The 144,179-nt window shown below is 41.0% G+C and overlaps 6 protein-coding genes and 1 long non-coding RNA gene across 18 annotated transcripts; 2 read left to right on the forward strand and 5 right to left on the reverse strand.

Annotated features, from left to right (window-relative positions):
* The first annotated feature begins 5,133 nt into the window (after window positions 1-5,133).
* Window positions 5,134-11,950, forward strand: prlhr2a (prolactin releasing hormone receptor 2a). Its single transcript, XM_031726948.2, has 3 exons — window positions 5,134-5,325; window positions 6,911-7,391; window positions 9,081-11,950. The coding sequence occupies exons 2-3, from the start codon at window positions 6,931-6,933 to the stop codon at window positions 9,715-9,717; spliced, it is 1,098 nt and encodes a 365-aa protein (XP_031582808.1). The 5' UTR covers window positions 5,134-5,325; window positions 6,911-6,930; the 3' UTR covers window positions 9,718-11,950.
* Window positions 11,951-12,051: 101 nt separating this feature from the next.
* On the reverse strand, window positions 12,052-25,950 carry rab11fip1a (RAB11 family interacting protein 1 (class I) a). Of its 2 annotated transcripts, XM_031726966.2 has the most exons (6): window positions 25,250-25,950; window positions 18,050-18,486; window positions 17,018-17,939; window positions 14,219-15,874; window positions 13,741-13,837; window positions 12,052-13,313 (listed from the first exon to the last, which is right to left on the reverse strand). In XM_031726966.2, exons 1-6 carry the CDS (start codon window positions 25,597-25,599, stop codon window positions 13,110-13,112), a joined length of 3,666 nt encoding a protein of 1,221 aa, XP_031582826.1. In that variant the 5' UTR covers window positions 25,600-25,950; the 3' UTR covers window positions 12,052-13,109. The 2 variants fall into 2 exon arrangements, with proteins under 2 accessions (XP_031582826.1, XP_031582827.1); XM_031726967.2 differs by lacking the exon at window positions 14,219-15,874 and having other exon boundaries at window positions 25,250-25,935.
* Window positions 25,951-26,083: 133 nt separating this feature from the next.
* LOC120442956 lies at window positions 26,084-31,172 on the forward strand. The gene is made up of 3 exons (XR_005615007.1): window positions 26,084-26,216; window positions 26,457-26,497; window positions 31,108-31,172. It is a non-coding gene; the product is annotated as an uncharacterized LOC120442956 (long non-coding RNA).
* On the reverse strand, window positions 27,617-66,510 carry adgra2 (adhesion G protein-coupled receptor A2). Its single transcript, XM_031726983.2, has 19 exons — window positions 65,468-66,510; window positions 47,951-48,022; window positions 36,950-37,021; window positions 35,948-36,019; window positions 35,777-35,848; window positions 34,539-34,702; window positions 33,922-34,135; window positions 33,588-33,752; window positions 33,286-33,484; window positions 33,032-33,181; window positions 32,781-32,942; window positions 32,324-32,524; window positions 31,973-32,162; window positions 31,102-31,310; window positions 30,899-31,023; window positions 30,692-30,815; window positions 30,464-30,612; window positions 29,802-29,891; window positions 27,617-29,665 (listed from the first exon to the last, which is right to left on the reverse strand). Exons 1-19 carry the CDS (start codon window positions 65,755-65,757, stop codon window positions 28,252-28,254), a joined length of 4,134 nt encoding a protein of 1,377 aa, XP_031582843.1. The 5' UTR covers window positions 65,758-66,510; the 3' UTR covers window positions 27,617-28,251.
* Window positions 66,511-69,861: 3,351 nt separating this feature from the next.
* pdlim2 (PDZ and LIM domain 2 (mystique)) lies at window positions 69,862-102,932 on the reverse strand. Of its 2 annotated transcripts, none has more exons than XM_039621192.1 (10): window positions 102,536-102,932; window positions 95,748-95,876; window positions 93,777-93,928; window positions 91,074-91,137; window positions 90,495-90,646; window positions 89,355-89,418; window positions 78,265-78,377; window positions 73,122-73,267; window positions 72,362-72,473; window positions 69,862-71,063 (listed from the first exon to the last, which is right to left on the reverse strand). In XM_039621192.1, the coding sequence occupies exons 2-10, from the start codon at window positions 95,838-95,840 to the stop codon at window positions 70,871-70,873; spliced, it is 1,089 nt and encodes a 362-aa protein (XP_039477126.1). In that variant the 5' UTR covers window positions 95,841-95,876; window positions 102,536-102,932; the 3' UTR covers window positions 69,862-70,870. The 2 variants fall into 2 exon arrangements, with proteins under 2 accessions (XP_039477126.1, XP_031582847.1); XM_031726987.2 differs by having other exon boundaries at window positions 73,122-73,270; window positions 102,536-102,924.
* A 1,707-nt stretch (window positions 102,933-104,639) lies between these two features.
* Window positions 104,640-124,658, reverse strand: sorbs3 (sorbin and SH3 domain containing 3). 10 transcript variants are annotated; one of them, XM_031726953.2, is made up of 21 exons: window positions 124,509-124,658; window positions 116,626-116,698; window positions 115,725-115,913; window positions 115,470-115,542; window positions 115,008-115,141; window positions 114,832-114,895; window positions 113,964-114,002; window positions 113,789-113,876; window positions 112,717-112,825; window positions 111,067-111,120; window positions 110,812-110,919; window positions 110,158-110,213; window positions 108,876-108,946; window positions 108,243-108,301; window positions 108,053-108,099; window positions 107,815-107,929; window positions 107,615-107,740; window positions 106,913-107,464; window positions 106,685-106,779; window positions 106,476-106,582; window positions 104,640-105,969 (listed from the first exon to the last, which is right to left on the reverse strand). In XM_031726953.2, exons 2-21 carry the CDS (start codon window positions 116,635-116,637, stop codon window positions 105,908-105,910), a joined length of 2,160 nt encoding a protein of 719 aa, XP_031582813.1. In that variant the 5' UTR covers window positions 116,638-116,698; window positions 124,509-124,658; the 3' UTR covers window positions 104,640-105,907. The 10 variants fall into 10 exon arrangements, with proteins under 10 accessions (XP_031582813.1, XP_031582815.1, XP_039476670.1 ...); XM_031726955.2 differs by having other exon boundaries at window positions 107,363-107,464; window positions 108,243-108,304; XM_039620736.1 differs by having other exon boundaries at window positions 104,640-105,435; window positions 108,243-108,304; window positions 124,509-124,657.
* A 2,349-nt stretch (window positions 124,659-127,007) lies between these two features.
* On the reverse strand, window positions 127,008-129,839 carry LOC116310252 (E3 ubiquitin-protein ligase NEURL3-like). The gene is made up of 4 exons (XM_031727007.2): window positions 129,755-129,839; window positions 128,428-128,937; window positions 128,108-128,269; window positions 127,008-127,964 (listed from the first exon to the last, which is right to left on the reverse strand). The coding sequence occupies exons 1-4, from the start codon at window positions 129,786-129,788 to the stop codon at window positions 127,786-127,788; spliced, it is 885 nt and encodes a 294-aa protein (XP_031582867.2). The 5' UTR covers window positions 129,789-129,839; the 3' UTR covers window positions 127,008-127,785.
* Window positions 129,840-144,179: the final 14,340 nt, after the last annotated feature.

Raw genomic sequence — 144,179 nt, forward strand, 5'->3', positions numbered from 1 at the left:
GTTGTTCAGTTCTGAGTAACAGGTTACAACAAGGTATTTAATGGAGGCAGTGTGTTAGCTCTTTTCATTTCAGTGACCCTGAGAGAACAGTGAGGATAATCAACATGCACCACCACTACAGAGTCTGAGCCATTAAATCCTATCTAGACCTCTTTGATTTGTATCTGACCATTTTTGCATGTACACAGTGTTGCAGATATTTACTCCTATCAGGGGTTTGGGGGTTTTGTCAGTAATAGGTTACAGGCATCGTTATAGTATGCTTGCAGTTATCCACACAATCATGAATAAAGAGCATTACTGTAAATCTGACAGTTGCAGAGAGTAAACAGAAGAAGGTATTTTTTCCTTCCATCTAATTTTTATAGAAATTTTTATAGAAATGTTTATAACAGGTGGAACTTCAGGACTTATTTATTGTTTGTTCTAAAACTGATCAAAGACTGTACAGCCGTGTCTTTTGTCTCAGAGAGTAAAAACACATTCATTGGTGCTTCTTTATCGAAAGACAACCTTTATGAAGGGTTTGCAAAGGGATTTAAAAATGCAGATTCATCCAACCATCCAATTCAGAGTCACGGTGGAGATTAATATATAAAAATTCATCTGTAAATCCCTCTTACACTGTTTGTGCTTTGTTTTATAGACGAATGCAGTTAATTTGTATTACACAAGGAACTCATTATGGGCCTGATATGTATTATCAAACAATACTGTTGCACCAGGATAAGCCTGATTACTGAGCTGTCCACATCACGCTGATTATTATCCTTGTGGGTTTCTCTGGGCGAGCCATAAAACTGAGAACATTGCCATAATCTGGTGAAGATAATCATGTCAAATAGAAAAGTCTTGGACTTCTGTATTGGTAGTAACTTGAAGTCACTGAGCAGACCCAGGAGTCTTTCATTACCTCCAGGTTAACTAATTTCTGGTGTTTAGCTTCAGGTCCACTTGAATGTGTACGTACGGATGATCGCTGATCAGTTATGACCCATGAAGACTGAACAAATGGTATGAACAAAATCAAACAAAACCAGAGCAAAACACAATTGAAACACAACTGCCTGACAGTTACTGTCAAAGTGTCAGGCAGTAATAATAATAATTTGAAGTGGAGTATGAATCACACAGAAATTATCTGAAATGTGCGATTGTCCCCGACAATAAAAATTGTGAATACAGCCACGAACTGCAGATTGTGAGCATTTAAACTCTTGGCATTAGTTGACATCATTTTTTTTTTTAGAGGTAATGATGGGGGTATGGCCTGTTTAAAGACAGGTGACTCTAAAGAGTCAAAAATGTTGGTGATAAAAAAAAAAGGTCCAACTCCTGAATGTGAAAATCTCCTGATTTTGCCAATTTGTTCGAGGAGTTGTTTGAAACTCAATTGCTGTGCATACTAATGCATATTAGTGCGTAACTACTAATTACAGCCTCATCGTTTATCTGAAAAAGCATTTGTTAACACCTCCAGTGTCCAAATAATAGTATTTAACCGAGGACTTTGGACATGGTCCTGTTGTTTTGCTCGTTTTGTTGTGTTCTTTGTGCTTCCAGCATCTTCATTTTTTTGTGCCTTCTGTGCTCGTGTTCCTGTGTCTCTGCTTTCATGTACAGGAGGTTAGTTATAGTTTGCTACTTTGGGGTTTTTTTAAGTTTAGTTTTCTCATGCATCTTGTTCTAGTTTTCCTTCCTGCTCTTTTTGCTTCTTTTCAATTTTGGTATTCTTCAGTTCATCATATATTTATTATTATCTAATTTGGGTGCTTTTAAAAATGAGGAAATCTCAGCCGATGATATTTGTAAAGGTGAACTGGAGGTTTTTAGCGGGTTATCAGAAATATTTTAACAGTGTCGCTCTAAAACACTCAACGGGCTGGAGTAAATTAAAAAACATGATCACTGAGAACCGACTCATGTGTTACTGTTTAGCTGTGACCTGATCTGTAAAAGCCTCATTGTGTCTGCATCAGTGAGTCTATCAGTAAAAAAACCTCATCATGCAGCCTGCTTGCATTAGACAACTGAAACTCATTGAGGTCAGATCACCTTAATTCACAGACAAAAACCACTGCCTATGAACTAGATTCATCTAAGATGAAAGCTGCCAGGTGCCAGATGCTAACATTGTCTTTCAAAGTTTAGTATTAATTAAGTTTAGAGCTGGTATTTGTGAAATTGTATTGTTTAATATAAGCCTTTAAGCATAGTCCACAAATTCTGAAAAGGGTTGAGCTATTCCAGAAACGTTATTTTAGCGTGCTTTATCTCACTTCACTGTGGAAGGTGACATCGGTGTTCCAGCAGTTTCCAGTTAATGGCTGGCTTGAGCCTTGGTGGTTCCCGGGTGTTCCTGAACATCCTAACCAATTTCTTCTTATTTCAGGGTGACAGTTTGGTTTTTTTTCCCAAACCTTGGCCAAATGGTGTCAAATCTGAATATACTGCAGTTAAGTGCAATTGTTTAAACTGAGGATCTGGGAAGCTGCAGTTGTTTGTAAAACCCATTAAGACCATTAAGTGTCTGGAATTGCCTTTCCAAAGCCCAAACCTCGACTCTACTGAAGATTTGTGGACTATACTTAAAAGCCAGGTCTGTGCCAGGAAACCAGCCAGTTTACATGGACTCTATTAATTCTGCCAACAAGCCAGAATTATGCTAGAATTTTGTTGACTTCCAAAAATGCCTGGGCGAGGTGCAACTCGCCAAGAGACATTTAACTACATGTTAGTTTGGATGTATGTATAAGTTTGAGCCTGTATGTAAACTTTTGACCCGCACAGGGTCAAAATTAAAAATCCAAAATAAATTCATTAAAGATGTATGCTGAACAATCATTCCAACCTGGAAAAATGGTAAATGACCTGCATTTGTATAGCGCTTTACTCAGTCCCTAAGGACCCCAAAGCGCTTTACTTTCAGTCATTCACCCATTCACACACTGGCAATGGCAAGCTGCAATGTAGCCACAGGTGCCCTGGGGCGCACTGACAGAGGCGAGGCTGCCGAACACTGGCGCCACCAGGCCCTCTGACCACCACCAGTAGGCAAACATGGGGTTAGTATCTTGCCCAAGGATATTTGGCATGCAGCCAGGAGGCAGCCTGGGATCGAACCACCGACCTTCTGATTAGTGGCTGACCTGCTCTGCCACCTGAGCTACAGCCACCCCGTTAGACAAACAGAAATCCTTAAAAGCCCCAAATTACCATCACATTCATGCCCATGATGAGTGGATGCAAACTGCAATTCCATTTCAAATGTCCTAGCAATAGTTCACAGGATTTGAAGGTTGTAGTATTTGATAGTTCTGCAGGTGGGAGAAACACGCCACAGTGACTCATCATACCTTCTTCTTATTCATTGCTCAGGGTCTGAAGTTTTGTTTTCTACACACCGGTGGTGGCCGGTTCTAACAGATTCTAATGCCGCTCGTTCCTGCAAGTGCAAAAAAAGATCACGTGTTCGTCACTCATCAGCAAGATTTAGTATGTGACAAAAAACAAAAGAAAGAAAAAAATCCATGCACTAATGGATGTTTAGTTGTTCTTCTCTCACAAGAAACAATCTTCTGGGATGGTGCACTCTATAGCGCTTGACTAACCAGCATCTGTTCAGTATTGATTAAATGAAAAGACGCAGTAAAGCCTTTTAATAAATCCAGACAAGTGTCAGAATCTGACATGATCAAACTAAAGCAGTGTTTATTCTGAACAGCTCTGAAAGTCTCAGTTATCGTTAAACGATGGCAAAGGCGGCTGCAATATTCTCCTTTAGCTTATAGTATTTTCATATCCCTAATCAAAAAAAAAAAAAAAAAAAAAAGCTGCCCTATATAGTTTCCTAAAGTGGTACTTAGTTTTAAAGGCCAAAAAACAACTTGTTATTTTCCTACAGTGGTGCTTTGCCAGTTAATGACTTGACCAACAGTTCAGGCTGCTGCTTTCTTGGCACACTTTGGGCCCCTTTTGTAGCAAATGAGGATTGTTTAAATGCCACAGCCTGCCTGAGTGCTGATGCTGACTATTTCAAATCTGTGAAGATTGTTTCCACTTTCCAGCATCTTGTTGAATCCATGCCACCAAGAATTGAAGCAGTGCTGAAGTCAAAACTGAAGTGGCCGGTGAGAGTATTTCCTCTGATACCGGTGTTCAGTACTGTGTTTTGACTCTTTTGAGGACCCTCAAGGATAAATCCTAGCTTAACTCTGACTTTGCAGATGCTACTCACAGGTGGCCGAGTGGGAACTGCATGGTGATTTTTTTCCATGCAGGATGAAAAGTGAGGAGAGTTAACCTGAATTGATCGCACTCACTCGAAACTCTCGAGCTTTAAATGGACGGTTTGAAACCCCAGACACACTGAGCACAGCATCCGCCGTGAACGTCACACCAGGATCCCCCTGATCACCTGACTTCAGGTTGTTGATTCACAATCAATTTGCTAATGACAACAAAAAAGCTCGGATCGTTTCGCCTCTGCCCCTGAGAGTGAGTTTGCACAAATCAAACGTCGTGCTTGCAGAGCCTCCACCTCTGATTGTTCTCCACACAAGGGCCACGCAAAACTGAGACATCATATTACGTCACCTCTTTATCAGTCTGCCCCTCTGTTCCTTTTACAAATATTTATAACAAAGGAGGATAGTTCAAGCACAAGCGCCATAACAGCAGTAACTTTCTCTTATGCCACAGAATATTGAGCCGTCTTGGCGTGGGCATAAATCACTCATGATTAAAATGCTACAGACTGTGTAGAAATAAAACCGTTATTCATTTTTAAAATTATCCATTAATAGAAATGATCAACAAATACCGTGGAGAATGTTTGCTACAGAATCTGCTACAGCAACTTGAAACTACAAGAGCAGAAGAACATGCAGGGATGGAGCTGTAAAGTCTCTTTAACCTCCTGAAACTGTCCTTGAGGTTGAAATCAGGTGTTGTCTGCAGGGTTTCTAGTCAGGCTTTTCAGGCTACACCATCTCCCAAGGAGACACGTCGGAAACTCCTTCCAGTCATCACGGCTGTCACTCAAGTTTGGGGCAGATATAAAAGCGAGACTTCCTCCCCCAGTCAGCCGGACTGCACCTGTTGATCGCCTGGCCACACACACCCACACTCACACACACTTGATTAATTAAAATAACTAAAGTTGTTACAGTGCACGTTAATGAAGGGCTCGGGATGCATGGCTGTGTTTGGTGTCCGTAAACCTATAAGCGTGGATTTGTGTGAGAAGCGCGCATCTCTCCACAGACGCACAGAAGCTCCGAGCTGGATATTCCGTGCGCTGGAACACTGAGACATCTGCAGACGGTAGGTGTGCTTCTTTGGCTTGTAATGTTGTGCAAATTTAAATTGACAAAGTCTAACTGCACCTAAAGTCAGCACGTCGAGTATGAGAAGAGCGGAAATGATCCAGACGGGATGCAACGTGCTTTTTCTCCTTGGAGACATTTGAAAGTTATTTAGAGGATTTTTAATTGCTCGCGGTTTGTCATCGGTATGTCCGACAGTTTTATAGCTGTCAGTCCACTCGCTTTATCTGCGTCGAGGTATTCCAGAGCTGACCCTGTCTGCGAGTCTCCAGATACTGTAAATATTTCCAATGCCTTTAAATGGTGATATGTTCTTTAAAATGTATGAGATCACGCTACTGGTACCAGCGCGCGTTATTATTATTCTCTCTCCTTTTTTTCTTGGCACAAGGAATACGGGAGTGTTAAAACAAACTAATAAAAAAGAAATATCGGGTCTTTTTGGCGCAGGAAATGAGCTGTGTGCCAAAAATCTTTGACCTATTTTTCCTGTTACATTTTTCCTCTGGACAAACGTGTTACATTCATTTACTCTCACTCTCGTCCATTGATGAACAGCGTGATTCACTGTTCGACTCATATGTTAGTTTTCTCTGTCCACTGTTCACAGTGTGGCGTGACTTCAGCACATAAATTGCTGCAATCTATGGTGTTCAGATATATAAACAATTAACTAAGCATCACAAAAGCAACCACAAAGGCAAAAATATCGGGCAAATTCTCTAAAATCGAGAAAGACCAACCCAAAATTTAAATCTTGCCTATTTTTCTTAGAGACTCAACAGTGAGGGGTTCTGTACTGGTTACTTGAGATATTGTGATTGACTGCCGTCCTTACACTGGACCTTCTGGCCATTTTTTCCCCTGTAATATTTCTTGGCAGTTCAAATATTCAGGCTCCACTGCTGGTTTTTCCTTCATCAACATAAAATTCACACACAGTCTTGGCCAAATGTGTCCTTGCTGGGTGAGTTTATTATAGTGCTTATATTATCCTGCGGTTTTGTTGGCATGAATCATTTAAATTCCCTAACTTGAGTAATATGTATGCTGAAGTGAACTGATTTAACAGGGACCAACACCTCCTGTGCTGACCACATAAACACTGCACATACATGGTGCATGGGGAGATAATGGCGTGAGTCACACAGCAGCATTTGCTTTGATATTCAGTGTTTGCATGGAAGTTTTGTTGAAATGACTGAAAGGCATGTGGCTCCATGAGAGCCTACTCGTCTGAGTTACACTGAAGTAATAACCCGGGTTTATTTTGGTTTCTGCATATAGTTAGTCAGTGAGGTGTCACCGTAGTCTAATAAAAGGAATTCGCTTTCAGCATAGTGGGGTTTTTTGTTTTTTGTAGCTACACAGGAGGAAAAAAATCATTTACTACAAGGACGAGAAAAATAATTGGACAAAGGCTCATGAAGCTGCTCAGCCTGTCTGCAGGCCTGTAATAAAAGGAAAAGCGTTCTCAATCACTTTGCCTGTTCTTGTTTGCACATGTCTCCCTTGGCCACATTTGACATTTCACTGTGCATGTTGAACTGTACTTGACTCTGTTTATGATGTCATCCCTGTAGGTTCACACCATCCTTTCAGGATGGAGGTTTCGGGCAGTGGGTGGGCAGCTGAGCTCACCCCTCCGTGTGTGACACAAGCTGCAAATGGAAACGACTCCGGACAGGTGTTTGAGGTGGCGCTGCAGAACAGCTCCTCCAAGCGCAGCCCCCAGTTTGCGGGCGTGGAGCTGCTGCAGTCTTTCAAGCTGCTCATCATTCCCTGCTACACCCTCGTGGCTCTGGTGGGCATCTTTGGCAACTACCTGCTCCTCTATGTCATCTGCCGCACTCGCAAGATGCACAACGTCACCAACTTTTTCATTGGAAACCTGGCTTTCTCTGACATGCTGATGTGTGCTACGTGTGTCCCCTTTACGCTGGCCTACGCCTTCAACCCACACGGTTGGGTGTTTGGTCGCTTCATGTGCTACCTGGTGTACCTCATACAGCCAGTGACGGTGTACGTGTCAGTGTTCACCCTCACTGCCATTGGTGTAGACAGGTAAGTCACAATGAGTCAGAACGCAGTGGGAAAAACTCTGTAAGTAAACCTCCAGCATCTCGTTGGCATGCAGCATGCTGTGTGTCTGTGAGAAACAATGCACAAACAAGGACAAAAAAGTTTTCATCATGAAGCGTTTGTAAACCAGCTTTAGTTATCCCTCAAAAACAAAGCTAAATATAGCATTCATTTTGCACACAACACCTAACAATGACTCACTAACTCAAAGAAAATAGACCCTTTCAGCAGCCGCTGTTTTGACATGCAGTGGCAGGATAAACAGTAATTGTAATTACCATTTTGATGGTCCAGGACCCCCTGCTACTTGCTTGAATGACTGCGAAACACTAAATAGCATGGCGCCCTAACTGATTATTATCAGTAGCACTTGTGTTTACCTTGCCATGCTAAGCCACGCATCAGTCTAGCTGCTGTGTGAAGGACCTAGTGGACAAGTTTCCAGCTTCAGATTCAAATTCACCTTGATGTGGTGAGTTTTTATGTCATCTGTAAAACCAACAAAGATTGTTTTTCTTCTTAAATCCAAACATGACATGAATGTGCATAATGGCTCAAAAGACAGAGGACCCAAAACACCAGAAAAGGGTGAAAGTCCAAAACCTTTAAATCAAGCAGATGGTCACTGTGGCAAAAAGGCAGACCCCCAAATCCAAAACAGGTAAAGGTCATTCATGACAAGAACTTACAAAGAACACAGTGGTATCTTCCTAAATGCATTTAAATTATTTGGTTTTAGCTAAAGTGTGCATCACCTACTATTGATGTACAACTTCACTGCTTTGTAAAGTAGACCTATCATGCTCTAAAGCAGCTCTGCATGATTCACAGTTCAAAATAATCCTTAATTACCGCACCTTGTTTCAACCTGTATTCATTTTGAGTCATCTGCCCTCAAAACTGGGTCGTGTTCACAATCAAGAAGAAAAACAATCTTTATTGATTTTACAGCTAACACAAAAACCGACTACATCGAGATGCAACTGTGGAACTTCTGATCTGGCTCTCAAACACCAGATTTGAAAGGCAGGTGGGCGGGGCTTCTGCGCTCACAGACAGAGCTGTCTGCCTACGATGACTGTACTCTCACTAATGTCTTACAGAGCAAGAGTAAATTCAATATAACTCTGTGTAAAACTGAGGGATCCAAAGCTTGAGCTTTGAGCTTGTTTATTTATTATCAACATCTGCTGTTGTTGCACATATGACAGAAAATAAGGAAAGACATTTGAAGCTACTCTACTGGTCTAAATATTCTGCACTAATTTAATCAGTTTAGTGCTATCTAAATGTAAGTCTGTCTGAATGAGGACATTATGGTTAAATGAAACTCTGTCGGACACTAGATGTGTGTTTCAGTAACTCAACACACATCTAGTCTTATCCATTCACCTTGGTTGCAGTGGCAGAGCTGAATTGGATTTATTATTTGTGAAGCTTAAAACATGATGTTACTTTTCTGGTAACTGCCAATTTAGTATTGATGTTGTGCTGCTGCCATTTTTCAGCCTGTATTATCCGTGGTCCTTAACAGCATATGGTAATTTGTGCGCTGATTGCTGTCGCTCATATTGACTGGTAAATGTTGTTCGTCTTTGCCCCAGCCAATTACTGTTTCCATCATTTTCTATCCATCTTTCATTTGCTCCTTTTTACTCATGGACTCCGCAGATATTATGCGACGGTGCACCCTTTGAAAAAGCGGATCTCGGTCTTGGCGTGCACCTACCTCCTGTCTGGGATCTGGCTGTTGTCCTGTTGTCTGGTGGCCCCGGCTGTGGCTCACACCTACCACGTGGAATTTAAAAACGAAGGCTTCACCATCTGCGAGGAGTTCTGGATGGGCCAGGAGAGGGAGCGGCTGGCCTACGCCTACAGCACTCTCTTCATCACCTATGTCCTGCCTCTGTCGGCCCTCTGCATCTCTTACCTGTGCATCTCCGTCAAACTGCGGAACTGTGTCATACCCGGCCACCACACAGAGAGCCAGGCAGAGGCTCAGCGCGTTCGCAAACGCAAGACCTTCCGTCTGGTCTCCCTGGTGGTGGCGGCATTTGGCATCTGCTGGATGCCCATCAGCGTGTTCAATGTCCTGCGTGACATTGACATCGATCTGATCGACAAGCAGTACTTTCTACTCATTCAGCTGCTTTGCCATCTGTGCGCAATGAGCTCATCCTGCTGTAACCCTTTCCTCTACGCCTGGCTGCACGACCGCTTTCGAGCTGAGCTTCGCAAAATGTTCACGTGCCGCCGTCGCATTGGCATCTCAGCCAACAACTGCGCCACAGCCAGTGTGGTGTTGTGAAGCTTTTGTGTTTTAAGCTGAAGCTGGGTACCCACACTCATCTCATTTTGGTAAAGCAGTGATAACATTTAAGGCAGTCAGAATTAGAGCAGCCTAGGCATAGATGGGATAGGTTAGGAGTCAAATGTATGAGTATCCAGCTCGTACCCGGCATCCATATGATATACAAACTAAATTAGTACGATACTGTCAAAAATGTCCCTGTGTTGTTGATCAGACAGAGATATAGCATTACACTCCAGAGATGTGCTCCATCACTCCTCTTTTCAAACTCTCCAGGATTGTTTAACACAATACGATGCTTTAGGAACAGAAAATAAGTTTACTGGTACTGATTTTCAAGAACAAGGGTGATGTGCAGAGCTGTAGAGGAATAAAGCTCATGAACCACACCATGAAGAGATGGGAAAGCCTGGTTGAAGCTAGGCTGAGAAAAAAGGTGATGATAAGCAAGCAGCAACATGACTTCATGTAGAGAAGGAGCACTACAGATGTGATGTTTGCTTTGTGTTGTTGGAGAAGTGTAGAGAGCGTCATGTATGAGGACAGCGAGACAGTGGTGAGGTGTGAGGTAGGAGTAATGGCTTCAAGGTGGGGGGGAGTGAGATTACATCAGGGATCAAGTGTGAGCCCCTTCTTGTTTGCAGTGGTGATGGGCAGTCTGGCAGAGGAGGTCAGGTCAGAGGAGTCTCTGTGGTGTCTGTGATGCTTGCAGATGATATTGAGATATGCAGTGAAAGTAGGGAGCAGGTGGAAGATTTGTGACAGAAGGACAGCAGCAAGAGTGAAAAGGAAAGTTTGCAAGATGGCAGTGAGACCTGCTGTGATGTGTGGTTTGAAGACGTGCTACTGAGAAAAAGACAGGAGGCTGAGCTGGTGGTAGAATTGAAGATGCTAAGAAAGGAATTACCAGGAGGGACAGGATTAGAAATGAGCATGCCAGAGGGACAGCTCAGGTTGAGGAGTTTGGAGACAGAGTTAGAGAGAGACAAGCCTGAGAGGGTTTGACATGTGCAAAAAAGGGATGGTGGATCGATTGGACAAATGATGTTAAAGATGAAGCTGTAAGACAGGAGGTAAAGAGAAAGGCTACAGAGAAAATTAGTGTGACAGAGGATGCTGGGGATGAGATGGAGGGAGATTTGCTGTGGCGACCCCTAAAGGGAGCATCCAAAAGAAGAAGAGAAAGATTTACTTTTAGCAATCTAGGATTTTATGAAAATAATATAAAAATAGAATCCCAAACATGTCCTGTTCACATACATACAGTAAAATGCAAATATTATAGATTTGATCATCCATGCAAGAGAAGAGGCTGAAAGCATAAGATTATTGTTGTTCAGCATCATTTTTAAAAATTATGACACCTGGAAAGTATGAAATGTAAAGTTACTAGACTTGGTACTGGGTGAGGAACATCTACAGTCTTTAATAAAACAATGCCAAATAGATCACGTATAAGTTTCCAATAAGTTATGAAGGCTTTGAAACATATTTAAGAGCGCTTAATGCTTAATAAGAGTGCTTCACCTCTAGAGGGCGCCACATATATAAAAAGTTCCACTGGCTGCAGTTTATGTGATCTAGGGTCATAACAGTCAGTTCCTAAAAAGTGAGTACGATTGCTTGCAATGGCATGCAAATATACATTTGAAGATATTTCATGAAAATATATATTCTCCAGTTTTGCGCGTGATGGCTTTTCCCTGAGCTTTCGTGGCATCCCAGCTTTCTCCACCCTCTCAGTTTTGAATCCCCACATGCCCAACTGTTACTTGGCATATTCACACCAATTCGTGCATGTTCAAGTGCTTATTGAGATCAACAGCTGCTGATTGTTTGAGTGCTCACCATATGCCTGGACTGATCGCTGCAGCTTGAGGTGATTTTGTGCCATTTAAACTGTAAAGCCTGGAAATGTATGTACACTTCCTTTCCCTTTTTCCGATCAGCTTTGCAGCGCAGCTATGGCTGCAGACTCATTTACATTTACATTGCTTTAACTGCCGCGAACAACGCAAAAGACTGAGAATATTGTGAAAAAGCAACCACGCTCAAATGCAATGTTATTGTTCTGGATAAAAGACAGGCAGTGTGTATAATAAAACATGCTATGTATGTTACCATGGCTACATTGCTTTTTCACCCTTGTGGGTATGGAGATAAGAAACATAAAATAAACCTGCCAGAAGTTGGAAGACACCGAACATCTGGAATCGTTAGTGCAATTCGAACCTTCGCCAAGAGCTTAATGATTATTATGTCAATATTTCATTTAGTTGTGTGGTATATTACTTGCAAACACACAATGGTGGTAAACGACCACATGTACAATCCAGAGGCATAATTAGTGTCTTTATTTGAAAAAACAAAACAAAACAACAACAACAAAAACCCACAGCGCTTTCAGACATTTACATCAGCTGTAATATTACAAACACTGGATAGATCAGACTGTACATGCAGTGAGCGCTCACTCCAGAAAAACAACAGATCATACATGAAAAGAAGGTCTGGAAGGCACAAGTCTGGACAGAGATACTGGTTAATATTGCTATCATTACTGCCATGCTATCATCGAACAGTTTTAGTTTGTAAAGGCATCATTAGTGAAGATCAAACATAGAGACAAGGCGACTTACTTTAGTAAGTCTTTTACTTTTACTCTGATCTTGGCTTTTAAATTACTTTACAAAAGACAACAAAACACATCACAGTGCTCAAAGTTTCTCATTAATTTAAGGAGAACAGGAATCTGTAGTATAACTTGCATAATATTTGAACTATGAGCACAATGGAGACAAAATTGCTTAACTCTGTATACAATTCAAAATCTGCTGAGAACATAGCAGCTGCTCTATTTTAGTCAATGCTGGTTTTCTATGTAAGACCTCTCTGAAGCAACAATAGGCACAGTGTCTTTAAGGACTGGATATCCAGGTGACATTCATATGTGGTGAGTACGATATAATGACTGTTGTTAAGTGGTTAAACAAATACATGCTTTCATAAGGATGAGGCAAAGAAAATAAAAATAAAGACTTTAGTGGAGGAAGACAACATACATGAATGATTACGGTGATTAATCACTACACAGCAAAACTTAGAGGCTGCCCAGTGTAAAAACTACTTTATTAAATAAAAGTTGAATCCAGTTTTCATTATTTATAATGATTAGTATATTATGCAACAAGCTGCAGTACCTTAGTGTCGGGACAAATACATTTTTTTTTTTTGTTAATATAAAGATTTTCTGCCTGCTTTTTACACTCCAGCATCTATTTGTTTGAAAGTTTAAAAAGTGCATATGCTCTAAGACACTGTCTTATAATACAGAGTGAATACAGTACAAACACAAACAGGAAGCAGAATTAAGTCCACTTTACATTCCTTTACACTGGCTTGGCAGCATTGAGGGCATACAGGATACTCGGCTTCTCCTCAATGACACGGACCAACAGGTTGTCTATGTATTCCTCGAGCTCAACAATCTTGGTGTCCTTCTTGGTAAGGTCAGCCTGCTGCTTCACCACCATTGTGATCAGCTCCTCCTGAGTCAGCTGAGTGTACGGTCCACTTTCCACAGAGTCCATCATCTGAATGAAAACAAGATAATTTGGTGAATGCTTTTTAAATTAGGACATATTGAAGAATTCATTTAAACACACAAAGAAAAACAAATCAAAGAAATTAGAATATAAAAGCTCCATAACTTTTTTTGACAAAATAATTCATATCATCACCATCTGCCAAGTTTAAGAAAAGAGAGACAAGAAGAACTTTTGAGAAAGTTTCCAAAAATAACTTTTAGAGCAGACTACCAGACGACCTTTGATGTGTAAAATCCAATCGTCTCAAAGCACCTGGCATTTTTTTTCATGCTACTCCTTGTAAATAAGACAGCACAGTGCAGACCTCAGGAAAAGAGATTTTAGGTTATCCAAGCACGAACTGTCCCTGCAGCAAAAGCCGGTCAGGTTAACGGTGTTTAAGTGCCACTACATTAAACCAGTATGACAGTACCTTTATCTTCGCTGGTGTGCTGTCCCGGACCTTTATCTCTTTCATAGCATGGATGCTCTGGCTCTCTGATGTGCTCATAGGCTTCACGGGATGAGGCCTGTAAATAAAGGCATACGTTACTGTAAGGCCTGAAGGTTTACTAAGTAAATAGAAGAAGAGATACAAAACCCCCACAGAAAATGATTAAGAAATATTTTGTGTAGGAGAAAATAATTAAATATTGTGTTGTTATCATCTTCCACAATCATTTCTATCACATTCAAAGTGCATTCGAAGTGCAATATTCAACATTCAGATTGAAATCAAGCGTGAGGAAGGTTGCCAAGAAATCACAGCCTGGAAAACAGCCACACCACAAGATAAATCCCAGCAACTTATTCGCCTCCCAGTATAACAGCACCACGTGTGATCCACCATAACTGAATCAAGCTCAACCCTCATCAAAAGCTAACTCTGAAAATAGCCTGGTCAATCTCACCTGCGTGAATTTATGGCTAGCCAGCTTCCATTGCTATTCTGAGTACTGACAGGCTGAACCTCAGATGGTGACACCCTCGCTCGCAAAGTTTCCTTCCCCCCAGACGAGATTTCTGGTTCCTCCATAACCACTTGAAGGGGCTCTGAAGCTTGAAAAAAAGATCGGTCTCCAAAAAGATCCTCTCCTTCACTGAAACTGCTTTGTGTTTTCCCATCATTGGGAAGCAGCAGTGGGAAATCTGCAAAACCTTGAGTGGCAGTGGGTGTTATTTGTTGTGAGGCAGTTATGGATGGAAGGCTCTTCTTTCCTTTTTGTGAATTCTTTCTTTGGAAAGCAGGACTGTCTAGTTTTGACTCATCATCTTTTTTCCTGTATTCACTCTGTTTCTTCGAATCACTGCCATTAAAACTGGCGAAAGGATCTGGTGTTTTTTCTTGACCAAAAACTTTATCAAAGTCACTTGCTGTCATTCCCTGATCTCGAGGTGTCGCCTCCTTCCTACTAGCATTGCCAGTAAAAAGTGAATCATCATTTTGCTTCTGCAGTGTCCATGGGTCTTTGGAAAGAAGCTGAGTACTAGGGAACGGGTCTTCCTCTGCAAAGCCGTCCTTTAACTTTTTGTCCGTGCTGCTCATACTTGAATTAGATACTTTTGGGATGTTACTGTTCACAGGAGATTGTTGTTCCTTCATTAGCTCGTTGGCACTGACCCTTTGTCTGGGTTTAGCTGTGGGTGCTTCTTTGTTCATTGTGGCTTGTTCTTTCCTTTGATCACTTGAAGGTGGTGTATTCCAGTCCATTTGGCTTGGTGTTCTGGGTGTAGGTGTGGGTGAAGGTTGCAGCACCTTTCTTGCGCCATCTCCTGACGTAAATCTGCTTGAAGTGTCCGATATTACAGATGCTGGGGATGTAGGTCGACTACGTGTCACTGAAGACTGTTGAGAAACACTGAGGCTTTGTTTCTGACTGGAATCTGCTGCTGATCGTGGAGGTGGAGATGCCGCTTGTTTAGGAGGAGCCGGGGCTGGTGCTTTTTTTGCTGACACAGGTTTGGTCTCCTGAGGTTTAGCTTGGGAAAGCCTCATGTTAGGGGTCTCCAGTGATACAGAAGACCTAGGACTTGGTGTATGCTCCACTGGACCGTCCACACTCACCTCAGGACCCAAGAGTGCAGGTGCAGCACCCTTGTGTTTCTGATTGACCTCAGCAATTATATTATCCCATCGAGGCTGCCCTTTCACTCCGTGTCTCTTCTGAGGGAAGAGTGTTTCATAATCTGGAAGTGGTACAGATTTTTTGCCTGGTTGCGGTTCTTCTGGCTCTTCATAAGCCGGGTTTTGAATCTCTCTGACAGGAGTAAGATTTCCTCTGGTTTGGCTCCTGTAAGTGGGTGGTAGGAGGGCCCTTCTGTTCTGATCTGCCATGGTGGGTGAAGACCCCTCAGATCCAGATGACAAATTCTCTGTGTTGCCACGTGGAGAACTAGGTGGGCTTTGACTGCTATCTCTTGGAGCTAAAGATGAGTGGAGGCTGGAGAAAGTATCAGGGGACCCAGATGGGACTCTGGACAGGATGGACTCAGAGTTGGCTTGGGAAGGAGACAGCTGACTGGGGGTTTGGAAGTCAGCAGGTTCAGGCTCCAAAGATTGAGCCAATCTGCCAAGGAGTGAAAACAAAGGCCTACAGGTCATTACTGGCACCCTCACTTTCACCAGTGTATAAACCGTCACCAATATAACAAGCAGATAACATCTCAACAAGCAGGTAACTACATTCCCCGTGTACTGGTTCACATAATATAGCTGTTGTGTAACACTAATCAATAAACTCTTCACTTTGACTTATCGACTGTTGCACCTTTGTACTGAAACGAGCCGCTAGTATAACAAAATATTTTCCCATAAAATGGTCCACTATTTAATGACCAGCACACAGAGGAAGCTGCTGATATTTACACATTTTACGGTCGCTGTTTTAGCCTAATGACTGTACACAACAATGACATCATCCTACTTAGATCACTCCATGCAGACCTAACATTGCAACAAAATGTAAAGCCCATCTTCCATGGCCTAAATCTCTAAAACATTTTGGAAATCAAAGATTACTGCAACAACGGTTATTCACCTACCATTATGATCCAGATCTAAGAATTCCAGTCTGATCCAGTACACAAACAATGATATTAAAAAAATATCTTAAAAACAACATAAAAGAAAATAAAATCGAACCAGCCACGACATTCCCACAGAAAGCAGCACTATGGCTCAGTCGCTCCTTGTGAACTCTGTTCAGCCTACAACTTGTTCCACAACATCTTCACAGATTTAAACCCCACCTTCATTGTCATCGGTACAAACCAAACTGGTTTCACAGGTTCGTCAGCCATCGGAGGATGGCGTTAAGCGTGTTGGTAACTCATGACAAAAGCAAGATCAGATAAGAAGGTTGTGCAAATTCCAGGGTTCAGTGTTGAAAGGCATAATATACAGCAAAACTGACCAATCTGAAGCACGTGCTTTGGTTTTCTGAGATAATATCTCTCATGTGCCACTACCTTGTGCGTGGCCAACAGTGAAGAGGAAACTTTTGATTTTATTTTCCACTTAGTGTTGGGCTTTCTTTATTTAAAAGGCATTATGGGCAAAATTTCACTTGCAAGGCTATTCAAATTCCATTCACGCAGGTCTCAGAGGAATGTAACATGACTACAAGCAACCAATAGCAACACATGCGTCAGGATGTCATGATGTTAAGTGTGCTTTGTGGTTTGTGCAATGTAATGAGAAAAAGGCCTACCTGGGTTTGACTGCAGACACTTTTGCAGTGCGGTTAAGGAAGACCATGGCAGAGGGGGTTTGTGCCTTGCTGCTGGATTTCTGATGATCGGTTGGGCTTACATTGCTGCTTAGAGAAACATCTGAGCTGAGGTTAATGTCCTCAAATGGGTTGGTGGAATGACGGGAGGCAGGCTGATTGGGATCTTGCGCATCCAAAGTACGGGCTGGGGTGGGCAGCTGTTCCTCTATAGCCTGTTGCTGTACCTCCTCCTTTTTCTCCTCCTTCTTCCTGATCATTCCGAACAAGGACGACAGTCTGTCACTCATAGACGCCTCCTCCTGACGCTTCTGCTCCTCTGCTCGACGACGCTCCTCTTCAAGCCGCTGAGTTTCTGCTGCTTCCAGCATCTTGCGTTGCTCTTCTTGCTTTCGTCTCTCGTCCTCCTCCATCTGTTTCTTCCTCCTGGCTTCATCCTCTAGGAAGCGTCTCTTCCTCTCCTGTTCCTCTTGCAGTCTACGCTCCTCTTCCTCCTGCAGCCTCTTGAGCTGTGCCCTGTGTTTCTCCTCTTCCTCCATCCTCTTTGCTTCTGCTACGCGCCTTTCTTCTGCTTGCCTTCTTTCCTCCTCCTCTTGATGGTGCTGTTGTTCTTGTGAAGCTCTGTCTGTTGATGGGACAGATACACTCCTGAAAGCATCTGCAGAGAGATCAGAAGTGTGTTTGCGGACATCTTCCACAGAGCCTTGACCGGAGCTGTTCAGACTGAGTGTAGATCCACTCTTGGGTTCTGTCTCCTCTGTGTACACATGGCTGCCGTTAATGCACAGGTTGTTCAGGTCACTGTTGCTCTGTTTTGAGCGGCCCAGCAGAGAGAAAGGACCCAAAGACACCTTGCTGTCAGAGCTGCCGGTTCGTTTGTGTCCCAATTTGAATTTCTTCTTAACTGCGGGGAGAGAGACAGTGAGGCATGATGTCATTGTTGACATGCAAAACAACTTGCGCAACTTGCGCTGGCAACAGCAAACAATAAACAGAGAACAGAGGTCAAATTACCATCAGGAGAGTTGACATTGAGACCAGATGAGCGGCTGCCACTCAGAGATGAATTCTTCTCAGGCAGCGTCCCCAGTGTGGACATGGACTGTGAGATATTACGCTGCAAGTTTGATTTGGGGGCAAAGAGCTTTTTGAGCTTAGATTTCTTTTTCTCATCTGGAGACTGGTTAAGTGACTGTGCGTCAGCCTCGCCCTCACTGTCTGTGAGGACCTGGCTGACAGAGGGCACAATCGCTGAGGCTGAGTCGGAGAAACCATCCTTTTTCTTCCCACGCACTTTGTCCTTTATCTTGGAAATGCGAGAGCGTGGTTTGTCCTGCATGGAAAGGTCAAACATGCTAGCTGACATGTTGTTTCTCATAAACTGGATATCTAGCAGCACCTCTCCTCGCGCCTTGTCCTCTTTTCCCGTCTTGTCCACCAGCTTGAACCATCTGCAAATGTCAGAAATAATGAATCATGTGTTAAAACTGAATTATCGGAAGATAACAGGATTTGACTTTTGTTTCAGAACTATTTATATGATTTATCTTTATATAGTACGCACAGGTCTACACAACACAAACCCAAGTTTAAAAAAACTTTAAAAAATTGAGACATGTAAATAATACATCTTAAATCCCCAAAACTGGGTAACACAGTTTGATTTACTATTGCAACTTTATTCTCAGGATTTCTACTTTAGAGTTTTTTAATGCTGCCTCCACAGTCACCACTCCCATTCTCTAACTCTGCTACCCCTGTGCAACTTCAGTTAACTATATCTGTTTTATGTAATTATTATCAATCTTTTTCTCACAATAAAAAAAGTGATGGAAATTATACTAATAATTATTTTTTACAAATAGATTTTTAAACATAGAGGAAACACTCTAGTTGTTACAGGCCTCGTTAATCCACCACGTCCAAATTCTCATATACAATGCATTAGACATGAAAAATATTAATGGTTTCAACCATTTTGCAATCAAGCGAAATTGTTATTTTGATTCTAACGTGAGCTAAATTTGAAAATGTTCTTTGATTTCCGCTTCTCAAATGTCCTGCAGTATTTCAGTGTAATTTTGGAGTATACTTTGCTTTTCAAAAACCTGCTTTTGGTCACTCTTTTATACATTAATTTGAATAACAATGCTGGGCTTAAATAAGTCTTGTGTATGAAAGACCCATCCATCCATCCGCTTATCCTTTTCAGGGTCACGGGGGGGTGCTGGAGCCTATCCCAGCTGTCATAGGGCAAGAGGCGGGGTACACCCTGGACAGGTCGCCAGTCTGTCGCAGGGCTAACACACAGAGACAGACAACCATTCACGCTCACATTCACTCCCGCATTCACACCCATGGGCAATTTGGATTAATCAATTAACCTATACCCATAAACTGCATGTCTTTGGATGGTGGGAGGAAGCCGGAGTACCCGGAGGGAACCCACGCAAACGCGGGGAGAACATGCAAACTCCACACAGAAAGACCCCGGCCTGATGGTGGAATTGAACTCAGGACCTTCTTGCTGTGCGGCAACAGTGCTAACCACCGTGCCACCGTGCTTTCTTTTTGTATGAAAGACATTGAAGAAAAAATATCTGACTGCAAAAAAAGAACCTGAACCAAAATGAGCAGGTTCCTAACATTTGTGACCTCTAATACATCAGCCCTGCTGGCATTTGTCTGCCGATTGTTAACCTGAGACTGACAGGTGTCTATACTGTACAGCTCGTTGTAGTTCCTGTTAGGAGTACCATGCCAACTGCAGATAAAGTCAGACAGTTACAGCTTTGTTCAGGCTCCCCCATCATGTCCTCTCTGTTGCACACGATCACCTCTTATTTTCTGTAAGGGAAAGCTAAGAGTGTTCTGGAGAGGCCTGTTTAAAAGCAAGCCAAAACACGCAGTTAGTGCCACTGCATGCTCTCCGTTTGTAGAATTCAAAACAAAGACATTATAAGGGCTATAAAGGTTTTTCTCAAAACCATGCTATTATTAGATGTACTAATAGTTCAGCAGTCGCGCCCATTTTGTCAAACCTTTCCCCTTTTTAACCTTTTTGTTTCACAGCACATTCCTCTGACCATTTCACATGAGGTAAAGGTCACAGTTTGATTTCATTTGTGCAACATGTTGTGGATCTTATTAAAGTTCACTCTGTCCTTGCATGACTTAAACTGTGGTCTCCGAAGCTATCTATTTCCGCCCAAAACTTTGTGTGGTCCTAATCTGACACCAAACTGCAATTTAAAGGAAGTTCACAGTCAGCACATTTATTTGTCATGCAGCAGATATGCAGATAGTCTGCTGTAGGGAAAAACAGCTTGGAAACAAGCATGGGAGTGAAACAGCATTCCTCACGGCACCTCCCTACGTGTATGAAGTGTGTGTTGTAATTAAAGTTAAGCTGACTCTAATTCAAACATTCTTCATCTCCCACTCTAAACCAAGAAAGCCAAAGCAAACAATCGCTAGCCGAGTCGAGGCGCAAGGGCACAGAGATAACATTTTCACAAGTCAGTCAAGAAACAGCTTTGTGCTCTTGTCTTCAATAACAACAGGGCGTGCACCAAGATGACTACGAAAACACAATGAATTAACACGAGTATTAACAAGCTGTCAGGCTGTTCCAACTTTTGTATTGTTTGCACATGCATAAAAAGCCTCCTCCCTGACGCATGAGCTCACTGGTCTTGCTGGACAGGTTCCCTCTGTTAACTGTCGATAGCTTCCCTTTCATGTGTAATGATTAACAAACATCCTTATCCTCTGAACCAACACCAGCCAGTACGGAGGATTCAGCCAATAAAAAACAAAGAAGTATAAAAACAATCTCATACAGATAGGCTACAATTGGCTGTTACTGTTCCACGTACAGCCTTGTTAAAAATTATCTTTAGGAAAGTTTAGTCTGATGTCAGCATTAGGTAAGTCTGATGTTACTGGGCGTCATATATCACATGGATGGAAATTCTGTACGCTTTGTTTGCAAAATACTGTGACTCATATGTCTGCACTCATGAGTCCTACTCTGGGAACTGCCTCTGCAACTGGTTGAACATTAGGGCTGCACGATACAAGGAAAACTGATAACGGCTGATAAAATTGTTCAATACTGCCACGATCACACGACATGCAATTAATACACAAATACTGAAGTATGCATATTAGTCATACAGTACAGATCAGAACATCAGATATTTTGTGAGCGTTCTCTCTTCTTCCTTGTGTAGTTAGTAACAAGTGATGGGTATGTATATAATAAAATGATATATTTTTTCATTAATATCCTTACTTGTACTCTCATTAGTAAAAAAGAAGAAGTAGAAAAGTCACTGGATTATTTAATCTCAAATAACTGTGAGCCTTCTGCTTGAATATCTCAAAAACCATTAAAGATAAAACCCTGAAATTTTCCACTTAGTTTTTCTTAACATAAAAATTGTAATTGTAATTGGGAACAGAGACTTTAAAAAAATAGAGAATATTCTCTAGTTAAAATATGAATAAGTAAATAAATGGAAAATTAAAGCTGTCCTGTAAAGTCACAACTAGTGAAACAATCATTTTGTTACATTTCACAGTAAAGCAAAATGAAACGTGTAAAATGCTTTTAAAAAATGAGACCATTCTATTTTCACTCAACTTTCATGCTCGACTGTGACAAGCTGTACCACAAAAATTGCCTCCAAATAATGTACAAACACCGCAGCAGGACTCCTTAAACGTTCTAGCAAGCAAGCTCACATTACCACTATATTATACTCTTTACACTGGCTCCCAGTTGATTGAAGAATTTGTTTTCAAATTCTCATAACTGCATACAGAGCACTACAGCGACTAGCTCCAGACCATTTATCTCAATTTCTTCTCAAGCATACTTCTGTTCAGAGTCTTCGTTCACAGACCCAAAACACATTAGTTGTTCCCTTTCAGTGGCCCCTACGTTTAGCTGACTGTGTGAACAGTTAAAAATGTTTCTGTTTAACTAAGCTTAACCAATGTTAAGGTCTTTTTGTTATTACTACTTTATTATCTGTCTTTTACTGTCTGTTTTACTAAGGTTTTATTGCTTTTACTTGTATTTTAATTTTCTTTTAAAATTAAAATGTTAATTTTAGCAGTTTATTCATTGCATGTTCTAAACAACTCATTTTAGCCCAATAAATGTGCTGTGGTTCTGCATAGCAGTGGTAGATGGGAGAAAAGGTTAGAAGACTCTTGTTATTTGTTTCTTTTTGTTTGCAACAGTTTTGATTGCAATCACACCAACAAACACAGTTATCAAGAACTCTAAAAACCGTGTACCCACTTCAGCTGGGCACAGTGTCCACCACCTCCTCACTGCCCACTGAGTGTTTATCAGAGACGAGAGACTTCAGCTCCAGGCAACAAAATACAAAACAGTCAATATCACGTTTTAATGTCTAAGGCACCAGGAAGGTAGAAGACAAAAACAAAAGCTGTACCACCACAAATATGTTGTAGATTTCTCTAATGTATCCAGGACCCTAGCTAAGAGGAGACACGTGTAAATACAATGATTTTTCTGTTTGAGTTTGTGATTTGTTTATCTTGTGTGTTCGCCCTGTCATGCTCTCCATGTTGAAGTGTACCTATCCAATATCTTGTCCTTACTGCCTCCGCAGAGACAAATTAAAGGACTGTTTGACGTTTTAAAAATGTAAAACCTACATAAACAACATCTAGCTGGAAACTGGACAATAAATTAAATTAATCATTTCAATGAGTGATTCAGCACAACTTTCAACCACTCGCAAGTTTAAGCCTTTAAATGGCTGGAATTTCCTGCTTTGTCCTTTGAGAAAATAAACACAAGGTTTAGGACAATATCATGCAAAAATAACCATTACTTGTAGATCATCATACTTATGAAAAATTAAATTTTGAAACTATTAAAAACAATCCGGTATATTAAGATAGTAAAGATAGTAGATAAGATAAGATAGTAAAACTTTTTATTCATGGAAACAAAATGCACTCCAATGGAGCGGCAAAGATGAGTAAATCCAAATAAATTGTTAAACTGATTATCTATCTATCTATCTATCTATCTATCTATCTATCTATCTATCTATCTATCTATCTATCTGATGTCTGGCCTTAAAACCTCATTTCATCTGGCCAAAATGTTTTGTATTAGAGGAAAAGCGTCGGGTTCCCTTTCAACTGGAAAACAAAGCCTTTCGGTGTCACACCCTGTATCAGCACAACAGGGGAGCAGCGCAGTAATCTAACACCACATACTTCAAGGGAAAACCAGCAACATCCAATACCCCTGCACGCATACTGCATCTTACAGAACAGGAGGAGCAAGACAAGGCAGGAGAACGAAGGAGCTCAGTATGAAATGGAAATAGCAAGGAATGAACTTTGGCATGAACATGTAAAAAGAACCTAAGCAAGCAAAAGACAACATTTCAAATATGGTGGCACAATAACCAAGAGCATGAGGTCATTCCAGCACCATAATCTAGGCTGCCCCCGGGGTGAGTGATTACTGAGAAGTAGCAAGCGCTACCTCACTCATGCATTACCAAAGGTCACTTCAAAATTACTGGGAAAGTTTTACCAGTGTAGTCTAAAATAAACCACCTTTATTTTTAAAATTTCTTTTACATAAGAGGGTGTCCAACCCAATGACAATTCTAAAGCAAAGCTCTATTTGGATTCGTGTTACACCCATGATGCGTCAAACCGCAGATGTCGGCGCCATTTATGTTATGCGTCTGGGTGTGAGCAGACATATTTTAAGCTAGTCTTGAGGAATGCTCAAGATTAACAAAAGCTAAGTGATTTTAAGGCATGCCTCTGCCATCAAGCATTAGTGATAGTCATTGTCTTAAAATAATTTGTGAAGTAAAAGTCACCCACAAGCATTCAGGGTTGGACCAATGATGACAGACAAGCAAAGGAAAGAATGATCTCAGACCATTTTCCAAGCAAGTCAGTGGATGGTTTTAAAACAAGAAAAAAGGAAGAGGAAGAGGAAGAGGACAGAGGCTCCACCCATGTTCATGTTTATCATTAACAGCAAACCAAAAAAAAAAAAAATGACATCAGAACACTGAATTATTCAAGTGGGTGTCTAGAAACTCAACTTGACTAGATAAGCCCTGCAATCGCAAAGTCAGTAAACCAATAAACTCAATGACTATGATATTATTCACTGCTGTGTTTCACAGTGGACACATACAAAGTCAAAAGATGCTCCAGAGTATTTCACATAATGTAATTCTCAGTGACTATTAGCAGTGCTGCTGCTTTACAACAAACATTGACATAAACTATTCTGGAATTCCTTTTAATTGAATAAAAAGCTAATCTGGTGCTTTACTAAATGGTAGGTAAATTGTTAGACTTACTTTGGGCAAAGTTACCATGTTGGTAAACTAGATCATCAGACAGGCACTTATAAAGCCCAATAGGTATGCTAATACCTCCTCAGAATAGCTGAAACAAAGTTCAAGTCTACAGCCGAGAGGTAAAAATCTAATCCAACTACCCAGTGATTGTGAAAGTTAATATACAACCCTGGAATTACACTGTGACAAATGATAAGCCAGTCACAGTAAAACTGGTGGCACTTTGGCTGTAACATTTGTTAAGATGCCTGCTTCTTTAAAGTCTGTTCCCTTCAGTGGGAAACAGATTTTTTTTAGCAGAATATAGATACCAGCTAGAGAAAGGTGTGGAAATAAACCCGATATCAGGTTACCTACCTCTTCCTAGAAACAATGCATTTAACCTAGCCTTATGGTCTTGGCTACATTACATTTGCAACTAGTTTGCTCTCCACTATGTGCCTTGCTCTTATTTTTGTATACTTCTCTCTTGATTTGTATATATACACTTCTTGATTGTGTATACATTTCACCGGTTTCCCATTTATTCCTACTGTCTACTATTTATATTTTATTCCGGCACAGTTTGTGTGGAGCACCTAGAATTTCATTGTACATGTACAATGATAATAAAGGGCCCTATTCTCTTCTCTTCTATATGAAGCTCTGAAACGAAAGTTATTTGGATAGACATTTTTCATTGTACAGTGCTCTAAGGGTGCTGCTGCTGCACTGAAACCCAGACTCATTATAAACGTAAAAGAAGACTTAAACATAATTAATCAGAAATAATGGACGCATCTGTGAGACCCCAAACCCCTCCCAAAACTGCTTATCTGTCACTTACTCTGTCTTTTTGCGAGCCTTGTTGTCATAAAGCTGCAGCAGGTTTATCACAGCTTGGCCCAAGAACTTGTCCAGCCCCACTTGGGCACGGTGCATTACTGTGATATACAGCGTACAGCGCTCAGCGTTTCCCGGGTGGAAGAGCGGCAGGTCGAACGAAGCCTCTTCTTTCCACACCGGATCGACAGACTTCTCAGCCACGGAGGTAGAAAACTTGTCTTTGGCCACCTGGATGATGGCGTAGGAGTCGTTGGTGCCATTCTTTCCCTTGGTACGCAGGTTCCGAGCCTGGTGCACCGTTACCTGGACACTCGTCGGATACGACTGCTGGCTCTGGTCGGCCAGAGACATCGCTAAAGTCTGTCAAGCTTTACTAAAAGTTATTCAGAACTGTCTCGAAAAATACCTCAATAAAATGGAAGACTGGTTAACCTTTTCTTGAACTCTGTTGTTCACCTTCTGCGTCCTCTGCGGTTCTAGGTGTGGGTTACCTAGCTTGACTTCAGTTCGGGAAGCTCAGTATGATGTCGTAATACTTCTCCCTCCTCTTTGAAAGGCTGCGCCTCAGCCTCTGATACATTTCACACTGAGTTCAGTTCACACTCAGTTTACCATCAAATTGTAATATTAGCCTAGGTAACCCGACCAGAGCACTGTAACGCAACTCAATCCTTCAAGAGGCTTTTATAAACACAGTTCTTTCCGCCAAGTTGAATAGTTTACTTCCCTGATGTAAGGAGTTCCCACCCATACTCTACATATCGCTCTCTTATTGGCCAATTCTGTCGTTTATAAAAAAGTCAGTTAGCGATTGGACCGCAGAGGAGGAGGGCTTTAAAAACTCAGACCGTTAACCTGCGCTGAAAAGCACTGACCAGGAATCAGTTTAGCCTCGGAAAAGCCATGCAAGACTGAGAGAGGTCAGCAGTTACCACCGAACTGAGTCCAGTACTGGTAATTGCGTGCATGTAAGGGACAAAAAATGGCTATTTTTACGAATGTAAAAACATTTTTACAATTTTTTTTATTTGTTGAGTCTAAAACGAATATTTTTAATAATATAAAAAATTAAATTACTACTATTATTAAAAAAAATAATTACAAAAAATATTGTGTTTTTAGAATCAGAATCAGAATCAGAATTTACGTCATTAACTTAAAAACTACCAGTAATGTAATGTACTTTTGTCTTACTTTGTTTTCTACAGTGTTCTTTGCCTGCGGGAGCACAGGGACCAGTGTGTTACAGGTAAGACTTATGAAATTACGTCACATCAACATAAGTCCAAGGGCATCTAAAATCCTATCACACAGTAACTATAAATTCATTTGTCCACCAGGCCCTTTTCAACAAAGTTTAACCCATTGAAAATTATTTTCAGGCAATGTCCCTTTAATGAATTGAACATCATATTAAGAACACAATATTTCATATGACCACAATAATACTGGGTTTTTGTAGGCTTGTGTAATTGCAAAATAGAGTACACTCCACTGGATATTTCAATAAATGAAGACGATTGGGTTATTTACAAAATGCAACATTCAGTTATAAATAATTAAAGACGTGAATTATTAATATCAAGCAACAAGCAGCTGTGGCTCCATTCTTCAGCAACATAAATGGTTTTTTTGGCACAAGGAAAAAATACATCAGAAATTAAACAGAATATTTTAGTGCCCTGATTATTTTTCCTTTTAAATAAAGACTTTGTCTTGCATGCAACTTGCAACTTGGAAATTGTTAACAAAAGCATAGTTACTGATAGAGAGGCAACATTAAGATTATATGTATACCTATCGCCCATGATATTAAATGAACCAGACAAGTCTATCTTTCTATTGATGTTGCTGTCTGGGGCAAATCAACAAGTTCATTCCACACCTATACAATACAATATGACAAAGAAAGAGCATATTATGACACAGCAACAAGTGTAACAACACAGGGTGTGTTGCCCAGATAACAATGGAGAAACGTGGCAATCCGGTGGGTAGCAGAAATACTATTTCCTGTTAATGTAATTTCCTGAATTGCAAGTGCATTAAAAAGCTCATAAAACAGAAGTATGGCTTTGGATTTGTGAGTGAACTTAAGGCAATACCCTACATATATTTTATAAATTACAAACAGCTCCACCACCACAATCAAAATGGAAGTTTTGATTGTGGCTGAAAACATTTAACATTGTAAAACCTGCTAAATACAGCTTTAAGGAAATCTCAATCCAGGTTCCTCTGCTATCCAGGAGGGGGCAGTCATTCAGGTATTAGATCAGACAAGGTCTGAGTGCGTATATTGTGAAGTTATCACACGAGAAAAGCTCCAGCAGTGCTGATAGGAGTACATAGAAATGAAAAGGAAACATTTTTTTCATATTTAAAAGTCTCGCATAGCCTTTTTATTTCACTCTGAGATTCTGTACAGCCACACTCACACAAATCCTCTTCTGTTGTGTGAGCGCGCACACACACACACAAACACACACACACACACACACTGAAGCATAAACTTGCAGACAACATAGAAGTGCATACATGAGCAACACAACCAGTTATTTGAAGTTATTTGAAGCGGGTGAGAGTCTTTCAACTGATTAAATGCATATAGCTTGACTTTGGAAATGGCCCATCTCGTAAACCATTTCATGCTATAGTTGATATGCATAGAAAAATCACAATTAAAACATTAAAGCTTTCATTAGACATCTAAAATCAACATCATATGCCAATTTCAGAAATGACATGTACATTTTTATAAGATAAATGTGTATCTTCTTTTTGAAAATGACAATAAAAACACCTGCCTTAGTATTTTTTTTTTAAATCATTTCACAGCAAACTCTCTCAACGCTACTGAGGCAAAAGTACCAGTTTAGGGTCCTGGATGCCTTCATGATATTATATCTTAAATTAGATAATTATTAAGAGACCGTTGAAACATAACCCAGTCGTTCAAGAGTTCATTAAGGACATGCATAGTTGTTCACATGTAAGCATATTTTACACCGTGGTTTCACTTTTCCACAAACCACTCTTCATTCCAACAGAGCTCTGTGATTGGTCTGTGCCACTCATGTCCTGCTCTAGTTCCAGCACAGAGTTTTTCAGGTTGCCATTTTGGCCAGCGGCCCCTGGCACAGTGGCGGTGTCGCCGTTCAGAGGGTAGGAGCAGCGCTTTGTTTCCGCAGAAGCTGCGACTTTTAAATTGTCTCTGCTGGCGCATCGCCTCTGAGCGTTTTGCATGGCTACTCGGCTGGCCATCGATGGCAGCAGGGGGAAGGGTTTGCGACTCCCGCTGCTGCCTCCATCGCTTCCCTCCGAGGGGCTCGTAGCTACTGATTCTCCCACCCGCTTCCCGTTTGTCAGCACGCTGGCCTGGTTCTCTGAGAGACTGTGGTGAATGCTGCCATTCTCACTTGTGGCTTGTTTGTAAACAGCATGCGATGAACTGAGGTGGTCTAAACCTATAGGCCCTAAAGCTCCAAGACTGCCCCCACCTCCAGCAGCCCTTAGAGCTTTGAGACGATAGTGACCTCTGCCCTCGCCCCGATGATAATATTGACTACTGCCTTGTTTAGTTCTGCTGCTCGCTTTCCTTCTCTGGGGCTGTCCTGGGCCTGCAGAGTTAATGGTGGGCAGAACATTGTTTGTAGGCTTGGTGATGTTGTCAGTACTGGTGCTAGTGTTGTTGCCCGTAGGAGCACGTGAAGTGCCGTTTGAATTGTCTTGCGTCACCTGCAGCAGGTTGGTGAGCTTGCAAGGCCCTGGGCCCACGCTGCTGATCCCACTTGGTGTGGATGACGACCTGGCTGACGAGGAATTATGAGAGTCACCAGGTGGATGGCAGTTGATAAAAAGCTGGGATCCCTGTTCGGAGGTCTGGACCCCACTCCCAGTAGTACAGGTATGTGTGTAGGTAGACATGGGATGAGGGCGTTGATAGCCTGGGCAACAAGCCAGCCAAGAGGCCTGGACATCTTGTCGCCGGAAGCAGTGGTGCACCACCAGAAAAACCCCCAAAACTGTTGCGACTATCCCATAGAGACAGCTAAACAACAAGCTAGTGTGACCTGTAAGCCACACTGCCATGGCTGCACAACACCACAGAACCACAAACAGGAAGTGCGTGGCCACCAGCACAGAGAACTGTGTCTTGAGCGAATACTGATCCTCTGGAGACATAACAGGGTGTACAGGTCCAGCCACTGAGTCTGTAGAGAGCAGGCTGGTACTTCCTGCGAGTGCAGGATGGCTCTCGGTCACAGGAGAAGACAGAGTGGTTCCTGTGCATTCTTTGGCCCCACGGCGCCTCAAGCGAAAAACAGTGCACAGGAAATAGATCCAGGTCACCAACACCACCAGGCCAGCAGGGACAAAGAAAGACCCCAGGCTGGAGCGCCGGACCAGCCAGCAGCTGCAAGAGGCAGAAAAGATTGCAGGAGAGTCAGCACAAAACAAGGACATCTTTGTGTGTCATTCGCTTCAGCAGCAATCCAAACAACACAAAGTCAAGGGCCAAATGGCTCAAGGATAAAAAGAGAGGCACTTACTAAGGGCTGTTGTCTCCATAGTCGTTAACATTGACAGCTGCTGTGATCCCACAAATGATGAGAGGAACACCATCAGCTATCAAATAGAACCTTGAATAACAGAGAGACACATATCAAACTCATGAGATAAAAAGCGATATTTGTGCATGTTTGACCTTTGGCTGCCATGATCTTTTTTCTTTTCCTTTTGGTGTTTTAATGTATGCCTGGCTGTCTATCATGTGCAGGGCTTTATGATCTTTGGCTGTCTTAGTAGGCACAGTGTTACATGGGTCAGCACAGAGAATCTATGTTCTCATCTAATATGGCTGAATAGGCAACAAATGGTGGCTGGAGGTCAGAGGCACAGTGTAGTATGAGCACAACCTCTAGATCACAGGAAAGGAAAGCAGTAAGAGAAAAAAATCAGGAATACTGGATATGACAGATATGCTCAGATTCATGACAACTCCCACTCATTCTCTTATGGTGGTCTCATGCCCCCTTCCGCCCTCCCCCTCCCCATAGCCATTGGGCACAATAACCACCTTTGATCATGCACACTTTGGGTGGTCACACATGAGAATTACAGCATCTGCTCAAAACACAAACCTTATTGACAACAAACAATAATCTCGCAGTAAAGGAAGTGGGTGAAGGTGAGTTCAATCTTGTTCACTGACCTGAGCATAGGTCGTTGCGTAGGCGGAACAGGAGATTCTCCATCTGGTTGCTGGGGCATTCTCCACACAGCCTCTTTGTAAATCACCCTGGCACTGACTCCAATCCACAGCAGGGTTGACAGCGAGGAGTAATGCAAGGCAATGCCAACCTGTCACGTAATGTAGTCAGATCAGACATCAAGTTTAAATGCCTCTAAAAAAATGCAATACTTGAAATTCAAAACTTACTGCTTGGCAAACAACTGGATAGCTTGTTAAGCTTATGCCGCCTGCGTAGATCGCTGTTGTCATTGCAATGTGGAAGCAGGTATTCAGCAGCGTGTGCCAACTTTTTCTTGATATGCATATTGAACTATGGGAGGAGAGTAAGCTAATTAGATAAAACAGCAATAAATAAATAAATAGCACCAAGAAGTTGCAAATACATTGCAGTACCTGTGGTGTAGTATGTGTGTAATGATGATAGTAAAGAGGCAAAGGAGCAGAACTGCAGTGCAGGCATAGACCACTGGATGGAGCACCCTCACAGTCAGTGGGGAGCTAGGGAAGTCAGGTACCTCCTAGAAACCACAGAAGTCAAGTTAAACTCTCATTTAGCCATGTTGATCTTGGATGAATCATTACATTTTTGAAACTACCTGCAGAACGGCATAGTTGCTAAGCAGAGAGCAGCGCATGGTGGAGGTGTTGCTGTCGCTGCGGACCAACTGGCAGCCCTCCTGACTCCAGCCTCCCTGCTTCTCCGGTCCCTTAAGGCTCCAATGGGCTGCCACGGCATCAGTACCAGGAGACAAGTGGCGGAGTGACACCCAGATGGGGTCTGAGTTGTTCTGCATGCTGCAACCATCTGTCACAGACGGATGAAATTAATAAATAAATAAATAAAAACCTACTGTTTACTGAATAGAATACCCAATGCATTCTACTTTCCATCTGCTTATTTTTGTAAAAATATTACATAAACTGGGGTATAAGTGCAATAAAATGGATCGAAGGCTTTGTTTATATTTCATGATTGGCCTCTACAATTTGCAAAATGACTCTCGGCAAAGAGAGAGAAAAACTTGCCAAGGCAAAAACAAGCAATGAACAAAGAACAGCCCCAAGGTTTTTCTGGTGTAGTGACTCAAACAAAGTAGCCTTTCATTGTACTGAGTTTCACACAGTTTCAGATCTGTAAAAATTATACCCGGGTTACGTTTGGTGAAGAAAGCAACTGTCCCATTTGACTGCAAGAGATTTTTAATATTTAATTAATTAAAATAAACACAAAGGGGTTCGTTCTTTGTTCATCCCAAAGCATAATTATGATGTTTGTCGCTTTCACAGAACAGAAGAGTTACACTAATGCATTTTGTTATGATGCCTAAGGATACAGAACATCCAAATGAACTAGAATATAAAAAGGGTCCCATGATTTTAACTTTGAAACATTAACTTTAAATATACAATAAATAAATAACTGAATGAATAAAAGGAGTCTCTTTAATATACTAAGGGTTTCCTTACCTAGGCCTACAAAGACAACAGGGCTGTTGACAGTGCGTCTGCGGGAGTGTTCAGCAGTGGTGCTCGAGTTCCCAGTCAAAGGAAAAAAGCTGCCTGTTCGAAAGGCTACAAACTGCAGTTTACAGTCTGCTGCAGCATCCGAAGCAAACAGATTAGCCGGAAGAGTCACCGAGGCCAAGGCTACAGAATTCTGGAGAATTAAAAAAGGTGTAAGTCACACAAGAAGCCAAGCTGCAAATGCTGATTGTATCAAAATCCTTCATTAAACCGAAACTGTCCGTGACTATATGATGCGGTTATTAATGAAATAGACAGAACAGGCGGATGCAAGAAGGCATACATAAGCCTCACCTTTAGGAAAAAATTGTTGAGAGAGGTGTTATGGGCACCAGTGCTACAGTGGACACGAAGCTGCGGTTCATGGACAGACTCTGCCGTTTCCATTCCCAGGTTGCCCCCTGACACCTCACGCTGCTGATGCGCAGTACAAGTTATCCCAGTGAAGTGGGCAGGTTGAATTAGATGGGCTTCCATCACAATGTTCTTAGACATCTGTAAACATGAAGTCACCCAGGCAAGGTAAACATCCTGACACTGTCATTTAAACATTATTATGGGTTTTGTTGTATTACACAGGCAATTTCACACAGAAATATGATTAAAGACATGCACCATGTCTTCTAAATTACACACACATGCATTTCCTACTGCATGAATGAACTATAGATAGATTTCACAGGTTTCACAGCAAGCATGCTTTGTTGAAAATCTCATGATAAATATATAAAAAACAGTTAACAGTTCCCACCATGGAAAATTCTTTAGCATTACTGTGTAGCTGAGACCAGGCCAATGTCTCAAGGGAGTTGACTATAGAACTACAGGCTCTCTTCTCTCTCTGGGCCAGAGCGAGAATCTGGTCATCCACCTGCATCAGGTTACTGCCCATCTCGACCATCACCGCCAACAACTGGAACACAGAGAAATTTAAACGGAGATTTAATAAGGAGAATATATTACCACATTTCTAAACAAGGTCTTTACTTAAAGGGCCCTCACCTCTTTTATCTGTGTCACATATTCCATAAACTTCTCCATAATTTGCGCCATATACAGTACATCGACCGAGTCAGTAAAACCAGCAGCCTCCAGGGTGTATGTGCGAACTTGATGTGCCACTGTGACAACGTTGGATGCATTGATGGGCCTCTGAAATGCAAGAGCGGAAATATGGTGAGGACATAAGGAGTCACGTCATGCTGCTAGTGCTTATTGAACCAACATACTATGATGCTGACAGCGCTGCAACTGACCAGGATGAAGGTATGCAAGACACGTGTGATGCCATTGGTGTAGTGACAGTTTGAGTAGTCGCCATCCTCCCATTTTCCAGTACGGTCACAATAGCGAGAGGCTTTTTTCTGCTCCATGCCCCCCTCAACAGACAGAGAAGGGTAACGCAGCTGCAGGCAGTACTGGTGGGAGGTAATTCCTGCCAGAGTTCTTGGCCACCTGTGGATAAATACCAGAGAATAATGGTAACACTGAATCTTTTTTTTAAATATCATATGTTCCATATTATAATATATAGGATATATTTGAAGCTTTAACTGACCTGAACTCCCCACGGTTGTTGACAACTTTATCTTCTGGACAGAAGGAGGCACTGTTCTCCAGTACCACTATCTCAACGGTGAGAGACTTGTTGCCCCGCCCAGTAGAAACCACACACTCCCACTCTCCACTGGCCTCCACATGCACATCGTATAGAATAAGCTCACTGGATAAAGATGATAGTGACAGCTCATTATAACACATCGTTAACACATAGTATTGTAACTAATAAAGCCTCTCCCTTTTTTTTTTAACTCAGGACTGTCTTTGCACTAAAACGAAAACAACTCATCTGGTCTACTACTACTCTGTCTGCATTGCTCTATTTACCACACCTGGTGATAAAGGTGCAGTCATGCACGACACTGCTCTCCAGCTGGACACCCATTTCTGGATCGGAGGTCACCGGCTGACCATTGTGACGCCAGTGTAAAGTGGTCATCTTGTCCACCAAGGCAGCAGCGCAGTGGAAGGGCAGCCGATCGCCTTTGAAGACCACCTGACGCTGAGACGGCAGCAGTGACATGGTGTGCAGCTCCAGAGGACCATCTGAGCAACACGGTGGGAAAAGATGCAGATGTGAGGGTTACACATCGCTCGGAACTGCTTGTGCTGCTCTGTCATTACCAAGCCTCAGCTACATTTTTCCACAGAAGCTATTATGAGTCTGCCGTTCTAGAGCAGACTGGATGCAGACTGCAGCAATTGGTAAATGCAACCCACAGGATTAGCTGTCAACACAACTCACTGAGCCTTTTGGAAATATGTCCCTGCAGAGCAGCGGGGATTGATTTTGTTCAACCCTTTTTTTGGTCGGTTAATCCTTAAAATAGCTGAGATGAGCTTGAACTTCATAATGAGTGAACTGTTGCTGTCATTCACAGTGCAACATTCCCTGAAATAAAGTGGTGAACCGCCTCATTCATATGCCTCACTGCTGCAAGGCTCTTACCACAGCTCAGATGGCTTTCCCTTAGTCCACGCAGGGGCTTTCCCCTCAGGCTCATGGGGTAGGCACACAGGGTTTCTTCCCCCAGCCGTGCTGGACTGCTGCGAAAGAAGTTCGGGACCCATTGCAGCTCGCAGTCACATGTTAGGTAGTCTGAGTTGAAGTTCCTGAAGAGAGAAACAATGGTGCCTTAGGAGAGTTTTCATGTTCACTCTGTTTGACTACGCTCTAGTTTTTACCTACAGGAAATGCCACAAAATGTCACACCTGTACATGCTGGGTGGCTTGATGCAAAATGAAATGAACTGACTCATCAAACATGGGCAGGACTGTACATGAAAAGCAAACAATCAAAGTCCACTTGAAGCTGACTCAAACTATTGCTCTAATATTTAAATGCTCAATTTTACAGCACAAAAACATGTTTACAGCCTGGTACAGAAACAATTATGGTGTCTAGCTATAGCTACTGCTAAAAATGATCTCCACAGTTAAAATATTGTAAAGGCTTAAAGACATGCATTGATAAGGATGTGCCTGCTTGGAGTGACAGGCAAGTGCAGACACAGGCAGATAAAGCTAGGCGTCACTTCACCTGTTTGTGTTTTTTAAAGCATTTATCTGACAAGTAATGTGTTGTATTGTAAATAGTACTAACAGACCATCAAAGAACTTTGTGCTCCAATTTTAATGAGTTAAATTCTAACATTATTCTAACATTATTTCATTTGAATGTTAGCACTAATTAGCACATATCCATATCTGTGTTTTGCAAGTCCACTCTCTTCTCCTAATATGGTCACTTTTGACTCCACAAACGCAAGATGACAAAATAACAAACACACGGGTTAAAAACAGCCACTTCACAAATATCTCATGGCCATGTCCATCTTTTATATACAGTCTGTGGTTCCGTTTTGAAATGTTTGTAGATAAACTTTAATGTTTCTTTACGGTAGCATAAATGAAATGCTTTCAGTTTTAAAAAAAGCATTCACAGTATAGACGAAAATATCCAAATTAAAATAAATACATGTCAAATAAACCCTCTTTGATTATTTGAGCTTTGACACAGGCTTCACTGTGAAACATGGTTGGCATACACACGGGAAAATAAATATTAACTGAAAATAAATGTTATCTTTGTCTAGAATGTCCAAAAATATTTTGTTAAACTATGGATTGGTATGCCGTGAGGGTAACCTCGAGGGAACGAAAGGCCGACAGAGTTTAATACTCACACTAGCTTGAGGGACGGCAACTCTTCAAACACCCCTGGATCCATGGTTGATATGATGTTGCCAGAGAGGTTCCTAACAGAACACAAATTAGATATGAACAGTGTAACTTCATAGCCTTGCTGTAACTCATAGAGGACTTTTTTTAATCGAATCAATTCATCTGCCTCTTACAGTTTAGTAAGATTGGTCAGCCCCTGGAACATGTCAGCAGTCAGGCAGCCAATGCGGTTGTTGGAAAGGTCACTAAAAGTGTAAAAGACAAAGGAATGTGGTTAGTTATTTTCAAATTAAGAGGCCTTTTCTCAATCACTCAGCACCAGATTGTGGTGTCTTGACTCTTTCAGTGGCCGCATTGCTCTACTGATGTGAAATATCATTTGTCTAAGAAACATATACAATAACTTGTATAGGATCTCCTTTCATGTCTTTAAAAATGAAGTAGCTGTATTCAACATTATATATTTTAATATTTGGGAAGTTAAAGAAGCGTTCCAACAGTTCTGGCTACTTCTCCTTATCAGGAGACAAAGGGACCCAAGTACGAGTTTATCATCATTGGGGTAAAAGCAGGGCCCCAGTTCTGCTGTCCACCTCTGAGTGTGATGTATATCTGCAGTCAGAGAGGGATCTGCTCTGTTGTACCTCTGACACTACCCAGCAGAGAGCTGTCCAGAGCATGTGTTTATCTCCCCCTGTTTGTTTTGAGAAGCCCCAGACCTTGCAGGGAAAACACAAGAAGGGGGAGGAGGGAAAGGGAGTCATGCGGCGCTGCGCCGAGGAGCCTCTTTGGACCCACGCTGCAACCAGACCTCGGTGTCCAAAAACACAATGAGTGAGCAGCAAGCGGCCTCAAACAGCCGCCTTGTCACATTCAATTGCGTGTGAGGAGCCCTGAGGTTTAAGCGGGGCTCACAGATGACATCCCAGTGTCCCCTCTGCAGAAACATTTAGCAAAGGAAGCTTTTATGGTGACAATAACACCATGAGCCTGATATGACATATGACATCTGTGAGCTTCCAAAACAATATATATGTGGGTTTTCTCCTGACTACTGCCAATCTGGGCAACAAAATAACCTCCGTCCATCTTATACTAAACCTTAGGATTAAAATCTCTGTGTTTATTGAGTTGTGAACCCGAGCGAAATGTGGGTCATGCTAATATCTACTTACAGTTTCCGAAGCTCAGAGAGGCCTTGGAAGGCTCCAGGCTTGATGGTGCTGATTAAGTTGTGCTTGAGGTCCCTGGGGGAAAGAGAAAATGTTAGGTGCATGCAAGGATTATACTGACACATCAACAAGAGCACTGCAAACTTTCATTTTTGTATTCTCACTGAGAGCTGAGATGTTTAGATTGGTACCGCAATCATATCTTTGTAATCAATATGTAGCTGGAGCTAATTTACTGAGCTAAGCATGAACACTTGGATCAAGGGAAGCAGCTAACTGGATATGTCACTGTAATAAAATGAGTCCTCAAGGGGTGCAAAGTTGTGAGGCTCTAGCTTGATTAATTAACCCTTTTAGAGAAGAAAGTTTAAAAATGACAGCAGCATTTTAAGGGATTTTGTGTAGTAGTAGTACAGCCACAAGCATGCTATCACCATTTACCATTGAAAGAAGACGCTGTTAGGTTTAAATGAATGGGAGCGGGGACACACATCCTAAACCTGGCTCGTCCAGCGAGACACAGCAGGATATTTGTGCAAACAAACAGGAAATATTATCCGAACTGCCTCCTGGGCTTGAGACTAGCGAGATATTCAACCACATAAAACACTTGTGGAATCTGAAACTATTAACACTAAGTTCTGTTATTTATTTATTTATTCTTTTTTTTTCCAAAACTGTCCTTCCCGCAATAAGCTTTACCCAATTCAAACCATAAATAATAATTTGTCTAAGTGTCTTTGAAGATCTAATTTCATACTATCCGCTGCACTTCTCCACCCTGTTCCCCTGCTACACCCACACTCCAGTCTTAAAGACTTCAACTCCCATCTTCATCAGCTGCTGTACATTAGATTTTGAACCTTTTTTTTGGCCAGGTGGGAATAGCAAGGTTAAATGAGGTCAGGAGACGGATGGTTATGAACAGCACATGTTATCCACGTTCCTATAGCATGAAATACTTCTGCTCCCATCAGAGCAGTCGCAGAGTTAGATTTCCTTACAGGAGCATCAGTGCAGCAGCTGCGTTTTTCTCAATTTCTCTTTTTAACAAAGACTTCGATGTTATGTTAGACCTCAGAGGACCTTTTGGTCCTTTTTGTTTTCCACAAAACATTATCTTCCACGGCGGTTGTCAACCACGCTGCTTCACATCACCTCAGGCGTCTCTTAACCACTGTTTTGTCTGCTTTCCAAGAGATGAGCTTTTCTGGCTAAACTACGGCGGGAAAATTGTTTTAGAAAATGCCTTGAGCAAAGAAATTACACTGCGGTGTGGCTGAGACATGCTCAAAAAGATCAGGGGGTTTTGCTATTGGTCCTTCTAAGCCATCTCTCATATTTAGATTCGAAACAGGAGACCGGTTGAAATGATGGAGCAAAAAAAAAAAATTGGCCCCAGACCTAGAGGCTAAAGTCTGCTCGGTTCAGATCTTTGAGTGTGTGCCAGCTTGTCAGTCAGAACATTTGCAACAATTTCACAGCTTTTTTAAAAGGTGGAGATATTTCCACCTCTGTGATTCTAAATAAGCAGTAAAAAAAAGCATATCATCAATCAAATCAAAGAGCAATCTGGGTGTTTGACAGAGAACAGCTACACTTTTCAGTATCTGTGTGTGTGTGTGTTTGTGTGTGTCTCCGGACTATATTGTGAGTCTGTCACAATATAAAGTAGCAATCTTTGTGTTACTGCGTCTCACTCTGAATATACATGTGTTTCTGGGGGACATTAGCTTTATAGAATTTGTTGACCCAGGCAGGGGAAGAACAATACTGCTGTTTCCAGTCTGTGTGTCACGGGGCTCATTAGTGCAGCGATGAAAGACGGGGCACTGCCCACTATTTCCTCTCCCTGAGATCTGTCTCGCTCCCTCCCTGTCTGTCCCTTTGACACACACATGCTCCACGTGCGCACAGCCACACACTTTGCTGTGTTACCCCCCATGTGTATGGACTCAAACGTGCTCTTACAGCTGGATTAAAATGTTAACACAAAAGTGCCGCAGAGTCGCTGTAAGCTGGGATTCAGTTGCTCGATAGAAGTGTCAGTTTCAAGGCTTGCGTCTTTAAATGCTTCTTTTTGTCACGTCCTTCTTGCACATGGAGGTGCCGTTTACTATAACACTGCTCGTATGACCTACACAACACATTTATTATTAAGACAGTGCATTATTTCTTTTCCTTTATATTGTAAATCTCTCCTGCTTAAAATGTCCTCAGATCAGCTAACTAAAGATCTCGAGTAAAATATAATGGGTAGTTATAATTAGCTTCTGAATAAATGCAATGTACTGCACAGAACAACTAAATTAACAAATTTCTTCTGGTGTGTTATCTTCTGTTATATTGTCTGGTGGAAAAAACACCTAAAAAAAATCAAAAATCAACAAATGATACTAGAATGACACAAACAAATCCAAATACATTTACACAGGTACGTAAACATGTTAGCCGTGCTGTTATCACAGGACATTAGACTGAGTTCAAATTTGTGCCTGGACACCAAACCAAACCAATGAAGCGTTTGTTGATTTTTGGAGGAGGCCACTTCCTTCTGTCCCTGCATAATGTGCTATTAAAGGTGAGCCGGTCGCTGCAGTGCACTGATATGTAAATATTTGGGTGCCGTTTTTGATAGGTAGTTAAATTTCGATTCAAACAACGATGCTATATGTGGGAAAGTTATGAAATTAAACCTTATGAAAATAATTTAGTTCTCCTTTATCAAGTCAGTACTTTTATTTTCTCTGATTTGCTGGTTTGGAAGTCTTAAATCTTAAAAACAGGAGCAAAATGTACGATTCAAGCTAATGAATGAAGCCAGAACTATATAGTGACTGTGCCAGTGTTGATTTCATGTTTCTCAAGAGGAATCTTATCCCAACTGCATCCAGCCAATGTGCATTTCCTGTCTGGCTCAGGGGCTCTGACCTGATTATTAACACACCACTGCCTCTGATCCCCTCTCTTATCACCAGGCTGGTAAATGTGAAGGAAAACACCCGAGAAAACAGGAACTGAAGCACTGTCCAAGCACTTCGCCGGCACAATCCCAGCTAAATGTCTGGAGCCGCCCCTCACCACTGGCTCACAGTGTCCGATTTGTTTCCAGGGCTATTTAAAACCTTCAGTACAGTAGATTGAAAATAGAGTGGCAGGCTTCACACTCAGGCGATGACTTGTGTGCGTGCCCTCTGGAGTAGCCAGCGCCCCATCTTACAGCAGCTTCACGGCTCAGTGACCTCGACGCTGATGAAAACAGCTGTCACCAAGGAAGAGGATAACAGCAGAGACAATGAATGCTTCAAAGCCTCATGCTTGCAGACCATGAAAATATCACTGTCTAAAATCCTGAAAGTTTAGATTGTAGCTATTATTTTAGTTTTTCAACATCCTCCTCAGGAGCAGCATGTATTTCTTCCAAAAGCTCGATGAGCTTATTGATGGCGACACATTGTTACGGTCACTACGGCCTTTCTTTTTGAGTTATGCTTTTCAACCTTCTGAGTGCAGTGCTTTATTCCCTACGCTACATGTGGCACGTATGATTAGATGGTGACAAACTCAAGCTCGCTCCCAAATCCAAAAGGGGCCATTGTCTGCCGCCGCTGGGCCTAACACCAGAGGCTGCCATTGAGAATGCCCCCTCCCCAAAACTCCTCCTGATCAATGGGACTGGTCCTCTGCCATTCTGAAGAGTCATTGCTCTGTTGGATACAGGGGATGAGCACCTGGGCCCCATGCAGACTGGAGAGGAGCGACGTGCTTGTAGGGCAGCGAGAGGGTAATAATGAAGACATGGTCTGTAAAGTGCTCCAGACATGGAGTGCTCCATTATCAGGAGCACAGCAGCAGCAACTGGAGTGCTGACATTGTTTAGGCTCTAACCCTGGAGGGAGCTGGGAAAATGACTGAAGCCGGGGGAATGGCCACTCATTATCACCAGACTGGAATCAAGAATTTCCTGTTGCTGGAGGGTTTTTTTTAGGTTTTTTTTTTAATGGCAAGTCAGTGGATTGCGGTGTGATTTCTATACTTTAATTGTAGTTTTCTCTGTATGCGACTCAATAAAGGAAAAAGCACGAAGACAGAAACAAACATGTCTGAAGGTATGATGGAAAAAAAGCAGGGGGGGTGTTAACTGCCACCTTGGTTCCTGAAAGAGGTCAGCGGAGACCATTTTTGTGCCGCGTGTCATTTCCTGTCTGGTTGGCGGGTCTAACAGAGGCCCTTGCTCGTTTATTTTTACAGTTTCCTTTCTCTCTCTCTCTCTTTTTTTAAACTAGGTAGCTTTCCTTTGTCGGGAGGGGCAGGTGGGTTAAAGGATTCAGTAATAAGAAAAAAATACGGTCCTGCGTATGGTCCCCGTACACCCCACCCCCCTGCTCCACAACACACTTGCTCACAATGGGGCTCTGTAACTACCGACCCCAACGTGCTCTTGCTTTCCCCCTAAAACAGGAAACCAGGATCTGCTGAGCTCTTGTTTTTCTACTAATTTCCTGCTTTGCTGCCCCTTCCCTAGATTATTTATTTAATTTTTTCTGGTTCCTCTCAGATTGGATATACCTGATCAGCTATTTGCCATCTGGAAAGCATTTATTCTAGCACAGCCAAGAAACTTTACGCACATAATACACCTTTTCTATGATTTTCTGTCAGTAGCGCTGCCGCACGACACATGTTTAAAATATTTCCTTACAATTTCGGACAACAAGCACCAGGACCGTACTATGGTTCAAAAACACGAGGCCCGCAGCTCTGCCCATGACTGACCATAACATAAACCGTGGGTCCAGCTGCACTGTTGTTAGTGGGATGAGCAGAAATAGCAACACACTTTTATTTGAAGTGTAAAATTTCCTAGCTTGGTTATATGTTCCTATAATCTGTAGCAAGAAGAGATGAAGATTATTCTGCCAAGGAAAACTCTGAAACCACGGACTGTGATTGACTCCAGGTCTGGCTTTAGGAGCAGCATAGAGAAGAGTGCCGTGCCCATTTTTGGCAGATTTTCATGAGACCTACCAGAATGCAAAGCATCAAAAACAATAGAAATCAGATCAGATCGGATAGATTTGAACATACAGTGAAAAAAAATGCTAAGAACATTTGATTTTCATTTCATCTGGGTCATTCAGTCTTTATTAGAAAGTTAAGTAAAAATATAGTAACAATGTGCAGCTGAGAAGTCAGCAGGGACAAGTGCCTTTTGTTCAGGTTGTCAATGAAAAGAGTGGCTCGTGTCCGCGAGTGAATTTTCAGCCAGTAGGTGGACTGCAGCATGTAGAGAGTGTAAAAGGGGAGGAACAGCGAGAGCCCGAGTGAGCTCGGAGAAGGGAGATGCAAAAATAAAGCAGAAAAGGAAGTTGGGGGGGAAGAAGGTCTAGAGAAAGCTCAAGTTCCTCCTGAGGAAAATGCCCTTGAAACCATATCGAGTTTGCCGAAAGAGTGTGTGAGAGTGAGTTACTGGCATATAAAGCATATGATTTGGTAATGGGCTTATGAGGGGGTTTGCTCGCTGTTTCAATAAACCCCCAGAGCCATGACTGGGCTAAGCTTGCAATACAAACACACCCCGTTCCTCCAGTTTATCTGAAAGACACATCTGGAGTCTATCAACTCCGGCAGCACCCCCTTTCTGTTTCCACTCTCCACCACGCTTAACCCCTTCCTCACCCACTCCACCCCTTAATGGGTCATGCACTCTCATTAGGTGACTGTTGCCTAACCGGGAGCCAACCGGTGGCATGTGCGGGAAAAATGCACCAAAACAAATGTTCATTTTTCTGTGAAGGGGGAAACAAGACTCCCCTGTGCAATCACAGCAGCTGTCCTTAGCTCTCTCCAGAGTGGGCTGGTACAATCTGAGCCTTTCTTTTAGTCAGGCCAGTCTAGACAGAGGGGCTCCTTGCCATCTCGCCATGCCTACACATTCGCCACTGTTTTTAAGTGTTACAGTGTGGCACACCTCTTCTTTGTTCCCACTCATCAAGGTAATTTGCTCAGCTTGTGTGGAAATCTCCTGCTAAGGAAAACGGCCTCAGATTTATACAAGACAAACTGCAGGAGTGTGCTTTCTTTCTCACCCTCGCTCCCTCCCTCTCCCTTCTTCATCTACCCTTTCCCTCTCTCTCACCACCATACCATCTTTAGCCATCTTGGCTCCGCGTCCCTCATGTCAGATGGTAAAGTTGTTTAAGTTGGACTCCGTCCTAACCCCTACCGCTCAGAATGGCAGAGGCGATTTCAAGGTTGGTTTCGGAGAGATTTCAGGCAAAGAGTGAATGAATGGTCTGCCTCTGCTTTTGCGGAACAGATACTATCAAGCCAAACATATATGAATTGGCCTAGGCCTGCACATAATCATAACACTATAACTGTGCATTTTTTCTCATGCAGACATTTTTAAGAAACAGTGTTCCAGCCCAAGGTTTAATTTCAGGCTTCCCTTAATTTTGTTGCGTTATCAGCATAAATCTCGAGCACCTCCTTATTTTCTACACTTAAACTAAGCTGAAATGAGTCAACAAGAAGTGTTTGGTTATCTTATGTGATGTTTTCTGTGCTTACTCCAATGAGTCCAAAGAAGCGCAGTGTTTAAAAGATTCCCACTGTAGAGATCATCTCAGCCTCTCTTGTTGACAAAAACAGCCACGCTGCCAACACCTAGAGCCTCCTGACCACAAGCCTCACTCCTGCCTTTCAGACCTGTCCACTACAAACACCCTGCTGCTCCCTCATCCATCATCATCGTTGCCCTCTGCTCTCCCTCCCTGCTCCTTCTCTCGCTGTAGGGTAACAGGCCTTAGTAATGAGGGCCCCTTGTGCCCTGCCTGCCTGTCCTGTGTCCCATGGTGCAGTGGGGCCCATTTGGAAAGGAGCCAGACTGCCTCGGCCCTCGTTGCTCATTATTCTCATTACCTTGCCTCAAATCAGTGCAGGACAGGCTGCTGGGATCTGTCCACAACTCATAAAGGTCCCGGCTCATTAGTGGGGTTGCCAGTGAAAACTTCCATCAGAAAGGGTGTGCATAGAGGTAGAGGTACTCAAAAGGTGCGCGAGTACACGAGCAGAGGTCTGACGGTGTGTATGAAAGTGACTTATTTTGCGCATAGCAACCACCGCCACAGAGGCGAGGTATGATTTAACCAGTGTGTTCATCCAAAGAGCTGGAAAGAAATGAAGTATTCCAAGATCCAAATGTAGCCATTGGATGGCAAGCCTGTTTAAAAGACCTACAAAAACACAGTAGTCTAGTAAGAGGGCAAAAAACAAACAATCCTAAATTGCTCCTCTGCACTTGGGTGGCTTGGCAGGTTATGAAGGCAATAGTGGCTTTGAGGAGGTTTGTCCCAATGAAAGGGCTAACTGTGTAGATTGCTGCACGGCCTTGTCCAGGCCTGGAGGAGGGTGTTCTACTCCGGAGCTGAATTCTCCGTTTAATAACAGCAGATCAGACTGCATTCAGCTCTGAATAGAAGTATGCTGTGAGCGTGTGGAAGTGAGTGTGTGTCTGCTGAGACCTGTTAGACTGGGCCAGAAGAGAGGGTGCCCATACTAGGAAGCACACTCAAGGGTTACTGTATACACTGAAGTCACAGCAGAGATGAGCCAAGAGTGAGAGTGTGCGTATGTGTGTGTGTGTGTGCGAGTGTGTGTGTACCTGTTTAGACATCTTTGTGGGGACCAAAAATTGGAATGTTACTATACTTGTGGGGACCAACAGTCACTTATGAGGACAAAAGTGCCTGTCCTCACGAGATTGAAGGCATTTTTGAGACTTAAAATGTGGATTTAGTGTCACGGTTACAATTAGGTTATGGTTAGGTTTAGGCTATGGGTTAGGGTTAGGCATTCATTTTGATTAGTTAGGGGTAGGGTAAGCGGCTAGGGCAGAGGTTTCCAACTCTGGGCCTTAAGGGTTGGTGTCCTGCAGGTTTTAGACGTGTCCTTGATCCAACACAGCTGATTTAAATGGCTAAAGTACCTCCTCAACATGTCTTGAAGTTCTCCAGAAGCCTGGTAATGAACTAATTATTTGATTCAGGTGTGTTGACCCAGGGTGATATCTAAAACCTGCTGGACACCGGCCCTTGAGGCCTGGAGTTGGACACCTCTGGGCCAGTGAAAGCATTATATCAATTTGATGTCCTCACTAAGATATCAAAATGAGAATGTGTGTGTGTGTGTGTTTCACAACAACATGTGTCCCAATGTGTGTGTGTGTGTGTGTGTGTGTGTGTGTGTGTGTGTGTGTGTGTGTGTGTGTGTGTGTGCAGTTAGGGGGCGCAGACTGTGTTTATCCTTGTCACGTAGGGGAAGAGATGCAGTGTAATTCCCTGATGTGTGTTTACTCAGCCCCAGTGGGCTGGCCTTTGATTACACCGCTGGCCACATAATATGAGTAACTGTTCACTACTGCTCCAAATGACAAGCACATGTTGACGCCATACTGGAAACAATGAGGAGACCTGAAGAGCCGTGGTGGACTGAGGAGACACAACAAAACCAAAATCTCACAAGCGCAGACAAAACTCACACTCTAAGCTCATATCTGAATTCATCCCTGCAAACCCTTCCATCAGTGTGGCATTTTTCACAACAGACAGCAAATTTCCCATGAGCTCAGATGTAATTATAAGCTGCCCGAGGCTCAATTAAAGGTTGAAGATGTCGGAGTGAGTGACTGAGTGAGTGAGCGGACCTCCACCACTGTGTGTCAGCGAGCCAGCAGAGGTGGAGGCGGAGGAGTGAAATGAGGCCTGTGTGATTTACATTTCGTGCTCAGCCAGACGCCTGCATCTCCCACTGTGGAGCACAACCAGGAGTTGGTCTGCCTGTTTTTTGTCTTTCTCCCAAGCTCTTTCAGTTAAACCTCCACTCTGCTGCCTCCTGCTAGTTTTTTATCACTGCTCCAGGTACATGGGAGAGCTCAGGTTACCCGACCCACCGACCCTATGGCGCTACAAGAAGGCTTGTCCACACTAACAAAAATAAGCAACATTGGCTCATTTTGAGCCACAGATCAGGCTTTAATTTACTATACATTACTACACAAGTAGCATTAGCCTCAGGATCTTCCTGTCAACAGCTTTATCAGCGTCCTCGGTGCAAGACTGCTGAGGTGCAAACTGACAACTTGGCCTTGAAACTATTCACCCATGGTGTTCTCATGCCAGACTTTAGAAAAAAAAAAGCATCAATTTGAGCAAATATAGCTTTTGTTCTCGACTGGCACATCTGCTCTGAACTCCAGTGGTAGGTACTAACAAGCTAACAACTGCAACAAATTACCATATTTTTCTTTCTTTCAACGTTTTTGAGAAACTCGTTAGCTTCATGGGTGGCAGCTCGAAGTGCCATGTGGAACTAATATCTTTGCAACATACCCACCAGCCCCCTCGCCAACAATATAAGCCTGTCTGCCAGACTACAGCATCCAAGTTTGTGAAGTGAAGCTGCAACATATGTGTTGTTATATGCCATAAAGCTTTACTGGGATGCCCTGTAAAACAGCACACTGTGGAAAAAAACCCCAAAATGGCTTTGTTGTGAAACATACAGTAGATTCAAGGACAATATGAGAATATCAGAGTATTCAGGGAGCTTGGCACAGTAGCCTGTAGGTGCTAATTAATTTAACTTCAACCATCCTGTTTGTATTTCATTCATTGGGGAACATGATTTATAAGATTTATTTTTTTGAATAACTACCAGAAACACTGTCATCGTCTGTAGACCCAAGCTCATTCAAACTCTGCCCTGTGGTATGAAAAGTCAAAATTTGAAAATTTGAAGAAGGAAAGCCAGCATGTGTAATAGCATGGCTGTTGTGCATCAGTGTGCACAGCCTGGGTAACTTGTTCTGAACGATGCATACAGGTTTTGATCAATTTATATTCCCACTTAAATATGACAGACGTGTTATAACGGCATGGCTGTGTAGGACAAGTCTCAGGGCTTTAACTGGCCCGCCTGCAGTCCAGACCCGTCAGCCGCTGGAAACATTTGGTACACTGTGAAATGAAACATACAGCTAAGGAGGCCCTGCATGTCAAGCAAGTATGGGAAAACATTTAGCTTCTTAATGTACAACAGTTGGCCTCCTCAGTTTCCTAAACACTTACACAACGCTATTAAAAGAAGATTCAAGCCAACAGCTGTAAACATACTGACGGCCAAACTTTTTCTTTCTTTTTGTTTTTCCAAATATGTTACTGGCAACAAGTTTGAAATGGATATATACATTTCTTTTCCAAAAAGCAAAAAACACATTTTATGTTTGGTCTTTGTACTTTTATCAATTGAATATGTCATTTCAATTATTTAAAATGATTACAATCTGTTTTTATTTACAATACACAAAGCAACCCAGCTCTTTTGAAAACAGGGTTGTATGTGTTTTCGTAATATCGTGGTCTGGACCAAGGTGGTGGATCGTCTTACAGGCCGTGCAATTATAGCCATGTGTCACCACTGGCAGTTCCAACTATAGTTCCTTTCCCGTTTGTCACCAGTGGCGCTGTGCGTCGCCTCAAATTCCTAAGAAAATATTTCATCTCTCACTTGTCTCACACCCCATTCATAGAGAGATTATGATGCCGCTAAAGAGGGCCAGACTGTCTGCAAGCCACAGGCAAAGCTGCCAACACGTAGCTCCTGCCAGAGATCTCCCTTATCTTGTCATGTGGAGTGGGGCTTTACTGATAATGGAGGAGTGAAGTGTAATTATGTGAAGTTTTCAACATAAGTCTGTGATAGCCAGTCTGAGTGTATCATCCTCCCTCCTGGAATGAAGCCCGTGATCGGATAGATGGGCCATAGCTGCTCAGATCTGCTCAGATCTCTCTGATACCCTGTCTGTATGTCTCCACAAGGCCCGGGACAGAGACAAGCCAGAAAGCAGCTCACACATAAATCCAGTGGAAACAATACACATGACATTAGAGCATCTGCAGAAGCACGGCATTTAATAAAGGACGATAAGAAAAGGATACTCACAGTTTATCCAAGGCATAAAGTCCAAGGAAGGATCCGTTTCTCAGAACTCGGATTTTGTTGTGGCTCAGTATCCTGTAAATTAAAAAAATGGAAAAAAAATCAAATCACACGGTTGTTAAAAATAGGTTGAAAAAAAACACAGAAACATAAATTAGGACAAACACTATCTTGGAAATCAGTTTGAGAGCTAAGAGAACTGGTTTCCTGTGAAGGACACAGGAGGAGGAAAAAAGCCAAAGAAAATGTCCACTCAGTGCTGCAGTCACATGAGAGATTAGCATTAACATTACCTAAAGATGTTTCAAATAAATGATAAGACAGAAGGGCATCAAGACAGAGGTTGCAATCTTGATAATCATGTTATAAGTTATTATTTTTTAAGATCAAAAGGATGTCTTTCCACATCAAACAAATGGCGGCACAGGCCACGGCTCTTTCTCCGCTGGCAAATCACTTGGCCTTTGGAGCTCTTATCAGTGCACAGGGCAAAATGCTACAGGGCAGAGTGGAAGTGAGGCTGAGATCGCTCTGTTTGACAGGGAAATGCAAAAATATAATAATATATATAGCAATCACTCAGCTCTAAGAGAGTGGCCATAGGCAATAGGCAATGGCTGCTATAGAAGTTACATAGACACTCTGCCCCTAGTTTCAATGACAATATGCTTTTCTCAGTGAGACAGTGGACAACAGTAGAAGCATGATAGGGTAAATTTCTAGTCTGAGGCATGGATCATGGAAAGTGCAGCAAGTTAACTGTCTTCTTTGTAGAGAAAAAAAAAAAGCTACAACAAAATAGTTACTTTTTAATAAAAATAACTTTAATTGTATGACATTTTACAAAACACACAGTGCTTCATAGTTTGAATAAAAGCCACACATTAAAGATAAGTATACATGTCTGAACATACAGACACATAATTAACCATACTATCATTCATTGTAACGCACACATATATGCAAATAGTTGCAAACTATGGCCAAAAATAAAGAGGAAGATTAATAAAGAGGAGATTAAGGAAAAGCTAACCTGTATAAATGAGTGTTAGCCAGAGAAAGGTGGAGAAATGCATCACGAGAATTTATTTACTTAAAACACCATGAAAGGTTTGTGAGAAGAGAGTAGCAGATAATGGTTGAAACAAATCTGCTACTGTATTGAATTACAGTCACTGCACCATTTTTTCCAATTCAGGAAAAATGACATTTTTATAGTGCACAAAGAGTTCAAGTGGAGGTCTGGGTGAGAACTGGTGCACAAAAACACCAGTGGTCAGGATTGATAGCACTTTATTCTCCATATGCTGCACATTACTGTCACCATAATTACAAGTATGATGGAGCAACACCATCCATCCATCCATCCATCCTCTTCTGCTTATCCTTATCAGGATTGCAATAGGGCGGGGTCTATCCCAACTACCCAAGGTTGTTATAGTTAACCAAAACTAAACTAAAAACTAGACTTTTGAACAAAAAAATTAAGACTAACTAAAATTAGAGAAATCTAGAGAAAATATTGTTTGTTTAAGTATCTGTTAGTAAAAATTGTATTACAGCTAATGAGGCTTTAATGGACTACCTGCACTGATTTTCCTGAATATTGACTCTGATATATGCCCTCCATATAACAACAATAATTAAAAAGACTAAAATGAACACCAAAACTAATGAAATCATAACATTTTCAAACAATAGAAACTAAACTGAAACAAGAAAATACAAAACTATAATACCTCGGATTCAGACACCTGTCTATATCCTGCTCAGTGTGGGCTCAGGATACAGCCATGACCCTACCCTGGAGACAGGCTGCCATCATTAACACACCCTTTAGTCTCACGTCATCATTGCCCCTGCCACACAGCTCTTAATGGGCTGTTTGTGACATTAAGTGTGTTCTTAATTGAGAGAGTGAAGCTGTGTGTGTGCGGCTTTAAGAGAGGGAGCTCACTGTGAAGCGTCCGTTAGATTTACAGATTCAGCAGCGGCGCACAGCCCCCCGTTTCCTGCCACATCAATAAAAACACTGCCTTCAGCTCCGCGCCTTCCAGCCCGCTTAATGACCGGATTTAATCGTCCAATCTCAGTATACAAGCATGAGCTGGCCCGACTCATTTCTTCCCTCCTGTAACAGTTAAAAGTGTCGAAAGCCTGCATTGCAAAATGGAAACGTAGGGAGTAAATCATCTTTTGCTACAGCTACATCGTGGACTCTTCAGCCAATATCTTGCGACAATTATCAGCTAAATTTCAAAAGCAAAGAAAATGCATTTTCAAGCTGCGCTGCAATCAAGACACTAAAAATGATAACGACTGTAATACTGAAAGTAAAGCCTCTCCCACTGTTTTTGACGTCATCCCAAATCTGAGCTTTTTTTCCCCCCCTTTCCAAGATTTGGAAAAAATACAAACATGTCATGTTCACAAATTCCCACTGAACTCCTCAAAATAAATCATTATTATTAAGGCAGAGAGAGGATGTTAGACGAGAGCAATCCTCTTGTGGTGTAGCCTGGATTTGAACCCGTGACTCCTGGGCCTTGAGGTCTCTTGCTCGACTTTTGGGCACAAAATCTCTCCTATAAATGGATGCAGGCCCAAGATGAAAGTTACAGAAGATCCGGAACTGCCTGAATAATTCAGTGCAGATAGGAGAGGAGAAAGTCACATCTGGCAAAGAAACAAGCCATTTAATTCAACACAGACAGCTGAGATACAGATAGTTCCTTTTGGACTTTGCTTATTAAGCAGAAAACTATTAGTCAGGGAATAATGCACATTTGTTTCTGGTGTGCTCTGAAGGCCCACATGTGCACATAGCTGCAAGCCTACAGGAACAAAACACCTCCTTTCATATAATCACACACTGAGTTAATATGCATTCTCCAAACCTGCACAGATGTATTTATTTGTGTGTTGCATTCAGGTCTAAACCCAGCACACATTCCACACACGGTATTTCAATTATCTCGCTAAAACTTGAAAGCTGACTTTCGCAAATAAACAGCGCACACAAAATGAGCTAACCGAATTCCACCCATAAGCAACAAAAGGCGCAGATTTCCAGGAACGCAGGGGAGTTGCGTGGCCTAGACACTGCTGTATAATCCCCCAAAGCCTGATGTTTGGAGCACAGTTGTAGTGGAGGGTATTGTTCTTTCATAAACAATACAAAGAGTACAACTCTGAGAAAGAGAGAGAGAAGCAGAACTCTGTAAACAGACAGAAATAGTCAGCGCTCCCATCAGGCTAAACAGGAAACCCAGCCAATTAGCTGTTTATTCAGAACCCGGTTTGAGAGGTCAGGGGTTGCAGAGAGAGCACTTCCTGGAAAGCCATCAGACAGACGGAGCAGGGTCCGGACACAGGTGACAGCTGAGGCAAACGAGGGTCCATCGCTTCATCACTGTAGGTTAACAGAGCTTTACAAACAAAGAAGATAAGCAGCTTCTACTAGGAGGCCTAATGTCTGCTCAGCACACTATTGCTACTGAGGCTTAACTGCACATTTCTGCCAGATCTGTCTGTAAGTGACAGATCAGATGGCAGATTGATTTAATCTTCTTCTGTTTTCAAGACCTATTCGCATGGCACGTCAGTGCGCTAACTCAGTCCAGACTACGGTATGGTATCTTTCATTCACTTAACCCTTTCAGAGCACAGAGGCCTAAATTAGATGGGCTAATTGAATCCATCTAATTCATGCAACCAAGGGAAAAAGAGAAAGAGAGAGAAAGCAGGGCCACATGTCAGGCCCCAGGGATCTTGTTTAACCATTTCGAATAATTCATTTACATTAGGATCAAAAAGAAAGAGGTCATATGAAAAGCACCAGATCAAACCGAGTCACCAGCTTCTCTTCTAGCAGTTCTCACTCAGCAGAGGGGTTAAACATGGCAAGCAAAATCAACCCAAACACCACATGTATAACAACTTGACTTCACGGTTTTCTATAATATAAAACATAAAAACACATACGGATTCATTCTTGGTTTTTCGCAAACTTATCCCCAAAGAGATCAAGTAAACTAATATTCTTAATAAAAACAACTTTTTATAAGTGAGCTCGATTCTCAAGTAAATTTCTGTAAACATTACATCTTTAGAAATGTCAAATTACTTATTCTTTAAATCTTTAACATGTTGTAAAAACGAAAAATCCCCTACCTGCAAAAACCTTCTCTCCAGAAGTTCAGTGGCAAAAAATGTGTAAATTTACACATCGAATCACACTTGACTTTTTAGCTTCCATTGCCACAGCTCCGTGTTAGATCAGGCTTCTTATGCTGCATGATGGTGTGTAAATAAAAGTGGAACTATACAAAGCATCTTGTCTAGTAGACCACAGCAGCTCCTCCCTGCATCATGCCACTCACTTTGTTGGTTTGCTCAATTTGCTTACTAATCCCACAAAGCCTTTGAGGGCCACACGGGAGCAATGACAGCACGTCGCAAATCGTATTTGATTTACTTCCATTCCCCCCCAACTCTTAACTACATAGCTGTCTCACTACATAGCTGCCCTGAGCCTGGAGGATAAGGCCTGATGTGGGCGGGTGCTTACGCACCTTTGTCTTCTGTATTCTGTATACTTTCTAAAGCTGATTTTGGGCCGTCGTTTGGTTGAACACAGGCGATAAAAAAAAGATACATCCCTCTATTTTCTGTCCCAACCACAGCAAGAATGTTGTCAACTCAAACACAACAGGATGTCCTGTTTGCTTTTTGGTGTCAGTATCATCGCACCTTCATCCTCTCATCCTGCTTCTTTGCCAAAAGCACTTTAAACTTTTTTCTTTATTTTTTTGGGTGGGGAAGGATACACAGGAAACGCTCTAGCCTGGTTTGGCATGTAGTTCCGAACATAAATGAGCAGTGCTTAAGTAAAAAGCCCCGATTTCAATTGGCTCCTAAATATTTAGGCATGCTGGACTCAGACAGTGAGCTCTGTGTAGCTGCAGGCTTCTACAGCAAACCACAAGCAGAAAAAGAGTCTTAAGCAAGGATTTATATTTAATAAGAATTCATCTCCAGGCTAAGCTCCTAGAGCTCATTATGTATGTAGTACACTTCACGTTCTGTGAATAATAGTATTGTTTTCTTTCATGCTGACTACAGATTCATTCTTCTTGAGCAGATCCAGTCTTTACAACACCTGAAGCTGCAGCAGTCTCATCAATGATGAAACAACGGGAGCGCTTGAAAGATGCGATCGATCTAGCACTCCGAGGCCAAAAGAGAGGGAGGTGCTCTGGTTCAGCGTAATAAAGAGTAAAAACAACCCAAAGCACCATTGTGTAAACATCAATTAACTTTGGATTGGTCTCTTACGCTTGAGGACCACACACGGGGTGAAAGACAAGAACCCTTGAAACAGATTGGTAACGTGGCAAAACTCCGGTGGTAATTCAGAGACCAATGGGAGCCAGATAATGAGAGTAACTGTAAATGAGAGTCTCAGAGCATCATTACTGAATTAAGTCTGGTTTAATTAGCCGATCTGATAATGCACATGCTGGTCTGTGTCACATAAATAAAATTTAATAAGAATTTAACCGTGAGGGAGCTGAACTCTGCTGAAAGTGGTGCAATTATCCACTTCTACATTACAAGAGCCCAGCTTTGTGTGAGCTCTTTCATTCGTGTCTCACAGCTGAGCACAGTTTATGCAAAACCAGCGCTGATTTATTTTACTGCATTTTCCCCTTTTGCTTTCCATTTGAGCAGCTTTTTCAAGCCAAAGGTGCATTTCAAGAATATGTGCCATTCACACAGGAGAACTAAGTGGACATGGCAGCACTTCTCTTCATATATACATCACACACATATCCCTCAGAGTAATGCAGACAGACGCCGTGGATCAACAAAATACTGCGGTTACACCAAAAGATGGATTAGAAACTGCATTACCTAATTTAGCTTCCCAATCCCACTTACTCCATCCAAACGTGGGCTCTAATGAATCAGACGCCATTACCCATCTACATTACACTGCTACTGTGACGGGCTGGCGACTTGTAGAGGTTGTACCCCACCCCTCGCCCACTGTCAGCTGGGATAGGCTCCAGCACCCCAGCAACCCTGAACCAAATAAGCAGTTTAAAAAAATTGATGGAAGCATGCAGTGGATTACACTGCAATTTAAGCTCCCAAACCAGGAGAATCAAAATGATCCTTTCAGCTGCGGGCACGCCAGTGAGAAAGGATAACATCATCTGATGTGTCATGAGAGATGAGCCGTAAACTTTTAGAAAATGTTTCAGTGACAGACTGTGATGACTGTGATACTTTTACACCCACACAAAAACAAACACAACTTGCTAAGATGAGATTCCTGTCTGGACAAACTTAGAGCAGTAATTAAAGCGGACTGCCATTTATACATTCAGCGCTGTGATATGTGAGAAAGCCAATCTGGAAGACTTTTACTAAAAGCAGCAATTAAGCTTCCACTCTTGCATGCAGAATGCAAGAGTGCGTCTATAAAAAAGCTATTTGCTAAATGAATGAATTGCCATGAAGTACTGCTGATGTTTATTTAAGTGGAACGCAATGTAGGCGATAAAATTAAAAACAGCAGTCATTATTAATTATTTTAATTGATTTTTTTTTTAAAATAAACCTGCAGTGACAGACAATAATAAGCATTTATACACCTGCACACGTACATATGCACATAAGCTGTGTAGACCTTCATTAGCAGCTGAGAATTCTGGGTAATGACATATCGTGAGGTGTGTTAACAGCAAGGAATTATATTAGTGGAAATATTAAAGTAACTCTAGATTTTCTGTTTAGTGTTGGTTTAAGGAGATGTAAATGTTAATTCAGGGGATATTGAAATACATCAGTATGTGTGAACTGCATTATTTTTTTCTGAGGAAATTATTTATTCTATGCTGTGAAAATATTCACATTTTTCATTTGTAGGATTGCTGACAGTATGTGTGGTTATGATTCACAGCCTGCATCAGAACTCTAACTTTTACTAAATTTTACAGTAAAATACTGGCAGCAGGGTTGGCAGCACTTTATTGTAAAATTTAAAGTGACCATACTGTATTTTTGAAATACAGCCTGCTTACTCTAAAATTGTGTATATTTTACAGCAATCCATTGCAGTGCAGCTCTCTCCTCTAAGTCTCTTCCTTGCTAACAGACACATTTTGTAGAAACAAGAGGAGGAAAGTGGAGGGAAGAGGAATAAGAGCAGAGAGATCTCTCAGAGTGGGAGGCCAGTTGTGTCATCTTTGTTACAATAAGTGCTTTAAAAGAGGCTTCCAGATCGCACCGACTATTCAGCGCATGGGTTATTCCTAATAGCTTAACCCTTTCAGACAGAGAGTCACCGAAGCCAGCAGTCCTGGGAGCCCCTTGCACCCTGAGCCTGTCCTAGGCAAGTCGCAGCACCAAATATAACAGAGAGACTAAATGCCCCTGAGCACAACAGGCACTTAAACAGCAAATGCATGTCAAGACGTGAATGTGCCCATTGTGTCTGACCCACCAGTGGGCTCACAGCAGCCACCAGGGAACGCTGCCAAGCTACAAGCCCCATTTACCGCCTGTCATGGAAAGGCACTTGCATGTAATTGCATGAAAAATATTTTTTATGAAATCATTTTGCAGACCCACATTGAGTAATTTAGTCATCAAACAGGGAGAAGAGGGTGAGAGCAGCCACATGAAGGAGTGGTACAGATTCTTGTCATTCGTGTATATGACAAAATAGATGAGTTTAATGATTTATGCCAATAATTTTCTTGCATTACTCAGTTTTGTTATCATACTTATGTCCCTCAAGGCCTAGCGTGGGGAGTGTGCTCCTGCATCTGATATGCTGAACCGCTTATTATAGAGTATACTGCATTGTGCTTGGGTTACCATGCAGGGCCAGGCAGTTAGGCTTTGTGGTTTGTGGTGTGTGTGTGTGTGTGTCTGTGTGCGTGAGCGCAGATTTATATGTACTAGTGTGTGACCTATCAGATTTATTTATATGGAAAGTGTGTATGTTTAACTCGATGGGTATGTGTGTGTGCGCGCGCATAAGTGGTCCAAAAACTACTAGTCTAAAATTAAAATCTGGGTTTTTTAAATGTCTCTAATTAGAGAGGGGAGGACTGGAGCCTATTTTGAGAGATGTGGCCATGCACGCCCTTCCCATATGTGTGCGCACAGGCTAACACACACACACAATACACAATTTGGAGAGGAAGGTCTCCACTTCAAGTTGGTCTTATTAGACAATTCATCGAGTTCTGCTATCAGGAACTGTCTACCAAAAGCGTTTCAATACACAATTTATTAAAGCTGAGAAACCAGTGAACTCCAAAGACATAAACAAGTAGCTGCCACAAATATTAGCAGTCAGGGAACACAAGCTGAAATAAAACCGCCTTACTGTAAGGCTGCAATAAATTAGTGCAATATTTATAGTCAAAGACTCGTCAAGACAAACCAAACTGGAAAGTTTATGGCTGGAGTGCAGGAACACAATAGTCAGTTTAATCACTGTCTAAAGTGTTTTTACACTTTTAATGAGGCAATTTAGTGAATTTAGCCATTTGAGACAGTGAGTGGAATGCGGTGTATGCCTGTTAACATTGTCTCATTGTTCTGTCTCATAACCAGCCTCTGTTTTCTGCTTCCCAGCAAAGACTGCTGGGAAATCAGGCCGCGTTTACAAAGGCTTGGCTAAAATCTTTTTGCCCCAGATACTGAGTGCCTTTAGAGGAATCTGTGAGAAGGTTGTTTTTCTTTTTTCATTTCTGTGCAGCAGTAATGCTTTCTCGAATGACAGTCAGGGCTCAATTCACATTTACCAACGTTTCAACACCAGAGGCTACCACAGTGTATTAAATAATCAAAAGGCATCTGTAATAAAAACTGGTAGACCACCATTCTTTCCGAAGGAACACACATTCATACTGTATCTTTAAACAGCGGTTAAGCCATCAAGAAGATTTTAATCAAGGGTTATTGCTTTATGTCACAACTTGTTCAGTCAATTTAAATGCAGCTCTAAACCAGCTCTTATTCATAGACAGTGTAATGGATAAAACAATTCAAGCGACAGATTAGTTTAGTTTGTTGTGGCTCTGTGTAACAGCGTACTCAATAATACAATGGTTTTGAGTAACGATGAAGATGAGTTGCTGGTTGGTTTTATATACTTGAGTACCGTTGATAAAGATACAAAAACACACTATCAGTATCTCTGTCTTTACTTAACAATTTGTTTCTTAGGAAAAAAAATGTGGTCACGTGGCGTTACCTCGGGACAAAGCTGGGGTTGCTATTTCCCACTACGTGCAGTATTTATATTTCCATCTAAAGCCCCTTCCACATATAAAGCAATTTATTTGTTTTCCATCCCTGTGCTGCTGATAGGGGAGTGCAAGTGAACAATATAAGGTCTGGTTGTATGGGCAATCATAGTTTGTGCGTGCAACACCCTCAACTTCTGGGTGATCCACTTCTACCACATGGCGATTGCACAGGTCGCCCAGTGGAAGACAACCTGTCTCCAAACAATTGCCATACAACTCAGATCGACTGCAATCACTCTAGGACAGATTGGCAAAGGTTTACAAATACTTGCCGTGTAATTTATAAATGTACAATCTCTAATCTATCATCGTACAGTCTGGTGAACTCCAACATTGAACCACACCTGTCGGCAGCAGTCTTTACTCTGCTATGGAGATCTGCTGCAAGCTAATGAGACCCTCCAACCTGATGAACTTTGAAATTCAGTTTAATTCAATTTTAATGTATTTATATAGCACCAAATCACAACAACAGGCGCTTATAAAAGACCCCTACAATAATCCAGAGGAAGGATTACCATCTGCAGTTCATTCATAGTAAGAGAGCGGTGGATAAGCTGCTGATTGAACTGCTTATTTGTCTGTGACAATGTGGCATTTAAAAATATTTTCAGAGGAGCAACCTATCTGCATGTGTTTCCATTCAAGCACGACTGACAAAAGGAAACCCAAAAGCTTTCCTTGACTCTAAATTCTGCCATATGTTCATTTTCTGTTAGTACACAGACTAATGTGGACATGGCTTCACGATTTTAGCTCTTAATTGTTGTGCTTAAATCCAGATTGGTGATAAAATGGTACTAGTAGTGTCCAAAGCCCTGAAGCACTAAGTTCATCCTCTTTGCTCGACACGTTACTGTTCTTGCACACTCTATGCTTTCTGTAGTTGCAGTAAAATTGTCCTGGTCAACCCACCCTCTAAAACTAAAAGTGTAAGCACATTATTCATACTGATAGATACAGTTACTTAGTGTACTCTAAGTAACTTAAAAGTATCTGAAATTCAGAAGATGATTGCACTGCATTGCCATAGATTAGTTCTCAAGCATATCACTAAGACACTCACACACACATGCACGCACACACACACACACACACGCAAGCCACAGGCATTCCCACTACAGACACCCATTATCTCCGTCCCATGTGTTGTCGACCCAGAGCAGGAACTTTGGGGGCCGCTGTGGTCAGACACAGGGAGCGGGAAGTTAGCGCTGGCAAAGAAAAGCCAAAGTCAGGCATTTTTGGAGTAAGATAAGAAGAGAGCAGCGAGAAAGGAAAAACTAAAACAACAAAAAGCCACTTGGGGGTATGAGATTACTATGACAACACACCGCTGTTTTTGCCAAGTTTTGGAACACCGCGGCCATTTAATCAACAAACACAACAAGGTGATAAGTGAAATGCACATTCATCAAGCAAACGGGCGGGCAGCTGCAGTACACACAGTATGACGGCGAAGACTCCCTCTCTGCTTATGTTACCTTGAACTGCAAGGACTTAATAAAATACAAGGCTTGTGTGGCACTGGCAGGTGCTACAGCTGCAGTAGAAAACTCTGAGTATCCAGTGTCAGCCCTTTGTTTGCTTTTTTGATTTATTGCTGACCACGGCCACACCTAACATGTGTCGAGGGGAGTCTGCTCCCCCTCGTCTCAACACCTTTCCCCACATAAATAAACTCTTCAGGAATGCCCAGCCAGCACGCTCTCTCTTTCCCTCTCTCTCTGTGCTATTGGAACTTTCCCTGATGATAAGATGATGGTTCGGGATGGTTCGGGATGTCTCGTAGTCACGCTCCTATCTGACAAACACTGACTCACAGACCAATCATAAACCACCGACACATCTGCTGGCCCTTTGGTATCCAGCTTCCCATTCGCCACAAGTGCGAGGCTGATGATGTGACTCAGAAGATAGCACAGCGATTAAAGGCACACAGATTAATACTGTAGGCAGCCAATGATACTACTGAGGTGAGCTGGCTTTGAAAAAATAGACACTCAGAGGGCGTAGCAGATGTAGCAAATGATATCGGGCTGTATGATGGTCAGCTAAACAGAGCCAAAAATGAAAAGACTCAAACCAGATGAATGTGGGGTTAACAAAAAGGCTATCTTCTCCATCACTCCTTTTTAGTGGCAGACTGGTTATGCTGGTGTAGCATATTCTTGTAGGTGTAGATTTTGCAGGATTACTTCAGCCACTGCTAACACCAGTAATATTATAGAAATGTTTTTAATATACAAATCCTGTAAAATCCTAATAATTATGCTGGTTTAATGGCTATGGAGAAGGAGAGATTATTGTTATAATGCAACCACAACAGTGTGACAGGGCGTGTGCCGTACATTTTGCTAGCAGCTGTGAACAAACTAAGAGACTGCTCATTAGGACATTTGATAGAGAAACTATACATAAGTTAGTTAAACAAACCTGGTGAAAATAACACACAGACAGCAGTGGAAAAAACCCTATTTTGCACTACAAGTGGATGTTTTTTTATAATAATAATCAGCACACACTTGTAGCCAAAAGTAGTATTCAAACTGTAAATCTGAATAAATTAAATTAATTAGCTACCTTTTAGAGATTTTCTCTTTTTTTCTCATGAATAATTTAATAAAAAAAACAAATAAATAAGCTGAGTTGGTCATGTCGATGGTGTGTTTGCTGGCAGTGCCACTCAAGCACACCATCTACATGAGATGAAGATGGAGACAAAATTTGGTTGTAGGAATAGCTCAAAAATCGAGCTTTTATCTGCCTTCTTGCTAAGAGTTGAACTGATAAAAGTTGGAAGGGAGAGCCTGCTGTTTTATGCTGTTAGCTGTGCAACAATGACCTAACCTAAGTTTGTGCAGGATACTGGACAAAAAAAAATGTCAAAGTGACCTAGGTCACACAAAAAACATGTGACACTAAAGAGCAAAAACTAGTTTATCTCCGTATATGTGAACATAAAGTTTGCAACTCAGGTGATGCTGGTTTTAATGCAAAAACATACTGTCTGAAGGAAGTAAATGGGTAGACATTCACTTCCATGATCCTCACTGATAAAAATATTGTTGCCCTGGCTGAAATACTTTCCTCTGAAACCCTTGACTGCCATTTAGCCACACTGACATACTGGGCTCAAGTTCAAACATGCAGAGAGAGCAACTGCAGCTGTCTTGGATGGGGAGGGGAGGGGGGGAAATCACGCCAAGGATGGGCATGCTGCTGACCCTCACTCTAAGCATCTGAGCCCACTCGCTCAGGCTGGCATCCACTGAGCCACAGCCATCAGTCACTGACAATGATGACAAGAAAATACGCCAAAGGAGGAGCACAGTTTTGACTCGGGTACAAACCACAAGCTATGAAGCACCAGCATATTCGCACATGAGCTGCCACTGTACGTTCTCTTCATTTGTCTGTTATCCATTAAAACGCTAAAACAAACACAGCTGCCCCCACGCTGCACTCATTTTTCTTTGAGTGTTTCAGGGCTATAGCATGAATCTGTAGGATATGTATCACTGTTAGCTAATGATATATATTTTGCTTGCTTCAACACAGATACCCCAAACTGGCACATTTGCATATGTCTGCCAGCTGATCATCTGTGAAACCTCCTTTGTCAGATGAAAGATTGAATGAACTCTTCCTTCTGCTAAGTTGTGCCCCATAGCCTCCCACATTTTCATTATTATTAAATCCATTTTTGTCCCGTTCCCTAATGCAGTAGTAGAACCTACAGTATGAAATCTGAAACAGCCTTCACTTCATACAACAAGAATTCTGTGATCAGTTTAAGAAGAAAGTCTGAAGATGCTGAAAACACTGAAATAGCCAATACCGAAAGATTACAGCTTCTTTAGTCAGCAGAGCTAAACTTTCAATAACAATTTCAACATAATAAACAACATTTGGCTTTGGGACACAGGAGTTGATGAAATTATGCGTATGTGGATATTCCATTAAAATTATAATAACTTGCAAGTAATGAGCCCATCAATCATTGTGATTAATGGGCTCATTTTGCAACAGTTGGCATCCACACTTTTCAGGTCAAAGTACATTATTATTGGAATACCAACCTGGATGTTTTTTTGGGGGGGGGGGTTAACAAAAATGCCAGATTTGTTATTCCAATCGCATACATAAACAGTTAGCTAACTGGAATTTCGAACTCTACAGCTGGACCAATTTATCAGAGGGACAAACTTTCAGGCCAATATTAAATATTTTCTGATCTATTGATATTGGCATTTATAACAGCAAATGACTGAAAATGAAACAAGTAAAGAAGAGACAAGAGAAACACGCTTTACTGGGAGCATCCTGTAGTCACTGAGCCTTTCTCCTGCCAATTCACTCATTTTCTTTTAGGCTATTTGGGATGCATAATACTGGGGATATACCAACATTGGTGCCCATGTTGTCCCTACGTCTTTCCATGAATTACTGCCGGGGTCGTTAGGCTGGAACAGACATGTGAACAATGTCACCTTGTTCAATGTGGCATCCCCAGCAGATGTTTGAATGACTCAGTCCTGCCCATTAATTCAAACATGTCCAATAATGACTGATGAGTGGTACTTGAATAGGTTAAGACCTGGCATTAACACTCTCACCGGGTCTAGTGCTACCCTAATGTATTCTACTCCTCACTTTTATGTATCACCTTTAATTCCATTTTCCAAACCGCTTTTCTGACTTTTACCAGTACTAGTAAGGCCTGTACATTTCTGACTGGCCAGGTGTGAAGCACAACTAAATAACCTAAGCTTGGGGCACGGAGAAGACTGTGTAGAGAAGCTGGTGCCTTCAGTGTCTGAGCTGTAGAGATCTGCAGTCTTTTTTGACACAGATTTAAGAGTTCTCTCAGTTCATCCAGCTGAATTATTATGACAGAAACATCCAATCTGCTCTTGATAAAAAACAATATGCCAGTTGCATTAGAAAATGTCTCAGATTTGAACCTCCCTTGGCATTATCACAGACGACAATTATTTCTTTTAAGTAACCAAAAGTTATTCGATTTTGCAGCAAATGAAGAAAGACTGTTTGCACTTCGTCAAAACAAAGTCCCACGTCCATGTATGTCCTTGAACGCGTTGCCAAGATATGACCTAACTTCCTTTTCGACAGCTTCATTGCCATGATGAATAAAAGCTTTTGAAAATCAAAAATCCATATAATACATTGATATGAAGATGATCTGGTCCAGTTCTGATGAAGATTGGAAACAACAGAGCCTGTGAAATTTTAGCAAACTTAAAATACAAACCAAAACATTGATATCATATGGATTTTGAACATTGGGCATATTGTTTAAATGTTAACTCCAACTCCAACCAACTGCTTCACCGGCAGCGGTGTTACCTAAAATTGTAGTTTTGCATAATTCCGCTAACAGACAAAGACAAACGTAACCTCCGAAATATTAGAGACACGAAGTAATGTATTGAAAGTGAAGCTATGCTGATGCATTTAGAAGCCCCGCCTCCTCCTCTTGTGTCTCAACTCGGAGCTAAAGATCTGTTAGTCAGGGGATGGGGAGTTTTCAGTCTCCAGGGGCACATCCCTCTGAACTGCCTGCCAAACTTCTCCTCTCTCCATCATTTTTCTTGCTCAGCTTTCTTTCTTTCATTCCCCTTTGATTCCCTCGTCCCACTTCTTCTACTCCTCGTATTCGACCTTCTTCCCTCGCTCTGGCTTCTTTTTAGCCTACACCGTGTCTTCCCACTTTCTCCTCAACAGAACTTTTCACTTTCACACCCTTATCTGTTTTACCCTCTCTTCCCTTTCCACTCCTCTTCCTCTCCCAGCGATCCACCTCCTCTGCAGCCGTGCATAATTAGGCCTAAACACAAGCCTGCTCAAGCTCACATCTGGAAGGAGTTTGGACATGGCAGTTTCCTACCAAGACGACTAAATATTTAGGTTGAGAGTTACTGCATGTGGATGAACTCATGATAGAGAGCGGGGGGAGGGGGGATGAAGATAAAGAGAAACGAATGAAAGTGGGACAAACGACTGGAGCTTGAGGGAGAAGGCTGAGAATAAATTTATACATCATTAAACTACCGATAAGCATGAGTTTAAAGAAATGGCGATGTGTAAACGTGACACGCACAGCAGTGTAAACAAACTCCAAACAGAGACACTGACGAGCCATAGGAGGAGGTGATGATATTGGGGGGGGTCAGGGGGGTGGACTGTTTGCTGCTCCTTTATGGATGGCAGGAGCAACAAACAGCCAGCTAATAGTTTTAATAAACAAATCGCCGTCGGGTTTTCCCATGAGGCTCAGGGGCCTCAGCTGGAATGTTCACAGGGGCCAGCTGTTGTGAATTACACTTAGCAGCCAGCCCCGGAAGCCCAAGGCCTGGTGTCCTCCAGCCTTTGCCTGCTCAGCATGGAGGAGAGCATTCCTCCAGGCTGCCCCAGAGAGAGGGCAGCAGGGCCTGGCTCTCAAGCCCTCCGATTCTGGAGAGGAGGAAAAGTGATGTAGGGCATGGAAAAAGCTCCCCTGCCGCACCTGGGATACTGTCTGCAGTTTCCGAGCGTCTGTGGAATGTCAGGAATAACACGAATATCCACACAACTTCTCGCATTCCACATCTGGAGCTAATGTCACGAGCAACAGTGAGAACGCAGGCGCTTGAAAAGACTCACCGAATCCTCAGGAAAACAAACTTTCTAGACACCGTCGTTCCCGGGATATAGAGAAAATGGTGGATTGCAAGCGGAATTGTTTTTGCCTGGCAGAGAGCTTCATCGAAAAAGTGTCACAGAATGCAAAGCACATGCACAAAACATCTTAACCAAAGTTAGGTGTGGGTATAGGAGATTATCTTAAGTCACCTCAACCACTGCCACCCGAGCCATTTCGCCTCCTCCAGCTTTTCAGCAATGTGTTCCCCAGATGTTTATCCTGCATTTAATAAGCAAGAAACATAAAGCCCTATAAATGGACTGCTGGCTGGCTTTAGCTCTCCTGGGGCATAAATCCCCTCACTTTACCTCATATGCTTTCTCCAGTGGGGCAGTTGAACATGTTTTTTCCCCCTGTGACGATGTGCACTTAGCATTTCTCCCGCTGGGTCAGAGTACAGAGACACTAACACACTGTGGGAATGAGCAATGTCTTCAAAAGACTGAGCAGCTGTGAAGAAAGTGGTGTGTTACCGTCCAAAAAAATGTGTCACTAATAGATCGGTAGGCCATCAGTCATGGGCAATAGTGTACTTTGGCCAGTGATGGTAGTGCTTTCAAGTTTGGTCCAAAACAGACCACACAAATAACTGCTTTATAATTACAAATATCCAACTATTCTGGGTCAGGATTAGTGCTGTCCAGCTCTCGCCAGATGTTTTTTTTTCTCCTCCCTTTTCAACAGAAGGAGATAGTGAGACAGGGTGTTGCAGCATTTAAGGAGCCGCCCACCAGTAAAGCAAAGACTCAGACATAAAATACTTATAATGTGTTTCTGTTTATTCTAGTTCTGCGAGGCCAAGTCAGCTGGGCCATGTGCACGAGCGGCGGCGGCGGTGGTGGTGGAAGAAGAAGGAGCGAGCTGAAGACAGGGCGTCTGGCTGAGTCTAATTTAAAGTGACAGAGTTGTGTCAGAGAGGCAGGGCCAGATGATGGCTACAGTCAGCCCTATGCCCTCTCAACGCTTGTCTTAATGGTTTGCAGCATGGCAGCGTTCAGCCCTCTGCTACAGAGTTAAAGTAAATCAAGATGTAAGCGCCTAACCTGACAAGTCTTATTAACACAGAAAGCCATTAATGCAGGTAAAACTAAGGTCATGGGGTCATCGGTGTGTGGCTCCCAGAATACTTAAGCCTTAGATGATAATCACATTGGGACTACTTTTTAAGAATGAACAGCTAAAGGTGACTTCCCTAATCCTATAACATGGACATCCTGTGACTCCTACTTAATTTAACTATGGAAACAAGTTTTTTTTTGTTGTTTTTTTTTTAAAAAGATTGGATAATGATTCCCCTCCAAAATGTTTAGTGGATGTTCAGAAAGACTATTATGAAAGTCGAGTGACACCAGAGGACAGATTGTACCGGTGACACCAGTATGTCAGGCCCAGCCTTCAAAAATCCAGCCTTGTGATAATAATACACTGTTAATTCGTCCGTTTGAATGTTACAGTGATGCTCAAAGTGTTCCAACTCACAGAGTGACGGTTCTGTTGGGCAGCAAGCCGGGATCCGGAAGTTCAGTCAGCTCCCCCTTGCTGCAGCTGACCCTGATCCCCACAGCCTGGACGCTGTGCAGTTTGGGGCGCTCTTCCGCGCAGCTGCAGCCGCTGGTGGAGGCGAGCAGCCCCGGGCAAGCCTGGGAGAGCCTCGGCAACAGGAGCAGCATCAGTACCAGACGCCCCGGCAGCAGAGGGATGCCAACGCCGGGCGCAAACATTGTCCTTCGGCTGGATCTCACCTCAGCTGCACCCCAGCCTCCAGTCATCCCATATCTGCACCATGGAGCTTTCAGTGGGTGTAATGTGGGTGAGAAGAAAGTTATAATAACAGCAATAATAATAAAATCAGCTTTCAGGCCTTGAATGAATGGCAAGGTTAAAGGATCCGCTCAACAATGGACACTCGCCATCCGGTCATTCCAGAAATATTCAGCGCCGTTGATTTTTTTCCCCAAGTGTCCCGTTATGTCATAGCAGTCCGGGCGCACAACTCCCTCTGGTCCAAACGCTTTTAATAAATCCAAGAGATGTGTCACCATCCAAACGTCCACAACAGAAAAAAAAAAGCGTTCCAATATGTCTCTAAAAAGTTGATGGCTGTGTTAATTACCTTTAGAGAAGTGGGAGTGTCCAGATTACCGTTATCTCGCCTTCTGCAAATTTAATCCAGGGGTTGGTGAGATTGAGGGCTGAGCAGTCACATCCACAGCCACTCCGTCGTTTATATGAACAAAAATTAATTCTCTAACTTTTCTCACTTGTTTCGCATCTCTTGAAAGTTTTCCTCAGTGTTTTTCTCCACTCCCCAAGCTCTCCGTTGCTTACTCTCACGCGCAACTTGAATTCGGGTTGAACTTGTTGGAAAAAAGAAACAAACAAAAAACAGCAACTTTTAGTTCGTTTAGAAGTGAGCTCGGAGCTGCGGTGTAATTCCCAGAATCTAGCGGTTTTGCTTGCTTGCCTCTGTCACACTCAAAAATCACTTGGTTACTACCCCAAGTGCGCCCATTCCGTCTTCGTCTGCGCCCTGGTCCCCGCGGTCCTAGCGCATCCGGATCAGCACAGAGCGAGACAGAGAGGAGGTTCCACATGTGACCGGGGAGGGGGTCAGGGCAACGACGACCACTCACGTTACACGCCTTCACACACACACACAAAAAATCACGATACGGCCCATTAGGTTTAATTTTATGGATATGAGTTTGCCTAAAACCCACAAATATTTCACCTATAAGCAAAACTGAAATAATTATCGAAATAATTAGGCCTAATTATTAATCAAACGTTTGGCTTTTATCCCATCACAACAATAATACTTCCAATGATAAATTCAGAAAGGGAAACTGCTTTTTTGTTGCTTTAAAAAATGTTGATTGGCCTGGGTGTAGAAGTCTGAAAGGTCTTGATTTCAGTGCCTGCCTGCACCGGGAGCCTAACTAAAATTATGAATGAATGTGGAAAGCCTTCATTGTATTGTGCCTTTTGAGCAGATCAAAGAGTTTTCATTCAATCGACGGGAAGCAGAGGAAGCAAAGACTTTTACAGATACGCTACGGCAAATGTGATATTGTTACTGCAGAAAGAGTTATGACAGCGGAGAAGAGTTTGATCTTTAAAATGTAGGCGCAGAGAATGGGGTGTCATATTGTAGATGATAACTTCTAGATTAATGGCATGTTTTCTTTTGTTTCCGAGTGGTTTCTCATAAATGCTGTAACTGGAGTGGCTGGCACAAAGAAGCTGTCAGGGCTCCAATACAGATAAGCATTTTCAGTCCTATTCTATCAAATTTCAAACAATTTAAAGTTAAATGAGAGGTGCACTGAATGCTCTTCCTCAATTATTCTGAGATAATAAAAAACATTAAATATTTTGTTGAAAGACACACACACACACACACACACACACACACACACACACACACACACACACACACACACACACACACACACATATATGTCTTTCAACAAAATATTTAATGTTTTTATTATCTATCTATCTATCTATATATATATATACATTTTTATTTTATTTTTTTTTTTACAGAAACATTGCATTTCTCCCCTAAAAGTAAAAGAATCCTTCCTCTGGCTCTGCTGCTCTTTTTTTCTCCCTGCGTGTATGGAAACTTCCCAAAATACAATATTTCAGTTTTAAAAATACCTTTTGATATACGAGAGGCTCAGGAGGATGGAAACCGTGGCGATTCAAATCTGGAGAGCATTTCAAAATATGAGAAGGTGAAGAGGAAAGCTTTTGAAACGGGATTTTATGCAATTGGGCTTGACAAGTATTCACCGACATATCCAAACTGCAGGCACCTCAGTCATGCAAGCAGCCTGGCAGTATAAAGGCGCACTGTGCTCTGACCCACACAGTGGACCCCTGGTTTGTTATTCCTGTATATGATACTGTACGTCGGGAATGGGCTCAGAAAGCCGGTGCAATTATTGAAAGAAAGCACAAGGAGTAGATGGGCGCCTGCTCAGCAATGAAACAGAGGGCTGTTTATCCAAGCCGTTAAATAAGGCTTCAAGTACAACACCCCCATCCAGCTTCACAAGGCCCAGATCTCTCTCATCTGGAGAGCACAGTTTCCATTTTAAAATGTCACGTCCCAAACTGCACATTACATCAAATTGTACTTAATGGCATCCAGACAAACTTTAATGTCGGTCCAACATTTTCTCTCTATGTACTCCACAGTCTCTCCCCCCTGCTCCTTATAGCTTAGCAAGCAAGTCTCTCCTTCTTCCCTGTTCCACATCTGGACTCCATTCCAGGTGGAGTTATTGAGAAAGGGGGAGAACATCACGAAGGTGGAAAACAGAGAAGGTTGGAGGCTAAAAAAGCCCAAAAATTTATAGGGTTGAGATTGTGCCTCAGTGTCGATTATGGCTGATGCTATACAAGCTTTTTGGGGATGTGTGACGAAGGATGGGAGATGGTTTTGTATGTCGGTCGTCTTCTCCAAATCCCACACTGGTAGATAAACATGTAAAACAATGGGGTTTTCAGCACAATTAGAGAAACCAGACCCACTGACTGCTGAGTTTCAGGCAAAAAGTCCGGATTTCTGCCAATGGATAAACAAAAGAAAACTTCCAGCCGGGAAACAGACGTCAGGCGACCTGCTGGGTGTTTCTCGAGGAGCTCATGACATCTAGTGGTGAGATCCGCAGCACACGCAGTCACTTCTCCACTTCTGTACATTTCCTGGGTGAATGGTTTTATTTAACACTTTATGAGAACATTGCGCTCTTTGGTTCTACATTTTTGAGGTGTTCTCAAATGATGCGGTGCCGTTTATCAGAAGTCTTTCAAGTAATTTAGCATTTAATCCAATATAATGCTGCAAAAATGAAGGTTTATTTTTGTAGTCGTTGTATAATGATCTAATAACTTCTGGTCCATAAATAATGCAGAAATCAATACTATAATTGCCTAGTAAGTGAAATCATAGTACACTCGCCTATGCTCCCCCCGCTTGTTTATATAAACCTACCATCAGATTTCTCCACGAAATGAATCAGTTGTCATGTCCATATTTTGTTTCTAATCCTGCGCAAAGATTTTATAACGGAGTTTAAAATCTTAATCCATGTGTAATTTGAGTTTTATCGCTTTCATAAGTTCATAAAAAGCGCATCTGAAACTGCAGTAATACTGCCGTCTGTTGGTCAGGAACGTGAATTACACAGTCATTACACACCCTCAAAGGCAATGCACGTCATAACTCTCCCTCATGTGAGGCATAATAATATCAGACATCTCTTGTCATAGTGGTGGGTCTCCCAACAACTTTGTATGGCTCATTCAATTACAAGACGTGGATGGCAGATATGCTTGTGGGATAATAAAAGGATCCAAACTACCTTTCGAGGTTCCTTTTTTTGGCTGGTCTGTTATTCACAAAGCATGTTGGCAGATTTTTAATCTGGATGCCCCTTCTGACACCCCCGGGATGAACCACAGATCTTTTACTGGCACTGCACTATGGAGCCACTAGTAAAACAATTAAATATAATGACAAAAATAATCCCTAGATTGTGTGCGATATAAAATGTGGAATAATAAATATGCAAAAATGCACCTTTCTGTACAACTTCTACTACAGAGAGATGTGTGCAGTTTGTGTATGTCACAGACCTTGTTCTACATTCAAAAATGTGCGGTAAAGAACCAGCTTACAGCAGAAGTTAAACTCTTTTCTGTGCTACTTTTGACGAAACTCTTTCTGGTGTTAATATGGGAAGAATAAATGTTTCAAATTGGCAGACATAGTTACATTAAAGAAACAATAACACATCAGGAAAACATCGCATACACACACACACACACACATTTTGGTACACACAACTGCAAAACAGTTATTATCGCTGAGGAAGCTTCAGGTTGTGCGAATTTATTAAGTGCCACATGAAATGTGAACATTATAGTGCATCTCTGAGTACTGCCGTAAGTGTAGCATCATCGATTCTTTTCACACTATATGTCCTGTGCATACATTATGCATTTTAAGTGATCTACATTATAGAATACATTTCAATCACAAACATCAAAAATATTTGCATATTAAATGAAACTCTAGTCCCTCAAAAGGTAACAAAAACAGCCACAAAAAAATCCCCTCATTATTTATAAATTCAGATTACAAAAGAAATACAGAAAAACTCAGGGGCTTTTGGCCTGATACTAAATTTGCAAACTCCTGTGTTTGTAACAGTGTGAACACCCTTTCCCTTCTTCCTTTCTGCCTCTCACTCTCACATGTGCACACACACCCACACACACACACCCACAGATGAAGGGAAGGCCTGAAGAAGCCGCCACACCCCTGCATGAAAAAGCATGCATACATACACACCCACACAGCACTATCTGTGTGCATTACATTTTTTTAAAAAGGCATGCAGTGTAGGTTTGCTTTGGATCCCACTGTGTCAGCAGAAAATTTAAATGAAGATCCTGATCCTCAGAGTCAGCCCTGTTGAGTTTGTCCAAAGCAGTGGTGATTTGTAAATCTGGCCTTAGTGTAATGTGATGTGGCTTGAGTCCATGGCAGCTGTGAATCATTAGGCCTAAGAATATCCTAAAGACGGCACGGAGGCTGGTTAATTAAAAAAAATAAAAAATACGAAAGAAAAGAAAAACAAAGCCCCATTTCTCATACATTTACAAAGAAGGCAACAAAGTGTATCATATTACTGCAAAGTATGGTTAAATGTGATCAGAAAAGAGCATCCTCGACCATATTGTTGATTCATCTCCACCTCCCTGTATCTTCCCAAGATCTAAAACTCAGTCAGATGAGGTGGATATTTAAGCCAAACAGGCGGCCCTCTGTGTCCACAGTGAGGCAGGGGTGGAGTGGCAGACTCAGTGGTGAGGGGACACGGTGGCTTGGGGGGAGCTGCCCGGGCCCTGGTACCTTTCTTTGGCGTGCTTCTCACAGTACATCACATCTCCAATCCAAAAGTGACCTCGCATACTCAGGTTAAGACCGCAATCTGTGCACGTGTAGCACTCGGGGTGGCGGAATCGATCGTCGCTGATGCGCACGGCCTGTGAGCTGCGGAGAGAGGAGTTCAATCAGGCACCAAGAAAACAGACATGATCGAATGGTGAGTTTCAACGATCAGCACAAAAACACCATCCTGAAACAAAAATTTTCTTAAATTACGATTTTCAGTGCAACAGTTAATAGACCCTCTTAAACTGTCTACAATTGATGTTTCAGACTCCATTTGAAATTTAGTCTATTATTTTTTCCCCACAAAAATTTATATAGCAGACCACAATGGCAGAGCAAAACAGAGAAAATTATAAGTAATAAATTGAAGTAGGTAATTTACATAAGCAGTCAGACACCCCAGTGCTTGGTTCTTAGCACATATTTCAATTCGAAGGGGGGGGGGTGTTATTCCCAAAGCTACTTTTGTGTTCTTCCAGTGTTGTGCACCAAAAGGTAAACCAGCAGCACTCATTCACATATTTCAGTTTCACCAGTTCATTCTGGTCATGTTAAGAGGCTCATGGCCTTCAGAGTATGAATCAAATTGGAGGTCAGATAATTTAAAATCAGAGTTTTGATGGGTGATTCAAGAGTTTCACAGCAACTCATATCCTGATCTCATATACATCTTTATGATAATCTGATAATGATTAAGTAATATAATTCTGGAAACACATGAAGCTTTAAATAAATAAAAAAAAAAAAGAACAAAAATAAATAAGAATTCACTCCAGAAAAGGATTTTGTATTTGTCATGTACACACTTCTCTATCCTGACTAAGCTTCCAGTTCCAGATAAATATGACCACAACATGATGCTGCTATTTACATGTTTGACAGTATGGATGTTTTCAGTACCGCGTTCCTTTACACACACACACACACACACACACACACGAATCTTTGTTCATTAAGACCTGAGTATTTTGCTTTTGAACTATAAGCACAGTGTCTTCTGTCTTTCGTTGAGGAACCCGTTCTCTTCGGTCACTCTACCATAAAGGACTGAGTGGTGCGGGTAAGAGGGGAGCGGAAGTCTGACTCTCGTCACCAAGGCAAACACCCTTTGTCCATAATAGCTCAATCTGGTTGGGCTGACCGGTCTAGAAGTCTCATGTACCACAGCTCAAGTGTGAAGGTTATGTTAAAGGATCTGAATCCTTGTGTAAACTGAAGTATTTATACATTTTAAAAACACAAGAAAATCCTGTTTTGTAATTGTGTAGCATCGTTTGCAGATTTATAAGTAAAACAAACCAGCATCAAATCTTCTGAGTCTAAAACACAAATATATTCTTATATCGACGGCTATGTTATCCAATTAAGCATGTAACTGCAGGCGACCACAGACTTACACAATTTTGGTATCACACCTCTCGCAGGTGTGGTATTTGCTGGTTCCTCCCACTGATGTGGTTGCTTTGGGGGCATTTGGTGAAAGATTTCCTGGAAACCTCAGAGCTGCCTCTGGAGAAAACCACACACAAACAGAGTTGCTCATGATGAAGTTTTGACACGCTGCGTCTCACTGCTCAACACATCAGCACTCTGTTTGTCTTCACTGTCCTCTGTCAGCGCAGCTTGTTTATGTTTCCGGTAACTGTCATCACAAGGTCGTCGCCTATGGGACACGCTATATGAAATTTCCAAATACTGGCCATTATCACGTCATGAAAGAATGTTATCACTATCTGGATTTATTTTCACTGCCAAAGATCAAAGCCAAAGGGGAATCGGACAGATGTATTCCATGATAACATTTTTATGACCCACACACTGCAGAGTTGCGCTTCTCATGACAAACATATGGAAGTGCATATGGTTCTGCATGATGCACATTTGTCAAGGATGGCTTCAAGATGGAGACGTGGGCAGCAAACAGAAACAGGAGAGGAAGTAAATTAGAAAGTACTTGATATAGCTGACAGATGCAGAAAATAAGTCTCAAAGCAGCCAGTCCACATGGATAAAATCTCTGCAGTCACAAAGCCCTTTTGTGCTCAACCAATACCTACTGCCACTTTGTGTGTTCTAACATACACACACTCTTATATTTATGAAACAATGTGCACTTTTGTCTATAATGGATGCCCTTTGAATGAATGAGTGTCTCACCTTTTTCATCAGCCTCCAGGACCTCTTGCAGCATCTTAAAGGTGTTGGATTGACGAGGTGGATTGCGGGACTCCCTGTTCTCCTGGATCATCTTGTACACCTCTGAGTCTGTGTCGAACCTCTGCATGGCAAAGTCAGAACTGGGACTGCTGTAAAACAAACCAATAATAATCAGTATATGATCTATTAATTTATATATGATTAAAAAAAAATTATAAATGTGTATGACACGGTGATATTAAAGGATTAAAGTTTATGTATTATGACTGAATAGATGGATATAAAACCAAGTCACCAATAATAACTCAAAGCCGGCCCCTTCCGGCTCTCTTTTGTACATTTGACTTTTGCTGCACTTCGGCGTGTTGCGATTTGCATAATTGTGCGTTGTGTGTTTTGGCTGCAGTTTTGCAGGCAGAAGGCAAACTTTATCGGATATCAGTTGGTTCCTCTATGTAGATGTAAAAGTATGTTTTTATAGTAATTGAAACAGAGTGCTGCTCATTATGAATGTTTGCTGTATTACACTCTGACGGAGTGCAGGCAGAGCAGGACGCACGAGCCTGTGAGAATAAGCTCAGGGCAAATCAAAGCTTTGAGTTAAGGGTAACTCTCTCCACACACATTTGCAACTCATCACATGCATTTGCAGCTTTACCAGAAGTGTGTTTGTAAAGAGCCAACTAAGAGGCCCATCTAAGTTTGAACTTAGCTTTTACTCAGAACAGCGTTCTTTTATCTAATCTAAAATGGTAAAACAACTTATCTGATTTATGAGATTTCTGCTATATTTGTTCCTAAATCATTTTATATTAGCAGGTACTTTCAACAACTGCTTCAACAGCTCCAACACTGTACAATATTAGAGACAACACCCAGACCAAACCAGAGAAGTCTCCCCTCTCATCAAAATTTAAAATACGATATTCCAGTGGGAACTGTTGAATTTATTGATCAGGGCATTACTGTTATTTCAGGACAGTTCTTGGTAAATTACTAGTTGATGCTAAGAAAAGCCATACAAGTACGATCTGGTATGATTTCAATATAAAATGGCATGTTTATTTCTACATTAATAACAACTCTGTACAAGAATTTAAACAATATCAAACTAATGCTCAACCTGCTCCACCAGTAACACCACACTTTGCTGTTTTAACTCCGCAAACAGCTACAAGGCAGAAACAAGGAGGGCAAAAGGCTAACAGAGAAAGCCACATCTCAAATCTAAAATCCTTAAAGAAAAACAAAAAAGAGCTTAAGGAAAAGTGGCTTTGTTTTTTTAGAAAACTTCTGATTGGTTAAAACCAGTTAACAAAGTAGTAATAAGAGAGGCTTGTGCATTACACAATCTATGGCACAAAATAACAGCACCAAGTACAAAGTTGATTCAAAAGCCTCTCCAACAGCCAAGAAACATGAGATCTCGCAGTTGCGTGTCTCTATATGTGAAGCCGTGACCTTTGGCCATTTCAAAATGAAATGTCATCACATCATTTTATCCCATCAGAAACTTGTGAAATTAGCCCATGAATTCTTGAGTTGTGGTTAAAAACGTGTTTCGACAAGCCGCACTGGCCCTGAGGTCAACTTCAAACCTGTGCCAATTTTTTATAAAATCCCTCGAGGTGACCCTGACATATCATGTTCATGAGAACGGGCTGCACGTACATGCAGACTGACAACTCAAACACATGATGCCTCCAGCCACTGTTGTCGCTGGTACACAGGCATAAATATTTACTTCAAACTCTGCATTTGTGCAACTTCAGCTTCAGGTTAGGGGCAGGAGGGGAGCAGAAGCTTTCATCAAAGGGGATTAGACACTGTGAGCTGAATGATTATTATTTAACAGATAAAAGCTCCGTCTTCCAAGCAACCCAAGCTGAGGAAACCCATGCGCTAAAATGTAGATTGACAGAACCATTGGTAAGACACAAAATTTTGTTCCTGTATCTGCATTTGTCTGGAGGGAGTGTTTTCAGTCATGTGGAACCAGTCAGCCAGGTACATACTGTTCAGACTAGGTGTGATTTGATTACTTCGAATAGGAGCCATTTTGTCAGCTTGAATAACCCAACGTGACTGACTGTCCCACTTGTTGTCACCTGCAACTAAATGCCAAGATATTTACGCTTTAACTGACACCTGTGGTGTGAAGACAAAGCCCTCAACTTCATTCAACACTGTTGTGATTTAACATACAGATGTTAACCTATATAGCCTTTTTATTTTTTTTGTACAACAACATTACAGTTAGTGTGTTGCTGGGTTTTGGCAGATTTGTAACATTTTTTCTCCTTTTAACTCCATGTAGCCTGACTCTATACATTCAATTATTATGAGTTTAAAGCTGTTTTAAGATGAGAAATCTGTGACTGTGTTGCTTTTAAAAAACAAATCAGTTTGCGTGACTGATAATTCAAATTATGAGACTAGACAACTTTGTTAAACTGGAATTGGGTTGAGGCAAAGTTTCAGACATGGTCAGTGAAAAAGGAAACAGTCCTGATTTCTTGGGTTTTAGGTTCAGGTTCACTGTCCAGCTGCAAAGATGAGTAATGGTTTTAAATGTTCAGAGAGTTTTCATAAGCTATATTTCTGTGTATGCAAAGCCCATTTCCCACTTAGTGAACATGGCTGCAACAAACAAGGGCAAACAGACATAGCAACAAGTATGTGAATGAAACAAATGCTCAGACCCTTTCTTCTGCATCAGTGAACATGGTTCAAATTGAAAACAGACCTCTCAGACCTCTCCAAGTTTTCCACATGCTCAGCTCCACCCTAAGCAAGCCATTTCCCCTTTTCCTTTCCCTCACCATCCCTCATGACATGCTATCTCAAAACAAATGGAAAGTCTAGGTAAAAGAATACAAATAACAAGACTTATGGTCAGAGAAAATAACGTGCATCTGAACAAGCAGTCAAGCACACAGATTATTAGTGCAAGCACATTAAAACAACTATCACTTTTAAATCTAATTCCACAAAACTCTTGGGAATTGCGCTTTCCAATGTTCTCACATGTATATATCAGTGGCCAAGACAAATGTGCTGCTGGTTTCTGTATCCAGACTTGGCTCATGCGAGCAACAATGAGACCCAAGGCATAGCTGCATGTAGTCGAAACATCTAAGATCACAAAGCTAAATTCCAGCCATATTTCTGAACTGGTTTCCTTGAAGTACAATATCTAAACCAAAGTCAAAACATATGAACAGAAGGAATTAAAAACAGCAAAACATAAGATAACGAGACTCACCTCAAAAAGAAAAAAAGAGAGAAAGAGAGTGAAAAAAGTGGGGAAGAACAACTCCAGCTAAAGTCCTTATCCTTTTAACAGTGCTAGAGCAACTCAGCAAACATACCAACATACAAAAGAACAAACAATATTGACACACAAGCAGATGAGCACACACCTCTATCTAAACCAGACGGCACAGAAAATGCAAGAGTGACTGAAAGGTGTGCCCTTAGCTGAAACTCATTGGCCATGCATCATGAAGGGGTGGGAAAATGGGTGTTAGGAAGTCTGTGATTGGCTGGAAAGAGCAGGGAGAGACTTTCTGTGCAAGCTCTAGACTGGGGGCCAATTAGGGGGAGAAGTAAAAATCAATCTTTTTTGGGAAGGGTATGACTACAGCTGCTGACACGTCACTAGCTATGGTTAGCCCAGCTGGACTTGGGTCTAAAGTCCAAAGTCAACTATCGTGCACTGAGGAGGGGAAAGAAAAAACAGCCACCGGGTTCTCCAGCGGAGAGTGCTGACAGAAAGGATTGTGTGAGAGACTGAAGTGAAAACACCAATTTCTTCTGGGACAACAAATATTCCAAACAATGCTTAGGAGGGCAGCACCTGCACACTGGGAACGGAATCAAATTACAGCTACATCACCTAACCAGAGAGGGTGAGGCAGGAAACAAGAAACTAAAGTGTTGCTGAGGGAGGTGATGAGGTGTTTCCCAAAGGTTCATTTGACTCCAAATGTTTCTGCAAAAAGCAGTAAGCACCAAGAACCACCTGGACAATATCAGTAGATTTACAAGCCGACTGTTTTACTCTAAATGAAGGAACTGGTTTGGCAGATTTCTCAGTTAATCTGCATTTTGAAAGAGATTTTAAAAGGAGGAAACAACTGAGAAACTGAAAGAATGTTTCTAGATGAGATCACTGATGCAACCAGATAAAACTATTTTCACTTCTGTAGGAGTAATAATAAGTGTCTTACTACTAACACAGTGTAGTGCCAATAGCCTTAATTGTTATTATAATTCGGATGTAATTATTTCTTTGATAAAGTACAAAATTTGAGAAGGATCACAAATGTAAATATAAATCGCTATATAAAAATCTAATAATAAAGAAGTTTGATGATTACCACCTGCTTTAGTAGTTTTCCAACCTTTCTAAATACGTGTGTGCATGGTCTGTGAGTACCCACTTTCATGTCATGTTTGCAGCTATAAATGAGGCACCAGGTGATGGTGGAATGTGCAGGTGTAGCCTCTACAGGCCTATAGGTGGCACTAAATTACTGCATTGAAACTGTGTATACTCCAATTAGACAGGAAACAAACTTGCGCTGTAATACATGTTAAAGTTTTAGGTTCTGTTGTGCATTGTCCTCGAAAGGGGATCTAGATTAGTTGGATATCGAGACCATCATGTGAAAGAAATACCAGAGAATCAAATCAAAGGAAAAGCCATCGTCAACCAACTGCTGATGTAAAATGTTTTGCCTCCACGTTCCTCCAGAACATCTTGGTTATGGATGTGGTGGAAGCACTGTTTACACAAAGCCAGGAGATTCCCAACTGCATTAAAAGTTGGGAACTGTGAAGGCCATAACACATGATTAACATAATTTTCATACTTAAAGACAGAATGTTCCCACAAAGTTGACCAAGTTAACTCCCAACTGTGGCCACAAAATGCCAACCACGGCTTAACACAGCCACCATAAACCAAGTCAGGTTTTTCCTTTGAGCATGCACCTAAATTTTAAACCTAAAAAAGTGAAAGAGCCCCGGTTTCCTCTCAGAAAAAGAGAACAATCCATTTGGTGTGGTGAGCCTGTGTGTATATAGGAGCAGTCAAAAGTAGCTTTTAATTATGTCGGAGTAAAAGGGTAACATTTACCTGAGATGAGGTGACACTGGTACGTCACGCTCAGTGGGACTTTGGGGTGAGAAGCGTCCTGGTGGAGTTCTGTTGGACACAGAGTTGTTTCTGTAGTCTGAAGGCGAGACGTCCTGTGGAGGAGGAGAGAGCAAAAATGTATGAAATGATGCAATTTAAACGTAAGAGACACACCAAGTGTTTTGCTCCATTCAGAGACAGGAATTCAGTGGGTGAGATTCTGAAGAGCTCCTCCACCAAGGAGTGTTTTGGGATTGAAGGCAGTTCGCCCATATTTCCGGAAACTCTAAATATGAAAACCTGAAATAAAGGTATATCTGACTGTTATGAAAGACACATTCAGTCAAGATCAAACAAGGCGAGATCTGATTGAAGCCTTCATCGGATTTTAGTCAAATGTTTCAGTTTCAAGTACCAAATAAGCTCCATGCTTGCATTGTTTAATGTGATTCACTGCACTGTCAAGGTTTTGACAGCATGAGTCACTCCAACATTCCTTTTACTGGTTGTTCCTGCTGATCCATTTCAATCTCAGCATGCTAAATTAACATTGTTTCATCTTGATAATCATGTACAGTCTTAGGTGTGCTCCACTCCCACAGCTGATAGATGACTGATGGTGTAGCAACAGGTGTTTGGTACTAACTGGAAAATTGGTTTGAAGACAAACTCAGAGCCAGCTTGTACTTTAATAGGTTCCAGATGCAGTGCAAACCTGATAATTATTCATCTGTAGTTACTGTAGTTAAAGAGCAGCATCACACAAATCAGTCAAAATGAAAACTTAGAGTACAAATACTGAAATTGTGAATCTTAGTCAAGTGAGAAATATTTGACTTTTGACAGAAGAGGGCGCTAAGTACCTACAGGTGATCCACCAGTTCCACCGTTAAGTTAAAGATAGATTTATCCATCTTTACTCTAACAGTATGGGCTAAAAAAAAAAAAAAAAAAAAAAAAAAAAAAAAAAAAAAAAAAAACTCCTGAAATTCATTCCTCAGCATCTTAGTTTAGCTCAGGAAAAAAAAAAAAAAAATGCAGTAAAGAGTTAAGAAGGAATCATCAAAATGCCATATTATATTTCCCAATCCTGAACTTGGAAGCTGAAAGCTTAATTATGATTTAGTGCAGTACACGTGTTTCATGTGGTCCGACTATTTCCTGGTAAATATCATTCAACAAGGATAATGGACTAGCCAACCAGTGGCAAAAAGAAACCTGGCAGTTATGTCACTGCTGTCTTTTCAATAATGGTATTTTAAACTTAAGCTGAACACAAGTCCTCATGACTACTTGGCACAGCTCAGATTAATTGGCAGTGGGTGGGGTCATACTTGTTGATCACATATACTGCAATAATCATACTGAAGTTTACTTGTGAAACAAAGCTGTTACTTCATTACATGCCTGTGCACAGTGCAGGAGATCTTGTGCTGGAAATCGCAAAGCCCATAGACAACCCAAGAGCACTGCTTTTGCAATAAAGCTCACCGATTCTTTTTCCTTCCTCAAATGTCACCAGCTGGCACAAGTGTTACATGGGCTTCACAGCAAAGTGGCTCCACCCAACCTTTTGAACCAGCACACATCTGAAAGTCAAGCTGGAGCTGATGCAAGAGCTCAGTACTGAACAAATAGCATGGATGGAGTCGAAGATTTGTGTGCCCAATGCCAGCACCCGCTTCCAATTCAGAAACTCTTTGAACAATGTCTCTGTTCTCAATTGAGTCCAATTTTCCTGCTCTTTTTCCTTAGTGAGTGGGTAGATTAGTGGCGGATGCCAGGAAGCCTTTACCAGAAATGATCACTGGGATGGCTCCCCATGATTCCTCCCAGGATAAACCCACCACAAAAGGCAGAGGCTCAGAACATCATATATTTCATACTATCACTATGCACGAATAGAGACATCCATGCTCTCTTTCTTTGAGCAAACCTCGAGGGAATATACTGAAGGAATATGTATAGATTCTTTCTTAAAGACCTAGTGAAGCCAAGGACTACGTGCTGATGAATCTATACTAATACAAACCAAATATATGTTACATAAGTGTCTAGCTACTGAATGTGGATCTTCGTGGATTCCAACATCATAAGAATTTAGGGATAAAAATCTCAGCTCGGCTCTGAGACTCAAGAGGAATGCAATGAAGTAAAGAAAAACAAAAGGGATAAAGAAAAAACACATGCGCTCCACTGTGACAGGGAATATGCAGCTGTGACTGAGCTTGACCTTAGAAAGTTCAAAAAAACTTTGTCTGCACAACCAGAGCAGTTCTCCCATCACCACAATCCTGCAGCATCCAGTGCCAGAATTTTATAGCGGTGACTGCTGCATGACTAGCAAAGCCTTAACCAATGCTTCCTGCATATTCTTTGTTCCAGATCATCACTGTTGCATCTTAAGCCTTTGAACCATTACACACAGTGATCTCAGTTCTACAGTGCATTTGGGGAACTGCATCATGAGAGTGCCAACAATGCCCCCATGTTTCATGTACTAGAAAACTCAAGGAGAGACACGGGTGAGCTGAGGAAAGCCTATTTTCTTTCTTGGATGAGAGAATGGTCACAGATGGAAGAGGCCAGTGGAGAATATCATCAGCCAATTTTTTGTGGTTCCTGTGGCTGGCAAGAAGAGGAAGCTCTGATTAAAGCTGCACTGAACTGTAATCAGGAGTTCATAGTCAACAATCCCAAGATCATTAGGGCAAGTTGCTGGAATGCTTTACTGCATTTAAAATAACATATCAAGCTACTGAGCACTATATATCCTCTTTAGGTGTACTGTTTAGCTTATTATGGTGTGTTTGTACATAGAAATGCACAGAGACAAAATCTGCCTGGAGAACAGATTGGATATCCACTTCCCATTGGTCCAACACAAACAATCTTTTTTGCCAAAGTAACATGCAAGGTTTCAGAATTTGGGTTTTTCTGTGCTTTTTCCATTTCAGTGTTAACCATTTTTCATGCTTGAAGTTCTATGATATTTAATATAATGCCCAAACAGCCAATACTAACACAAAACAAAATAAACTCTAGCATTTAAAATGTCTTGATTTTAAAATCTCTAACTTTATGTGTGATGTGGCCCTTTGCAGCAGTAAGATGGAGGGCCACATCTGTCTTACTGTGGAAAACATGGCAGCTTAAGGTTGTGCTGAAACCTGCTGTTTATTTTCATCGTTCATCCATTTTATACACTCACATCTTCCATGCCAGGGGAGAGGGGGCTGGAGCCTATCCCAGCATGCTCGGGGAAAGAAACAGAGAAGACCCTTGTGCGTCAGCAAAAACTGACCCGACATTTATGGGATTCAGCTTGATTTTAACATGTAAAAATACAAACACTGGTGCCCCAGAAACTCACATATTACAAAGTATACCTTGTATTAAAACCTATATTCTTTAGTCTTGGCATTCATGTGGATGTTACCTTGGCAAGTACCATTCACCTTAATGTTCTTTCACATAAAGCATAACCACAAACTATTAAGTGACACAAGTGGTCTCAACTAGAACATGCACAACACAAAAAAGTTCTCCAGCCTTGTTCAGATGGAGATCTGTTGGTCAGAACCTCTTCTGACAGGTGCACCTGATCCAAGCCAGTCTATGAATGGCCAAACTGGCAACCCACAAGACCCAAAGGATCTGCTGCCAGCATCCTATGATTGTGTTTTTTTCGAGACTCTTCTAGGTGCATTGGCAAACGTTTATTAGTAATGTTAGTTAGGAATATTCAGCATACACATATATCTGTGGATTGTACCCATCCAAAGTTTAAACCAGGTTCATAGCACTAGCTAAGAGCTTAGGCCTCAGTCACACAGGCTTGATGACCCTCATGTCACTACATAGATGTGTATTCCCCAGACAGTTGGCAAGCAGTTGCTGGAGGTTGCTGGATGTCACCAAAAAAATGGTAAATGGCCTGTATTTGTATAGCGCTTTACTCAGTCCCTAAGGACCCCAAAGCGCTTTACACTACATTCATTCACCCATTCACACACTGGTGATGGCAAGCTACATTGTAGCCACAGCTGCCCTGGGGCGCACTGACAGAGGCGAGGCTGCCGGACACTGGCGCCACCGGGCCCTCTGACCACCACTAGTAGGCAACGGGTGAAGTGTCTTGCCCAAGGACACAACGACCGAGACTGTCTGAGCCAGGGCTTGAACCGGCAACCTTCCGATTACAAGACGAACAGCCAACTCTTGAGCCACGATCACCCCCGTCACCAAGTGAAATCAATATTGTGGCCGCCTGTAGTTTTTTGCTGTAGTGAAACTAAAACAAGTTTGGCGAAAACCAGAAATGGACACTGTTCTTTCCCCTTTCCCAACCAACACACTTCAAAAGTCGCAACTTTAACTGATCAGGTTTACTGATCGGCAAGTAATTTGTGGGTGTTTGTAACATTTGCAACCTCTGCCAACCGGTCAAAGAATACACAATTCTCTCTAGCCGCTGACTGATCTCTAGGCCTTCACCAATCCATTTCACAGTAACTACCAATAACCTACAGCAACCCACCAGTTAGGAAATAAATATTTTTCTCTGGCAAGATGGTTGGCAACTGGTATGTTGGGCTTGGCCTGGCCTGTGTGGTGGTAATGTCTGTCTCCAAAAAAGAAAACAAAAAACAGAAAAAACACAGCAGCAGCCAAAACACTAATTGAAGATTCAAAATGCAGAATCCAAAAACGCCTGAGACACTGCAGTGGCTACATCCATCTTTGAAAGACTTTTATATACTCCTAATATGTGATCAGAGTTGTTTTGGCACATAGCAGTAATCAACCCACTAGAAAGCAGGTAATTTTACTGTTGTGGCTGATCTCTGCAAAACAAAACTATGGGCAACTATAAATATGACGTATTCATTTACCAATACTAGAGATAAAACCTTAGTGCATTATAAAAATTGTTACAAAAGAACAAAAATAGTTCTAAACACATCAAGTGTTTGTCCATTTTAGACACAACAAGCATAAAATGCCAAAATAAAGTCAGGGCAGCTGTTTCAGATAAAGACCCATGGGAAACACTGGGGACAGTGCCAGCAGAGGAGTCTTCAGTCTGGCTCCAACCAAGCCACTGTGCATCATCATTACCACCCTGCAGCTTCAATTACAGGGCACTGGCCAGCAGCACATAGGAGTGATGCCTAGAGGAGCTCATATTTTGGGAAGATAGTTGATGCTGTAAGAAAGTGCTGTAACTGCTCATTCACTGTCTCCACCTCAGACATGAGTGCTGCACTACAATGAGGCGGGGGACACCAGACATTCTGGGCTTGGTAATAATCAGAGCTGTGTAGGTTTTTTCCTATCCAGCAGTGGGCACTGGTGGAGGTCCTGAGCAAAGGCCTGAGGCGAAGAGTAACCTACTCGTTATCCACTGTTACTGATAGATCCCTGCCTTGTAATTATGTCTGAGCAATGGTGCATTACTGTGTACACATTCTGTTACAAATAAAACACAATACATGGTTAAACACAAGACATCTTTTTGGATCAAAAAAAAAAAAAAAAAAAAAAAAAAAATCATGTAATTAACATTCTGTACCTATTTTATTGGCTCATGTCCGACTGCTCCTGCATTATGAAAGGTCTTACATCTCCGATTACAGTCCTGGTTCCAATAATGATATGACTAAAACAATGTGCTGAGACTATACCTGTGCATATAATTTAAGACGATTAAGACTTAAAGGTAATTTTCTTTTTAATCTAAATGCATGCTAACTTGATGTTCGGTTTTGTTTTTCCAAAATACTGATGCAAAAGTCTTACGGGACTCCAGTCTATGCTGCAGCGTGCAATTCTTTACAAGTCAAGCTCATTTTTCTCAGTCTCCTATAAAGTCTAAGGAGCTTGGAAAGAAAAGAAAGGTTTTATGCATAGACATTTGTAGAATAGGCTTATATAGAGCAGTGACACTGAACAAAGGAACAGATTTTTGTGACTTTGGTCCTAATATCTCCTCTACTCTCTATTCATTTACCACAGCCACAAACAATCAGACTGTACAAGATGAAGATCAGAGAAAACAAGAGAAGAGGATGATTCTAAACATACAGTACTGTACTGCCAAGAAACATTGGATATCGAATGAGCATTATTCTGATACACCTCTGAATGGATGAGCATACTGGGTGCTTCAAAACATGCTTGACAGAAACAGATCATGAAACAGTTATTAAGTGCTGCAGTTTTAGTTTAATAAACAAATTATTCCTGAAGCTAAAAGTAACGAAGTAAGATCTCTAGTGTAGGTGGCTTGAGAGAGACACTCACTGACACTGCTACCAAAACTGAATGGGTCAATAATATGTCTGCATAGTGTTTTATACACAAACGGTGTTATGAGCAACACATTTTTATCCCTATAAAATTCCCCACAAGGCTCCAACTGAATCAGCATATCAAGCTCATTAGACATCTGGAGTTCATTATGGTTGGACTAAAAATCACTGGACTTCCAATTCATGGTTGGCGAGATGACTCTCTTCACATGTGCCAAAAAAAAAAAAAGTGTGTGGTGGGATTACAGTAAGAGTCAAGACAAGCTGAATGTAAACATGACTGCCGATCAAATTTTTATAAATACATTTTTGCAGTTTATTTTTTTACAGTTCCTCCCACAAAGATAACAGAGCTCTAACTGTAAGTAGTCTCACAGAATCACAACAATATGTTCCACTCTCACATTTCACGCAGATTTAAACCAACTGTACTGAATACTGGAGTGCTCTATATAGTAATGGAAAACTGCCACATATATTTCAACAGGAATGTCCACAAATGACTATAGACCATAAATCTAAAATGTCAGCATTTATGGTATGTCAGTGCAGAAGAGTTACTCTCCACATGTCATTTCAGCAGCCTAACAGTTATGATTCATGATCACCCAATCCACCCCTGGTAATCACTACACTAAAATGTGGGTGCTGTACTGTGTAAAACTACAAAAATATATGCTAACATGTCTATTTTTGTTGGCACCAACATATAAAGGGGCAGTTATTCATGTCATTCCCTTGACAACAACTTTAGGAATGTTGACATTATGCTCAACCACCTTCGTAAACACCAACAACTCGTTAAAAAGATCCATCTCTCCCAGCCAACAGTTCTCCATAAAACTTTCAGGGCCATCCATCCCCATGAGTGCACCCGGAGGCCTGCAAAGCTCAGGGAATCAAAAGTGTCCCAGTTTGGTTTTCCATTCCAGGGGAAAGAAAAACAGCTGTGCTGATCAATCAGAGGGGATGACGAGAGGCATGCTGCCCACGGAGAGGCCACAATGGACCCCGAGCTTAACGGCTATGGGTCCACGTGAAAGGGCCTCACACTGCCCAGTCACAGAGCTCACTGTGCAGAGAAGAAAACATCCCTCCACCGTGACCATGCAGCCAGCACTGCTCCCCAGACACTGGCTTGGCTTAGCACAGCACCAGCAAGCCAAACCAAACAAGAGGCCCACTCACATCAGATCTGAGAAAGTGCATCATTCCAAGCCATCATCATCATCATCATCATCTATATAATATGTATATTTGTATTTAGTAATGGAGGAGTGGCCATTTCTGGTGAGCTGAATTTTCCTTAAGTTCCCAGCCTCTTTGATACTTTAATTACTTCAATTTTCATCCAACTGTGTCTATAAAGGTTTATATTTTGACACCATTAAACATAAACTTGGGACCATTCCTGAATGCCAAGTTGTTTTTCCTGCTCCAATTTGATGAGCACAGTTTTGCCCTCAATTTAGAATAACGAAGCACAACGCCTTCTTCTTCTGTGACGGCTATCCTCCTGTGAGGAGAACAATGGACAGTAATGTATGAAATAGTGGATGTGGAGATTGACAGCTACATCTTTAGATAAAGAGCTCCGTGACACGTCATATGGCCAAGGCCACTCCACCAAATTTAGAATCGAGAGGAAAAGTTTGGCCAGCGCTGGCACAAAACGGTGTGTTGCCCGGCTGTAGCTGCCCATCTTACACTACTGAGGATATTTATAAAGCAACCTCACTGTCCCAGCACAGGATCGGACAGCCCACTAAGGCAACCCTCAGGAACCTCAAAGTGCAGAAACTGCAAACCCAGACACGGAGCCTAGTCTTAATGGTCGAGTGACGGGTCATGTCTCATGAAGAGCAGTTTGGTTTTGGCTCTGATCAGTGCAACAGAGATCCCATTGTGGTCACTTCATGATGATATAAACAGATGCTCTGAATCATGACAGTGGCCGAGCAGTTCAGAAACAAGCTTATGTCCAGATTCCAGTAATCTAGGATGCACCGTGCATTTAGCTCTTTTGTCACGACTGTGACTTCAAAAGGCAGTTTGTAATACAGTCAATGATTTGTGAGTTCAATTCCCAGTCCCTCCACGTCCTGAAGTATTCTTGATTGATAAATATGAGCCACTGATAAATATGAACTCTATAGTTCATATCCACCACAAGCTAAGTTGGTATAAAAGTAGAGGTAGAAGCAGCAATGTAGTAAATATAAATCTACTAAAATGTCTGTTTTTAACCTTATAAAGACTGAAGCATGAAATAATTTGCAGATAATTCTAGTGCATCAGGAAAAAAAAATATCCCCACTTGTGTAGAGGTCTCAAATATGATATGTGGTAGAATTGGTATTATTGGGTTAAACATCCATTTAAATCTTTCGATTCTGTCATACACGTGGTCTGTCTGTTATCACAGGTGGTCTAAACTCCAACCAAAAGACATGGCTGTGTGCTGATTAGTTTCTCCTTAGAGTGACATGACTTAAGTACAGTCTGCGAGTGTCAGCAGGCTCTCTGGTGTCCACTGAACTCCACCCCATACCCCAGCCCCCATCCATTTGAGTTTCATCACACAACAGTATGCCTTGTGACACAAGGGAAAAAGCAACACCAGGCCATCACAGCCACTATTGTATACAGGCTTTTTCTCAGGATATCCAACACCCTGGAAAATGGCGGATCCTGTTGCGCATCCCACTCTCTCTGCTCTCAGGGAGCCAAATCAGGGGTGGAAAAGCCTTTTAGGAGCTTTTCAGTGAAGTTGATCACCTGATACAGCAGCACTCTGCACCTCTCAGTCAGGACAGAGGCCCTTGATACAGAGGCTCCACATCTCAGCGCTCAATGGGATGCTGAGTTCCTGCCAGCGCAAGCAACATAATGCACAATGTACCCATGGCAGAACTCTTCCAAGCCATCTCACCATCAAGCACTCTGAAAGAACTCCACTCACTAATCACAGCACTGCAGTGGGAGGCTCATCACTACTTTAAAACCGGGATAGAAATCTCTTGGGGTCAGCCAAAACCCAAAACTCTCTTTCCTGAGACTGATTTAATTCAAAGATACTCAACAAATGGTTAAAAATAACCAAGAAAAGGCTCCAAGAGGAAGTCAGACAATACAGAGTCCAAATGAAGAAAAATGAGAGGAATTATGATTTTTAAAAATGTTAAGAAGAATGGGCGACTCCATGAATACCACAAACATGTGAGGCTGTCCCAACAGGCGTGTGTTCATTCCTAAGAGCTTGCCAATGGAGCTTTGAGCCACAATACAGTTCCTAATGTGTTTTGGGGCAAGCCAACTTCCAGTTTGCTGCACCATGGTTTTCAGGTCACCACAGTGGAACTCCACAGTCAGTTTTAGAACATGGTTGTAAATGCGCCCCCCCCCAAAAATAAAGTGAACCAATAGGTCAAAGTAGCCTACAGTGTTTTTAGGAATTATTAAAGCTTTAACCTCGTATCAGTTAACTGTAGCAAACTGTGGAATTCAGTGGTCAAAATTAGTTACACTAAATTGATATTAGCTAGATATTAGCTAGAGTGGTTCTCCTGGTGTGTAAACAACCAAGAGTACCCCAACATGAGCCACTGGCCTTCAAGGAAGTGACGAAGAATCTCAAACTTGAAGGAAAACCTTTAAACTGGACTGCCTCACGCAGCTGCCTCTCAGGAGGAATGCTCCAATGTTTTGAAGTTCAAACCTCTGCATATTTATCTAACTTTATGTAATGTCCAGAGTTATAAAAATGGATGGAATTCCTTGTGGCACTACAAAAGGTCTTGAATGTTTTTTCCTGTTCTGTCATTTCACATGTTTCGTCTTCAGTGGGACCCATGCATGTAACTAAGTACGGAGGCATAGCTGAAATAGCTTATGATGAACTTTCCCACAACATTTTCTTTCTTTACTTCACTGAAGTCTTTCCAGACGCTCGAGTCCCCCTGTTTTGGTTCTGTTGCTGGAATGGGGAATGGACACAGCATACTTACAGATAACCCCAAGTCTGTGTTTTACGTCTCTCCATATCTTACAGCCTATTGAGATTAATAAGTCTCCATTTTTGACAACTAAAGGTTATGGCCATTGTTCTGATGGCAAGCAATAGCCCAGGCTTGGCCGAGACTTTGAATGAAGCAGCTCCAGACGGTTGTTCATCTTAATGCCAGATATTTTGAATGGTGACCTTTGTAGTTTATACACACCCTGCTATAAAAATGCCAAACCTTATCAGTTTCCTGCCTTTACTGTTAAGTGCACAGTTAGTACACTGTCCGCAAACCTATTCAAGGCCACCTTCTGTGGCATCAGAAACAAACAATTCAAATGGGAAGGCTGAGGCTTCAGATAAGTCATTCTAGCGGACTGGAGTAGCCCAGTCAAAATAAATACTCTCCACACAGTAATACACAATGGACAAAAATCTTCAGCTGTACTGTCTGTGTGAACTGCAGCCTAAAACTGCAGCTACAGATGAATGACAGTCCAGGAAAATCTATGGCTTTCAAGCCTGGACACGCAAATAATGATTCTGACTCACAAATACCGTAAAACAAAAAAGGACACCCACAAACTGTGTTTTGAAGACAGTAATTTTAAGTTACTTAGCAACCACTGTCTCCATCTAATTAAGTGCTATTTATTACAGAAATTCTGCTTCATTATTTGCAAGGTCGAAAAAAGAATGACTGAACAAAAGTGAATAACTCTTATGTGTAAGGCAGACTGCTGAAAACCTTCAACAAAAACACTTCAACCAACCTGTGACACGAGTCCTGACAGCCTCGTATTTCTCTCCTCTGGTGACCTTGAGCGCAGCTGAAAACTGTAACATATGGATGAAAAAAGAAAAAAAGATGTCAGTCATAAGCACTTATGCTTTTAGGTTGGCCACAATTCACACAGAGACACGCGTCAGTCGTCAGAGATTCTTCTGTACTGAATATATTGTACTGTAGCACATGGCACCTTTATTATCTCAGTATGTATTACGCTATTGTGATATTATTGTGGCTTCATAGTTCCCGCTGCCTCAAAAAGGCTAATAATATCATAATAATATCATAACCTATATGACCATCTCACCCTGGTTATATTGTTTTTTTATGACTGTTGTGAATGATCTATGCACTTTATTTCCTTATACACATTACAAGTTACTGTGGCAAAAAGTTTATTGTATTTAATAAATCAATAGGACTACATTACAAAATACAGATTTAATAGCTTATGAGGCAAAAACCCCCCAAAACAAACAAACAAAAAAAAAAGGTAAGAATTGTAATTATATTAACACTTAAATCAAGCTTTACCAGTGCATGCAAGGGAGGAAGTCTAGTTTGAAATATGGCCTATTAAAGGTTGTTCAACAAACGTTCGAGCGCAGACAAAACCGCGGTGAATGTTCCACATTCTGCCTTTTGTTAACATGAATGCAAACGGAGGAATGTGATATCCTGTGCATATCCTTTGTTACTACAGCACAATCCCATGGCTCCACTTTCTCTGTTATTCCCATACCTATTGGCTTGCCTGTTGTGGGGTCAAGAGACCACTTGCTGCAGACTTTTTGTCCAGATACAAGCCTATTTAGGAAGTGAATGGTTGGATTTTTGGAAAGAAAAAAAAACAAAAAACACACCAACAAAAAAAACATACACCTGAAATGTCGAGCTCTCAAAATCTCCTTTTTTAGACCGCTAACGCTTAGGGAAATGCTTTTTTGTGTCTCTAATGTTACAGGAGAAAACTGTAACTCATGTTTCTCTGCAGAGAATTCTTTAAACTACACAACTTTGCATGTCAAAAAGTATTAGATGGAACCGTATGTGCCACAAAAGGAAAAGTGGACTTGCTTAAACATAAAGTATCACAGTGATTTGAAAAGCATGAGGGCATTACCTCTTGTTGATGGTTGGTGTCACCTTCTCCATCCTTGTATCGGGGCTGGCAGGACGATCTGTTGAGTACGGTCCTGGAGATCGTGACACAGGGCTGGAGATGGTGTACTCTCTATAGTTTTGATTCTCATCTTGATTCAGTTTTACTGTGTCCTAAAAAAAATACATCACATCAGAAAAACGTTACTACATTAGACTCTGATCATGACTTGATCTTTAATCCTCTGTTTCGGCCATGCAAGCTGTAAAAGGATCAACAGAGGTACTTGTGAGAAATGTCACCACAAAAACACGTCATCTTTACTATCACTGCATATTGTTTGACGAGCTCTAAGGCCCAATATAACCGCAGTAAAATACAGGTACTAAAAATGGTATAAGGTTTTATGACTATTTGTGGACAGAAAATAAACAGACTTGTAAACAGATGTGCGATGCATGTATACTGTCAAGGTACGTTTACATTTTTACAAATAAACCAACATGACTTGAATATACAGAAAAAAAACGAAGATTAAATAATTTGCTTTGATTGCGGGACATCAAATATGTTGAAGTTCTCCGTAGCTTCAGCACTGACCTTGAAACGTCCAATGAGCTGTTCAGGAGTGCCGTTGGTTTGTCCAAGGCCGGGAGTTTCAGGTCTTGAAAGGGAGAGAACAGCGGATCAAATGACTTTATAGGTGTATCTGATCAACTTATGTTGCTGCATTCCTGCATCATCATAATAATGTTGGTTTATTGCAAGTGACCAATGTTGTGATGCCATAACTTTGTAAAGTGGGGAAAAAAGAAAAATGTCTTTGTTTACATAAAACTCCCTTACAAATTGTAAACATTTCCAGTGTTTTCTTGATTAATTTCTCCAGTATAATGACTATTTTATGATTACTCATGTTGGTAGCATCAGCCAAGAATTACCTGTTAACTGAATGCATTGACATCCATGATCTGTTGCAATGCTGATCCAGACCAACTTTATTATAATGATACAGGAACAGCATCAACATGGGATATCGTGCAACTTTATATAGGACTGCCAACTTTCATTCTCCAACAAACATGGAGAAAAAAAAATTGATTTCGATCGAGAAAGAGCCAAAGCAATGAGAAATAATCAGTTAAAAAAATTTTTTTTTTAAAAATGTGTCAGTGCGCTGCCAAGTGTCCACCATTATGTTGCCGTCAATCTTTAAGATTACTGCAGAGCCTTCTTTACAAAATATTCTCTTGATCTCTCTGCAGCTTTTCAACTGTTGTTTTTCTTTCTTGAACAGAAGATACATTATGAGAAAGTCTATCACTGAAGCTGGAGGGGAAAATGTGGGTAGTGGAAGCGCCAATGCAAACACACAATGCCCCCCTGGCTGCAGGGCCAGAAGCTGCCTGCCTCTTGCTTGAGCTTGAGGTAATGAGGCACACAGGAAGGCCTGGATGCCTGTGGTAAATCACCCAGAAACACACCTCTAGTGGCTCTGGCTCCACATACTGTGTGGAGAAGAGATGGCAAGAAGACAAAAACTGATCCAGTCCCTGTAAGACATTTCTTCCCATAGGAAGGATATTAATATTGTAGGCCTGAAAAACTCATTACTTCCACTTTGTAACATGTATATCAAACATCAGAGGAAGCTGTGGCCTACGGACGGTGAGAAGTCAGATGAGTATTTAGGCTGTAACCAATGCTCTTGGTTAACAGGTCTTCTTTACAGAACAATTATTAGTGGTAACAATGTGTGATTCTGAACCACAGAGATGTAAAACTGACCCAAAATCAGCATCCGAAACCCTGTCCTGACAATAGCCTTCACATCTGGAAATTCAAAATGTGAATTTTTGGAATACCACTCTGAGAAAATGAACCAAAAACACTTCATCTACAACTAGATTTGAAAAGGATTCAAACCGGCAATAAACAAAAACTGATTTTTGTGTGTTGATATCACATTATTTATTTTATAGGGAAAAGGGTAAATATATAAATCTGGCATACAACCTGGATTTACTTATTTATCATTTTTACTTAAAAAAAAGAAGAAGCAGGAAATCAGATGAAAACTACTGCACAATAAAGCAAGAGGTGCTCTAAAAACTAACTCCATGAAGGGGAGGGTCAACATCATCCAGGGGAAAAAAAAAGAAATGTATAAAGTTTTAAGGATCAAATTTGAAATGGGGTAGCTACTTTTTCAGTTGAAAACATATTCAGTTAGCTATGTCTGGGATTAATCTGATGTTTAACTGACCAACAATAAACCACTATCTCAGTATAAAACATCAGGCACAGCTAAAAACAAAACTTCTGATTACAGACTGATGCCAGCTTCCTTCAGTGGGCACCCACATCACTGCTGGTTTGATGAGTGCAAACTGCCAACCAGACGCTAAACTGGAAGGAGAGTGCTCTCAGCTAAGAAAAGAACTCATTAAACATTAAAGACTTGTGCCACTCAATTACCATCCTCAAGAGAGCTCATCTGAACACAAGTCAAAGAGCTGAAGTGCTAAATGAGTAAAATTAAAAACAGAAGCTTTGGTGTAACCACTGACAGCTAACAGACAGAGTGGCACTGTCTTGGGCAGCGAAGGAGAATTACTGTTGTTTCTGGCTTGGCAGGAGACATGAGGTCAGACGGGAAAAATTCACTCACATGGACATAGGACATCCAGAAAGGAAGTATGTGGTGCAAGAGAGTGTGTGTGTGTGTGTGTGTGTGTGTGTGTGTGTGTGTGTGTGTGTGTGTGTGTGTGTGTGTGTGTGTGTGTGTGTGTGTGTGTGTGTGTGTGTGTGTAATAACAGAGATTAAAAAGTTAAAAAGAAAATATGATCGGAAGGTAGCTGTGACAACAAATAATACTTTAGGGAGGATCTTTAATCAAGCCAAGAGCAAATCCGACTGAAGGGAAAGGTTTTTCTTAGTTCCCAACTCCCATCATCCAAACAAGGAGAATCTCAAAGTAAGGTTTATTAAGAAGGACCAGGGAAGGGAGTAGAGTGGCTCTCATACATGCTGGCATTTCCCCTGATTATAATCACTTGTTTTGTTTGTACAGTGCTTAAAAACGGTGTAAAGAAAGATGGAAGCTAGGGAGAATGTGGTCTTGGCACAAACAGAGAAAATTAGAGACGTGAAAGATACTGTATGTGGGACTGTGCAGGCTGCATGTTGTTGCATTGCATGGTACTGTATTTGTTTAGTTTATGTTTATGTTTCACAAAAACAAAAAAAATGACATTGTAGCTCAAATTTTAGTCCTACTTCAGATCTGTGTGTCAGCATACCTCTCCACCACCAGCTGCAGAGAGGTCTTGGAGTTCTTGATCTTGGTCTGGGCCTCTGCATTCAGCATATCAGCCGTGTTTTCTCCATTGATCTCCAAAATAATGTCACCAGCTTGCAGGGCTGCCTGCTCTGCCTTGCCGCCCTCATTGACCTGTTGAACAAAGGCATGAGTTCCAGTTAAGTCCTAGCCCAAGGTCTTAAAAACAACACTTTTTCAAAGCTATCTAACAAGCATAGACACCTCTGACTTATCCCATGAGTGTGTGTATACCCTGACATCGACTGACCTCCAGCACAACAAATGAGTAAATGAGAAAAGACACTGAAGAGTCATTTCATACTTTGTTGCACAATTAACCCAAATGTCTACCCCTAAAAGTCAGCCCTCGGTAAATGCCGACAAACACCGCAGGATTTCCCAACAGTGGTCACAAGCAGATGAATTCATGACACCCTTGGGGAGAAGTCATTAGTGTGACTGTACTCGATGGGCTGACTGCTCTGACCTTTGCAACCAGCCTCTCCACGTGTCAGAGTCAGTACCATACCCCCACATCAGAGGGAATTCCACACTAATGGGCCAAAATATAAGGTCCAAACGACCACGCTCAGCTTGGTCCCTGTGACCCAGCACACAGGCATACTAAATCTGAAGCTTAAACTTTAGTGGAAAGTATGTCATTTGCCACAAACTGTGTTGCCTCACAATTAAAAACAGAGAGAGGCAATAAAACAAAGAATGCAAAGCAAAATGAATAAAGAGCCTATCACTCTCTGCTGCCTCTTTAGAGGCAAATGTATGTGGAGTAAATGCCAGTCACAGGCCATTTGCCCATTTAGCCAAGCAGAGGTACCATGTCTGTGGGCCAACTTGAGAGGCAATTAAGGGTTGCTGTGGTGACCCACAGTTTTGCATGCCTTCTCTGATCAGGACATGCCTGGTTTCACATAAACTAAGATCAGCTGGGGGATCTTTTCGCAAATCTGTGCTCAAGAAAAACAAGGGCACGTTATCTTTCAGGCCAACAGAAATAAAAAGAGTGCATCCGTGGTATTTCTGTGCACAAGCCACTACAGAGGGTTAAACCTACATCTCTGTTTGGGGATTTGGGACTAACTGTTTCACACACACTTTACAAACCAATTTCAGCAATTAAGTTGTTGTTTGAGAAGGAATTCTTGTCACTTCACAGGATACGTTTGATATTTGAGAGAAGTAAACACTCTGGTGTTGTTTACTGGATGCAGTAACAAAATCAGACCCATTATTCATGAGAAGACTAGTTTTTCTAGCATGAGCTGTTGAGTGGGGCCAAACAAAGTGTGTTTGAAGTTTAAGGAGCTTAAAACTCCAGCTGTTTGAAGCATGGATGCCTCTTCATGGCGCTGCCATAATTTATCCTTTATGGTCTGTGGGGAGGCTCAGTGAACAGGCCAAAAAAAAAAAAAAAAAAATGCACACTGAGATGGTGATATAGCACCAGGATGTGCGGGTGAACAGGGTGTCTCTGGCATGTAGTTAGTCTGAGCAAGTTTCCTGGATGTGTTTACTGCAGAATGTCTGCTTACAGTAGTAATGTTTCCACTTCTTCTACTTCATCCAACTGGGAAAATATTGTCAGTAAAAATAAAACACACACGCTAAAGTGCACAGACTCACAGTGCAATCCATATTCTCACACATTTACACTTTGCTGTAACTCAGGAACCTCTCACCTCCCACCTCAGCTTCCATTTCTACTGTAATCAGCGATTTCCTTCTAATGCAATCTACTTCCATTCTATTCTAATGGATTCAGTTGTCAAGGAAATAGGTATGCTGTTGCAGCGTACATAAACAAAGACAAGAAAAGAGGCGTAGCAAGTAGGAAGTTGACTGCATGACATGGCATTCCAGTCTGTGTTTTGACAAAAACATGGTTGTATAAGGTGTGACAGGATTCAGCATCAGAACTGCTGTCAACGAATACCTTTGATACAGTTATAGCCTTCTTGAAATCTCGTCCGCCATGTATTCTGAAGCCCCATGGTGAAGGGCCAATCAGGTTCACTGTTAGTGCCATGGCGAGATTGGATCTTTTTTCACTCTTGTCCAAATTCTGGGAAAAAAAACAACAAATAAAAGAAACAACATCAGGTATAAGAAATGTCAGACCTAAACATGTGCATGCCTTAATGATCTCAAAAAGTCACATGCCTGAGATAGGTTCAAAATACAATCAACACGAGAGGATAGCGATCATTTGCACAAGATGGCCTTTATCTCCAGCACAGCTTCTTCCACTGGCCTAAGTCCTCTCTGACATAGATTATCCAACCACATCAAATAAGAATGGAAAGAATCTGAAACCAAATTCACATGACCAACATTTCTAAAGCGTTTGTTGAGTTAAACAGTTTCATTAAATCCAAGTGCTCTTTGAAGACTAAGGAAACACAATGTACAGTGCAATGTGCTAAGAGTTCATAGTTTACTGTTACTGAGTACTTTCTAGAGTACAGTATGATTTCATATTTAGTATGGGTGCCCTTTAAGGCCTGTATGAGAACACTAATAATAATATTTTTTATATATATATATATATATATATATATATATATATATATATATATATATGTTCTTGTATAACAGACTGTAATGCAGAAGTAATTTTGGTTTTGTGATATTATATATTCAAACAAAAGAAACCCATTAGCATGATTAAATACTGTCTGCTGAAACTAAGAACATCTTTAAAAAATGCTTTTACTACTTTACTTTTCCCATAAACACGTTTTTAAGCATCGGAATTCTCATTGTATCTCTGTGTACTTTGACACAAAGACACAAGATGATAACAGCAAAGTATTAAAGGGTAACTAATAGCAACTATTGGTTATTGCAGGTAAAACCAACAGTTTTTATATGTGAATATGTATCTCAAGGGGTAGATTCCACTAGTGTAATTAAAAGCTAGCACTAACTAATCATCAGTTACACAACTTCTGAAATATTCATGAGCATAAACCCAGAATACCTTTTAAAGCATTAAAATACTTGTGCTGATGTTACTGGTAAGACGTGATTCACCTGCAAGTTTTCTCAGGCTCTGCTAATGGACTGAAGCCTGTCTGTAGTATGACTTCATCTGGAGACAAAGAGCTCTGCAGTGTGATAATGTGATGAAAAGATAAGCCCGCACAGTCATATACGCATCAACACCTGCACTGCTAAAACACACACACAGCTGCAGCTTCTCATTGAAACTCATCTCACAGAGAAAAAGTGATGAAGACATTAGCGCAACAAGTAATATATAGTTCTACACGCAGCTCATGACATAAGCTATTTTAAGTATAGACCGCTGCTATCGAGCAGAAAAAATAAACACCAAGGAGCATCTCTTTTCTATTCTCTGCTACTCAACTCATAACACAAGGCTCAGTCTAAGAGAAAGCTTCTGGAAATAAACACAGAAATTACACTTTATTGTTGACTGACATTTTTCTATAATAACATTATGGATGTTTTTATGACAACTCTTTAACCACAGTAATTCTTTTCAGTGACAGAGTGTGAAGCATGCTGATCTGCACAGTCTTCAGCACCTCTTATTGCACACTGTGACTGTATCAGCAAATCTTCTGATTAGGTCTAAAAAAAGACAGATATGAGCCAACTATAGTACATTATACACTGTACACTGACGTACACTTTCCAACTACATCAATTGTCATCTTGTGCAATGTTACTCAAGGTCCCCATAAAAAGAAGTAAACAAATACTGCTAGTGATTGCATAATGCACTTATCACAGATTGTGAAAATATGAGGAACATGCAGGACAAGGAGAAATCATAGACCGAGTAAAGTGGATCTAGGACAGCAGCCATGCTACTCCCCTGAATCCCTCCAAACACTGGCCCACTTCATGGTCCGCACATTCCACAAGAGTTTGGAACAAGCAATGCAGACCCAGTTACTCATTAACAGTCTGGGCCAATTAGCGGGGTTATTGGGCTCACCATCATTAGTGTCTCTTAATTGCTGTGGCCAGAAATAAGTGAAGTAGTGATAATGACAGAGAGCTGCTGTCCAAAACTTTCCCAGCCTCCGGGGGTGTCAATTAGTTCCATAAGCTTCTACAGCTACTCCTATAGAGAGGTCCGAGAAACCTGCTAATTCTCTGTGTAAACATTCACTGTTTGCATCATAAAAATGCTTGTGGTGGAAAGGGAAAGTATGGTGAAAGTCTGGGGGCAGCGGAGATGGACGACAACACATTGTGGTGGTGAAGATAAGTGGCATGCTCGTCATGTGCTGCGTTTAATTGGTCACTGATGAGCTTTAAAGAGGCTGTGTTGCTGAACACAGTTTAATGAAATGTCTCTAGTCCATGAAATTACTGCTGGGAAGGTGCCAGCACACATAAAGGTAAGTTCTCTTCTGGTGACATCTCACTGCTATTGCTGCCAGGCCAGTTTTTGCAGCACAATTCAATACGCCCAACACAATGAGAAGAATTCTAGTTATGAAGCTATTTCTATAGCTTGAGGTTCAGCACCTGCCACACAGAGCTGGAAGTGTGCATGAGAATAGAAAGCGATCCCTCTCACCTCCAATTAATACAATAGACGGGTTTACAACTTAACTGTGTACAGCCTGTCGCTACAACAAGCAGTGAGACTGAGTGAGATTACTAGAGGCTACATAATTTTCGGAACAAACTCAAACTGCATAGCATACGCCCAGCAAGAATTATCGTATTCCAGGATAACACTACTGTATCAAACGTCACAGTCAATGAGACACGTTGCTAAAAATTGTGTTTTCAGAAGGGCTTCATTTCACCTCTGTAAAACCTTAGAGGCTATAGAAACCTGTGGTGTGTGATACTGGAAGCAGAGATAACACAGTATTATGGAATTACAGTGCAGATAACTAACAAGTATCTGGTAATTGCAGGCGACACAATCAGATTTTTTTTCCTCTAATGTAAACTTGATGTAAAGTGTGCTGTAAGAGAGGAAGGCCTCATGGGTCGCCACTTCAAAGTCTGCAAGAATACAACTAATTTTCATTCTAACAGCGGATTAGTTTCATGAAATTACTGGCCATTTATACCAATTTGTCTATTAGCATTATGGACTCCATATGGCTGTGTGACGAGTTAACCACACAGGATCATCGAGTGGACCAGGGGTATTCAGAGCAGTCGAAAATGTTACAGCAATGTTACAAGTTCATCACGGCTTTTTTGTTAAACAGGTGTTTGACAAATTGATGTCTGTTACTGGTGGGATTCTGTCCCACTCGTATATAACAAGCATAGTCATCAACATAAACTACAACCCAAAGTTTTATTAATCATATTCTGTCACTGCAAACAGGTAGCAACACAAAGTAATGTCCATATCCTGCTGAATGCTTCACATTCCTTTTCCTTTTCCCTCAAATTAACAAACCACATGGTGTGGTCACATATTTCTTTCTGCCTCACATTCCTGAATGCAGCCGTCATCGTTTCTGCTACTTTTTTTAGCCTTAAATGATTTGTTCAATAAAGAATAAAGAAATACATTAAAGTTTGTCTAACAACTGCTACTAAACATTGCTGCACTATCCAGCAATAAACCAGACATGTTGAGGTTTTACATTGTTGTTTAAGACAAAACAAGAAAACTGGCTATCATCAGGTAGCACTTTAGGAAATTGATGTGATGATTTATATGCTAAAGGCTTCTGGGTACTTGCCATCTCTATGAGTGGTGCTCTCTACAGGCAAAAACAGTTACAAGCAGTACAAAGGGGCAGATTAGGCCTTTCATAATGTCAGAGTCAAGATTCATTGGCTGTACCTGTAGAATGCCTTCAGGGCTTAATGTAAAGTAGTTTTAAAATGTATCATTTGTATAAAACATTTCTGATATTACTAATAGATGCTGCTGCTTTTTACATTATAAAAATAAAATATTAGTTACTGTATGGCATACATCATGAAACTAACCTATTACACATAGCTTATGTTTGCCACACTGAGCTTATGTTCTGAGAGCAAAGTCTTGCAGGATTGCAGCTGTCTTTATCAGTGTCTGACGATAAATCAGACACATGCAGGTTTCAGTTTAAAGACGATAACACCAACTGATATGCAGTCTATTTAGTAAGCAACAAGTAGCTATGGGCAGTTAGGCTGAATGAAACCTGCTGACACAGGCCTGAAACTGTGTAACTTAGTGTGGTATTACAATGACTCATCAAGGGTGAGTCATTAACTTTGATCACCATTTTGACACTGGCATGGGAACCAGTAGTCATATTTACAGATGCATTCATATTCATTAAATCAAAGCAGACAGAGCAAACTGAACACCAAAACAGGAAACCATTACCATCATTTTGCATAACAAAGCTTTGAACTAACACCTCATTTATTTCAAGGAATGAATATTTTGGAAAAGCAAGTTGTTACCATATGTACAGCACTGGAAATCGAATATTCATGTAAACTATATGGAATTAGGTGATCCAAGTTAAAAGCCCTGTACAGTCAAATGTCTGGCAGCCAAAACTGACCATCTACTTTGGCTCTATAACTTTCTTTTATCACTGGAGTGCTTAAGTGAGCTGCGCCAAAATGCACTGCACCGAAATGAACAATGGCTGATGAACATAGCAGACGCACACATTCAACTGAAAGCTCTTTAATGTGAAGGAACGCACTCTTTTAAAAGAACTACTGTGGCTTCAGGGAAATATTCCTGGTATGAATCACACAGTTTTCAAGATTCTCACAGGTCGCCGTGCACCAATGTGACCTTTCCACAATCTCATGTCAGCGATGCAGTCTGCAACCTGTGTGTCAAAGTACACTGACAGGTTGGCACCTACCTGGACACACACACCCACTGAATAAAAAGGAAAAGAATGCAATGACAAGCCTCTCCCTCCAATAAGCCGAAAGTAGTAACATTCAGCACATTCTCCACATCACACCCATCTGTTCAGATATACAGCAGCAATCACTAAGGAGATGAAGAGAATATCAAACAATAACATGTGATGTCAAATGGGGTGTTGGTTGGTGAATTTCTGCATTGTTGCATATGGGTACTGTGTGTCACCAAAATAGTTGTGGACTGAAACACACCTGAAAAATGCCTTACTCCCTTTTCAATAAGAAAACTTTCAAGGGTGGATGATGCTAGTGGATTTGATCTCGCATTATTATGGTCTTAAAAGTGTTGCTTAATGCAATGTAGTTACTAATAACATCCACCACTTACTGAAGTGCAGTCATTACTTTGTGGCAGCACTGATACAGCTGACAGAATTGAAACGAATACTGTGGCACTGGCTGTACTTATGCCTTTTAGTTATTGCTCTCTGCATTTTTACATTTTCACTTGCAGATTTTCAGCAATCAAATGGGTTCACCACATCCTTTGCTTTCACCTTCTGGCTCCTCACAAGATGCACACCAACAACTGTGGTGCTCTTTGCATGCCAAAGACACCGAGGCAACTGAGAACCTTTGAGAAAGCTGAACATCCTGTGGCTCATAAATCTTGGTGTAAAGTGAAATAAATAACAGTCTAAACCACCACTCTGGCTCTGGCTCAGTTAAAACTGAAAAACAAACTTCTGCAACAAAAAAACCCACACTTATCTTTCAGACCAAACAGATAAAAACAACTTCCTGCATGCATGTTCATTTGAGCAGAACAAAAATCAAAGTTACAGCAAGGCAAGAGGACTAAAAATTAGAAAATAGGCGAAAAAACCCCCCAAAACGTTAATTCGGCTCAGTTAAAACCTCAGTGCGATCGTAAAAACAAACAACATATCTTTCCGAGTTAGAAGTAATGACCTGGCCCTCTTCTGTGTGTTTTCTTAAAAAGCTGCTGCTATGGTACAAAATTACAGTGGACCGTTTCTGGGTTTCTGGATGGCTTTATCCTGTCAGAGAGTTCTCTCAAATAAAGCAAAACCATCGGGAAACAAACAGTGAGAGGAAAAGTATAAAGAGCAGGCACATGAAAGGCAAGCAGACACAATCAGAGAGGTTAAAGTATACAGACAGCAGGCAATGGAGATTTGAAAACACGATTGTTTCACTGTGACTGTTCTGGATTGCACTCCTCAGCAGTTTCACCCTCTCATCCGCTCACACAGCCAGGTCATTTTAAAACCACTTTAAGTGAAGTGAGAGGGAAGATAATAGCATCAGCAGCCGGCTAATGTGACATAAATACTGACTTAGAGCTTCCTGAGGTTGCACCTGGTACAGCCTCTCCACAAATCAGCATGACTGCTTAATGTGCGAAAAAGAAAAAAAGAAAAGAAAAATCTGCTTCTCTGAATTTAGGAGGGATGGAAAGTCTACAGTAGGTGCTGGAAACACGCACACTGGCTTTAGGCTCACCTATTGTGTTAGACTGCCGCTTTCCACTCGGATCATCATGCATCATTACTTACAACAGCTCACACATTGGTACCGTGCACTTTTAACTTTAATATACTTTTGCATATAAACCTGGCTGTGTGTTGCTTTACCTCATATTTTCTAAGATTTCCATACAACAGATACCTAATGACAAATTTAAACTCATAATGAGTCACGTTTTATAAATCAAACACTGCAACAGAGGAGGAAAAACTGCCCCCCCCCTCCAAAAAATAGGAGTATTGAGAGTCACAATTAAGCTGCGTGAATGAAATTAATTAGCTACAAGTCTTTAGAGCCGTTTAAACCGTTCAGGTCGCTGTAGCCACTTACCAAGCTGAATGTAGTGGGCTTTGGTTCTTTTCCCACCTGTTTGAAAATAAAAAATAAATTGAAAAAAAAAAATACCAAGACAGGTCACAGCTCACTCCGGTCACCAAATCGCAAACATGAAACAGAAAAGCTCCACTGCTACTCCCGCCGAGTCTGTGTCTCTGGAGTTTTGAGTCAGATGAGAGGATGGCACGCGTGAACACCACTTGTGACGACGCGCGTAGTTGTAACAGTGATGGTATGAGCCATGTGCCGTTCCCAAAATAAAAACGATGACATGGTTACCGGCCCAGGGCGTGTCGCATCAGGGAGGAGCAGGCGAAAGGAGAGCAGGGGAGTGTACCGCAATGATAATTGAATCATTTGTTTTAAAAAAAAAAAAAACGAAACAAAACAGGGTGGTTGCGCTGTGTGTTCACGCGCCACCTGCTGACGGAGCAGAGCACAACGGCACGCGCCCCCGCTCGAAGAAGGTAATTGAGTGTCATGGATTTCACCTGAGACTGAACAGGTCGCTCGTTCACGTTAGTGGTGAGTCTGTCGCTTCAGTTAAACTTAGAATCACAAGCAGCTTCTTTGGACTGCTTAAATGTTGAGGGACACGCTGTGCAGTCGCGAGCCATCCTTTTTTCCTAATACGTTGTTTCCAAGGAGCCAGACTTTGAGTAGTTCTCCAGGCTTTCTGAGAGTTTTTCAATTTTTTTATTGGACATTGGGTTGTCCAATGACACTCAAAGAATGTTTTTTTTTTTTTTTTTTTTAAATTTCCTTATCTAAGGCACTTAAAACTGACCTATGATTTACTCAAGGATTAAAAAAAAAATCCCACCTACCTTAAGGGATGAGTGTTACGTTTTTCACATAACAAAGCAAAGAACAGGTTTAAACTGTATCTTTTACTTTACTGGCAACTTGTTGCAATAACACATCATTCCCATTTCTTTACCCGAATCTTTGAAAACTGCCAAACATAACACAGTTTGACAGGCATAAAGCTGCATTTTTGCACTAATAGGTCAATTCCGAAAGGGCTATTAGCCAAAAACCTAACAAATCTGAGCATGGTGTGCAATGTCCTTAATAAAATATGAGGAAGCTGGACAGGTGGCAGCCTAAAAAAAAAAACTACAGCAGATGAACAGTATCTGAAAGTCATGTCTTTAGAAATAAGGAAAAAATCAAGTGAAGATCTGACACGGTGAGATGTATTTGGCACTTCAGTTGATCCATCTGCTGTTCACTGAAGACTCAGCAGAAATGGTGTCAGTGGATGGGTGGCTGTCAAGAAGCTATTCTTAAAGGAAACAGGAGAAAAAAAAACTGGACTGGACTGAAAATTATTTGCAACAGGTGTTATGGAGTTATGAATCCAAATTCGAAGTTTATGGTTCTACGGCCATCTGTAAAACATAGTGGAGGCTCTGTCATAGTTTGTGACTGCATTCCAGCCAGTTGTGTTGGAGATCTTGTTAAAATTAATAGAATGATGTATTTCGACAGATTTTGATCCACCATGTAATACCATTTGGAAAGCGTCTGATTGGGAGCAGCTTCATGTTTTAGCATGACATTGATGCCAAACACACTGTCATTGCAGTGAACCTATTTCAGATTTTCCTAGCAAAATATAAAGAAATGAGGGCTGGCTCAAGACTTTTGCACAAAACCTTATGGTACCAACAAAGAACTACTGTACCCAGTCTACAACTCAGACATCGTTAAAAAGGATACAATATTTTTTGACAAACACAATTCAAACATACCTGCAGAAATATAGCAGGTGAAACACAAGAGAAACAAAACAACTACCACTCAATTTGTCAGTAGACTATCATTCCATTTATTTAGCTTATTTAGTGAATTTAATGTCTAATATCTGTGCATTTCAGTTAAATGTGGGCTAGTTCACTTCCTGCTGCACATATGGAGAAGGATAACCATCTATGTGTTTATGTTATTGTGAAATCTTCTCTCACTGGTGCATTAAAATCTGCATAAACATTTAAACACAGTCCCTGTTACCTTATATATAATCTAGTTTAGCTATTCTAATATCTAACAACATTACTGTTCCCAAAAAAATTAACACATAAACACAAGCTTCTTTCATTATCACTCTGTAATGTTTAATAGATTTATTTTAAAAATTGCGTACCATACATATGCAATATATTTTTTAAAAACAAATATATATTATGCTTTCCATTTGATAACAGGTTACAGTCTGTACAATCATCTTTTGTGTGCTAAATATACATTTTTTTTTTACAGTGAAATCATGAATGTATCTTATAAAATTGCAAAATAACTTTAGAATAAAGATGCTTTAGTTAGGATTACAAACTCTCAGAGGTTGCATGGGCACAAATATATGTGATTTTCTGAATACTGTTATCAAAATGTGAATTTTTACCCCATAAGCTGGGAAAACACTGTAGAAGCAGTAGTAGAAAATGTAGCAAGAATAAAGTGAGCTGGGAATGTGCAGTTTAACACAGGCGTGTGAATAAAGGTTAGCTTTGGCACATTCAGAATAAAGTCAGATACCTCAAAAGATCGTTCAGTCAATCGCTGTGAAGCCATTATCTAGTCTTGACTTACAGACACAGGTCATCTTGTACATTCAGTTTCAAAGCAAATACTTCTCTTACAGCATCAAACACATTCCTTCTCTTTACTTCCAAATTTGCCATTTAACATTGTTTCTTGTAAATGAGAAAAACCATCCATTATACAATCAATAACTTGCTTAGGCGACCAATACATGCATTTTATACTTTTCATCATTCAAGCTTGATATGTCTGAGCCCTCACTGCACTTTACTTTGCGCACCATTTACAGATTATCGTGTTGTTTCCTCAAAACTGCGCCGGGTCTGTTCAGAGATCTGAAAGACAATCTGGGGAAAATATTTGAAGGAAATATTAATATTCCACGAAAGCTAGAAAAGGTTCTGGTCTTCACTGAAACTTCAGTGGTTTGTGACGACACTGTGGCGATGAAAAGCTGAATGCAGTCTCGTACTGTGAGGACCTCTGGAGAAACAGTGCTGTTCAGTGGGGAGAAATGCAAATTTCCTGCAGCTGCAAAGAGTCGTGGAACAATAGAATCCATTCTTTCAATCTGAAACAGTGGCATCTGCATTCATTCAATCTTCTGAAGTGATGTGCTTGAAAATATACTCATTGAATCTCTGTGCAGCACACATGGAAACATGCAGGGAGGTGAGGTGAGAAATCACATCATTTCCCTTTCACGTCATGAACATGCAGGCTGTACTAATCAACACTTGGGGAGTGTGGTGGATATTGGCATTATTAGTTGGCCTCTAATGACCCCTGATGGATGTGGGCAAGCAGTAAGTGAGGAAGTCAAACCGGTGCCACGTAATTCCCAGGAAAAGTCCCAAAAGCACGAGTCCGTTCTGACGTACCTAGAAAGGGGACAGAACATATGTCGTGGTCATGTAACAGAAACTGTGAATCTGTGGGATCTTCTGCTGTTTAACTGTGCCTGTTACATATGCAATATATCATTGTGTCCACTAGATGGGGCACTGACACTGCAGAATGTTTTGAAATTGGTAACAAAAAAGGATTGTCGTGTATGTTAACACTGTAGACATATCTGTCGTGATTCCCAGACAATCTAAATAAGGGTGACACGTCAAATGGCAAACTTGAATTAAAAAAATGTGTTTTTGTTTCCTGGTGACAAAACTATTGTAGACGCTTGACTAGTTTGACAAGTGTTACATTGTGAATACATGAATAAAGATATGCATTCAAGTTGTCGCCCAAAGCCAAAACATTCCTTTCTTTCTTTTTTATTCCATCCATTTTTATATAAAACCTTGCTTCAGTGTCTTGTTTCTACAATACACAGTATGATACACTTAAATAGCACTTATTTATAAAGATATAAACATAAACCACATACCTACAAACCAGCCATCATCACATTTCTCCACCACTTGTACAATGTCTCCTTCTCTGAGCTCCAACTCGTCTGAATTCTGTGGTTTGTAGTTGTAAACAGCTTTATACCTAAAATTGAGAGCAAGCAGCCTCAACCACAAAGTCACCAAAGCTGCAATACTTGTTCTGTACTGTAACAATGTGAACAAACAAAAACATCTGATGACGTACGGTTGGTGTTGCGCCATCACTGAACCGGGGCTGTTTGGTGCTTGCGTTTGCGGCAGGGAGTTGGCATGTGGAGCAGCCTGATTTGGAATTGCACCCTAGGAAAAAACAAAAAACCTCATGTCATCATTATGAAATGGCAAATAATGAACAACATTCCTGTCAGCACAAACAATAACACTGTGGGTGTGTACAATGTGTCACTTTATCAGAAAGGCAGTGAGAGCAGACCTGCGAGTGGTCAGAGTATCGGGGAGTGTTCGCTGTGGGAGCTCCTGCTCTGTGTGCCGACGTTGATGAATGAGTGGAGGGTGAAATGGTTTTAACTGTGGCACTCTGGTTAGCTGAGGGTGTCCCAGCCCAGTGATTGTTGTGGTTGGTGGGTGAAACCGGTTTGGAATTGATGAGGTGCAAGCGATTAGCTGTTTCTTTGGGTACGGGTGTCTGAGTGGGAGAGCGTGACTGTGAAGCTGGGCTGCCGAGCAGTGAAGGTGAAGACGGTTTCACGGGGGAGTGGTCAGGTTTGGGGCTCAGGGAAGTGTAGGTGAAAGGGGATAGAGGTGACCGCGGAGAAGGTGAGTGCAGTGGACGTCCTGGACTCTGTGGTCCAGGAGAGACGGGTGACATGGGTCCCGGTGAGTAGTCATCCATGGAGTATTTGGTGCGGGGCATCTTGTTGACCTGAACATAATTGGCTGGGAAGATGCCGCTGCGACTTGTTCCTGGAATCCTGCCCTCCAACCACTGATCATCAACACGCCTGGTTATGCTGATCACCTCACCCTAAAATAGAGAATCGAGGTTAAAAAAGTCTTAAATAGTGACATAAACAGTGAGAACTGAATAGGGAAAACCTAAATCTAATTATGTTTTGGCTCTGTTTCTGCTCTAACCTTTAGTTCAAACAGAAGTGATGCATTATGAACCACTTACCTTACGGAAAGAAAGTTCAACAGGTAGGTCCGCATTGAAGTTAAATAGAGCCACAGCTTCCCCATACTCCAGCACCTGAAGACTGGGAGACTTTATAGGTGTCGGTTTTTCTGTAGGAGGCAGAACCTGTGAAAGACATTGGAGTTTTTAGCCAAATTCATGCCATTATACATAACATCAAAGAAGAAGAAGAAGTTTACCTCCACATATGTTGTTGGGAAAATACCAGCTCTTCCATGATGCTCTCCTTCAAACCAGTTGGCATCTACCTGCCTGTGGATGTAAACAATGTCGCCTTTCTGCAGTGTGAGCTCCCTGAAGGAAGAAAAAAAGATAGTGAGAAACACAAAAGGAACATCTCAGTTTCTGATACACCTGTAACTTTACATTGAGAGAAGAAATTACAAATTTATTGTATCAGCTCCTTCTGTAACTTACTTGGGTGACTGAGCCTGGAAATCAAACTTGGCTCGTGCTGCTTTCATCTGGAGAAACAAATCAAATGTTGTCAAATCAAAAAAATGCAGTTGTCACATGCAAAGAATCCAGCCTTCAAAATAAAATCAAAATGCAAATGTATTTATTACGGTCTTCTTTTGTAAGTAGCAATAAAGTGGTAGAAACATACCTTTTTCTCCTCTTTTTTAGGTGGGACCTCCATGGTTTCATTTGCAGGCGAAAGACGTTCTACTGTGGAGCAAAGTAGGGACAGCAAGTGAAGTCTGATACATGCACTCCTTTGTTCCCTTGTTGTTTTTGAATGCGTTGCTGTGTAAAAGCAATCATAATCATAACAGCTACATGGGGTTAAAAGGGATTTTGAACTTCCAGGAAAAACAATTGGATAGCGCTAATCTTTAATCAGGTCTTCCGGGTTTCACTTCCTACTTTTAAGGGCTTCCTCCCCACCCATCCACAGCTGTTTCTTTAGGAGGAAAAAAAACTACAAAGACTTTCCATGGTAACTTGTTAGCTTCAGCTAACAAGTAAAATAGCAGGAGACAACGTTAGCAATGAAAGACAGCCTTGAGACTAACAGCAAATATTAGATTACTCGGGACTTTCATCAACTATATGCGGGTTGATTAAATGAGCGGCCTGTTCTCTAAAAGCACATGTGTCTTTGAGTAAGAGTGGATTAACGAATGAGGAAAAGCTGATTATTATCAACTTAAGGAGAGTTTTGTAATAAATCACTATCGATGACATTGCAGAGATGCCAGGAAGGCCTCAGTGTGCATGTGTGTTGCTCTGTGTTTACCATATGTGGGCGCAGAGGGTGATGATGTGCCAACAAAGTGATGGACAGGCTGCTTTGATGCTGATGAATTGCTGAAAAAGTGGAGAACATAGTGACTATGATATAAATCTGAAAAGTTTGTCTCTTTTCAGTTCTAATATCAAACATTTAGATGAAAAGGCACAAAGTTAAAGCTGGGAGTGTGTGTGTGTATGAGTGTAAGAGAGTGTGTGAGTTTTCTGCACATTTCCTGTATATAACTGAAAGGCTGGAAGGGCTTGCAGATGACTCCTTGACTTGAAAATATGCTTCCAGTGAAGCATGAGGCTTTAGTTGTCTTTACAATCTCGATACACGATTTATTAATCACAATCCTGAGTGTTTGCATTTGAGTTTGTGTTTGGGTTGGGAATGAATCCGAAACCCGAAAGATTCCAGCTTGGATTCCTCATGAGCTGATTTGCATATGCAGACAGCACAGTTCTTGTATCTTAGTGGTTGCAGCTGGACTCGCACAGCTAAACAGTCCAAGTGTCCAGATAACAGGAAGCAGTGAGGAGCTGACAGAGTTTCCCTGCTGTGTGTTTTAAATTTCCTATGTCCTAAGCCAAATCTCCTGAGACTGGAAAAGGTCACAACCAATGAACTCAACTTAGCAAACAACAGAGAGAATCCTCCAAGAATGCATTACACACACGGGAAGAAATGTGAAATGTCGTCAGCTGTTTAAGGTAAATACTGTACTTGGACTTCAATTAACAGAAAGTCACCTGAAATACCAGTGGGTTCCGTGCAAAGTATTAATGGTTTTTCTGTCAAATCACGGTGCTGGGTTTCTTAATACAGCGGGAAGAAAGGAGCTGTTACTACTAAGAGATGACGCAATATTAAAGTGGATTAAGAGGCAGGGAGTTGCTCTCAGAGGAGGTCTGTTATGTAGTGACCCTGGATTTTCTATTAACCTGTCCTGCATATGCCACTATGATACAATGTGCACAGGAGATGAAAATCACTTTGAAAACTTTTAAACATTGCCACAAAATAAGAATTCCTCAAACAACCTGGAATGCATACAGACAGTGATCTAAATTACTTAAAAACTACTGATATTAATACGTGTTTATGCCAATTAATATGGGTACAGATAAAGTAAGGAAAATGGAGATTAACTCATAAGAGTGCAGCATAAAAGATATGTACAATATAAATGCAATTAAATCCAGCTGAATATCATACAGAGTAATCATTATTACATCCCTTATTCTGTCTACGTATTAAGAGTGTAACAATGCCAGTGACTGACCTGTAACTAGTAGTGCCACTCTTTGGAGCAGTTACTGGATCCCTGGCTCTAGCCTCCTGCAAGCAGAGTGAACAGTAAACACAGTTATTTTTCCCTGAAGCCTTCTGTATCTCACAGCTCAGAGGAAATCTCACAACAACTCAGACAAAGTCGAGGTGCTGACCACTCCCAAAGGAGCAAGAAATCCCCTGGGTCCTATCCTCCTCAGGCTACAAGCAGCACCACTCATGATCTGTCTGAGCCGCCTGTGATTTCAGTTAAATTGCAGACTATGAGGCTGATTCAATCACACAGTAATCAGGAAAAAGCATGACAAATTTTGGCACAGTCTCTGTGATACTGCAAGGAGAGTTCAGAAGAAAATAATCAAAAAGTACTGAAAAATTTGATTTTGTAATTCTTTTTCGGCAGGCAGGTCTCGTTGTGGAGGAACTTGCAAGCAGGCGATTTACAAAGCAGACTGATCCGAATGCAAAGGCAGACAGGCAGACTATATCATCCAGGTGGCATAGGAAAACATGTCAAAGATAAGGAAGCAGAGGGATCTCACTGGCGCACAGCCTTCATTGGAAGTGTAGGGAAGTGGCAATTCTACTAAATTGGTGGTGGCGGGGGGATGCTTCAGCAGAGAGAGTCAGGAGGGGGGCTCAGTACCTCACCCCAGCCTCGATGCTGCTTCTTCTGGGAAAGTCTCCGCTCCAGGCCTTGAATCTCCGAGTCCAGCTCAGCCTCAAATCGACTCAGCTCAGACACCAGACTGGCCTGAGTCCGAACAGTTGTGGAGGTGGAATGGCAAGATTAAAACACTAATACAGAGTCTGAAGTTTGGAGCTGATGATGTCCCCTTTTAAGCATTTTAAACAGATGACATCTTAGAACGCAGAAATAAATACTGTAAAAGAGGCTCACCTCTATTGAAGGAGATTTGGGTTTCTCTTGCGGCTTCTGTGCATATAGATGTGTCTATGGACAAAAAAACAAAAAAGAAAACAATTGAAATGAAATGATATTAATGAATAGAGCCTTACTGATACTGGAATAGCAATATTGATATTTGGTGATTTAAAAATCCAATATTCCAATATCAGTTATTTTGTTTCTGTCACACACAGCACGCATAAACAGATTTCCATATAATATGTAATTATTTAGTCATTCCGCTCTGCCAGGATCAGCTTGTCGGTGTTTGTGGCGTTAGAACAAGTAGGAGCGCCCTCCAGTGGACAAATGCAACATCAACACTTATAACGTGGCTGACGGGCGTTTCACCCAGCATTTCTTTACTTTTTAAATGTTCATTTACAGGCTGTTATAAATGCCAACACCAATAAATTGACAAACCACTAATATCAGCTGATAATATCAGCCCCAGAAAAATCGATTGGTCTCTAGCTATATAGGCAACCCATGTAATTCCCAGAGATGTCTCAGTTCTGTGGTTGCTTAGTTGTAAAATATTTCACTAATTTATACTGTTTTTTATTGAATTTTGAGGCCCAGGTTGTGTACAATCTAACTTTTGTAGCTTCTTCAGATATAGGCTGGCTGCCAAGAGACATAAATCTGCATGTTTGGTTTAACTAGCACAGAAATTCCTCTTTTAATGCCTCTTTGCCTTCATCCCTGATTCTATGAAACATTACTTTAAAAGGCTCTGCTGGTATGAAACACAGACTAATGCTCTATTTTTTGTACCACCTTGGCTTAATATGTCCTTCTGAACGCCAAGTCCTTCCCTCCTTTTGGGGGGCGGTCATCCTCACTACAATCACAAACTGTAATGTCACTGTGAAGCAGCACAACACCTGATATGGTCTGTGAGCTGGTTTTGTAAATACTATCCAGGGGATTCAACATTGCCCAGTGTCATAAAGAGGAAATGAAATAAGTCTCCATGCTGTGAGCCATTATACACCACAAGAGGTTAGGACCATAATACGCATCACAAGACCCCACAGCTCCGGTGGGGGAGTGGAAACAAAGATTTCTTTTCTTCACAAGTGTAGACACAAGGCACAATATGCACCAGATCTGGGACATTGTTGCAAGAGCCATTCAAAATAGAAACTCTGAAGAGACACTGGTCTAGTACTCACTGCACACTCAGTTACAACAGCTCTTAGTTCAGAGCGTCAGCCTCACCAGCCTGTAAATCACTGACTTAAGGTGTAAAACCCCTCAAGGCTCAACATAAATACATAGTGTCTTTTTTTGACTGAAAAGATAAATGAATGAATGCGGGGAGCCTACTGGATCCTCTGAATAAAAGGAGTGAGTAAATCTGGTGGTAAGTGGTAGGTACCGTACACTGACCACACTCTCAAGTTATTAAACACCTCGCGTGAGAAGATGGAATACAAAGACTTAGACTGTAATCCTTACAGAAAAGGTAACCAACCTCTTCTTGAGCTCCGCACTGGGAAAACAGTGCAAGACTGTACAAAGAATGCGATGCATAAGCACAAACAACAACCTGGAGCTTAGAGAATCATGAAGGAACATTTTTTAATGCAGGAATCAGAGCCTGCTTTTAAACTATGAGAGCATGTGAGGTTGTACCTGACTGTGGCTTTCTGAGGTGGTGCTCTTTCCAGGCTCAAAGTCGAATATGCTCTTTGGTTGAGTGTGCTGCTTTCCTGGGTCTGACAGTCTATCTACATCCTCGCTCCTGAAATATAACACCCACACCCACACACACACACACCATGGACAGCAGTTTAATGTTGACTTCATTGCAAGTGCCTGTAACAACAAATCCAAACTTGTCCGTCCCACACATTTTTTCCCACCGCTCTCGGCTTTGTAGTTTTTGATGGTACAAGCATTCACATAAGACATCAGCAGCAGTCTGTATCTCATGTGAAAATTGCTGTAAATGAATATTTATTAATTAAGATATAAACAAATTCTTATTTATAAATAAGTATATGGAACTTAGATGTGCTTCATGCAATAAAAATATGTTAAAACTGATCTGATCTAAAACTTTAACCTGTTATAGATCTGGATGTGGTGCAGAAGCACGGTAACATTAACCTCAATCATAAGTTCAAAATGAGAATTTGACTTTTTTTTTTTAATACACATTTTTCCATTTCCTGTCAGCATAATGTGAAGCCTCTCTATGGAAGCTCTTTCCTGCCACTTAAAAACATTTTTATGCTATTCATAAGTCTCAAAAATTCAAAAAGTTTTTCATCTCTATAGCTAATTTCTTTCCAACTTCATAGGTAGGAATGAGCACTTTTAGTGGATTGGCTACTTTCAGAAAAAGGTGGATGACAATAAGCCATCTACTGCACATTTTAAGTGAACGCATCTGGCATAATGTGACTTTCTGTGTGGCTAACTGTAGCAATGTTGAGTTCTGGAAATGAGTGCATTTCTAGTATTATTGTATTTAATTGTTTACACTAATCAGCAAGAACCTGTGTTGGATACCCTGCTTTTGACCCTCTTCTGTCTAAGTTCATACTCTTAGGCCTAAAACATCCATCTTACACTGAATATAAAAGCTTGATTAAATTTCTGAAAGTTGCGAACATTTGTTATTCTCAGCACTCCTGTCTTTTTTCATGTTGGGATATGAAAAGTCATCCCGTGACCACAAAGGAGTTATGTCAAATCTCACCAGTCTGGTAGAGCCCCATGAGGTGTTAGTCTGAAGAGGTTCTTGTCTGCTTCATTACTTTCTTCTATGTTGGCGGACAACTGGATCCCTGCAGATCAGTGCACATCAGTCTTAAGTAAAAACTGATTACATAATCGAACAAGTCAACAATGTGGAATGTGGGGAATTTCCTTACTTTCAGCTGACCACTTCTCTGAAGGCTCCAGCTCAGGTTCTGGTGAACAAGGAAATTATTTCTTAGACTAAACGATAAGGAATGTCACACCAACATATTTCTTTTATGAGCTTGTTTAAGAATTACTTGCAGCTCACTTGCAGTGTTTTATTGTTCTTTACTAAGTTAAGACTTATAAGTAAATGTATCACACATAAAAAGTAGATCTCATTTAAATTAAAGTAACTAAACATTGTACTAGTGTACTAAAGAGTCTATCATTTAAACTCTGTCTAAAGTGCTATATATGTTCTGTACACAAAACTTTAATCTACACAAGCAGCTGTCAAATTACAGAAGTGGAAGGCTTCAAAAGAAAAGTGTGAATAAGCATAAATGAGAATCCAAAGTATCTAAAAACTTTCCTTGAGTAAAGCATGCAGATGTTTCATTGTTTTTATTCATAAGCTATATCTCAGATGTTGAGATAAGGATGAGATACTGATAGCTGGGACTCAGTGGTTTCATTTCTAATACTGTTAGATCAAGCAAAGCACGTGCGTTTCTAAACCAAAATACTTGTAAGGATCCACTCGAGTGCTGTGAGGGAACTTTTTACTGTGCGCACAGGGAATGTTTTTCTATTATGAAACCTCTAATAGACTGAAAATAACCAGCCAGATCTAGGAGGGGCTGAGATAAGAAGCTGGATTATTGTCAAAGCTAATAAACAGAACAGACATAAGACCTTAGGGCTCTTTCATCATGCCTTTTTCTGCCCCCGCAGTAATCTGTTTGCTGGATCACCTCAGCAGTACCTGACACGGACACCGAGAGGAATTCACACTGGAGCTGGGTATGTGAGGGAGTGGGGGGGGAGTGTCCTTACCTTCTGGCTTCTTGTGAATCTGCCTGAACATGCTCTTGTACCAGTCTTTGGGTTTGTTCACACTCTGGTATTGAAAGAAAGAGGAGGCGCAGAAAGTCAAAGGATTTGGCTGAAAACAACAACACTTCTTATGTAACTAGCATTGTAGAATTAAAGCAGTGCTAGCTCTGGCTTACTGATCTTGAAGCAATGGGCATCCCAGTCTCATCCACTGGGCCAATTCCTGAGAACTTGATGAGCCTCTCCTCCCTGGTAGGGCCCGTGCTGCGTGGTAACGTGGCAGAGCCCCGAAGGCCGTTGGACAGTCCGCCTAAGTTGTCACAGTAACAACATTTCATTTGTTGTGTTGTTTCACTTAAGTACACAGGCACTTGTCTGCTTATAAATCCTCCTACATCATATGAAACCCATAGATCAAGTTAAACGTATTACACATCGGCTGATATTTCAACCAAATTTAACGTTTTATTCTTCACCTGCTTTCATTTATTACCCTATAAATCAAAGTGACTTGATTCATCTTTGTTTTCAGCAAATGTGGTAACTTTTTTTCTTGTTATTCACATTTAAATCCTTCCAGGTTACAAATTCTTCCCTTTTCAAACTACAACTTCTTTACTTTAATTTTGTAATCTTACTATTTGACTGCGAGGGTCCATAGTATGATCCAAAGCTGAGAGTTGCTGGGCTCCCTCCATTCAGCTCTGACACCTTGAAAAGGACAGAGATGTAGAAATCAGTCCTGTGCCAAACATCAGAGTGTTATGTAGCTCAAACCTGCAGCAGTGATGATTTCGAAACACTGATATATAGCGTGTGATGCTTTGTTTTTCCACAGGGAGGAGCACTTGTATCCCGAATACCGCTCGCTCAGCCTCAGTGTTGTTAGATACCTTCATTTCTCCAGATGGCAGCCTCGCAGAATGAAAGGGGCTCAGGGGAGGAGTGGGTAGTCCAGGAGAGATGATCACTTTGTGGGTCAGATCCGGAGAAGTTATTAGTTGCTGACCTGAAGAAACTCCAGGTTTCCCGGAGTAGATTATCCAGGTGCCATCTGGATCAGCAACCACTTGCGCGCTTTGCTAAAACAGAGAGGAAATGAAAAATATGGATGAACGAAAACGGTGTGTGAACTTTGCTCCTGTCATGTTCTCCTATTGACGCTGAGTAAACAGCACTCTGTTATATAAGGTCATGTGAACTTGTTAGCGGTCAAGCTATTCTCCAGAGAACAAACGGCCTGAGCAGAAGAGCTTCCGGTGAAAAGACCCAAAATTTATTTAAAGCACCAGCAGCGGGAAGTCGTATTGCACCCACTTTGTCGTCTCTCTTGCTCCAGCTGCAGAAAGGCAGCACTGAAACAGGAGAGGGTCATTATGAGCCCATTAACTCCCTTTTCACCAGGTCTCCCTGTTCTTGAGCCGGGGGCGGAGTCAGGGCAGAGAGGTTGGGAAGGGGTCAAGGATGTCAACCAAAACTCCAGCAGTGGTAGCAATTGTCTTACGGTCTCCATAGTGATACCCCAGACCATGCTGGCTTGTCTGGATCCTCTGTTCCTACCCTGTTTATCAGGTGCTTTGGTCCTTCATCCTAGGGGTCATGGGAAATCCCCTTTGCCTCATGGTTGAACTCTTATCTGCACCAATGGCATGGTGACTGTGACACTACACTGGACTGATCTGCGTCACACTAATGAGTGTTTCTCCTCCCTGTTCATATTTGCTTATTCAAGACAGCTGCATTTGCTAAACAGTTGAAAATGTCAATATTTAGCATAGCTGCAATTGACTTTACCTGCGACTGCATTAGATCTGTTGTGGTTCTTGTGTGACAGATATCAAGTTCTTGTGCACGGCATCAAAAGCATCTGGAAAGACACAAAAAAATAATAAAAATCAATAAGAAAGTAAAGCTTTAAAATTCTATGGAGTACAAAGTATAGTAATTGCATCCGGATTAAAATGGAGTAAAAGGAGAAAATAGCATAACACAGGAATACTTAAAGTACAAGTACATTAAACCTGTACTTTAGTAAAGTACTTCATAAATTGTGTTCCTACTTATCCTGTCCATGCTCTCAACTCATCTGTGTGTTGTAAGAGTAACAGTATTCTTGTCCAATGACAAATCCCCCCTCCTGACACGCCCCTGATGCCAGCTATCCAGCTGCCTTCTTTTATTCAAATGTGACATTTCAGATTTTGTTTGGACTTTTAATGTTTCTGTGTAAGGTAAAGTGTTAAATAAGAAGTAAAGTTAAATTTTGATTGCGTCACAGAAATAGCTAATAACAACAATTTTAATATATGCCAAAAATTGTGATTTCTTTGTTTTAAAAACTAACTTTGAAATAGATTTGGTTTTCATATCCTTCATGGATCATATTTCTGTTTTAACTAGAAGTGTCCCATCAGTATATATGTTAGAATCCATAGATCTGAGGATATTATTGTTTACTTTTTTATTTCAGATGATGTCCCCCAATTATCTCCTTGTTGGTCATGTCTTGTATGGTGTAGCACAAAGCTCCCCAGTCATAAGTTCATATTTTACATCTAGGCAGACTGTCCAGCTGTTCCATTATCCCATCCCACTAGCTTTCCAAAAAGGGAAAATGAGCGTCACCCAGTTTTCCCCACTACTAAGGAAAAACCCACCCAAAAACAATGAGTGTGACTCACATGTCTGCCTCACTCTTCCCAGTGTCGTAATAAGCTGGACTTGAAGCAGCTAGATGATGGGAAAGGGCCAGCTACTGAAAGCAGACACCAGTTTCCAATCAGCTGCATCTCAGACTAACAGATTATGCCCGCTGTTTCAACATCAGACGCAGGCTGAGAATGAGAGGAAGGCTATTTCTGCTCCTGAATGAGACAGACTCCTATGGAGATTAAATGGTCCGCATCATGTACGTATGCATACCACACCTTCTCTTCACCAAATTCCTGAAACCCAAACTATTACAAAGGCAGCTTGAAAACAGCCCCCTACACCCATGAAAACACAGAAAATAGTAGTAACTTTTGAAGGAAACAATAAGGTAATATAAGGATAGTTTGCAGTCCAAAGCTATGTCTTTGAAGTATGCCAAGAAAGTCGTGACCAAGCACAAACCAGGCTACTACAGGCTGAAAGCTGCCCAGCACAATTTGCACTAATGAGTTTTCCATGTGGCGTTTGCAGCTGAACATTAGTCTATAATCATTGTGGTAAAGACCAAGAAATATAAGCACTCTGCGTCTCTGTGCACAAGGGAAAGAGACAGCACAGAGTCCGTGCTCTGATATAGCAAATGTTCCAGTTTCCAGACAACAATGTCACTCATCTGAGTCATCATCCCCCAATTACCCCAGTTACATAACACAAAATAGATGGGAACCGGAGGTTTGTGCCTTCAACAATACCATTAATGCTCAAGCATGACCGATGACCTATCATTGCCCAAAGCAATCACAACAAAATTATTATCCGTCCTACGGCAGGAAACACTGCAAACAAGCTCCATGCATGAAGTCTCATTTACAGCGTGTTTGACACGCTGCTCTGTGTTTACATCTGGTCTCCCTGGCTCTATAAAGCCTCTCACTGTAAGGGGCTGTGCCACTGATGAATAATAGATGAACAATTTTCAGCAGAACTTGGGAAGAGGAAACAATTTTCCTGTCACTGCTGCCATTTCAGTTTCCGCATAATGTAGTCAGTGACAGCTGCATTTTGTCATATGTCTTTGTAGTCTCCTTAAGATAGCTCAGCATTATCTCTTATTTCTAGCCTCCAAATATCTGCAAACATCAAAGAATTCCCCGAAGACGTTACACTCTTACAGTTGTAACTCATTTTAAAGAGTACTTGTTGTGGCCAGATTTTCAAATAATTAGACCAGTGTAGCTACTTTTGGCTGCTTCCTTTTTCACTAGGGGTCACAACAGCAGGTAACTCTGCATGTTTTATTTGATAGGTCTTTACTCTGGATACCCTTGCTGACACAGCCCCTAAAGGTGTTTGTGTCTCCTTAAGGGATCAAACCAGGTCAGTGTATGTCCCTATCCCTATTAGCCAAAGGCTCAGGCTTCAGACTGCATTTTCTCATTCACACGTTCATGTAAATGAGGGTGGATATCTTTAACATGGTCTTCAGGCATACAGCTCTGGCTGTGAGTATAGCAGCAAATCTGTTTCAAGGTTGGCCTCAAAGGGAGGGTGGCTCTGAGTGGGTGGGTACACTTAAATGGCCAGTATAACACAAATATGGAATATTCTGAACTGAATCAAGCAGTGCTATACTAGTAGAGACCTACTAGTATAGTAGGGGCATAATAAGGTCTCCTTCCGTTCAGAAGCCTAAGAGCTAAAATATCCTACTTCAGCGAAGTAGCTTCCTGATGAGTAAGCTCATGTCATACTAGTGACTCTCATTCCTCTGGAGAGCAAAATCCAACCCAGGAATTCTCCAGCACTGCATGCATTCCCTATTTGACAGCACCAAACACAATCCTACCTAATAAGGAAAACTCTGTGTTGATATGTAGCAAGAAAACCGCTGTCTGGCTGTTCTTACGTTTAATCTGAACGCCTAGTTCATTCTTATGTAATTACAGAGACACAACATAGGAGGCAGCTACAAGCTTTCAAAGACAGACCTGAGATGCTGTCATGGTGAAATACGTCAGTGCCATAGCAGATGTATTTACAAGTAAAGCCCCCTGCTAGGTGAGAGGTCCTTTATCACCCCTAGATCAGGTTGGGGATGGAAGAAAAACAGAGCCATAAAAGGCCCATGTGCACTTGAGATGAAAGGAGGATGCCCCGCTCTAGACATGATTTCACAACACCAGAATTTTATACTTCCAGCTTGCTGAAAATACTTCTTATTTTCTCTTGCTTTCCATTCAGTAAAGAAGAGGGTAACTGAGGACAGGCTGAATTAGAATCGGGGGATTTTTGTATGAAATTCTCTGAATCGATCCCAGGGACACTCATCCGGCGTCTCAAAGAATTGAGCCAAATATTCGACTGAAAAAACTGACGTCAACTTAGTTTTATCAGCAATATCAAATTAAACATTTGTGTCACAATTAACTTTAAAAAGTGACTTTAGTGAACCTACAAGATTACTTCTCCTTTTAGTCCAAAGGGAGTTGATGACAAATCAAGCTATTATCAGAAGTTGTTGAGGCAGAGCAGAACCAGTCAGCAGCTACGAGGTCACTGAACTTCACCACACCCCTGTAATTCCTCTGAGTCACAAAAAGGAGGTTTCCACAGCTGTTAATAACATTTCTAATATAGTAGCAGTTTTGCAAAATACAAAAAAATGTCAAATGTTTGTAAAGATAAACCCATTTCACAGATCACAAGAAGCCACCGTTTCCTAAAGTTCTCTATCTTCCATAGAAAGCTGCAGACAGGTCTTTTTGCGAACACCCTGACCTATGATGACCTCCATCTCCACTGCACAAAGAGAGAGCACGTCCTATATTGTTCTCAGTGGGAGCAAGGCTGTCAAGGTGGCCGCACATACTCTGATGAAAAACTGCGGCAGTGCTGACCCATGAACTTGTGCGATTGCTACTGGGAAAGTCGTGATTTGACGGTTGTTTTGTTTTTTTGCAAATTAGGAAAGATGGTCTTTAAAAAAAAAAAAAAACAGTCCTATGTGAATTGATCACCATTTATGAGCCCCCAAGTCTTTTGTGCAGCACGGTAAGCAGAAGCAAAAGAGTTAATCATTTACTCCTTAAGAGTGCACTGCTGCAAAGAGTCTGATTAAAAGTTCTTAAAGCTGTGTAAAAGCTCACGAAGAAGCCGGCTACAACATGTCGACCTAAACACTCTCAGAGTGCCATAAAATCCTTAAAATGTGCAAAAAGATTCTAATCATGTATAGGAGTGTGGATATTGTTTTAACCTGCTCTGAAGGGTAAAGTCTTATCACCTCTTCTGCACGTACACAGTGTTACTGCTGCCCAGTAAGTTACATAAGAGCGCCGTAAAAACCAACAAAATCCTGCCTTAAAAAGTGGTGAGATGGTAATTACAAGCACATTTGTCGAGTAAATAAAACAGGCTTTTATTTCCAAACACATAAAGTGAGTCACTCTGCAGCTATGTGAGAGGTCAGTTCTGCGAGGTCGATGGTACAACATTGCTTCCCGTGTGCAGCATCGCAGATGTGCCGACGCAGCCCATACAAGGTCCTGCAGCCGCAAGTTTATGATATGCAGTTATTGAGGGGATACACACATTTATCAGGAGGGAAGTATTTCACCTCCTTGTATGGTGCTCCTCCAGTCTGAGCAGCAGGAGGAGTCTGTACTTCTTGTCAATGGAGAGGCGCTGAGTTCCCAGGAGAAGCCCAAAGGCAGTAAATCACAGCCTCCCTCTCCGGGTAGAGCCAGAGTAGGTTCCGTTTTATCAGATTTGCTCTTACAAAAACAACAAAAAAAGCATGCTTCACATCATTTAAAGTGATTCCTTATTTGAGCTTGTGTTCGATACACCAGACAAAGCATGAGAAAATACAAAGCTCAGAGCAGAGTAACTGCAGAAAAATGTCACAAATCCTCATGCTTGTCATCTTGCATCTTCAAAGCTGAGTGCAGCCAGTGGTTATGAGTGCTGGCAGCTAGACCCTCAGTAATATCACAAAGGGAGTCAAAGCCAACTGTGGAAATTACCCCGACAGTGAGGAGGGCCTCCGGTGATGCCTGGACGGTCCTGGGGCCATTAGGCCTGATATCTGCTGCAAGATGGGAAAGTAATCCTGACAGAACTAATTATTTCCTCTCAGCTCACCTGACAGTTGCCAGTGTACACTTACCCACTGGGCAAAGCAACAAGGGATGACATGTTGGGAAACACTATCCCCAATGCCAGGTCTCTCTCTCTCTCTTTCTTACTCTCACTTTCTCCCTCAGTGCTCCAGCTGTGACTCCAGCTGCTCTCATCTCCACTTGCTCAGATGCAAGTGGAGCACACTCCTGTTGTCCGTTTCAACACTAACTACATGAGTTAACTTGCTTTAAGACACTGTAAACCGCAGCATTGATCCTGTAGAGCAGCATGTAATCCCTGAGCAGTCAGACAGGTTACTCAACCTTAAACAAAACACAGTTTTAAAACTTACACATGTTTCCAGACAGCCACAATGCTTATGGTCAATCCCTGCTATTGGTTTTTATATATTTGTGCTCCCATTCGGTGTACTTACCCACTCACACCTCTTTCTGTCTGCATGAGCTGTGCATGAAAACCACACTTGCAGACCTTCCCTCCACTTTCTCTGACTCATGAAACTAGCCAGGACACACAATCTCTCTCTCTCTCTCTCTCTCTCTCTTTCTTCCTCTCTTTTCCAGTCCTCTCTCACCCTGCTTCCGCGGAAGACTTCTCCGGTTGACAGGCATTGCCATAGCAACCCATTTTAACCCCCCCATATTCAAGAAGTGCCCCCCTCGTACTTGACTTGTCAGTTTGGGGCACCTCCTTCAGTGAAGCAGCTCTATTGTTGTCATAAGGTGATATTTCACTGCACAGGGTTAACCAAAGGAGAATCAAAATAGTTCATCACCTCCACCTCCCAGACACTACCCAGTGACTCCATCATGTCCCCTCCTAACTTTATCTATCCCATGCCTTCCTCTCCTTTTGTGTGTCTGTGTGTGTGTCTTACATGAATGTGTGTGTGTACACAGTCCAGGTCTTTGGCTAGCCAAAGGCATGAAGGGAGAATAAGAGCTCTTTCTGTTCCTGTAGCTCTGGAAGTGTTTCAGAGTCATTACTCTACGCCACATAGGCAACCACTGACAGCACAAGTCCTGCTGACTTTTCTCCCATGATCGCACACAATAGCAATACTTTTTTGGATGTGAAGATAAAAATGAAACAACAAGAGACTGAAATATGTTTTGCCCTTTTAAAGGCAAATTAGAAGGAGATCAGTCAAACAGGAACAAACACATTCTTAAATCCTGCTGTCTTACACACACACACACACACACAGTTCTTGCCCAAATGAAACCAGGATTTCCAGTTTGCCCACAGTTCTTGCCAAAAAAGACAAACGGTGTAAAACCTGAAATCCAGTGTGCTGACAGGCTTGCTTTGGCACATATAATGCAGCAGGAAGACTGATTTACAATGTCTGTGTTGCAGGTGAGTGATCCGATCACCTGCTGACAGATGCAATCCCTCCTTTTACATCCATGTTTTATTCCAGCAATAAACTGAAAGCCAGCAGGACAAAGAAGGAAATTTATCAGGGCCTACTCAACGGTCTGCCCATTTGTTTAAAAGTGTATGTTTTTGTGCATGTGCTCGCCAGTTTCAACTTGAAATCGAAGCACTCAGCTCTTTCAATAATTCAGCGGTCTGGCTTGGTACACCAAAGCTCAGCGCAGATATCCACTTACTGAGCTTGTACGCTTCACAGGATTGTTTTCGCCAACCAGTTGAGCTGCTGAACCTAAACGGACAGTGCAGGGCGATCTAGAGGAGCCTTCCTTCATAATCTGTGTCCTGCTGGCACAGACTTTAACCCTGCTGTGACCAAATCTGGTACTTTGTCACTCTGCGCCTAAATGAGGTAATCACGTAAGAGGCAATAGCAGGTTTGGCGCGGTGGTGCTCAGCACGTCTCTGTATTAAAAACCTTGCTCAATTTGTCTTACTCTCTTATTGCCACGCAAACATGAAGGTTTACTCATTGTCAGCTCCAGTTTTTGTTTTTGTCTTTTGTTTTATTTTGGGGTTTTTAACCAGATAATCACGATAGGAAGGAACACAGATGATCTTGTACTTCAGCCCTTCATTGTTACTGATAGATTCAAGCAGACCTTTACCACACAAGCTAATTAAAACAATGACAGTTAAAGATCTCAGGAGGTCAATCATCTAAAAACCTTAAAATACTTGGTGGCTATGGCCCAAGCCTTTTTTTAAAGCATCAGCTTCTCCGTCTTCTGAGGAGACAGGAGACAGCAGATACTGTTGTAATCAAATGAAAGATGTAAAGATAGATAAGTCAAAAGCGTAGAAAAACATTGCCATCATGATAGACGACTGATAAGGAACGACAGCCATACAACAGGTTATGCGCTGAGGTAGCCCATGTGGAATGTCACTGAGAACAAACAAAAATGCATCAGAGTTTATTTTAGCAGTAAACAACATTTTTTTCTGAGCTGTACATGTCCCAGGACTCTGGTTCACACTCTAAACATGTCTTGTATAGAAATAAATCCTTGCAGGTTTTAATGCCTGTTTCCAAAAGAGCGATAGAGTGCACTTCTAGGATGAAAACACTGAAATATCCCCACATGTAAAGCCACCATGGGAGTCGGTGTGTGGATAAAGGTCAGATGATAACCATCTTTTGAACCACAGACAGCTGCTTAAGGTCACTTAAACAAATTCTGAAAATAAACCCACAGCAGTAACAGACCAGTGACTTAAAAAAAATAATGCCTTATGTTGTTTGTCAGTGCCAGTGATGAACTGAGTAGTGACGAGAAGAAGCAAATATCACATCTGTGCTACAGTCTCACACGAAAATTGAAGTCAAAACTGAAAGAGGCTAGAAAAACATAAGTCTTCTTTCTGAGCGTTTAAATCCCAGTAGCTCTAACCTTTGCGTTAGTCACTGTGAGAAGCCGAGGCACAAGTTGTACAGTACTTACAGGCTGTAGAGTGCAGGCTGAGCGGTGAAGTCTCTGCAGCACACAAGGAGAGAGAGGAAGTGAATGAAAAAAAAGGAGGGCACTACTGCTGCTGCTTTTTCTCTCGAACTCTCCCTCCCTCTTTCTCTTTGTAAAGCCAACAGGGTGTCTTTTATCTTCTGTGAATGATTCAGCCTGAGTCTGAATGTTTGACTGGGTGTCCATAGGCGTGCGCATGTAATATGTGTGTGTGTGTGTGTGTGTTTCTTGTGTTTGTGTGAGCATGCTCTTTAAAGCTCATCAGGGAAAAAGGGGCTTGGTAATAGTTTCCATCCACAGCTGGAAATAATAGAAATTCCCATAGAGGCGCAGCAGAACCACCTTCCGGTGTTTGACAGCACATGCCAAAAAAGATGATTTCTATAGCAATCTCAATAAATAGGCCTTAGTGTTATAATCCTGTTGGTCTATTCACACTCTTAAGCCTTTAGTGTGTGTCACATTCATATCAATCAAAAAAAAAGGAAAAAGGAGAGTCTTTAGCACTTTCTATGACATCCAGATAGCAGATAGGATCCAGGAAAGTATATTTCTTTTTTCTTTTACATGAACTCATATCCGCTAACAACCCCAAATATGCAAACACTTGCCCCAGACTAGGACACAAAGGCTAATCCCAAAATAAGTGTCACTTTTTCCATCCTCTGTATCAGGCCCTATGTAGCCACCCAGTATGAGAAAACCTTTGTATTCAAGCTGTAGTCTTGTAAAATCCACAGTGTAATCATGAAGATCAGCTGCATTTCTGGACAAATGTTAAGCTTCTGTTAAGTTCTTGAGGGTTTTATCTGTTAGATTCTTTCACCCTGAGTCCAGAAGCAGCGCAGCCCTGCCATCCAAGATAAATATTTAACAGTCTGGCTGTGAGACCAGGAATCAAAGGTCGCACCTCTGTGAGTCTGCCGCTGTGTTAGAGACAAAAGACAACCATGTTACCAAACAGCTCAACAGGGACCGTTATTTATTCTTCTTAAACCAAGTTTCCAGATGAGCAATCCATTATTCACAGAGGAAAAACTCATTTTTGATTAATAAAGGTCATCTCTGGAACACCAGACACACAAGTACAAGTTTGCAAGCTATTTTTTCCATCAGTGGTCAAATGATGTATGCCCTCTTCTCTGTTGGATCCTCTTTGCAGTCCAAAAAGCAACACCCCAACATATCCTCCAATTTCACTCTGACAGACTTTGCATTGGAAAGCACCTTAACATGAAAGATAGTACCACACCGTCCCTCTGTGGCTCTGAGGGGAACTGTTGGGTCTATTACAGGATTTGTCATATGATATCAGGTTGCACAGACAGATGTCGCCAGAGACAAGGAGCTGTAGTAATTTAGGCAGTCCTATGTATTCCCTCCAATTTAAACACCTGCAAACCTCCACTTCAAACAGTAGGCAGGTTAAATATTTAATAATAAAAATGTTGTTTCATCATAACATGTATTTTCCTCCAGTTATAAAATATGCTGAGACATATAAATTAACTTGCAAATCTTATATATTGATATGTATTCGTTTCAATGACTAATTAGACACCTTTAGTATGTCTAATAATGTGATCAATGATGCATTGTTATTTCCCAGCTAGCGTTTGTTTGATGTTTTTTACTTACTCAGTTTTTAGCATTTACACAGATGAAGTGTATAATATTTAAGTCTTTTCACAGTGCATTAGTATTTTTTACTTAAGCTTAATATTCAAATTAATGCTTTGATCTCTTAAAATAAATGAAATCATACCTTATTACTAAAACTATTTATGTTGTTCTCCACCTTTTGCTTAACCAGACCAGAGTCTGGTACTGCAGGATTAACCTGAGTGTCCCAATCCTGGACCGTTTTTTTAACCATGAGGATCGCAGGCTTGATTTTCGGCTAAGCAGGGAGTCTATGGCAGTGTTGCTAAATCTCATGAACCCGGATCGGCAGCATGGTTGGGGTGCAACAACTGAGACCCTGGTGTTTCTTTTCTGGTTGGCAAGAGGAGCATCCTACAGGTGGTCTCAAGAGTGTTTGGGATGCCTCATTCTACAGTCCACTACATTGTTCATAGACTCACAGAGGGGGTGGTGGCCATTAGCCACTAGATCATGCTGCTCCCAAAGACCCTCAAGGACCTGGAGGTATTGTCCTGTGGGTTTGCAGGGCTGGCACGCCATAGAGCCTTTCTGAGAGCGGTGGGGGCAATCGACGGCTGCCACATCCGCTTCAAGTCTCCAAGCGGCCCTGATGGTCAATGCTACAGAAACAGGAAACTATTCCCATCATTCATCTTGCAGGCAGTTTGTGACCATCAGGGCCGCTTCAATGACACGTACATGGGCTGGCCTGGGTCGGCAACACAGTGTGTTCTTACCTGAACTCCTGCTTTGATTTTTCTCTTAATGTCCCTATAATCAGTAAATACCTGATTGTAGAGACATTTTTAATCAAACATGGTCTCGACAGGTTTCCTTTTATCACAGTCCATTTAATTTCACTGTAATTTACAGTAAGTTTCATAAAAACACATACAGCTAAATAACAGAAAAGAGCTTATTATGACATATTACACATTAATTATACTGGCATAGTTGAATTTTTTATTTTAAAAAAATCCAACATTGCTTTACAATTTACAATAACAATGAAAAATGAACCATACAGCACATTTTGCATTAAGTGTTTAAGTCATACAATGACTTAAAAATTACAAAAATACATTTTGTTTATAAAACAAAAAGAGATGTACTATTTCAATCATTTCAATTTAGAAATATTTCAGTTCAGTGTCTGTACATCAACCTTTTTGTAAAGTTTCTTTCTTCCTCTTCTGCTTCTTCTGGTTGTTCCCTTTCAGGGTCGGCACAGTGGATCATCCTATCATCCTTTTCTGTCTTGCTTTCTTCCTCCTGTCTAACAGCTCCATCTTCAACATCCTTTGTCCAGTTTATTCACTATCACTCTTCTGCATACGTGCAAACCATCTTAGCCTTGCTTTTTTAACTTTGTCTCCAAACCGCTCAATCTGAGCTGTCCTCTAAATGTATTCATTTCTAGTCCTGTCCCGTATGGTCACTAACAGAGACATTCTTAGCATCTTCAAAACTGCCAACACTTGGCCTCCTGTCTGTTTGTCAGTGCCACCATCTCCACACCATACATCCCAGCAGAACATCACTACCATCTCGTAAATGTTCCCTTTCACTCTTGCTGCTATTCTTCTGTCACAATTCCGGGCTGTTGTCTCAGAGATCAGCTGACCTCTATAAACCACCTCTCCACCACTGATGAAGCTCTGATCGTGTGTCGACACAGCGGACAGGTACCAAACTGCTCACAGACTCTGAAGTTGCAGTCTTTACATAAACATCGGTGACCACAAGGCAGTGTGATTCTGGCCTCTTTCACCATGCACACCACACAGATTTTATCTGTGGTAAAAAGAGAGAGATCCCAATTACAAATGTGACATCAGGAAATGAGACCACACTATTACAGCTGATTTCACTTTTATCCTCTCTGGTCAGAAATGTGCAACTGAAATTAGCCAATAATGTTTGAAATGACTCTTTACCTTCTGGCATTTTTGTGTCAAGACAGGAGATGCAGTCATCACGTCTGAAGTTTGAAACATCAGGAACTGAACGAAAGTGACTGTAAGCATCAGGTGAGGTGAGCGGTTCAGGTGCAGGACAGGATCTTCTATGGTAAAGCAGCTTTTTGTTTTTCTTGGAGTCTTCAGCAAAGAGAAAGGAGTATTTGAATAGTCATTCAGTCTATGAATGGTCATTCAGACAACATTTATAACTGTCAGAGCATGTGAATTGCTCTGCATTCACAGAACAGGAAAAACATTCTGTAGGTCAAATATAACTGTGGTTCTAGTGAACTTACCCAGGAATAAAATGGAGCGCGTCTGTCCGTAGATGTCTATCATGGCCCACAGTGGCTGTTTCATGTCCACTCCTGTTAGTCGCTCGTACTCCTCGTTGTTGACACCTACGTATATGCTGCCATGAGAAGAAACCCAAAACTCCAGCTCTGAACCTGCTTGACAAACAGATTCATCCAGTGGAACAGCCCAGTGTCCCGGCTTGTCAGTGAGATTGGGGATGGACATGCAGGGCAGAGGTAGAGATCTGGCTGAGGGTGGCACAGTGGTAAAGCCCACACGCAGAGCCCCGTCCCAGATGGTCGAATCCCTCTCTACTCTCAGACGAATCTTCTCCTGGACCTTCACTGGACGGCTGCTGAACACCAGCCCATTCTTGAAGGTGTTCTCAGTCTTCTCTGCGAGTCGACCTCCATGACTCAGGCGGATCTTTTCTCCCACAGCTTGACTGTCGAAGGTCAGAGGACCGACACAGCGTGAGCTGCATCTGTGTGACACCTCTGACTTGCCAACTACACAGAATTAAATAAAAGTTATTAGTGCTGATATAAAAATATTTCTTTGCATGTGATCAGATGCTTTAATATAATGCATACATTTAATGGTTTTAATGAAAATTAGTAGTCTGACTCACTATTAATAAAAGATAACAGAAAATAATGTGACAAGGTTTTCTATCATGAGCTTATTTTACACCGTTAAGTTGTTTCTGAAAAAGATTTTAGTGCAACTATAAAAGCTAATAAACTTGTAAAGAAGTCATAATAAAATTTGCAAACTCCTGTGCTTTCACTTTTGAGAATCATGTGGCGCTTTGGACTTCATCCTGAACTAAGTTGCATTCAATGTCCACTAGGTGGCCGGTGATTATTCATTGTTTATGTGTGACTCTCACACAGTTATTGTGTGTGCACTTTATCTTTGGCAATAAGCATTTCCTCTAAAACATAAACTAAAACATAAACTTTATATTTAAAGATTTTTACAATTAATTCACAACTTATAATTAAGACATTTTTTTGCAGTTGTTTGCTAATCCTTACAGTACTTTGCCATTTTTCATATATTCTTTTTTGTTTTCACTCAGTTTTCAGGGATTTATTTCAATAGATAACAGCAGATCTTACATTCTTCAAAGTTACAAGTGAAAAACATCTGTTTCTCATATTTATGCACTATAATTTCCAGAGTCAATTATGTTGTTTGTTTTCATAAAACATAAATGACTGTTTAGTCTCGTAACAATATAGAAACAGCTGATATTTGTTGATTTTGGAATAATAATTATTGATTTACCAAACTGATATATAAAACAGCTCTGTAACTTACATTTAAAAATCCTCATAGAGTATGACCATGGCATTTTGAAGATGTAAATAATACTTGTCAGCTGAGTCCTGATGGGTGAAGGTGTTCTTCTGCTTTGTGTTTTATAGTGGTTGAAAACAGAAACACTCCCAGCATAACCAGGAAAGGAAAAGAGGAGGGCGTGGGGAAGTGACTGTACTTTCTGATGATGTCATTGACCTCCATTCCCAGTTCAATGTCTGAGAGCTGGGTGAAGACATCAGGACACTCACAGTAAAAGTCTTAGTGAGCTTTAATCTTCTGTGCACAGATTCTTGTACTACTGTTAGGCTTTGTTCATACATGTGAAATATCAGCCCAAAATATTTTTTTTGCATTTCTTTCTTTTTTCACTTGTCAGGAATTAAATCCAAACCAACCTGCATGCTTCTAAAAAGCCAAACAGTCTTCCAGGGACATACTAAACACTTTCTGTTTGAATAAAAAACAAAGAAAAAACAAAATAACTAGATGATGGTGCTAATTAAAAATATTTGCTGTTTTTTGGTTTGTTTTTGAGCAGCTTTGTCAGTCCTCTACTTTAGTTTTTATTTTGATGGATATTTTACAGCTATAAAACCGAAACACCCTGAACTGTAGAAGAGTGATGCACTTTTCATGCACAATCTAAAATATATATTAGAACATTAACAGTGGTGTAATAGCTAATGATGTTGAAGGTTTAGGAGACGGCTTCTTTGTTGTTTTGCTGTCAGTTTAATCTTTGTTAACAACGCCTGACCTTTTCTGGGAGTGACTTTTATCTGTTGTAAACCTGAAGTTCTCTGCATCTCTCTGCATTTCCGAGAACTTTGTTTACACTCGTTCATACATTATGAAATCCTTTACCTTTACACATTAACAAAGGAGAAACAGCGTAGCTTTTTTATACTCCAAAGTGACTCAGATAAAGCTTTTAAGATAACCTGTGCACAAGTCATAATAAAAGTACCAAACTCTTTTTGCTTTTATTTTTGAAAACCAGTTGAAAGTTTGGCCTTAGTCAGATGAGTTGCAGACTGAAACAGGTCACTAGATGGGCCCTGATTTAAAATTCAGGGTTAGTTTCCTTTCTTTTGTCATTGCTGCAGTGGGTGGGATGAAAAAACTTTAAGTTTAGATTTCTGTTGATGTAGTTTCATTTTGGGCACGCCTAGTTCAATGTGCTGCAGTAAACATCAGCTGAGTGAAAAGAGAACTCACACAGCAAAAATCATTAACTCTTTAAGGAGAAGAAGATAATTTGGAAAGAGTTTATGACTGTAAGGCAGGATTGTCCTACTCCAGGCCTCGAGGGCCGGTGTCCTGCAGGTCTTAGACGTGTCCTTGATCCACAACACAGCTGATTCAAATGGTCAAATGACCTCCTCAACATGTCTTGAAGTTCTCCAGAGGCCTGGTAATGAACTCATCATTTGATTCAGGTGTGTAGACCCAGGGTAATATCTAAAACCTGCAGGACACCGACCCTTGAGGCCTGGAGGTTGGACACTCCGGCTGTAAGGCTTTTGTCATATATAATCCAAAATGAGAAGAACAACACAAGAAACAAAAAACCTTTAGGATCTGAAAAATATCCATTAAATTAATCACACCTTTTTATAAATACAAATACTGGCTCACAGAACAGAGCTAAGGTTAAAACCTGCTGATTTGTTGTTGCAAGTTGTTTGTTCACTGAACTCTAAGTTGGGCTAACATTGCATGCTAAAGAAAAGGTGTTACATACTTAACCTTGATGTTCATTAATTTTCATGTTACAGCCAATCAGTCTTCCAGCTCTTTAATAAACTATTTCACTTTTGAAAAAACAAACAAACAACAGGAAAGCTCCGTGGGGCTGATGATAGATCACAAACTATCTTTGTGATTTATTTCGACCACCAGTGTTATTAATTTGTCACAGTCTGAAAGGTTTTTAACTTCACTGAGATTTTACTGTCGTGGTTCTGGTTCCTTTTGGCCCAGCGTTTTGTGTTTTCTTGTATTCTTGTGGTAGTTTGTATTATTGGGTTATGTTCTGGTTCATTAGTGGTCTTTAGTTTCCCTGTTTGGTGCCTTGATTATTTAGTATTTTCCCCTTGCGTCTTTGATGTCTCGCTCTGTGTTTGTGTTGTCTTGAGTCTTGTTTCCTCCTCATGTTTCATTCTGTTTTTCCCTGCCTGCCATGTTTATCCACGTTTCCCCAGTCAGTCACGTCTCTGTGTCTGTCTGCACCTCTGTGCGTGTCTTCCCGTTACTTCCTGTTTTACTTTGGTAGTTTCCTATCTGTGTGCGCCATGTTTTGCTTTGCTTCTCCTATTGTGAAGGTACCTTGTCTGATGTGTTATGTTTACCTTTATTTTCTTCTGTCCACCGTCACGATCTCCCTCAGTCCACACTGTGTGTTCTGTCTGCTAACCTGCCTAGTTTATTTTGCATCTTCAGTTAAGTTAGTTTTTCCTTGTTCAGCAATAAAGCTGTTTTTTGAGTTTACGTTTCACGTCCTGGAGTCTGCATTTGGGTCCTCCCTTCCTGCCTGCTGCATGCAGTTTATGACATTTACACCTGCAAACAATACAACAATGTAAATAAATAATAATAAAACTAAATGGTCTGACTTGGACATTTGAAGAAGCATCAAACATCTTTTTTTTTTTGGTAACCCAAACCTGAAGTGATGATTTGTACCAGTACAGTTTAGTTACACATTAACAAAAAAAATTGCTTAGGGTTGTTTTTTTTAAATAAATGATAAGGCCTTTCGGATAAAGCTTTCAATATAACTATAAATATAGATAAAGTTGTAAACAGGTCATATTGAAACTCTTCTTTCACTTTGGAGGACTATGTGAAGGTTCAACCTTCATCTACGATTAACATTTAACTGCTGCACATTTGCAGCTGCTGCAGGTTTTTATCAGAGTTTCAGTCTTCTGCAAGCATCTGTTTTCTTTTCTTTAGCATGATCGATTTAATAATAGTGTTATTTGCAGTAAGTTTCATAATATTAAGAGCAATAAAATACAATTTATTAATGTTGCCATAGTTTAACCATCCAACACTTTGACAATTGTCAGACATAATGATTTCACAGAAAATTGCTTTAAACAGAGCACATTTTGCATTCAGTGTTTTAACTCATACACATTACAGTAGAGTTAATCTTTTATTTATTTTGTAATCTTTTATATAGAAATACAGCTCAGTAAATTTACATGAACTTCTGATCTCAAAGACTGATGTGTTGGAGGTTAGATGGTCCCTGAAACAGTTATATGTTAGTGATATACATTCATTTGATAAAATGAAAATTCAATGCAGTTCTAACTCTAAAACATTTTTTCACATTGCATAAAAATAAATTGTCACAATATATTCAAAGTTCTCTTCATGTTAACAGTATTAAATCAGATAACAAAAGTCAGAAACATGTGACCAAGTTTTCTGATTGGATATCAAATGTGCTTTTTCACCATAAAGCTGTTGAAGTTTTATTAACTCATTATATACTATTTACTTTACCTGTAGTTAACAAAGAAACCAGTGAGCCCTGATAAACCTGTAAACAAGTCATACTATAATCAGCAAACTCTAGTTTTTACTTATGAGAAACAACACTTTTGAGATGATTTTCACTTCATCCTGATCAGTAAATAAAGCAAACTGTTGGGTCACAGATTTTGAAGCCATCATGATAACCATGATGACCTAATAGATCTAGATTTAGATTAAAATTGAATGTACTCAAAAAGATCCTCTGGAAAAGAGTAGAATTCTTGAAACTGAGTTTATTAAACAGCAAACCAGTACTTTTACAACAAAACAACACATGGAAAGCAAGCAAATTGAACCAACGTGAAGCAACACAAACCCCGGGGTGTAGAGCTTTTGAACACAAACAGCAGAGACACAAAGTGACAGACTTATAAAGGAGTCCCCTCCTCCTGTGGTTGGGTACCATTTCATCCTTTGTTCTTTCTTGGTGAGTATTAAGTTTTTACCTTACAAGTATTGTTTCAACTGTCATACTACCCCAATCATTATACGTTCATCAAGATTTTCCCCCTATCAGTTTTTAATAATACTTGGATTTTGTTCCTTTCGTTTAATCTTACGCTGATGCTACATAACTTTCTGGCACTACACCAAAACTTTCCAAGTGCCACTGCTGGCATCCATCATTTTTAATTGGGTCACTTTTGTCAGTTTAATGGCCAAAGTGAGTCCGAAGGTCTGCAGTTAATTATTTTGGCAATTTTGTCGCGTTCACTTGCCAGAAGTAAACTACTATCCATGATAAGAAAGGGTTTTTTTGACCTATGGTGGCTGAGGCGAGAAAACAGTATTAATCAACATGGGTTCATTCTACAAGTGGCACAAACTTCATTAATATAACTATAGACAATATTTGACCTAAATATGTGGGTCTTGTGATTTGAACATGTATGTTAGATGATTATCATAATGATTCCATTATATAAAACACTCCAGTGTAGGTAAAGAGTATATATGCGAGTATATGTCCAGTGTATACAGGAATATCTGTCATATATCATAAAAAATCCACAACAAAACTCTCTAGATCAATGTCCACTAGGTAGCTTGTGATGACTCATTGTTTTCGTGTGAGTGTCACACATTTACTATGTGTGCACTTTATCTTATAGGAAGCTGTGCATTTCCTGTAAAACATAAACGTTATCGTGGCAGTCATTCGCTAATCCTTAAAGTACTTTCTCTGTTTTATTTATTTTATTTTATTTATCATCAGTAATCTTTTTCTTAATAACAACAGATCATTCTGAAATTGTTAGAAAAATTGAACCTTTGAGAGAAAATACAGCTGTCTCATATTGATATGCTATAAATTCCTTAAAGATAATCAATTTTGTCGTCTACATGAACAAAATATAAATTACTGCAAAAAGACTGAAAAAGCTTTTATGTGTTGATTTTGGCATAATACATGATTTACCAGACTGATAGATAAAGCAGTATTTTAACTTATATATGAAGTTTTTTGTAAGATTTACCACAGCTCTTCTCCTTAGTTTGCGTTGCCATCTTAAAGACGTAAATAATACGTAAATAATATGCAATTGAATGAGTTCCATGTTTGAGTGTGACATGGGAACTGCTGGGTGCTTGAAGACATGGAGTGCATATGGTTTAAAAAACACAAACACTTCCAGCATCACAAGAAAAATGAAAGGGGAGGGAACTGAGGAACGAACCCAATGTAGGAGATTTCCCAGAATAATTTTGAGATTTTGGTTGGTCAATATCAGCCAAGGTTTCAGTTGAGCTCATTGTGAAACCTAGCCCCACCTTGTCGTGTGATTTCCCGACACATCTTGACATCCCAGTTTACTTCAGACCCAGCAACACACTCAGACAGAAACTGGTTCATCCCAAAGACAAAACTCCTAAACACAAACTTAACAATGTGGTGTATGCTGTACAGTGTAGCGAGGAATGCCCAGACCTCTTCAGTGGAGAGACCAAACAGCCATGTCCATTTGCATCTAAAGGACAAAGGTCACTCTTTCAAGGATGCCAATGTTCACATTTTGGACATAGACAGATGGTTTGAAAGTGGAGCGAAAGAAGCCATTTATATCCACTGTGAGCGACCATCTTTGAACAGAGGCGGTGGCTTACAAAACCAACTGTTTGGCATCTATAATCCAGTGTTGAGATCCCTTCCCAGACGCCTTAACGCCCACTCACATCCTGGGCCATTTGTCCTCAGGAAATCACATGATAAGGTAGATCTAGGTTTCACTATGAGCTCACCTGAAACCTTGGCCGATTGCGACCCACACCCGTTTTCACACCTTGGCTCATGTGATTAGATAGAGGATCAATAGGGGGTCCAAGTCCCTCTTGGGGGGACACTCCCACAGGGCTTAAATTTGGGACTCTCCACCATTTGAACCTAGAACTGAAGAAGCTTCTCGGATCAGAGGTGAAACGTCTTCAAGCGACTTAAAGAAGTCCAGACGCTTTTCTTTTCAAGCTCCTTAGACTACGATGACCCGGATGACTGAGAACCTGCACAGACGTGTACACGACCTGTTTTCACAATACTATCATTTTAATAATTTTAAAATTATCCAAAGTCTGTTATCACATGTAACTGCTGATTTTAGAATTTTATGGCTTACAGTTTGCTACAGGCAGCATAATGAAACAACTGTTATTGATGAGCAACTTTTGTTGAGATTGATATTTTTTACTGTAATCACAAAAGCAGTTAATCACATTCAACACACTACATTAAGGAAAAAGTCACAAAGGCCTAGAAACCATTTCAACACCCCATAATGACATCTGGGAAAATGTATATTTCCTGACATTCTGGCAAGTTGTAGCTGACCGTTTCTGGCATATGGTGGCATACGGTGCTGCATAAAATATATATCGGTGACTTGCACATTGCCACGGACACCTGCAGTTTAACATTAAGGTATTTGCAGACACTTACGAATTACTTTCTTAGTGTTAGTTAAAATGTTACATGTGTGACTTAAACTAGAAATGGAGGCTATTTCCCTTCATAGTAAAAGGTGTACATTTTGAAACATGGATTAACTTTTACTTTGAAGGTAAACATTCAGAGTTTCTCTTTTTACGGTGCTGTGTGTCCAGTAAACACTTAAGTTTCACTATTGCTCAACAAGTAGTAAATATTTAAATGCAAGTCATTGTCTTCCATGTAACTGCAGTCTACCATGACAGTGTGCTAGTGGAATCACAAGGACGTTTTTGGTGCTGCACTGTATTCTACTTTGTACACATTTTCACGTAGTGATAACCAGAAAGCAACAGCAACCATTTGCCACGTGGTTGGTGAAAACACATTTTTCCGTAGCAACTAGAAGTTGCCGTGGTGTCTAGGTCTGTGTTAGTGAAACCCAAGGAGTAAAGTGCTCTGGTTATAAAGCAATATTATGACCGTCCTATATGTGATGCAATTCCAAAATTGTTGGGTCATATATTTTTAATTAGTTATACAAAAATGACTTCAAATGACATCTCCAGCAATTTAAAAAAAATTTGCAGACAAAATGCAGAGAAAAGCCAGAGAGTCTTTCAGCTCCTCATCAGATGAGAGGCCAGCACAAAAAAGAAGAAGAAGAAAACCAGCAACATGAAGAAGAAGAAAAGCAAAACAAAAAAGCATAAAAAGAAGAAAAAGAAATAAGTACAGTGTACAAATAAAACCATAAATAGAAGTATTTATAATAGAGTTTATCTTAATTCTGTTGTGTTTGGCTTTGATTGTAAATAAAAGTGTTTGTATATATATGCAAACATATATATTATATATATATATTTGTTCATTTTCTAATTTCTCTCTTTTATTACTCAGAGTAGAAAAGCAATATATAAGAACCATTTCATTTAATACGACATAATTTTATTCTTCTTCACTGTAAAATACCTGTACAGGGTACTTGCAACTTGTTGCCCGCAAAATACATGCAGGTACAGAGTACTTGGATCTTATTCATTCCATAACACGACCCAGGGCCCAGAAAGTACAGGGTACTTACAGTGTACTTGTTTCATTTTTTCTTGCAAAAACTTGACTTGTTAGCTGAAATTGTATGCAAGTAAAGGGTACTTGCGTCTTGTTGCCCTCAAATTGCATGCAAGTACAGGGTACTTCCACCTTGTTGCCTGCAAATTGCATGCCATTACAGGGTACTTACAGTGTACTTGTTTCATTATTTCTTGCAAAAACCTGACTTGTTGGCTGAAATTGTATGTAAGTACAGGGTGCTTCCACCTTGTTGCCTGCAATTTGTATGCAAGTAAAGGGTACTTGTGTCTTGTTGCCTGCAAATTGCATGCAAGTACAGGGTACTTCCACCTTGTTGCCTGCGATTTGCATGCAAGTAAAGGGTACTTGTGTCTTGTTGCCCTCAAATTGCAAGCAAGTACAGGGTACTTCCACTTTGTTGCCTGCAAATTGCATGCCATTACAGGGTACTTACAGTGTACTTGTTTCATTATTTCTCACAAAAACCTGACTTGTTGCCTGCAAATTGCATTGCAAGATGCAAGTAAAGGGTACTTGCATCTTGTTGTCTCATGCAAGTACAGGGTACTTACAGTGTACTTGTTTCATTATTTCTTGCAAAAACTTGACTTGTTAGCTGAAATTGTATGCAAGTAAAGGGTACTTGCGTCTTGTTGCCCTCAAATTGCATGCAAGTACAGGGTACTTCCACCTTGTTGCCTGCAAATTGCATGCCATTACAGGGTACTTACAGTGTACTTGTTTCATTATTTCCTGCAAAAACCTGACTTGTTGGCTGAAATTTTTATGTAAGTACAGAGTGCTTCCAACTTGTTGCCTGCGATTTGTATGCAAGTAAAGGGTACTTGTGTATTGTTGCCCTCAAATTGCATGCAAGTACAGGGTACTTCCACCTTGTTGCCTGCGATTTGCATGCAAGTAAAGGGTACTTGTGTCTTGTTGCCCTCAAATTGCAAGCAAGTACAGGGTACTTCCACTTTGTTGCCTGCAAATTGCATGCCATTACAGGGTACTTACAGTGTACTTGTTTCATTATTTCTCACAAAAACCTGACTTGTTGCCTGCAAATTGCATTGCAAGATGCAAGTAAAGGGTACTTGCATCTTGTTGTCTCATGCAAGTACAGGGTACTTACAGTGTACTTGTTTCATTATTTCTTGCAAAAACTTGACTTGTTAGCTGAAATTGTATGCAAGTAAAGGGTACTTGCGTCTTGTTGCCCTCAAATTGCATGCAAGTACAGGGTACTTCCACCTTGTTGCCTGCAAATTGCATGCCATTACAGGGTACTTACAGTGTACTTGTTTCATTATTTCCTGCAAAAACCTGACTTGTTGGCTGAAATTTTTATGTAAGTACAGAGTGCTTCAACCTCGTTGCCTGCAATTTGTATGCAAGTAAAGGGTACTTGCGTCTTGTTGCCCTCAAATTGCTTGGCAACTACAGGGTACTTACAGTGTACTTGTTTCATTATTTCTTGCAAAAACCTGACTTGTTAGCTGAAATTGTATGCAAGTAAAGGGTACTTGCGTCTTGTTGCCCTCAAATTGCATGCAAGTACAGGGTACTTCCACCTTGTTGCCTGCAAATTGCATGCGACAACAGGGTACTACAGTGTACTTGTTTCATTATTTCTCACAAAAACCTGACTTGTTGCCTGCAAATTGCATTGCAAGACGAAAGTAAAGGGTACTTGCATCTTGTTGCCCTCAAATTGCATGCAAGTACAGGGTACTTCCACCTTGCTGCCTGCAAATTGCATGCGACAACAGGGTACTTACAGTGTACTTGTTTCATTATTTCTTGGAAAAACCTGACTCGTTTCTTGCAAATTGTGTGTAAGTACAGGGTGCTTCCAACTTGTTGCCTGCGATTTGTATGCAAGTAAAGGGTACTTGTGTATTGTTGCCCTCAAATTGCATGCAAGTACAGGGTACTTCCACTTTGTTGCCTGCAAATTGCATTGCAAGACGAAAGTAAAGGGTACTTGCATCTTGTTGCCCTCAAATTGCATGCAAGTACAGGGTACTTCCACCTTGCTGCCTGCAAATTGCATGCGACAACAGGGTACTTACAGTGTACTTGTTTCATTATTTCTTGGAAAAACCTGACTCGTTTCTTGCAAATTGTGTGTAAGTACAGGGTGCTTCCAACTTGTTGCCTGCGATTTGTATGCAAGTAAAGGGTACTTGTGTATTGTTGCCCTCAAATTGCATGCAAGTACAGGGTACTTCCACTTTGTTGCCTGCAAATTGCATGCCATTACAGGGTACTTACAGTGTACTTGTTTCATTATTTCTTGCAAAAACCTGACTTGTTGGCTGAAATTGTATGTAAGTACAGAGTGCTTCAACCTCGTTGCCTGCAATTTGTATGCAAGTAAAGGGTACTTGCGTCTTGTTGCCCTCAAATTGCTTGGCAACTACAGGGTACTTACAGTGTACTTGTTTCATTATTTCTTGCAAAAACCTGACTTGTTAGCTGAAATTGTATGCAAGTAAAGGGTACTTGCGTCTTGTTGCCCTCAAATTGCATGCAAGTACAGGGTACTTCCACCTTGTTGCCTGCAAATTGCATGCGACAACAGGGTACTTACAGTGTACTTGTTTCATTATTTCTCACAAAAACCTGACTTGTTGCCTGCAAATTGCATTGCAAGACGAAAGTAAAGGGTACTTGCATCTTGTTGCCCTCAAATTGCATGCAAGTACAGGGTACTTCCACCTTGCTGCCTGCAAATTGCATGCGACAACAGGGTACTTACAGTGTACTTGTTTCATTATTTCTTGGAAAAACCTGACTCGTTTCTTGCAAATTGTGTGTAAGTACAGGGTGCTTCCACCTTGTTGCCTGCAATTTGTATGCAAGTAAAGGGTACTTGCGTCTTGTTGCCCTCAAATTGCATGGCAAGTACAGGGAACTTAAAGTGTACTTGTTTCATTGTTTCTTGCAAATACCTGGCTGCTAAACACACATAAGTAGGGAGACAACCCTGTATTAGTCGACATTAAATTTTGTCCTTTGAGATTTCAACACAAGACTGGAAATAATATTAAGATTTAAACCTTTAGATCCAGGTTGTTCTTTTAATTTAACAACACCACCCAGAGTCCACGTTATCATCAACAGACACATTCATCCTGGGGGAAAATAAGTGAGGGGGACCATCAGAGTTAAGCCGGGTTTGCTGGCTGCAGAGGTTTGGAGAAACTTTCTCCCTCTCATCAAACATGTCCTGTTTTAAGTGTTCTGTTACCCACTGAAGCACACATCTTGTCAGAAAGATCAGAAAGTCTGAAGCTCATTGCAGGGATCAAGCAGGACTGAGAATCTTCACCAGCAGCACCCTCAGAGGGAAATCTTCAAATCTCCACCGTAGGCTCACCCCAGAAGATGGACAAACCCAGCACTTTATGAACAGTGTGAACAAACTCCCAGGCCTCTGGTAGAGGACCCGAGCTTGAAGGGTTGACCGCCCGCAGGGGCAAGCGAGGAATTTTTACATATATATATTTATATATGTATGTATATATTTATACACACACACACACACACACATATGTATATACAGATATATATATATTGGACTCTTTGTTCATTTGTTCATTTTGTAATTTCTCTCCTTTAGTACTCAGAAATGAAATATATAAGAACCATTCCATTTAATATGACATAATTTTATTCTTCTTCACTGTAAAATACCTGTACAGGGTACTTGCACCCTGTTGCCCGCAAAATGCATGCAAGTATGGGGTATTTGCATGCAACAGGTCAGATTTTTACAAGAAACAATAAAACAAGTACACTGTAAGTACCCTGTACTTTCTGGGCCGCGGGTCGTGTTATGGAGTGACTAAGGTGCAAGTACACTTAAGTACAGTGTACTTGTGCCTTACTTGCATCGTGTTATAAGGTGCTACAGAAATGCCATTGATTTATATAGTTGAAGAATTGTGGCTTTATAGTTGACTGGGAGATTAAAGTGGTAGAGCCCCTCTGTCCACTATTGAAAAGTCACTGATTTATAGCTGACTGGCAGATGATATCTAAAAATCATGGATGTATTGCATACCGGGAGACAATCCTATATTAGTTGACATTAAATGTTGTCCTCTGAGATTTCAACACAAGACTGGGGATAATATTAAACTAAAGATTGAAACATTTAGATCCAGGTTGTTTTAATTTAACAACAACACCCAGAGTCCACATTATCATCGACAGACACATTCATCCTGGGGGAAAATAAGTGAGGGGGACCATCAGAATTAAGCCGGGTTTGCTGGCTGTAGAGGTTTGGAGAAACTTTCTCCCTCTCATCAAACATGTCCTGTTTTAAGTGTTCTGTTACCCACTGAAGCACACATCTTGTCAGAAAGATCAGAAAGTCTGAAGCTCATTGCAGGGATCAAGCAGGACTGAGAATCTTCACCAGCAGCACCCTCAGAGGGAAATGTTCAAATCTCCACTGTAGGCTCACCCCAGAAGATGGACAAACCCAGCACTTTATGAACAGTGTGATAGTGACCTTTGCTTTGTGTATGTTAGACATACTGCATGTTTAGACCTGAAGCATTCAGCATCTTTATATCTCTGGCAGATTTCTCTTGCACTTGTTTATACATTACAGTTTACTTTAGTTACACAATAGCAATGGAAAACCAGCATAGGGTTGTTTGTTTTAATATAAATGATAAGTCTTTCAGATAAAGCTTTCAATATAACTATAAATGTAGATAAAGTTGTAAACAAGTAATATTGAAACCAGCAAACTCTTCTTTCACTTTTGAGGACCACGTGAAGGTTTGACCTTCATCTACGATTAATATTTAACTCATACACATTACAATAGAGTTAATCTTTTATTTTTATGAAACAAAAAAAAAGTTGAGTACAGTTCAGTAAATTTACATCAACTGTTGATCTCAAAGACTCTGCAGATTTACATGTTCTACAAACAGAAAATAATTCATATACACTGTGTTTGTCTGTTAGTGAGTCAGCAGTTTTTATTTGGTGATGATTCCTGGCTGATGTCTTGGAGCTTACAAGATCCTTGAAACAGTTATATTTTAGTGATTTCTCCTGATACATGCTCAATCATCCAGGTAAGAAAATCCCAAAAGGTTGATTCTGTTCATATAGACGTAACGTTTTCAGTGGGAGAAACGTTTCGTCACTATGTCCAGACTAAGGGAATCAACTTTTTGGGATATTACTGAATACATACACATTTGATAAAACAATGTGATTTAATGCAATTCTAACTCTAAAACATTTTTTGCACATTGCATAAAATTAAATTGTGACAATACATTCAAAGTTGTCTTCATGTTAACAGCATAAAATCAATAACAAAATTCAGAAACATGTGACAAAGTTTTCTGATTGGAGATCACATGTGCTTTTTTTTCACCATAAAGCTGTTGAAGTTTTATTAACCACTTATATACTATTTCTTTGCCTGTAGTTAACAAAGACACCAGTAAAACCTGATAAACAAGTCATACTATAATCAGCAAACTCACCTGCTTCCACCTTTGAGAAACATGTGAAGCTTTGCACTTCATCCTTATCAGTTAATAAAGCAAACTCGATAGGTCAATGTAAACTAGGTAGCTTGTGATGACTCATTGTTTAGGTGTGACTCTCACACAGTTACTATGTGTGCACTTTATCTTATAGTAAGCTGAGCATTTCCTCTAAAACATAAACATTATCGTGGCAGTCATTCGCTAATCCTACAGCGCTTTCCCTTTTTTATTTATTTATTTTATTTTATTTATTTATCATCAGAGCAGTGATCTTTTTCTTAATAACAACAGATCACTCTTACATTCTTTAAAAAACAAAGCTTTGAGAGAAAATACAACTGTCTCATAATGATATGCTATAAGTTCCTTAAAAAGAAACAAAAGTGTTGTCTACATGTACAAAATATAAATTACTGTTTATTCTTGTAAAAAGACTGAAAAAGCTGTTATGTTTTGTTTTTAGCATAATAAATTTACCAAACTGAGAGATAAAGCAGTATTTTAACTTACATATCAAGTTCTCTGTGAAGATTTGCCAGAGCTCTTCTTCTTAGTTTGCGTTGCCATCTTAAAGATGTAGATAATACTTGTTGAATGAGTTCTGATGTTTGAATGTGACATGGGAACTGCTGCTTAATTTGAAGACATCTAGTGCACATGGTTTAAAAAACACAAACAAGGGGAGGGACGGAGGAACTCAAGTTTGGAGATTTCACAGAATTATTTTAGTTGAGATTTTGGTTGTAACCCATTTATTGCCCTTTTTGAACAAGAGTCTGCACAATAGTTACTTGAGGTGGAGTCACTGTGGCAACCTCACGCCCACACACCGACTGGACGTGACTGCAAGCACACACTCCTGCACTTTTTACTAACCAGGTAGCTCCAGTGTTAATGATCTATTCAAATTAAAGTAAATCCAACCATGTAGCTATGAATGATAAGACAAACATCTTAACATCTTGTAGTTCTACAACATCTCTTATCAGGTTCTTTTGCACGCAACAAGTCAGGTTTTTGCAAGAAAAAATGAAACAAGTACACTGTAAGTATCCTGTACTTACGTGCATTTTGCGGGCAACAAGTCAGATTTTTTAGGAAATAATGAAACAATTGCACTGCAAGTACCCTGTACTTTCCAGAGCGCAGGTTGTGTTATGGAGTGACTAAGGCACAAGTACCCTGTACTTTTGTGCAATTTGCAGGCAACAAGTCATGTTTTTGCAGGAAACAATGAAATAATTACACTGTAAGATCTACTACTAAGGCATAAGGACCCTAAACTTGCATGCAATTTGCAGGCAACAAGGCCCAAGTACTTTATTCTTTCCGGGGTGCGGGA

The sequence above is a fragment of the Oreochromis aureus genome, linkage group 12 (genome assembly GCF_013358895.1).
Source record: "Oreochromis aureus strain Israel breed Guangdong linkage group 12, ZZ_aureus, whole genome shotgun sequence".
NCBI classification, from domain to species: domain Eukaryota; kingdom Metazoa; phylum Chordata; class Actinopteri; order Cichliformes; family Cichlidae; genus Oreochromis; species Oreochromis aureus.

Bases quoted from the DNA above. Each gene is read 5' to 3' on its own strand.
- prlhr2a (XM_031726948.2), top strand. From the start codon at position 6,931: ATGGAGGTTTCGGGCAGTGGGTGGGCAGCTGAGCTCACCCCTCCGTGT. The intron at 7,392-9,080 runs GTAAGTCACAAT...TGGACTCCGCAG, and splicing joins ACTGCCATTGGTGTAGACAG to ATATTATGCGACGGTGCACC.
- rab11fip1a (XM_031726966.2), bottom strand. From the start codon at position 25,599: ATGTCTCTGGCCGACCAGAGCCAGCAGTCGTATCCGACGAGTGTCCAG. The intron at 17,940-18,049 runs GTAATTTGACCT...CTCTCCCCGCAG, and splicing joins CAATGTCAACTCTCCTGATG to TTAAGAAGAAATTCAAATTG. The intron at 15,875-17,017 runs GTAGGCCTTTTT...ACTCCTTGGCAG, and splicing joins GTGTCTGCAGTCAAACCCAG to ATTGGCTCAATCTTTGGAGC.
- adgra2 (XM_031726983.2), bottom strand. From the start codon at position 65,757: ATGACTGGAGGCTGGGGTGCAGCTGAGGTGAGATCCAGCCGAAGGACA. The intron at 48,023-65,467 runs GTGAGTTGGAAC...TTTAATTTACAG, and splicing joins CCCAACAGAACCGTCACTCT to GATACTGAGCCACAACAAAA. The intron at 35,849-35,947 runs GTAAGAGGCAGA...GTGTTCTGTTAG, and splicing joins CTGACCAATCTTACTAAACT to GAACCTCTCTGGCAACATCA.
- pdlim2 (XM_031726987.2), bottom strand. From the start codon at position 95,840: ATGGCACTAACAGTGAACCTGATTGGCCCTTCACCATGGGGCTTCAGA. The intron at 91,138-93,776 runs GTATGCTGACAC...CTCCCTTTCAAG, and splicing joins CTGCAGCTGGTGGTGGAGAG to ACCTGAAACTCCCGGCCTTG. The intron at 71,064-72,361 runs GTAAGTCTGTGG...CTCTCTCCGCAG, and splicing joins AGGTGTGATACCAAAATTGT to CTCACAGGCCGTGCGCATCA.
- sorbs3 (XM_031726952.2), bottom strand. The intron at 114,003-114,831 runs GTAAGGACACTC...CTTGTTCACCAG, and splicing joins GATTCACAAGAAGCCAGAAG to AACCTGAGCTGGAGCCTTCA. The intron at 107,930-108,052 runs GTAAGTTACAGA...TTCTTCCTTCAG, and splicing joins TTCCAGGCTCAGTCACCCAA to GGAGCTCACACTGCAGAAAG.
- LOC116310252 (XM_031727007.2), bottom strand. From the start codon at position 129,788: ATGCCATGGTCATACTCTATGAGGATTTTTAAAT. The intron at 128,938-129,754 runs GTAAGTTACAGA...AATTCTGTGTAG, and splicing joins CTCTATGAGGATTTTTAAAT to TTGGCAAGTCAGAGGTGTCA. The intron at 127,965-128,107 runs GTAAAGAGTCAT...TTTTTACCACAG, and splicing joins TGACACAAAAATGCCAGAAG to ATAAAATCTGTGTGGTGTGC.